The following is a 144,179-nucleotide window of genomic DNA, read 5'->3' on the forward strand; positions in this document are numbered from 1 at the left end:
CAATTTTGCAGTATAAATAAGACCCAAAATTTGGCATATTAACACTACAGAAACAACATAAACACACACAAACACATATGTTTTAAATTTTATCTACCATGAAGAAAGTTGTTTCTTTTGCAATTATTTATATGATAGTTCTATCGATGTTTGTCGTCGACGAGACTGAAGCTAAAAGTTCTATTGGATGTGTATTCATATGCCATTTGAAGTGCCTTTTCAAATTTGGGCACAAGAGAAAGGAATGTATGTTAGATTGCTACGACGAGCGTTGCGTTGCACACATGGAGGGAATGCGGAAAATTTAGCGAAAACAGAAAATAATCGGACTGCAGAAGGGGTTTAGAATTGTTCTTTGGAATATGCACTTTGAAATAAATATATGTACTGAAATCTGAAGCAGACAAGAAAAGATTTTCATAAATCCGACATTTTCCCCCTTTCATGTTTTCTGTTTCAGTAAATTACAAAATCTCAGGACAAAATCCATATGGCTAACTAAACTTAAACAGACATCAGCAATCAGTGTCACCATCGATGTCAATCTCAAGCCAAAATCCTTCTGAATTTCATTCCACAAAAACTTAAGAGGAGGGAGCTATAATGTTACCTGAAATAGCAGCTGTATTGCGCCGAGAAATTTTGAGGGGTGGAATGTATCTTCATCACTTTTCGTGGGCTTCACTTTTTGGAAGTAGATCGACTCTCCTGAATCTGAAATTAAACCTACCACCTGAAGGTAGAGAGGTTGAGTAGAAGAGACATCAGAACTACAAAAACTTTTAAGGCCTGCCCGAGTTAAGTATTGTGGCTAATAAATATATAGCATAGATTTGGGTTGAAGTGTTACCTATGGATCTTCTTGAAAAGAACTTCATTATCTCATCAATTACAATCACCTGTGAAGTTCAATAGAAAATCGAAAAATCACCCACCAGTTGTGCGCAGAGCAGAATTGGGTAGTGAAGAGTTTAAAGCAACGGTGAGGAGAAGTGACTTACAGGGAAAGAGAGATACAAGACAACAGTCCATTCAGCCCAACTCAGTGGTGCCACCTGCATAAAAGAATACACCAGCATGCGATAATGAATTGAGAAGAAAAGAAATATGTTGCAGATTCAAGATGACAGAGAATGTTAACTTACGGAGAAAAGAATAGAAAGCGGTTCCACGTAGAGGATGAGTACATGAAGCAGCATTGTAAGTGCAATTGATCCAAGAAGCCATAAATTACTCCAAGGGGGGATCACTCTAAAGGTCAAATGCAAAAAGATTGTTAATTGTTTGTATAACTCTGTAGCTCCTTGAGACGACAAAGAAAAATATACGAGATGGATAATAGTTTTTACATATGAGTATCATAAAATTCAAGAATGAGTATTACTCATGCATTTTCTAAAATTGTTGTTAGTTCAAACAGGTAAGGGTATGAGTAGAAATGCAATTTGCAAACTTGTATCAATAATAACAGAAATCTAAGATGTTAAAAATGTAAGTGCATGTAAGAGATGCTCGGTAAGAATGTGATAGTGGCAGATGAAGCTCGAACTAAATCTTTGGCAACATAAAAGTGAACTACATAATATTTGCACAATTTCACGCAGGTGACACATAAAAATATGTTACCACTCACATGAGGGATTGATTTTCACTGAGGTTGTTTAACGCATTGAACATCTCAACAACGACTAGGACGGTCATTGAAACTGTCGAAGGATGTCGATCACTGAATACAGTGCAGCTATAATCTGTTGCCCTTGTTGGGCAACTGTCAAAATTCATCTGAAATGTAAAGAGGAATTAGTCTGACAAATGTATTCAAGAAGAATACAAAACCACAATAAACTAGACTTTAAAGCTGTAGCAACCAAACTTATCAATTACAACAATTGGGGTTGGAAACTGAGAGCTCTTATTCTTTCTTTCAGATGTCCGAAAATAAGACCCCTTTTTCTAGACTGGAAATTCATTATCCAAGCTACCATCATTAGAAGTTTGATGCCTACATAGCTAACTTTCAACCATGAATTTCATAAGTTGTCTTTCGGTCATTCATAGCTCAATGCAAATTTGGTATTCCAGATGAATGATTTACATGCTACACTATTTATAAACCTCCAAAAATCCCACATAATCACAAAGTTTAGTCGAGATACACAATTATACTCCTCTAATACTTCATTAGTTTTTCATAACCTCATTCACATTGACCATAGTACAAAGATTTTATTAACCCTGATCCACACTGTTCATTGAAACTTACCAGCTCAGTGTACGGTAATTTAGGTCCATTATCTGAGTAGAGAAACCACCACACAAATCCAGCAATAGTAGCAAGCCCAACATAAACTGCACCACCCAAATCAATGAAATAAGAAATTAAATAATAAAAGAGGAATACACCGTACAAGGGAGAAGAGATATTAGATTTACTAAATAGTATATAATAATAATAACTAAAAATATTAATTGAAGGACATAACTATATTCTCTTTCTTTAAAATTTGAAAATTGAAAGATAGCTGCCAGTCATCTCTTTACTCATGTTTCACCAGTTTCCCAAAGAGCAGAGGTGTAACTTTTACTGCTTATGCTGTTCTTGGCTTATTTTAATAGCAATGTCATGAAGAAGCCAACATATCACAATTTGAACTATTATTGTCACAGAACTTAGAAGGGAAATTTAAAAACTGGAATTCTAGTCAACTAAAAAGTTAGTTATAGTTACTCCATTGTTCTCGAATATAAATTTGAATGGTAAGTTATTAACATGACCAATTCACAACAGATGATAATTGGACGATAGCAACCAAGAAGATAACATGTTCATGGGTACCTCCGATAATTAAATAACGGAAGAACAGCCATCCAGTGACCACAGCTTCATTGACCTGGAATTCAGACAAGTTAAAGAAGGTTAGCAATACCTTATCAATAAAGACAACCTGTCAATTCCCGCATGCATCAATAAAGATTAAGGGAATAAAAATAAATAAATAAACTTAAGAACCATATTTGAAAATGGCTACAGGATAGTGATATATGATGCAAAAAAATTTCAAAAGATTAAGTATAATCTATCCTGATTGGGTCATAAGCTGAAAGTGTGATCCCAAACAATTTCAGGCATTGCTAATTGTAGATATTCTGGCAGTTCATCATAGTTAGAATCATGTTAATTCAATTTTATGGACATGACAAACAACTGGGGTTCCCTTAGCTTCAGACAGAGATTACTGATACAAAACCAAATGAAAGAGGTACAGAAATAATTTTCTTGTCATAACTCAAAAAATACTACAGGTAGTATGCAATAGTAGAAAGATCATGTCCAAGAGACCTTGCGAGGTTTGGCCCTCATAACATCACTGTCTTGTTTATTGAACCCAATCGCGGTTGCTGGCAAGCCATCAGTTACTAAATTCACCCAGAGCAGCTGGACCTGTAATGAATGAAACGTAAATGAAAAGACCATGATGGAACGTTCTTGACTCTTTAGAAGTGATAACATTCAGAATGCATCTGAATTTTGAAGGTAGATTTCATAGATAGTTGAAAACTATAATAAATGTTGTAACCTACAGATCTGAATACAACCACACATGATTCAATAAAAGCAGGAAAACTTCAAAAAGGCTAAAAGATGAACATATTATCAACTTCATAATATGAATTAAATATGCCCATAGAAATTAACTCACAGGCACAAGAGTGTCAGGAATGCCAAGCAAAGCAGCCACGAAAATGCATACTACTTCACCAATATTTGATGAAATCATGTATCTGATGAACTGCTTTGTGTTATTGTAAATAGCCCGCCCCTCTGCGACAGCCTAATCACAAAACAAGACATGATTAACACAGACAAAAAACGAATTATTGGGAATAGAGATTAATCCAATCAAAACAAAATAAATGTGTAAACTTACTGCAACAATTGTGGCAAAGTTGTCATCTGCCAAAACCATATCGGAAGCACTCTGCAATTAAAGATAGAGAAACCAAATCAGAAAATACTTATGCATAAAGATATTTGAAGGTTCATAAACAAAAATGCCAATTTGTGATACAAATATAATAGATTCAAGTTTGAATACAGGATAAAACATTATTTGAACTATTTGGAAGTCAAGCAATAAGATAAGTCACAGTCGAAGTATTCATTTCCACCTATAGACCAACAGAATTTCAGTATGCAATCAAACAACAAAAGTTACAACACAACTGCCCATGTTTACATATCTGAGAAGAGAACAGAGAAACAGAGATCCATGTCTACTTGATAGATAATGATAGATATAAATCACATGCCAGTGGGCACTCCTATGCAAAACTGAAGCTAAATAAATATTTCCAGCAAACAGTTCCTGAGGGGAGCACCTTTGCTACTGCAGTTCCAGATCCCATAGCTATTCCAATATCAGCTTTCTTCAGGGCAGGTGCATCATTAACACCATCTCCAGTCATAGCAACCTTAAAAAAAGAGACCAAGGTTTGTAATTAGAGACAAGTGAGAACATGTCTCAAGCGTGTATTCAGCTCTTTAGGCATGGTGCAGTGCTTCAATTCTGAGGGCCAATGAAGAAAATTACAAAACAAGAGACTAGCAATCATAGACCCATTACTCATGCCCATGTAAACTAATGTTAGTCCAACAACTGGAAGATATGATGCATTTAGTTGGTGCACTGCAGAGACTCTGTAACTTTTAGGCGATATTTTCCTTACAGAAATAATTAATATACTGCCTCGATTTTGCTGCCTATCATGGATAGAAGTTTTTGCCTGTCTAGCAGCTTAACGAAGGTAAAAACAGCCGGAGTAAGTATCATTCTCTTTGATTTTTTCCCCCTTTATTTTACTACGCAAATTTTCAAAATTTCTCAAAAACCATCACATCCAACACCCATTTTTCGTACAGAACATCACATCTAACAATTATTTCACCTCAAACATAAAAACTAAAAACACATAATCTATTAAAAAAAAAATCCCAGAAAACTCCAAGAGTTATTACATTGCATTACAATATCAAGCACAACATAAAGGATCAAAGAGAGGCATTTTGTTGTTTTGCACAAAAAAATCCAAGTCAACGTATCACAAATACAATAATAATAATAGTTAAAATATAATAATTTAAGCACTTTACCACTTCATTTTGATGCTGCAATGCTTCAACAAGCATCCTCTTGTGAGATGGTTCAACCCTAGCAGAGCCACAATTTAAAAAATAATAATAATAAAAATAAAAAATTCTGTGACATGAGAGACAAGACTGAACAGTTGGGGGAAGAAAGAAGGATAATAACATGTGAGCAATACCTGGTGAAGATAGTCATCCGCTGCAGTGCCACTGTCTTCTGCAATGCTGGAAGATTCTCAAACTCAGAAGCAGTATACGAAAGCCCAGAAAAATCATCCGAGAGATCAAAGGCACCAATTCTTTGGCACAATGATTCAGCTGTAGCCTGCAAGTACATAGAAAATTAAGTGGTATTTTCTTCCCAAATAACAGGATGTAAGAGAGACAGAAATAAAACAAATCTACGAATATTGCTTTATTTCACCTTGTTATCTCCAGTGACAACTATTACACGTATTCCAGCCGTCATACAAGAAAGAATAGCATTTCTTACTTCCTCCCTTGGTGGATCAAGCATACCGACCTTTTCATTCATAAAAACAGATACAGGAAAGGAATTATGATGGACTCAATGATGCCCAAACAAGAAAGTGAAAATATAATAATAACAATAACAACAATAATAATAATAATAATGATAAAAATAATAATAATAATAATAATAATAATAATAATAATAAAATGAAATTGTGAATAACATAGAACCACAAGAGAAGGTTAGATATGAAAAAAAATCTGTTTACAGTAAGTCATCCAACCATGACTGAATAATGAAATCAATTATTCAAATATATATTTTAGTTGGTAAAAAGAAAATTGAGATTCCAAAAAAGAAAGCATACCAACCCAATAAATGTAAGGTCTTTCTCATCATCAAAGGACAAAGTTTGTTGATCAGGTGGCATCCTTTTCAATGCTAGAGCCAAGCATCTTAAGGTTTCTTTTCCGGCAAAACTGTCACGGACAAACAGATCATTTCCGTATAAGGCAAAAGGTTGCCAAACAAAAACCAGCAGCTAATGATAAGTTTTAATGTACCCATTTAAAAATAGACATTAGCTCCATGTTTTCTTGGTGAAGGCAATCAAACATATAAGAATAATATCAGTTTCACAAAATTTCGTTGTTGAGTATCTAGATGCCCCTTATTGCAAGGATTTTATTTTGAAAATTTCATACCACTTGAAAACAAAATTTCGCATAATAATAATAATAATAATAATAATAATAATAATAATAATAATAATAAATTGCAGTACTAGTAACAGTGTTTGAACTACCAAAGGTGTAGATAAGGAAAATAAAAATAACTTCCGATAAAAAAAAAAAGGAAAATAAAAATAACCACATCCCCATTATAAAATATGAAATCAGGTTATGTACCAATAAACCTTAAACTTTCAGAATTCTAGCCATGATACCAAACTTGTATATAAACTCAAAAAGGTACAAGAATGTACACAAAAGGGTCTTATTCAAAAGAGACAATCAATGCAGGCTTCATTTAGGTATGTATATAATGGTTTAAACATACGAGTGTTTCTTGTGCAAAGGTTTCTGAAATAGAGTAAGACACATTATATATGTTACGATTAGATGATTTTATAGAAAAAATTGAGGGTATGAATGTACATAAATATGAATGATGATTTGAAACTTAATAAATAATGTTTAGGCTTGAATTTTGTGTAACGTACAAGAGTGGGAAAAATTGAAGATCAATATGATTGGAGTTGTATGTTTGTGTTTCATAGTTCAAAATCCCAAAAAGTAAATTAAAGTGTGGATAAAAATATTTTTAGCATAAACAACAAGAGAAAATTGCAGTAAAATATACCAGACCTTCGGAATTTTGACTCTATCTCAGACCTAATGTCTGCTGTTAACCGAATTGTTGAACCATCATTGTTGCACATGATATTTGAGCATCTAGAAACAATACTCTCTGGAGCACCTTTTGAGAACATGATTTGTGCCTGCTTCCGGCTACAGAGGACACTCATCATTTTTCTATCACGAGAGAATTCCAAAACAGAGACCTACAAGAACAATGTTTTTGAGGGAATGCTAAAAGATATCATATTTACAAAGGATGATAAGGTATATTAGGATATGTTAAAGCCAAACACTGAAATTATTTACTAGAGAATACATGTGCATTATCAATTATCCTGGAGTTAAAGTGAAAAACCAGAAAAAAATGGTCCTTGCCCATTATTAGCACATGAGACGAAAAAAAAAAAAACACTAGCATGTAGCATAAGCAGAAGTAGAAGCAGAAGCAAACCTTTTTGAATTGATTCTCCCAATAATGATTGCAATATGATGCCCGTTCATGTTTGGGTAGCATAGTAAGAGCTGAAGGCATAGAATCAAAACCAGGAAGCCCAATCTGTAGAAAATGATAGAGACAATCAGATTCAGTAATTAAAAATAGAAAAATGAACTTGGTTGTTTGGATGTAGGTTGGATCTCGCACTATTCATCATGTTTTTCCCTCTAAAAAACATCACATCAAAATCTATAATTCATTTAAAATATTAACATCCAAACATCATTTTACATCATCACATCAAACACCCATTTACATGACAACAAATAAACCTATCTAATTCAAAATTTTAGTATTTCCAAACCACTCCCAAACCACATCCAAAACAAAAACCCAGGAATTTGTCAGAATCGGTAAATTAGCCTGTAAACACTAACCAACCTTTTCAGCAAGTACTCGAAGTGCAACTTCAGTTGATTCACCAATCTTTTCATAACTTTTCTTATCTGGGTTGTATTGAAGAACAGATTCATTACACAGTGCAGAGCACATTGCGGTATGTAGAAGACAATGAAGATGGGCCGGAACCTCAAGCTGCATCATGTCCCACACAAATATTAATTCAGGCAAATTAACATCAACATATCATGGCAACATATTTTTTCTGTAATATTAAAAAACACATGTGACAAGTTAATATATTAAAGGTATAGAAAGAAATGGGAAAAAATAAAGAACCCTCACATATAATTATGAAGGTTTAAAGTACAATAATCAGAAGAAAGATGCAAGCATATTTCAAAGACATTTTTCTAATTGGATCAATAACCAAGCTGAAGACTGGGAAGCATCTGGAATCGCATAGATATTAATTCTTAATCTAGGCATATAAGAATTAAACAATTTCCAAGAATGGAATGAAGATACAAATTACAAACTGAGTTAACCATAGGTAATTGATTAGATGGCTAACAAATTATAAGTAGAAGTAAAGAGCCCTGTTCTTTTACATTTCTCGCAATTCCAATAATTTTTTAACCTACATTTCCGAATTGAAATAAATTATTTTCTCAGACAAAATATTAAAAAAAAAATAAGAAAAGAAATTATTTTACCCAAACAACATTACAATTCCCCAAAACACTTTTTCACAATTACCAATAACTAAAAGCAAAAATCCCACAACCATAGGACACTAAAAGAACACAACCAAAGAATGCATTAGAAATATAACTACCTGCATCTCTGTACTGCTGTCAAAGAGGGCACCTTCTGGCGCATATGTTGTGCCGCTTACGCTATAATCAGCTACAACAGGAGAGTCATATGCAGAATGAAGAACTGATACCTGCACAGGAAAAACATACAATTTGTCTAGAGTCAACTTTTCACGTTGTTTCAAAGGGTCACCCATCGACTATGAGAACGCTAAGTGTGAGAACATTAGTTACAAATCTTCTTAGAAAGATTAAAAGTAGGGAATTATCAGTTTATCACTTTGTTGATGATCTTTGTACAGCAATGTAAGAAGAGGAAATGATAGAAAATAAAATAAAAAATATAAAGTAATAAATTGTATTCCACAGAAAATAATTGGAAAAAAAAAGGTGTTGCAAGTATACATATACATTTGCATGCATCAAAGAATTGAAAATAAATCGCACTTAGAAGCCGAAACAAGAAATAAAAACTTCTTATTTGATAAATTGATGCAGAGAAAAGCTAGCTAGTTCAGTGAGCCAGAAAGGATATGGTGTCTAATAATAAATCATCTTAATCCATAAGTGTAATAATTTCAAAAGTTCAAATATTTCTTGCAGAAAAGAAACACAAATATATTATCGAATTGCATATTTCCAATCCTCCCCTTCAGAAACTTAAAAGTGGAATATTGAAAGATTATATAATAAAAAGAGAAAATTTATGGAAGCACCTTTGATACAGACATCATATTGGTAGTCAGTGTACCCGTCTTATCGCTGCAAATTACTGTTGTGCAGCCTAAGGTCTCTACCGATGGCAATGACCTAACTATCGCATTTAAACGAGCCATGCGTTTGGTACCAAGAGCTAAGCACCTGTTAGCATGCATGTATAGGCAAGTATTAAATATGAATGTGGTAAAAAACTCACTGACTCTAACAAAACCCTGTCACTACAATTTTTTTTATGTAGTATCATATCACGAGGACGTTTCATAAGCACTTTTTTAACTTTCAATGAAACATGCTCTGAAAATGCAAAGTAAGTTTAACCCTATTTCAACAATGAACTTAAGATGTGCGCAAGACAAAGACTACATTAACATAGGAAATCTGCTTAGAGGCATATGGAGAACTTATGAAGCATAGATGTCATGAATGCATAAGATGGAATAAGATTTCAATCTTCATGGATGCATTAGCTACAACATTGAATTCTAGAGATAGAAAAGACTTAATTTTGAGAGAATTGTTATAGAACATATGTGCACAATCTGCTTCCCAAGACAAAGGGCATACATAATTTGCCTTTAGGTCAAAACCATATACGAGCAATGCTCTACAATTACACATGTAGAACATCATAACTACAAGAGCAGAGTTAACGACTAACGTTGTAACAACAGCAGGTAGTCCCTCCGGAATGGCTGCAACAGCAAGAGCAACTGCAATCTAAAAATAATAGCATTAATTAGGTTTATCAGACACATATAAGGAGAAAAATGAAAATGCAAAAGTGTTGCATAGTAAAACTATCAACACATAAACTCAGTTGGAGACAAACTGAAAATTTTAATTTCATTAATTATAAAAAAAAAAAAAAAAAAAAAAAAAAACATTAATATATTTCATAGAATTGACTTTGGATATGCCTGATCAAAGCATATAGTATTTCATTAAAAAATTCAATCATTTAACCTCTATAATGAGTACAAGTAATGCTATCTCCACAGTTTGAAGTAGGAATGGACTAATATATGAAGTACCATATGAGACAACTTAAAAACATCTGGTGCAGATTAATGTAAAATTGAGATTCTAGTGGCAAGAATAAGTTATACAAAGTGTGGGGAAAGTTCAGTAACATTAGCTTTAGCAATGTCCCAACCCACCAAAATCTTAAATAGAAGAGATGTGCTACTTTTAAAATTCTGTATACAACATATTCGTGTACCTTGAAGTAATGGATTGCCCCGCGAAGGAAGCCACCGTGGGCGGGATCCCGGAAATGACCAATGTTAACAATCCAAACCAAAACACATATTCCTGCAATAACCTAGAGCAAGTAATCTCAGAAAGAACTAACATGCCTGGCTATGTTAGGAGTACAAAAAATGAAAAATCAGACACATTGAACAAAAATGAAAGAGCTAATTGATGCATTCACCTTAGCCAAGAAGGTACCAAATTCATCTAACTTCTTCTTTAGTGGTGTCACTTCCTGCAAAATATAGTAGCCAAGTGAAGGGAAATGTGTGTTCCATTGCCACTCATAAGGATGTTTACGTTTGCATGCCGCAATATTTAATGCAAATCCAGTAATAAGGAGAAAATAAAGGATATTTTAAGATTTTGGCTACACACTGGCTTCATTTTAATACCAGATATAAGCATATGTCTATATCTACTTTGCAGTAGTTGAGGTTCATTTATTTATTATAGAGATACCCATGTTTTGCAGACCAAATAATCCATACACTATGTTCCACCTTAACAAGAAAACAAGCCTGTAACAAACCAAAACCTACTGAAAGTAACAGGTTCAAAGGTGCATACATCTTCGGTTTGCAGCATGGAGTCGCGTATGCTTCCCATTGCAGTGTTAGAACCAACACCAGTTACAACCGCTCTTGCTCTCCCAGCTACTACAACTGTTCCCTGGAAAATAACGGAAGGCAAGTTTTATATGCCAATTGCTCACCATAATTAGGATGATTTCTTTAGCCAACAATTTTAAACCCTGGCATCTTAGCATGCAAAAGAAGTATTAATGAGCGGGCAATTGATATCATACCAATAGCAGAATTGGTTTCAGACTAGGAAACCAAACAAATCAATTAAAGATCACTGATCTTGTTTAATATTAATAATACTTAAAGAGGATCGGATGCAATCTATTCCCAAGACAAATCACTGCAGAGTAAAATCACAAATTGGTATGTACAAAGAGGTTGAGCAAAAGTGCAAAGTTTTATGCAACTATATCCCACATCACATTAGTAGTAGTACACACGTGGTCTCCTATTTCATAGACAAATCAAAACAATTTGACCAACCTAAACAAAGAATCCATCCATAAGACCAACAAGTAACTAAGTCATGGCAATTGCTTGCAAGCAAGAAATTTAATCTGAACACAGAACTAGCTGTGCCACAACAAATGCACCATTATCCAACAGTAATTGGCAGAACATTCTGTTTTGGGGTTATCAATGGAAAAGCTTTCAAATATTACCGAGAAAAGAATGTTTGTCTTGTCTTGATATACTGCATTAGTCACATTGGTGGCATCCAGTTCCTTTTCCACAGAAGCACTCTCACCTATTATAGTCCAAGAAAAAAGAATTATGCATGCCTTTGTAGCAGCACAAGATACGAGGAATTATAGAAGAACACTATAAACACAACATAGAATAGCATGCAGTGGTAAACGGAAATAAATACATGGAATTGAATATAAATCCAATTTTTGGCTTAAATGCAGTTGAAGTTATGCCATAACCAGTACCTAAGGTCAAAGTTTCACAGATTATACAAGATCATAGGAATTACTATCGATAAGTGAGAAACAGAACTAAATTTCTTGTCACTAACATTACTACATGAGAAGCAGAACTGAATTCGCTAAAAATGCTTGGAAACAAAACAAACAAAATTTGAGCATGCAAGTTCAATACAATGCGATGACCTCACAAAGTTAGTATTAACAATGAAAAGTGGCATGTCTATTGTTGTGTGACATACAAGGCATAGTTGATAATAGCGGATGGCACAGCACATGTAAATATTAAAACAAGCTTAAAAAATAAAAATATTAATATTAAAACTGCACCTTACACCATGCAACATGGAAATGTCATAGGAGCCCCTGGCCATAGCATATATGGCAGAGAGGCTAAGCCATTTGCAACTGGGGAGCGAGGATGAACAAATAGCATACTTGTTACAAAAAGGGTTCACAAATACAAATTTAAAACAGGTACCTAGTACTAAAATAATGCACAGCCAAAGTTCCATCATGTGAGCACACAAAGTTTTTTGAAAAAGAACATGACAATAAATGTAGAACACCTCTAAATATTCAGCACACAGCAGTCTCTAAAGTAGAACATAGATTCAGAGATGCCTATATATCCTAGCAAAGTTAATGCCTTATGTAACTCATTTTCCTAGGAATGTCATTTTAAAGCCCAAATACATCAAGATAAAGTACCTGTAAGAATGGCTTGATCAACCCGCAACTGATCACTCAGCAACTCTATCATTCTCATATCTGCTGGAATCTTGCACCCCACTACAAGACCACAATAAACAAAATTAGATCAGATATGTACAAGGATAATGATGCAGCACCATGGCTTTAGTAGTAATGGAAAGTGATTGAAAACATACCACAAACTTCAACAATATCTCCAGGGACAAGGTCAGTTGCCGGTAAGATTGAGAAACAGCCTGTAGAAAAAAAAAATTATGATGTTGAATATGTTTTGATGTGAAAGATCTTCGAAAGCACCACCAGAAAAAATCAGAGACGTGATTAGTATAAAACATAATAAGCAACAATCAGAATGAGGAGACCAATAAGTATCAGGTTGCTAGAAGTTAAGAGTAGAGAATGATAAAACAAGGAATAATAATGTACTTCCCTAGGTAGGTTACAAATATTCATAAAATGTTTGTATTTTAAGATTGAGCACTACAACAAACAAGATTACACATTAACTGATCAGCGGCAATTCAAATCGCCTGTATCAATATCATGTAACAAATCAAGCTCACAAAAGCATACAGAATGATGATAAGAATTTTAACCATAGAAATTTTATGAAAAAAAAGGAGAATGGAAAATTGGAAATGGTGGCTTAGGAGTTACGAATGCTTGTTTACCATTTCTCAAGACAGTAGCCACTTCAGCTTGATATGCTCGCAGCTCCTGCAAACCAAGAAAACAAAGATAAAAGAAAACTTCAACCAGGGGAAGAAACCATCAAAAAGTGAGAAACAGTTTAATATGTCTGTCAAACGCATGACACGGGTTAGATTGAACTTTATTTTTCTTTGAATAGCGATGGTCATAAATTCAATGTCACTTTCTTTCATAATGCCTGTAAATCTTATTATCAACAACCAACTTTGTACACAGTTCCATGGAAACACAACCTATGTTTGCCTGTTTAGCAAACATAGCAGGACAGAAACTGCATTGAGGCTGTAGTGAATTCTCAAGATTGTGAAACATCTGCGAAGCATCCAGCAACAGCGACTAATGCAATTCTTGTTAGAAACTCAACAAGCACTCTTAACAATATAGTATTATGTAGGACATTTAAGGTAATCATGCATGATATCAAATGTTCCAATTATTTATGAGAAAACTGACCTCAAGGGCCTTTTCAGCATTTGTTTCCGTGATGACTCCAACAGCTGCATTTGCGGCCAATATCATGAGGATGACCTGTATAAATATGCTTATGTAATTGTTTACATCTAGCAAAGATCTATTTTAAACTATATCCCTAGTTAGGTACAAGTTTTACAAATATATGATTTATAATTCCAACAAAACACTCAATTGCAGAACTCAAAACACGTCAAGGAGGTTACTTTTAGCACCATAGGCTTTCTTCATGCATCATCATATGGATGAGTACAGCAATTAAGAAAGTTATCTTACTGAAGGCTCCAAGAAGGCAGATAATCCTGTCTCTCCGTTTGCCAACGCTAAAAAGAAGGACACTACGGCTGCTGCAATCAATATTCTCACAAGTAAATCGTCAAACTGCTTCAGCACCAATTTCCAAAAAGGAGTGCCTGTAAAAAGTAAGAACCAAGATCTGATCACATAGCGCTTCCAACCTCAGAAATAACTTCAACAAACAAAGAGTGTAAGTGATGAAATTGAAATACAAAGAAAAAAGCACCTTCTACATATATAAACATCAGAAATATTTTCTATTCAACAAACAAAGAAGAAAAACTTCAGATAATTCCAAGTAAACCTATATAAAGCCTTGTCAAAAGTATAAAATAGCTTTCCTGATAAAATGTATGTAGCATAATACTAACATATATTATGACATAGATCCAATCAAGCCCAAATGTTTTGGATTTTTAAGGTATGCATCAGTTTTTGGTTTTCGCTCTTTGTTTCCTAAATCTATGCAGCTATAATTTTGCACTTTCTATAATTAAATCTCCTTAGTTTTCCAAAAAAAAAAAAAAAGGATATATGTGAAACATATCTAACAAAATGCGGATGCAGCTAAATAACATGCAGCCATCGATTTTATGTCACCAAGATCTTCTCCCTGAGTACAACATGCTTATTTGTCCCGGTTTGATTTCCTAGTTACCCAATGACAACAAACTAACTACAATTAATGTTACTGCAGTAAACATAGGGGCATAATATTAAGTTTTGAGTTAATAAAGAGCCAGAAATAAAGGAATCTTGTCAAAACTAAGAGTGACCAGACATATAACTACAGAGAGGTAGAGTGAAACTTGTAGCCAACGTACTTTGTTCTTGGGGCAGCACTGCAACCAAGCAAATTACATGCATCAAAAAGATGACAAGGCCACACATTAGTGAGAGTACGATAGATATAGTCTCATAGCATAACCAAAACTGTAAATTTGAAGGAATTAATAAGACAGATATTGCCATACCATTTTTTCCATATAATCTACAATGCTGCACGACCTGAAAATTATCTGGAGTTAGTAACCACATTGATCCGTACCATTGGTTGCACAAGCAGAAACAAGAACTAATTTACCTGGGAATCCGTCAAGCCTTTTGTTGGATCCACGGCAAAGAATTCCAAAACCTGTTCAAATTCACAGAATTTCAAAAGCGTAGAAAACGAAATTGTCAAGATCCATAACAAGTCAGAAAGGAAAATTTCATAAGCACTCAAATCCGCAAAGGAAGTCACACGAATGCCTACACAACAAAACTGAAGCCGAGAACAACTAAGCTCCACTGTATTCTACAACTGCACTGTGCTGATTGATTTCAAAAGAACAAGAAATTGAGAAAAAGAAAAAAAAAGATTATTAATTGGCTTGCTTCACCAAATGTTGAATTTCTTTACCTCACTAACAGATCGAGCGTATGCATCGTCCATTGTTTCCCCGGTGTAGCTCCCAAGTTTCACCAAGAAATAAGAATGCTTTCGGAAATCTTCTTGTATTACAAAATTAAAGTATTAATTGATTCATTCAACTGGGGCAGTGAAACAATAAGATACTGCAAAATCCAAACGTCAAAATGAAGCAATTAATTGGGTGGGATCGAAAGGGGTTTAGGGTTTCGGGCCGTGGGTGCGTTAAAAAAGATTGATTTCACATGGAAATGGAGATGGAAGTGGCGTGGCGTGGAACACTTGTTGGGGGTCTGGTCTCCCTTCGAATTCGATCGCTAGCCTGTTTGGTATCAACTAAATAAAGTGCAGTGTGTTGCGTTAGTCACATCTACGGCAGGATATATGCTGAAACTGATACTTTCTTAATTTAGCAAATATTGTATAAATATATTGTTAATTTCATACTACTTTCTTTCCAACTTAATTTATCCATAATTATAAAAATAATAATAATAATAATAATATTAATTTTTATATCAATGTATTACAAATTAAAAAAAAAAATACAAAAATATATTATGGAATATTTGTACAAAAAATTATATATTAAAAAAGGTAAACATAAATATTACATATTTAAAAACTGTTCAGTTCTATAAAGTATTCTCTATGGTGCAACATTTGCTTTAGGCACTATTTTTTAGGTGGATGGTATTAAGTAAAGGGTTGAAATTAAATATAAATAATTATTTTTTATTTTAAAAATATTGCAACATGTTTGAACCATATCAAAAAGAAAACGGGTTTAAAATAAAGGAAGTATCTTAATAACTATAGATATAGTAGTGCAAAGACTAATTATGTGTTTATTTAGTGAAATAATTTGAAATTATAATTTTATGTAAATATAAATAATTTTGTAGATAATATAAAAATAATAAATATGATATATATAATTTTTTTTAGAAAAATATGCTATTTGTTTTGATAAAAAGAACGTACTGCAAATAGTAATTGTATAAAAAAGTAAGGGCAGAATGATAAATAAATAAATAAAATATATATTTAAAAGTTACAGATAGAGTCTACAGTGACATATAAATTGTGAAGTAAAGGTAAATTGGATCCTTATTATTTTAGTTCCGTAAGTGGAGCCGGTCGCAAACTAATTTTATAAGTGAAAATTTTTTGTTGTTTTAGTCCTCCGGCGCCGGAGAAGCCCGCGTGGCTCGCCGGAAGACATGTGTCTGTTGGGTGTCTCGCCAAGTCAGCGACAGGCGGATATGTGGATTTTATTTTATTATTTTTTTTATTGGACCAAATAAAAAAAATTAAAAAAGACAAATAAAATTTAAATAAATTAAAAATAAATTAAAAAATGAAAAAATAATAATAAAATCCACGTGTCCGCCAAGTGTCACTGACCTGGCGGACACATAGCCTCCGGCGAGCCATACAAGCGTCTTCGACGCCGGAATACTAAAACAGCGAAAAAATTTTACTTATAGGACTAGTTTACGATATGCTCCACGAGACTAAAGTGATAGGGGTCGGTTACGAGACACAGTTTACCCTTTCATTATACATACAATTATTAAAAAGGAAAAATGTTAAAAATGGAAATGTGTAAAATATTTTGACATTTTTGATTTTTTATTTTATATGTAAAGTAATTGTATATATAATATATATTTGTAATTTAGGTAGAAGTTAATTACATTTAAAATTAATAGTATTTTAATATTAATGTATGATTATTACCGACAAAAATAATTAAAAGTTAATTTTAAATTGAAATAAAGATAGTATTATTTTTTTAATCTATTACAATAATCAAAATACTTTTTGAAATGAGACGGGAGAATATTTTCGGTTAAAAAAAAAACAAAGGATTTTCTTTTGTCTATTTCAAATAAATATATTTGGGGTGTGTTTGTTTGAAAGATTTTGGTGAACTTCTACTATTCACAAAATTTTTCCTTCCCCCCTCCCAAAAAAAACATCAAATCAAACATTTATTTTTTATTTTTTATATTATACTAAAAATTAATTTTACATTCAAAACATCACATCAATCCATATTTATATCACATCGTACAACTATTCAAATTCAAATTTTTTACTATTCAAATCTCAATCTAAAATTCAAATCCCCAAACAAACACACCTTAGCTGTGTTTTAATAAAAAAAAAAATATCTTTTATAGATTTTTTTTTAAAAAAAAAACAGTATTATACTAGATATTCTTTAGGGGTAATTATTTAAGATTTTGTAATACGTTACGAAATAGTAATATTTTATGAATAAAATTAATAATATGTGATGATATATTTGTAATTTATGTAAGTAAAAATTATTTTGATTTTAATGTACAAATAAATCCATATATGAATAAAGAACAAAAAAATATCAAAATTATTTTACATTATTTTTCTTAATAAAAAATTTTACACATAATTTTTAATTAAAAATATATAATTAAGCCATTATTTCAAAATTTTAAACCACTCGGTTCACCAAAAAAAAATGTAAATCTTGTCGGTATGCCGATGAAGTGTAGTTCAAACGGTTGACTACTCTTTGGTCAGGTTGTGGTTCAATCCCGTAAAGTGCATAAATGTGTAAGTTTAAAAATAAAATAAAATAAAATAAAATGTTTGATAGTGCATATGTGAACTCGTTATCCCAAACTATTATGTTCGACTAAAAATTTATTCAGGGCGTGTTTGTTTGGAGGATTGGATTAGATTTCCACTATTCATTTTATTTTTTTACCCAAAAACATCAAATCAAACACCTATTTTTTATTTTTTATATTATACTAGAAATTAATTTTACATTCAAAACATCACATCAACGCCTATTTATATCACATTATACAACTATTTAAATTCAAAAATTTTACTATTCAAATCCCAATTCAAAATAGTACACTCCAACTTAAAAAATAGTGATTGTAAATTCTCACGTTATTTGCTAAAAACTTTGTAAAAAATTTGAAATAATAATAATAATATTTTTTCGTCCGGCTGTACGGGTGTGTTTGGTAGATAGAAATGATACCAGATAAATGGAAATTGTCTCATTTCTCTGATTTGTTTGAGTCATATAAATGGAGAGAAATGATGTTGCAGTATATATTTTTAAATTTTTTTTATCTGTTTGGTACTTTAATTTTTATAATTTTTGAAAATTATATTATTTCAATTTTACAAAAAAGCAAATTTAATTTATTGTTATAGTACTTAATTTTTACGATTTTTTAAAAAAATTGTACTAAAATATAATCTTAAAAAAAACATCGTATATACTTTATAATTTTTTTTAGAAAAGAAGTCACCAAAAATATTTTTCATAAATTCTCATTAGTTAAAACTTTTTTTTTTAATATGAGTAATTATTTATTTTTGTTTGATCAATTCATATATCTACAATTTTTTACCTTTCTCAACGGAATTCTCTGTTTTACCAAACAACATAATTAATTGTTATTCTCTACTCAATTTCATTTATCTCCAATTTCATTTTCAATTCTCATTTCTCTGCAATTTTATTCTATGTACCAAACGTCCCCAAGAGTGTTATTTACTTTTTACGTCATTGTATTTAACATTAAAAATCATTATATTTACTTTTTGCACAAATATCATTACAATAGTATTATAAAACACTAATAGATGTATTTATTTTACTTTCTCTTAGTTTGTGTTACGTTTTCATGATAATAATTAATATTCAAATATCAACGTACAAATAATAAATGGTACCCTTAGAGCCAGACGGATATAGTACTATTTATTAATATTATTTTTCTAAAAACATATTTTTCAACAAATACTTATTTCTAGTTATAGGATTTTATGTCATTTTTTTTAACTAAAACTTTCAAAACTCTTATAAAAAAAATTAAAAATTTGGTGTTATTTAAATAAAATATATTAAATAAAAAATATATATTTGATGCAATAAATTTTTGAAAAATTATTATTAATAATACTATAAATTAATTTTACTTTCGTAATATTATATCAACGAGTATATATATTATACCAAATAAATATACGGAAACTTGCGAGGATTACCTTTTTTTATAAGTTGTAACAAAATTTGCGACATAGGAAAAAATAGGTTGGATTTTATGTAAATTGTAAGGGATACTTGCGAAGTAATTTTGTCAATGAATTTTTTAATTTCTACATTTTTGAAGAAATTTGCGAGAGATTTAAAATTCTCAAGAAATTTTAAATTAAAATTCTACTCGAGTCCACTCCTTCCGGGGCAATGGCAATGGCAGCGGCAACAATGTGCACTCTGATAAGTTCCAGATTATATATATATATATGTATAATATAAATATTTGTACGCGATGGCTAAATTCGATTGTTTTTTAAAATTTTTTAATTGCATATATATTAATATATAAATTATTGTTGGAATGACTTGTTATTTTATAAATGTAGAACAAATTTAGGAAATTAACAAATATTGGGGTTATTTTATGCCAAAACCAAAATCTATTCCAGCTGCATAATTTTGCAAGGAATTAAATATTCAATTCATATTTAAATATTAATTGATTTTTTTCCATATTTATTTGAATACAACAAAATTTACCATAGCTGTCGGGTTAAATATTTCAAAATTTGAAAGATTACCTACGAGTTTTTATCATGCACAGAATTGATCATTGATTAGGTGGGTTGGGTGGGTGGGTGGAGTAGGGTGGCCACAGAAGGACCAAATCATTGCAAAATGGCCGTTCCCTCCAATTAATTACAAGTTTTTACAACTGGTGTGGCCTCCACCCCAAATCCAATCCAATCCTCTCCATTCTTCATCTTCTTCTTCCTCCTCCTCTTGCTTCAATTTGAGCACAGCCATGGCGTTTGCAGGGACGACACAGAAATGTATGGCCTGCGAAAAGACCGTTTATTTAGTCGACAAACTGACGGCTGACAACAGGATTTATCACAAAGCTTGCTTCAGATGCCATCACTGCAAGGGTACTCTCAAGGTATTGTTAGTATTCATTCTCTTCTTCACTTGCACTGTGTGTATTTTGGAAGATCTAAAATTAGGGTTTCGAATTTCAAATCGATTCGGGAATTGAATCCTCAATCGGATTGTGCTTTTTCAATTTCGTACTCCAAACGCATCGATCCGATCGTGGTTTAAACAGATCTCTGTGTTATGCAAATCCAGAAAGCAAATTAACAGTTTTATTGTGTGGTATGTGGATTCATTACAGTTGGGGAACTACAACTCTTTCGAAGGAGTGCTGTATTGCAGACCACACTTCGATCAGCTCTTCAAGCGAACAGGAAGCCTCGACAAGAGCTTCGAAGGTAATTAATTGCTAGTTTATCCATGGTAGAGCTTCGAACACAGAGATTTAGTTTTCTTACATGGTTTTGAATTCATGCTTTTGATTTCCGCCATTAAAGGAACTCCTAAGATTGCCAAACCAGAGAAACCTGCCGATTTCGAGGTAATAATTCTGCATCCTCTGCTGATTGCAGTTTGAAGAACTTTACCAATCTTTGAACCTTGTTTTTCATGATCCAGAAGCTGCAGGGAAACAAAGTTTCCGGCATGTTCGCCGGGACGCGAGAGAAATGTCTGGCCTGTAAGAACACGGTCTATCCAACGGAGAAGGTAACAATTAGTACACATTTGATGCAATGGGAAAGAACAATTACGACTTCAAAGTGATCAATGCAAAATTATGAACAGGTTTCGGTGAACGGGACAGCGTACCACAGGAGTTGCTTCAAGTGCAGCCACGGCGGGTGCACGATCAGTCCGTCGAACTACATTGCGCACGAGGGTCGTCTTTATTGCAAGCATCACCACATCCAGCTCATTCGGGAGAAAGGAAACCTTAGCCAGCTCGAGGGCGGCGAAAAAGATGATTCGGTAAGCAATGGCGCGGCGTAATTTGCTTATGCGATTTTAATTTTTCGGGTTTTTCGTTGCTCGGATCTCTGAATTTCTATCTTGTTTGCGGGATCGATGTTATTGAGTTTGTGACATTAATTGTGTGAGCGTGAATATATATATATTCGAATTCGAATCAGATCGATCATACATGCTTTTAGGTTTATTACATCTGTTGTCTATCAAGAGACCTTCGGTCTTTCCGTGTATTCGATTTTCCATTACTTCCCTCGAAGATCTCCCCGATCAGATCTTCGATCTTTTCCGGGGAAGGATATGTCTTTGACCGGGGAAGAATCTGCGAATACGCATCATAAAAGTCCGCATACGCCGGCACGACTAGCTTCACCGTCGCCTCCTTCATCTGCGCCCTCAAATCCGCATCGGAGACAATCTTGTAGATTGTCCGATGTTTCTGACACATATCGTCGAACGCTGTCATAAAAGCTTCGATTTTTCCTCGAACAAGCCCTCCTCTTCCATCTTTCAACATTCTGACGTCCTCGATGTCCAAAAGTCGAACTAAACCACCCCACGCTTGTTTCTGATACAGATACGCTGATTCCTCGGCGGCGTATCTGAATCTGCACAGAAATAATGCATTTCTCTGTCAGCTTAAACTTTTCGACGTTATTTAATTGTTCGAAATCGAAGCTACCTTTTCTTCATGTGCGGCTCTCCCAACAGCTTCCCGAGCTCGGTATTTCTACTCCTCATGTAGATATACCAAAACGTGTTCATCGCGAAGATATGCTGCGCGATTTTATCCTTGTACCGCGATTTCTTCGAGTCGACGTTCCTTTGGATGGCCTCGACAACATTCAAAACTGCATCCCTCAACAGATCTTGCTCGTTTTCGGGGTTCGAAAGGATCCCGGCTTTCCAAAGTTGCTCGGTTTTGAGCACCTGCGCCATCGTCGCACTGTAACCCTCCGTCGTAAGGTTGTTGAGGTAGTTCACGGCGTACCGCACAAGTTTCGGCACTGAGCCGTCTTGCGGCGGCAGGAGGCTGTCCTGAATGTTGCCTTCGATCTGCAGACCAAACTCGAAAAAGACTCGACTTGAGCTATGGATTAGAAGCTTTTCGAGCTCTCGGAACCTCGAGCAGATATCTACCCCGGCGTCGCCGTCGAAGACCTCAGAGAATTCGGGTTTAAGCTTTTCGAGGGAGTCGAACATTTCGAGGAGTTTGAATAACTTCTGGGGCTCCTTGGTGCTACGCGCGACGCCTTCGCCGAATCGGAAAAAGACCGCCATGATCTTGTCGGCAACCTTGACGAAGCACTCCGGCCAGATGGCTCCGGCCATGACGTTTCCGAGGACTTGGCGGCAGAGATCCTTTTCGGAGACGAATACCGTTTTTACGGCGAGTTCGAAGTGGTCGATCCATAGGGCGATCGCCGTTTCCAACGACTCCCAATCCATCTCGTCGATATTTTCCGGCGTGTAGGTTTTGAGATACTCTGGGTTTAGCCGCATGAGCGCTTTGGCTGCCCGTCGATACCGTACCTTCACGAACATGTCGATGCATATGTCGAGACAATCGTTCGCCGTCAGCATGCGGGAAATCTTGCTCAGAACTTCGATCTCCAGCTCGGTGCCGAGCCCAGGTTCGACGACAGCTGTTGGATCATCGTCGACCGGATCGCCGATGTTCCGATGCTTCAACTTCTGCAGCAACTTCTCGTACTCGTCCTGCAAGTTCAGCAGCGCGTCGTCGAGCAACCCCTCGAACTTCATCGAGACAATCTCCGTCTCGCAGACCGCCTTCAGTGTCAACAAAGTCTCGCGCAGCCGACGCGTCTGGTAATGATCCGTCGCCTTCGTCCGGCTCAAGAACTCCACGACTTCTTGCAGCTTCTGGATCGCAGGCTCGCACTCCCGGCCGATCGAAGCGATCGACTCGTTTAACTTGTCGACGCAGTCGATGTACCTACAAAAAAAATGTAAGAAAATATCCGAATTGAGTATCGAAAAAATCGACGATTCGAATCTACTCACTCGACCAGCTTCTCGAGCCTCGCGTACGATCTCTTGTCGGACGGGAGCTTCGACGCGATTCGGAGAAGCTTATGTTGAAGGGATTCGAAGATTTTGAAGGCGGCGAGGAGGGACAAGGCCGGGGCGACGGCGCGGGTGATTCTCGCGTCGAGAGCTTTGTTTGCGATCGAGAGCGACTGCAGCGGCGCGACGCGTTTGGAGGCGAGGTTTAGCGTTTGATGCATAGCCTCGAACTTGTCGTTGATTTTGTTGTAGGATGCATCAATGGCGATGGATTCTTTGATGAGGTTTTTGAGGTTGTGACAAGCTGAATGCAGAGAGACCACATTCGGGACATCGTTTTGGATCGGCTGCGCCATTGTTGGAGGTCTATGTGCAGACGATGTCTGGTTGAGGAAGAAGAGTTAATGATGAGGGTGAGTTGGATTTCGATCAAAACTAAGAATCGACACATGCCAGTCCAAAAATGGATTTTTGAAAAAAACAGATTGGCGTACCGAAACGACAGCCGGCCTTGAACGTGAACGTCTAGGAATGAAAAAAATGTGGGTTTTTTTTTTTTTTTTTTTTAAAATTACTCAATCCATCCAAAGGTCATATTTACATTTACGTTTTTGGCGTATTATATTAATATTAAAAAAATATATATATACAAATATCATTATATTAATATTATAAGATACTAATAGAAATATTTTTGTAATTTTTTTTTAATTTATATTACATTTTGATATAATAATTAATATTCAAATATCATAAACAAAAAGTAAATGAGACCCTTAAAGCCACACGAACTTAGTATATAACACATTTTCGTAAAAATGTACAAAACATCATAGTTGTATTCTTTTGTGGATTTTACTAGCTGTTTTTACTATTTATATATATTTTTTTCCTCCAAAAATATCATATCAAACAATTATTTTTATTTTTCAAAATTATACTACAACTTTATTTTACATTTCAAACATATGTTTATATCACATCAAATAACTATTCAAATTCAACTTTTTACTATTAAAAAATCCAAACTCAAAAACTAAAATCCATGAACACACTCCATACCCCATGTGTTTTATTTATTATGTGAAAGTCTTTGTGTTAATGTAAAATTTGCATGAAATATTTTCTTTCTCCAAAACTGATATTCGATTCTAAATAAACACCTAAATTATGCATTTTCTTTTTTGGTATATTCTACCCTTTTTGGGGTATATTATACGGCCTCAAATATGGAGTAATATTTAGTTTTCAGTTCGAGAAATTTAGGTAAAAAATATTAAGCAAAATGATTTAAAAATTAAATGGTGAGATGAAAATAGAATTGTATATATATATTTTTTTATAGATGTGTGTTTTTTTGGGATGAATTTGAAGAAATTTGATTTAAATTTAATATTAAAATAATAAAATTTGGAGAAATCTAAGAAGAAAAGAAACATTAGAGTCCCTAGAAATTTGTGTGTTTGTTTTGGGGTTTGGATTTTGAGTTGGGATTTGAATAGTAAAAATTTTGAATTTGAATAGTTGTATGATGTGATATAAATAGGGGTTGATGTGATGTTTTGAATGTAAAATTGATTTTTAGTATAATATAAAAAATGAAAAATAGGTGTTTGATTTGATGTTTTTGGGGGAAAAAATGAAATGAATAGTACAAATCCAACAAAATACTTCAAACAAACACACCATAAGTGATATTTCAGATTGATTTAATTTTTTGTTTCATCAATTTATGCGAGGTCGGTTGTTACGGGGCTGAACTTTAATATCATATGCTAACAAATAATATTCAATATTACTATAGACACAATATTAATACAATATATGAACAATTGATTTTAGTATATATATTTTTATTAAACACATATCTTAATTACAACGAAACAATAAAATTTATGGAATTTTAAAATTTGACTTATTGACTTACTATTAAAAAATTTATTAAAAGAGTTTATTTTTTAAAATTTTGTATTTAATATTTCGATATTTAAAAAAAATAAAAATCTAAGTAATATATATTAAAATTTTAGAAAACTTATACAAATAGTTTGGGGGTTTGGGATTTGAGTTAAGATTTGAATAGTAAAAATTTTGAATTTGAATAGTTGTATGATGAGATATAAATAGATGTTAACGTAATGTTTTGAATGTAAAATTTATTTTAAATATAATATAAAAAATAAAAAATAGGTGTTTGATTTGATATTTTGGGAAAAAAAAATTATAATGAATAGTGTATTTAAAATCCAATCCCCAAACAAACACACCTTAATAAATTCCGCAAATATTCGATTCGAAAATAAATTTTAAATTTCAATTTAATTGGGATCGAATATTGCATTTTGGATATTTTCTACAATCTTAATTATATATTTAATTTGCATAGAGATATAGAATTAGGCAGCACTACAATTGAATGGACAAATGAAGCCCAACAAGTGAGCAATTATTTTTTCCTGATTTATTTATTGCTCTTGTGGGCAAAACGGTCCTTTTGCTGTGAGGCGGAGAAAATCATGCCCGAAATCAGTCATTTTTTATTTGAATGATGTGAGGGGATAAAGTGTAGTATAGAGATTAAATATAATTAATTATTTCTTATTTTGGAAATATTGCAGAGTGTTTAGGATATATCAAAAAAGTTGTTACTAAAACAAAAATTGGTAAAAAAACACATTCACTAAAAGAAAAAATCATTTCTGTAACAAAATTTTTTTGTCTCTAAATCTACTTTTTCCGCTACTAATGACATTAGAGACAGAATTAAGAATGAAATTATATTAGCTACGTGAACTTTAGGGACGAAATTCTGTTACAAATATATTATTTTTTTGTATTTGTGTACATTTTTAGTGTAGAAAGCAAAAAGTAACTATTATTATTATTTTTATTAAAATTCATGATCAAATATTTAAGAACATATTTAGCGACGGGGTATTATTTTGACTCACAAAATATCATATTAAAATAATATTTAAATTAAATGTCAAATTAAATACTAAAATCAAATACACCCCTTCTATGTTTGAATATGATGCAAAATTAATACTCATTTTTAAAAAAAAAAAATAAAAAAATCTTGATGATTATAAATAAATAAATAATCTAATAATAATAATAATAATAATAATAATAATAATAATTTGAGAAAAACACCCTCCTACAAAAATGAATTGTATAATTGTAGAGTTTGTTAATATTGATTATTGATTAATTGCTAAATCACCTAACAAATTTTATTGTGTTTGTTATGATACATATATTTATTTATCTATTAAGCTCTATGATTGGATGTTAATTAATTATCATAATTCATGTATTAGTATATTACTTAATTTAATTGATTTAGATACCACCTACCAAATTATTAATCTTACAACTAATTTAGATGCTTTACCAAATATTTTATTTCACTCATTTCATACTATATTCCTAACCATACCTAAGCTCCTCCCCAAGACCTCCTCTATCCATTCCTCCACCACGCCGCCACCGCCGCCCCACATTTCCGACCACCGGAAAACCACGTCCACCACCGCCTCCTCGACATCCAAGAAAACCGCCTTGTCGCCGCAAGCACATTCGAATTTCGATCGCAACGCTCGCTTTGCCCGCTTGCGATCATCGTCGAACCTGTCGAAAAAGATCCGAGTTTCGATGGTTTTAAGGAACGCTAACGGAGAACTATGTTGTCCCGTTACCGTCGGCTCGCACGTCACATCGCTCGATATCGGACTATAGTTTTCGTTGTCGCCTATGTTGTCATCGTCAGCTATTACATTGAGGTCGAGGTCGAGGTCGAGGACGAGGCCGACACTTTTCTCAACCTCGACTTCATCGATTTTTTCGCACCTCCTCGGACACTTCCACGGCCTAATTGCCGCGTCATCTCGATTCATCTTTCTTTTAAGGTTCGGATTTGAATATTTCGATTTATAGACAATGAGTTTCATCGAAATGACAGTCGATACTACATCGTCATCCCCAAACTTATTACACCACGTGTCATAATCGCCGTCGCCGTATATTGTCAATATAAATATAACATGTGTCCACGTACGACGCTTTCCCCCCTCCAAAATATCGGCGAGAAACCTAAAAAACCCAGGATCAGCCGAATCGACATTTTCGACCAACACGATGAGCTTTCCGACGCTCCGCAACGCCATTTCGAGCGCGGCCGAGTTCTCAGCACCGTAAACGGGCAATTATTCTTCGGGTCCAAACAGAATAAAAAATCCGAAGAACCGAATACCGCCTTCGCTATTACGACGGCTAATCTTTGCTTTCCGACAATATCGTTCCCCCGAATTAACATCCACATATCTTGTTGATGATCGTAACCGTCCATCAATGGGGTCGTTATCGACGGTATCGACTCGATTTGCCACGAAATGCTCTCTCTAAGCGTCCCGACAATATCCTCTTCGACTCGGTCGCAATCGCATTCGCGATGTGTTCCGAGGGTCAGCACTGTATCTGCCGCCTTGTATTTATTAGGACAATGTGAGCCGTACGATGAAAAAATATAGCTACGGCTTCGATTTTCTTCATGAAATAATATCTCCTAAATTTAGTTACACATACGTATAAACACGTTAAAGGGTCTACAAATTTAACTTCACTTCATTGGGTTTGTTTGGTTGTGTTTTTTAACTTTATTTGAAATAATGTGTTAGATCTGCCATTTTCTTTTTCAATTAGTATTTGAATGTGATATTTTATACTTTATTATAAAATTAATAGTATATTTTTAATAAAAATTATGTTGATAAATAATATTAATTTGAATTTAAAATAGTAACAAAATAAAACCCATCAATTAAAGGTTCTTTACTTATATTTTGAATTTATTTTTCATATTGTTTAGAAACTAAATTACATATTTTTTATTAAAAATCTTAACTGTCTCACCAGTTAGATCTAAAAAATCTGAGTATTAAAGTGTTTGTGTTTAGTTTTAAGTGTTATATATAAAAATAAATAAAAAAATAATTCAGTAATACTTCCTCCGTCTCTTAACAATCTATCTATTTTTCTATTTTGGTCCGTCCCGTAACAAAGTATTTATTTCTTTTTTTTTTAGTAATTGTATTATCTGCCTAACATTACAAATACCCTTCCAATTTACAATATATTACTTAAATGTCATTACCTTTATGTAATACAATAGTTAATTTAGTCTTTTTATCTTTATTTATACTTTATCATAATATAAAACTAATATTTTTAAAACTTCGTGAGAGAGTTTACTTTTTAATGATAGAAATAATGATATTTAAGTGAGAGAGTTTTAAATAAAATAAATTTTAAATATAAAATATTAAATATGATATATATATTTTTAATGAATATACTTCCTCCGTGCAGTGCAAGGTTGCCGTTTACTTTTTGCATGTAGATTTTTAATATTAGTATTATAATGAGTTGTAGTGAAAAAAAATGAAAATGCGCCTATTAGTATTGTGTAATATAAAAGTAATGACATTTGTGTAATATAGCATAAGTTGGAAGGATATATATTATGTTAGGTAGATAGTACAATTACTAAATTAGGAAATGATAACCTTATTTTGGGACGGACAAAATGAAAAATGACAACCTTTCAATGAGACGGTCGGAGTACTATAATTTACAGTATAATTAATACTATAAAAGTAAATTAAAAAAAATGTAATTACAATATATTTTTAGACACGATTAGCGTTATGCTTGAGAAATAAATTTAAGTTAACACAATTTATAACTTCAGGAATGTATATTGGTGCCCAATATTTAAGAAAATGACAATTATAATGACGTTAATTATATTTAAATAAAGAGAAATATTTTCATTACTTTTTATTAAAGGATATAAAAAATAATTATTTCGCTAAAGTAAATATAATTATATATACTTCAAATCAGAAGTTTGAATTTTATATATAAAATATTGATTATTTACTATTAAATTTCTAATTAGTGAAAATTATGACATGTGCTCTCTTAATTTTGTGTTACATTTGTAAATATTAATATAAATACTATATAAAAAATAGTATATTTGTAATCGAAATTTCGTCTCTAAAATTCACATAGCTAACGCAACCAATCTTTAATAGTCACTAATATCATTGCTAACAAAAAAAAATAGATTTAATGGCGAAAAATTTGTTTTCTTAAAATGAAATGATGTACGCACAACCGGTTCATGCGAACGATACCTTTAGGATTTTTCATCAGATGGGTGTTGTGTATAGCTGTCAGCCTAATTCTTATATTATTATTTATATATAAATCATAATTATTTATATGCTTATAATATAATACTCTCCATTTTATATTTATGTAAATTAAAAAATATTTATAATATTAAATAATTATTAAAAAACAAAAATAGATAAATTGTTACCAAATCAAATCACTCCAACAATCCAATTCACGCGCCGCCGTCACCCACCTTGCCCTCCGCCGTCTTTCTTCTTCCTTTTTCTTTCTTTCTTCCTTACTTTCTCCCCCTCTTCTCTTTTTTCTTTCCTTTTCTTCTAAGTTGCGCCGCCGCCGCCGCCCGCTGGAGTATCCGGTGCGGCTTTTTTTAATTTCCCTCTCTTTCTTCATTTCCCTCTGATTGTGCTTCCGTTTACTAGGAAATCGAGTATGTTTTAACATTTTCCTCATCTATTTTTTCATTTTTTTTGCTTCTCCTACCGGTGGTCTCCGGTCGCCGGCGCTTCCGTTTCAGACCTCTTTGCCCAAGTTTTTCCAGTAGCTAGGGTGCACAGAAAATCGCACAAACAAACAAACAAACATGGCCAAGTTTATTCTCTAACACCAGTTTTGCTTGTAGGTTTTGTAAGTCGTTAGTCGAAAATTTTGAGATATACAGGATCGTGCGTTTCCTTATATTCCACTTCCACAAGGATATACAGCGGTCCGATTTTGAGATCACTGCGCAAGCGAATCAACAGAAGAGCTAGATTGGCAGCAAAACCTGTTCTAGACAAAACAGTTTTCCAAAAATGTGTATCTCAGCTGCTGCCTAGGTTCACCCCGGAGGATCTCCACAATGTGATAATCGAACAGGACGATCCATTGGTGTGCTTCAATTGGGCGTCTCAGCAGCACAGATTCAGGCACACCGTGTTCACCTATCACGTCACGATCCAAAAGCTCGGTGCGGCCAAAATGTACAAGGAAATGGACGATATCGTCAATCAGGTTCTAGCTATCCCTAACCTGGGCTCTGAGCCTCTTTTCAATACCATGATATATTACTTCATTGAGGATAGGAAGCTTGTTAGGGCTGTGAATATATACAAGCATATGCGTGCTTCCCGGAATTTAGATTGCCGGCCGTCGATTCGTACCTATAACATATTGTTTGCAGCATTTCTGAGCCGCAGGACGAACAACTATATTAACCGAATGTATATTGAGACAATAAGGTGCCTGTTCAAGCAAATGGTTGATGATGGAGTCGAGCCCGATATTTTTTGTTTGAGTGCTATGATAAAAGGGTATGTGATGTCACTTCGTATGAACGATGTCCTTAGAATTTTTCATCAGATGGAATTGTAAATAGCTGAATAGTCACTTAAGAAAGCAAACTATCTCATCGTTTGCGTTCATTAAATTTTTGTTGTTAGAGCAAGGAGTGCTTAGAGAAAGTTGCGGAAACCATCAAATTTCTATCGGCACGCGGAGACTCTTACATCCTATTACTCACAGGTGGGATTCGTAGTCATCACTTCAATTGTGCTTTACTCTTGTTTCTACATATCGACATTGGATTATACCTTCCTTGAATATGCGGCCTCTTTTTGTGTTTCTTCAAACCATTTTCTTCATTACTTTGTTGTTCCTCGTACACATAAGATTAGACTTTGCGACATAGATGAACTTAAACTAGATTGACGATAGTTTATATCCTATAAAGTGGCATTTTCAACAGGCATGAAATCAATTATTGTTCTTCTATGCTCCAAGTTTAGATAAGGGGTTTTCAGGTATTAGAAGGGAAATAATGGAGCTTAGCCCTCAGTTTTCAATTAATCTAAATTCATCCGATTCTAATTCCATGGATGTGGAAGACTCTATACTCTGTTATGATCACAAGGGATACAATAGTAGCTGTGAGCTCTTGAAATCACGCCCTCAGTCAGTGTAAATCACAAGGATTTTTGGAATACCTTAAGTTCTACTATTGTGACTGCCATGAGAGTGGATGGACTTTTTTGGTATTTGGTGTCTGGCTTGCTGCATTGTTCTATCTATTAGGCAATACGGCAGGCAGCCGATTATTTCTGTATTTCTTTGGAGAAGCTTTCCAGTCTGTTGAAGCTCTCTCCCTCCAACTGTTGCTGGAGTCACTCTGCTTGGTGCTTCTGATGTATTTGCTAGTTTTGCGGCTTTTGTAGGGACTGGAGCCGGGGAGGTTGGGCTCAACAGTGTGCTCGGAGGAGCAGTCTTTGTTACTTGCATCGTTGTTGGGGCTGTTTCACTTTGTGTTGCGCAACAGGACGTCCAGATTGATAACAAGTGTTTTGTAAGGGATATTTTGTTTTTCATCTTTACACTTACGGCCCTTTCATTAATCTTGTTTGTTGGTAAAGTGACTGTGTGGGCTGCTATTGCTTTTGTATCGATTTATGTAGTATATGCCTTTGTCGTTGCTGCTAATGAACTGTTGAGGACCCATACCCAAAGGCTGAAATTGGATGCGTTTACTCCATTGCTTCCAGTTGTAGGAAGTCTGTTTTCCATGGGAAATCAAGAGGATGAGTCCATGTTTAGCTCATTGCTTGAGGTTGAAACCGAGAGTAATGCGCAGTCACATGCTTCGTTGCTGCAGTGGATGTGCGCTACTAATGTGGCAATATGACGGAGACAAGAATCTGTGGAGATGGAATGAGGAAGATACGGAAGCACATCGGCCATTGTTTTCATTTTTGAAGCTATGTTCTCTAATGCACTTGCCATTAACAGTTCCAAGGCGACTCACTGTTCCTGGTCTAAGGTATATGCTGTTGGCTGTGCCTTATGTGCACCAATTCTTCTTGCATTTCTATGGAAAACAATCTTGACAATGGACATCTTGAGCAAGATTGTTTTATTTCAATTTTTGCTCCCAAAGATTTCAAATACGTTTCTAAATATGATGTTGAATTGGCAACATTTGTGTGAGTGAAATTGGATTCATATTCTTGGAGTAATCGTGACTGATTCAATAGAACTTTGAATTTGTGTTTTTGCTTGAATTTGAGTTGCATAGATCTTTCATCTTTAGGGGATTGACTATTCACACATACGAGGAAACAAGAAGCTTTGTAGGCAATGTGATTATTTCCGGTCTTAATTTTGAGGAAAAGATTGATTGCAATTGCCAATTGGTGAGACCAAGATTTTATGGCTTGCTATATTTTATTATCCTTCTGCAGAGAATATTTCGCTTAATTTTAATTACAGTATATATGTATAAGTTTTGATGGATTTATGTTAGATATTTGATGCACCATAATATGTGTTCATGGTCTGTAATTATAGAAACATACATTTGTGGTATGTTATTCTGCGAGGATTGATCATAAATAACTATTTTTTTTTACTCTAATCACGCAGGTGTGGATACATCACGGCTAAGGATTTTCTTGAATTAGTTGAGGAACATATCCTAAAGGGTGAAATCGTTGAGAAGCTTTGGAGGTTTAGCAATTCTCTCTGAATATATATGTTCTCTTCTCCTCCCCTTCTTATCTTACAAATTATATGCATTATTAATTAAATCAGGGGCCAAATGGGTACTACTATTGGCAAATCAAGTGTGGCCTTATTTGATAGCCACAACCCACCAAGTGGACTTGATACAGTTAAAGTTAAATAAAAAAAAGATGCCACCTGGATTGTGGTTATTATATTGAGCATCACTTCAGCTGCTACTATTGCTTATGGCATCTACCGAAGAAGAAGGTGAAGTTTCCTTAATCTCTTTGCCATGCTTACAATTTATAATAAAGAAAGAGCTATAGTAGTACTACTAATAGTTCAAGTGAGTAGTCATGAGTCTTAACTGTTGGTGAAGTTGGTTAATTTCCGTTACTCTTCAAATGTTTGCTGTTGTTTAGCCTCTTGACGTTGATAATGCAGATGCATGCATAAGAAGGATAATATGATATGTTTGTTAGGGAACTTCTAGAAATATCGTTTCATGCCACTTTGTTTGTTATTTTCATGCAAAGACCAATGTTTTAGTGGTTTATTTCAAACGGCCTATTTATGATGAAAGTTATACTTGATGTTTGAATTCATGAAAACATATATTTTGAAACATTAGTCCGCTGGTAGTGAACTTTTGAAGAAACACATATTGCATACCTATTATGAAAGTAGTATATAGGGATTTGTGAATAATGTGTTGCTCTGTAAAATATTGTTTAAATTATGTACGAAGGAAGTGAAATTCTATGTTCTCTAAGTGCCAATTGATTTAAGCTATTATTCACAATCAGGTGTTGCAATTTTAATATTTCAACTTGCTTTGTTAAGTTTCGTCGAAAGGTTTGTTTAAAATTTATTTTATTCTTCGTGGTTCTTTTATTTAGAGATTACTGCCATATACCTAACAATGTGGAATTTTAATTAAATTTACGAAATTTCTGCATGATAGATATTGTTTTGTAAATTTGTTAGACCAATTCATGGTTAATTATCACTAATATATGTCCAGAGATCTTTTTTGATTTAGAATGGAATAAGGTTGATTTTAGACTTGCCCATTCGGTTTCGAACCTTCGGTTTGCCGATTTTTGAACCGACGGTTACGGTTCAAATCGAAATCCGGCACAAACCGAACCGAAATCGTCATCCCACGGTTCGGTTTCGGTTTGTGAATTTTCCAAATCGTAACGGTTTGAACCCGCGGTTTATATTATTTTTTTTTAAAAAAATCTCTCACCACTCACAGGGAGGCTAGGCAAAGAAGAAGAAAAAAAAGAGGAAAGAGGGAGGAGGGAACAGGAAGACCGAAAAGAAAAGAAAAGGAAAACCTGTTGGCGCGGCTGCCGTCTGCTGTCGATGATGATATAGTATGTGTAAATGTATTATTGATTAGGAATTTAGGGTAAATTGTGTATATTAATAATAATGATATTATAATTATGATTAATTTTTTATATATATATTATTAAACTTTTCTAAATATAAAAATAATATTAATCTTAATAAATATCAATAGTTATTAATAATATTAAAAAAATAATACTATTATATATATTTAAATTTTGTAATTTTTTATCATATCAATATTTTTACATTTATTTTTATGTTCTTTTTTTATTTAAAATTTAATTTAATTATTTACTATATTTATTATTTTAATTATTTTTATAATGTAATAATTTAATTATTTATTTATATATATGATTTTTACATAATAAATAAATAATAAATATATCTGAATAAAATTGATATCAAACTTAATAAATTTTAAATTAAATTCAAATTTAGAAAAATAGAAAATAAAAAAGGAAAATATTAAAAATGAATATATATAAACCGGCGGTTCGAACTGTAATCGACGGTTTTTAAATTGAAACCGGCGGTTTATAAATCGTAATCGAAACCGTCAAACCGTAACCAAAACCGTTATTTGGAAGGTTCGGTTTCGATTTGATATTTTGACAAACCGTAACTGGCGGTTTGAACCGTTTTGGCGAGTTTAGTTGATTTCTCTTCCACTTCAACCCCTCGTATAAATGATATGATCTCATGACATTCATTACAGTTACTAACTACTGAATCATGTTTGTTTAATCTTGTATGGGTGCAGATACCGATAGAAAATTTGAAGTCCGAAGTACATCATATGCCATCAATTCTATTTTATTCCTTTTATGGATGTAATTGTAAGTATTTTAACTTTTTTTTTTGTGAAATTTTTATTTTCTACCCCCATTTGAGATATATAATATAAGATTATGTTCCTAAGCAAGAAAGTAGATTGAATGAAGTTTATATAATAATGAGATTCTTAAAACTTTAGTGGATTAAGCTATTGCAATGTGCTAATATGGTGTCTATCGTATTCTAATCATTCACCATTTGCAACTTGGAAATCTACATGTAGGCATCAAATATGCTTCGGTTTTGTAATTTCCATCATGTTAAATGAAGAAGATAGCATTTATTTTCGATTGATAAATTTATGTTTTACTAGGTGCACTACATTTTTATAAAGTTGAAATATATAGTTAATTGCATCAAAGGTCGATTCTTTCACTTCATGTGGTGTAATTTTTTCAAATTTCTGCACCTTAAAATGTCAATTTATCATGCCACGGTTTTTGCTTGATCCTATATATCCATTAGTTTATAGAAAGTTAGAAACATAGTCAAGTTATTGTGCATAGTTTAGTAAGAAATTGTAAAATAACTATAATTATGTGTGCAAATTAGTCAAGGATGAAATTTCGTGATTGATGTCATGAGTAATTTACTTATAGAATTATTTATTGAATTTTCTTGTAAGGAATTGCTTACGAGTTATTACTAACAGAATACTCACGTGTGTCCTAGTTTGAGTACTATTAAATAGTGAATTTGTTGAGTGTTTACGTAGAATGAATGAAAAATTTATAAAGGACACACATATCTTATGTATAAGGTAATACCTATCTTAATTTGTATATGTTATTATAATAATTATTATATACAGTTGAGCCCATATTTACAGAGCGGTTGACAGTTTTTGATCATTGATTTGAACATAAAAGCCACAAGAACAGTTGCCATTTGTACTACAAGTAGCAACATTCTAGTTGAATATGAGCACTACCTATATAGGCTTGCAATATAATTACAATTTTAAAATTCCAGTATTCATGTGTATGTATATGTGTGAATATTAATTTGTTGTCCACTAATTGTTGAACATATTTTCGTAAGGCAGAGGGGTCAAATTTTATTTATAACGATCAAAATAGTTGTAATGTTGTGCTTAATAATTTTCTAACGGGCATTTGTTTCTTTCCCATGAATTATGCTATGTTGGCACATTAAAGATGATATGAATAGATTGTTTGTGAGTTGGTATTAAATAGTCTTAGTTTAAAGAATTTGATAAACTGTATTTTGTAATAATAATGCTTTGGAAATTTCATAATAACAGTTATATAAAAGACCAGTGTAATCATGATTTTTATTTTTTTACTTAATCTCTTACTTCCAGTAGGTATATGTGGAAGCATTGGGAAATGGCTTCTCTAGTGCAGCACCATTGCAATTCGATACAAATGGATTGTTGGAAAAGACTTCAACATATCAACGGATATAAAGGAAAAGGCTTCAGCATATCGGTGGATTCAAATTTTAAGGTATGTTGCTTCCATAATTTGAGAAAGTTGACATCATATTTAGTAAAAAAAGTGTGGCAATTTCAGGCTGATATTACTCATTCCGACACGCAAAAAATCAGTGCATTTTTTGCTAGGGAAAGAGTAATATTTTTTTGGTTTCTCTCGGGTTGTTTTAAAATTCAAGCCCGAAAGGACCGGCCTGATTTTGGATTGGGCTTGAAAACCCAAAACAAGGCATGGCCCGGTTTCAAATTATACCGGGCCAGGCCAGCCCACATTTTAATATTAAGTTTTAATTAAGTTTTGTATTTTTTTTATTAGAAAATAAGTTATATTAGTCTAAATTGATATAATTAGGAAAAAAATATGTTATTTGATAATTAAAAATTTTTAAAAAAATTAATGCATGCAAGTCCCGGGACGTAAATATGATTCTATTACTATATGCAAGATGCTATAATAAATGCAAAACATAAATGTAAAAGAAAAAGAACGAAATACTCCCTATTATGTATTCGGTCGTCCGATCACCCGGCCACTCCGTCTCGTATGCATCTAAAAAGATTTAAAATAAATATTAGTATATATATGCATAGGAAACAATAAAATAATATTAAAATCACTTACCTTGGATTTGAAATCGAGATCGAAGAATCTTTCCGCTTCCTCGAATCTCCCCATAAGCTTTACCTACAAACTAAAAACACTAAAAAAATAAGTTAGTATAAAATATAGAAACAAAATTAATGCATGCATGTCCCGGGACTTAAAAATAAATTAAATGCATAAATGTAAAAAGAAGGGGACGAATTACTCCCTATGATGTATTCGGTCGTCCAATCATCCGGCCACTCCCTCTCGTATGTATCTAAAAAGATTTAAAATAGATATTAGTATATATATGCATAGGAAACAACAAAATAATATTAAAATCACTTACCTTGGATTTGAAATCGAGATCGAACGATCTTGGCGCTTCCTCGAATCTCCCCATAAGCTTTACCTACAAACTAAAAACACTAAAAAAATAAGTTAGTATAAAATATAGAAACAAAATTAATGCATGCATGTCCCGGGACTTAAAAATAAATCTATTTTTATATGCATAATGGTAAAATAAATTAAATGCATAAATGTAAAAATAAGGGGACGAATTACTCCCTATGATGTATTCGGTCATCCGATCATCCGGCCACTCCCTCTCGTATGCATCTAAAAAGATTTAAAATAGATATTAGTATATATTCATAGGAAACAACATAATAATATTAAAATCACTTACCTTGGATTTGAAATCGAGATTGAAAGATCTTTCCGCTTTCTCGAATCTCCCCATAAGCTTTACCTACAAACTAAAAACACTAAAAAAAAGTTAGTATAAAATATAGAAACAAAATTAAAGCATGCCTGTCCCGTGACTTAAAAATAAATTAAATGCATAAATGTAAAAAGAAGGGGACAAATTACTCCCTATGATGTATTCGGTCGTCCGATCATCCAGCCACTCTCTCTCGTATACATCTAAAAGGATTTAAAATAGATATTAGTATATATATGCATAGGAAACAACAAAATAATATAAAAATCACTTACCTTGGATTTGAAATCGAAATCGAAAGATCTTTGCGCTTTCTCTAATCTCCCCATAAGCTTTACCTACAAACTAAGAACACTAAAAAAATAAGTTAGTATAAAATATAGAAACAAAATTAATGCATGCATGTCCCGGGACTTAAAAATAAATCTATTTCTATATGCATAATGCTAAAATAAATTAAATGCATAAATGTAAAAAGAAGGGGACGAATTACTCCCTATGGTGTATTCGGTCGTCCGATCATCCGGCTAGTCCCTCTCGTATGCATCTAAAAAGATTTAAAATAGATATTAGTATATATATATGCATAGGAAACAAAAAAATAATATTAAAATCATTTACCTTGGATTTGAAATCGAGATCGAAGTTTCCTTGCGCTTCCTTGAATCTCCGCATAAGCTTTACCTACAAACTAAAAACACTAAAAAAATAAGTTAGTATAAAATAAAGAAACAAAATTAATGCATGCATGTCCCGGGACTTAAAAATACATCTATTTCTATATGCATAATGGTAAAATAAATTAAATGCATAAATGTAAAACGAAGGGGACGAATTACTCCCTATGATGTATTCGGTCATCCGATCATCCGGCCACTCCCTCTCGTATGCATCTAAAAAGATTTAAAATAGATATTAGTATATATATGCATAGGAAACAATAAAATAATATTAAAATCACTTACCTTGGATTTGAAATCAAGATCGAAGGATCTTTGTGCTTCCTCTAATCTCCCCATAAGCTTTACCTACAAACTAAGAACACTAAAAGAATAAGTTAGTAAAAAATATAAAAACAAAATTAATGCATGCATGTCCCAGGACTTATAAATAAATCTATTTCTATATGCATAATGCTAAAATAAATTAAATGCATAAATGTAAAAAGAAGGGGACGAATTACTCCCTATGATGTATTCGGTCGTCCGATCATCAGGCCACTCCCTCCCGTATGCATCTAAAAAGATTTAAAAAGATATTAGTATATATATACATAAGAAACAACAAAATTACATTAAAATCACATACCTTGATTTGAAATCGAGATCGAAAGATCTTTGCGCTTCCTCTAATCTCCCCACAAGCTTTACCTACAAACTAAAAACACTAAAAAAAATAAGTTAGTATAAAATATAGAAAAAAAATTAATGCATGCATGTCCCGGGACTTAAAAAAAAATCTATTTCTATATGCATAATGCAAAAATAAATTAAATGCATAAATGTAAAAAGAAGGGGACGAATAACTCCCTATGATGTATCCGGTCGTCCGATCATCCGGCCACTCCCTCTCGTATCCATCTAAAAATATTTAAAATAGATATTAGTATATATATGTATAGGAAACCATAAAATAATATTAAAATCACTTACCTTGGATTTGAAATCGAGATCGAATGATCTTTGCGGATCCCTCGTCTCCAGATAAGCTTTTCCTACAAATTAAAAACACTTAAAAATAAGTTAGTATAAAATATAGAAACAAAATTAATGCATGCATGTCCCGGGACTGACGTTAAAATAAATCTATTTCTATATGCATAAATGTAAGTGGAAAGGGACGAATTACTCCCTACGGTCGTCCGATCATTCGGCCACTCCCTCGTCTCCACATAAGCTTTACCTACAAATTAAAAACCCTTAAAAATAGTTAGTAATAAAATATAGAAATAAAATTAATACATGCATGTCCCGGAGGACGTAACAATAAATCTATTTCTATATGCATAATGCTAAATTAATGCATAAATGTAAGAAAAGGGACGAATACTCTCTACGGTCGTCCGATCATCCGGCCACTCCCTCGTCTCACTAAGCTTTACCTACAAATTAAAAACACTTAAAAAAGTTAGTATAAAATAGAAACAAAATTAATGCATGCATGTCCCGGGACTGACGTAAAAAAATCTATTTCTATATGCATAATGCTAAAATAAATTAAATGCATAAATGTAAAAAGAAGGGGACGAATAACTCCCTATGATGTATCCGGTCGTCCGATCATCCGGCCACTCCCTCTCGTATGCATCTAAAAATATTTAAAATAGATATTAGTATATATATGTATAGGAAACCAAAAATAATATTAAAATCACTTACCTTGGATTTGAAATGAAATCGAATGATCTTTGCGGATCCCCTCGTCTCCCGATAAGCTTTTCCTACAAATTAAAAACACTTAAAAATAAGTTAGTATAAAATATAGAAACAAAATTAATGCATGCATGTCCCGGGACTGACGTAAAAATAAATCTATTTCTATATGCATAATGCTAAATTAAATTAAATGCATAAATGTAAGAGGAAAGGGACGAAATACTCCCTATGATGTATCCGGTCGTCCGATCATCCAGCCACTCCCTCTCGTATGCATCTAAAATTTAAAATAATATTAGTATATATATGTATAGGAAACCATAAATAATATTAAAATCACTTACCTTGGATTTGAAATTGAAATCGAATGATCTTGCGGATCCCTCGTCTCCCATAAGCTTTTCCTACAAATTAAAAACACTTAAAAATAAGTTAGTATAAAATATAGAAACAAAATTAATGTATGCATGTCCGGGACTGACGTAAAAATAAATCTATTTCTATATGCATAATGCTAATTAAATTAAATGCATAAATGTAAGAGGAAAGGGAAAATACTCCCTATGATGTATCCGGTCGTCCGATCATCCAGCCACTCCTCTCGTATGCATCTAAAAATTATTAAAATAAAATAGATATTAGTATATATATGTATAGGAAACCATAAAATAATATTAAAATCACTTACCTTGGATTTGAAATTGAAATCGAATGATCTTTGCGGATCCCCTCGTCTCCGATAAGCTTTTCCTACAAATTAAAAACACTTAAAAATAAGTTAGTATAAATATAGAAACAAAATAATGTATGCATGTCCCGGGACTGACGTAAAAATAAATCTATTTCTACATGCATAATGCTAAATTAAATTAAATGCATAAATGTAAAAAGAAAGGGACGAATAACTCCCTATGATGTATCCGGTCGTCCGATCATCCAGCACACTCCTCTCGTATGCATCTAAAAATATTTAAAATAGATATTAGTATTAATGTATAGGAAACCATAAAATAATATTAAAATCACTTACCATGGATTTGAAATCGAAATCGAATGATCTTGCGGATCCCCTCGTCTCCCGATAAGCTTTTCCTACAAATTAAAAACACTTAAAAATAAGTTAGTATAAAATATAGAAACAAAAATTATGCATGTCCCGGACTGACGTAAAAATAAATCTATTTCTACATGCATAATGCTAAATTAAATTAAATGCATAAATGTAAAAAGAAAGGGACGAAATACTCTCTACGGTCGTCCGATCATCCGGCCACTCCCTCGTCTCCACATAAGCTTTACCTACAAATTAAAAATACTTAAAAATAAGTTAGTATGAAATATAGAAACAAAATTAATGCATGCATGTCCCGGGACTGACGTAAAAATAAATCTATTCCTATATGCATAATGCTAAATTAAATTAAATGCATAAATGTAAAAGAAAGGGACGAAATACTCCTACGGTCGTCCGATCATCCGGCCACTCCCTCGTCTCCACATAAGCTTTACCTACAAATTAAAAACACTTAAAAATAAGTTAGTATAAAATATAGAAACAAAATTAATGCATGCATGTCCCGGGACTGACGTAAAATAAATCTATTTCTATATGCATAATGCTAAAATAAATTAAATGCATAAATAAAAAGAAGGGACGAATAACTCCCTATGATGTATCCGGTCGTCCGATCATCCAGCCACTCCTCTCGTATGCATCTAAAATATTTAAAATAGATATTAGTATATATTGTATAGGAAACCATAAAATAATATTAAAATCACTTACCTTGGATTTGAAATCGAAATGGATGATCTTTGCGGATCCCCTCGTCTCCCGATAAGCTTTTCCTACAAATTAAAAACACTTAAAAATAAGTTAGTATAAAATATAGAACAAAATTAATGCATGCATGTCCCGGGACTGACGTAAAAATAAATCTATTCCTATATGCATAATGCTAAATTAAATTAAATGCATAAATGTAAAAGAAAGGGACGAAATACTCCCTACGGTCGTCCGATCATCCGGCCACTCCCTCGTCTCCACATAAGCTTTACCTACAAATTAAAAACACTTAAAAATAAGTTAGTATAAAATATAGAAACAAAATTAATGCATGCATGTCCCGGGACTGACGTAAAAGTAAATCTATTTCTATATGCATAATGCTAAATTAATTAAATGCATAAATGTAAAAGAAAGGGACGAAATACTCTCTACGGTCGTCCGATCATCCGGCCACTCCCTCGTCTCCACATAAGCTTTACCTACAATTAAAAACACTTAAAAATAAGTTAGTATAAAATATAGAAACAAAATTAATGCATGCATGTCCCGGGACGGACGTAAAAGTAAATCTATTTCTATATGCATAATGCTAAATTAAATTAAATGCATAAATGTAAAAAAAAGGGACGAAATACTCTCTACGGTCGTCCGATCATCCGGCCACTCCCTCGTCTCCACATAAGCTTTACCTACAAATTAAAAACACTTAAAAATAAGTTAGTATAAAATATAGAAACAAAATTAATGCATGCATGTCCCGGGACTGACGTAAAAATAAATCTATTTCTATATGCATAATGCTAAAATAAATTAAATGCATAAATGTAAAAAGAAGGGGACGAAAAACTCCCTATGATGTATCCGGTCGTCCGATCATCCAGCCACTCCCCTCGTATGCATCTAAAATATTAAAATAGATATTAGTATATATATGTATAGGAAACCATAAAATAATATTAAATCACTTACCTTGGATTTGAAATTGAAATCGAATGATCTTTGCGGATCCCCTCGTCTCTCCGATAAGCTTTTCCTACAAATTAAAAACACTTAAAATAAGTTAGTATAAAATATAGAAACAAAATTAATGTATGCATGTCCCGGGACTGACGTAAAATAAATCTATTTCTACATGCATAATGCTAAATTAAATTAAATGCATAAATGTAAAAAGAAAGGGACGAAATACTCTCTACGGTCGTCCGATCATCCGGCCACTCCCCGTCTCCACATAAGCTTTACCTACAAATTAAAAACACTTAAAAATAAGTTAGTATAAAATATAGAAACAAAATTAATGCATGCATGTCCCGGGACGGACGTAAAAGTAAATCTATTTCTATATGCATAATGCTAAATTAAATTAAATGCATAAATGTAAAAAGAAAGGGACGAAATACTCCCTACGGTCGTCCGATCATCCGGCCACTCCCTCGTCTCCACATAAGCTTTACCTACAAATTAAAAACACTTAAAAATAAGTTAGTATAAAATATAAAACAAAATTAATGCATGCATGTCCCGGGACAGACGTAAAAGTAAATCTATTTCTATATGCATAATGCTAAATTAAATTAAATGCATAAATGTAAAAGGAAAGGGACGAATTACTCCCTACGGTCGTCCGATCATCCGGCCACTCCCTCTCGTCTCCACAAGCTTTACCTACAAATTAAAAACACTTAAAAATAAGTTAGTATAAAATATAGAAACAAAATTAATGCATGCATGTCCGGGACGGACGTAAAATAAATCTATTCCTATATGCATAATGTTAAATTAAATTAAATGCATAAATGTAAAAAGAAAGGGACGAAATACTCCCTACGGTCGTCCGATCATCCGGCCACTCCCTCGTCTCCACATAAGCTTTACCTACAAATTAAAAAACTTAAAAATAAGTTAGTATAAATATAGAAACAAAATTAATGCATGCATGTCCCGGGACGGACGTAAAAGTAAATCTATTTCTATATGCATAATTCTAAATTAAATTAAATGCATAAATGTAAAATGAAAGGGACGAATTACTCCCTACGGTCGTCCGATCATCCGGCCACTCCTCTCGTATGCATCTATAAAGATTTAAAATAGATATTAGTATATATGTATAGGAAACAACAATAATATTAAAAATCACTTACCTTGTATTTGAAATCGAGATCGACGGATCTTTTCGCTTCCTCAAATCTCCCGATAAGCTTTACCTACAAAATAAAAACACTAAAAAAATGTGTTAGTATAAAATTTAGAAACAAAGTTAATGTATGCAAGTCCCGGACGTAAAAATAATTCTAACTCTATATGCAATATGATAACATCAATGCAATGCATAAATGTTAAAGAAAAATGAAGAACTACTCCCTATTATGTATGGTCGGTAGTCCGATCATGCGGCCGCTCCCTCCCGAATTAGAATCTCTAGTCGAGGAGGAAATGCCATCGCCATCGCCTTGGGTGCTGCTGTCCGTTAGGATCTTCCCACCATTTTTATTGACGTTTTCAGCAGCTTCTTGGACAGTCTCTTCTTTGGGAAGACATGTACATATGGGGGTAGAAGGGTCTCTTGTGTCTCCTACAAAATAAGCACACAACATCATCGATCCAGAATAACTAACAATCACATGCTTAAGTGAAGAGTCAAATCCAAAAGCATTCATTATTAGGTACATCATAACCAAGAAAAGTTCTAAGATTGAATTCTAAAATTTTCCAAGAAAAGTGCCAAAGTTCCAAGATTGGATTCCAAAATTTTCCAAGAAAAGTTCCAAGATTGGATTCTAAAATTTTCCAAGAAAAGTGCCAAAGTTCCCAAGATTGGATTCTAAAATTTTCCAAGAAAAGTTCCATTTGATTCTAAAATTTCCAAGAAAAGTTTCAAGATTGAAAAAGCACTTAAATAAAGCAACAATTAATTTGTATTTTACCGATGAATATAGCAGCAAAAAAGGCTCTAAACCCTTGTAAATATTGAAGACTTCACCAAAATTACATTACCACTAGAGCAGTACTTACTTGTCGACAAGTGTCAGCTGGATCCCCGAAATTCTGCAGAACCCTCTTCACAAAAACCTTCGGAATTCCACCTGCCCCTGCCCTTGCTTTGCTGCTATTGCATCGATCGATCGATCGAGATCGAAGCACTGCACTTGACCTCTCCCTTAAATGGAGCGCCCTCCTAAGCACTGCACTTGACCTCTTCCTAAATGGATCGCCCTCCCTCGTGTAAGCACACCTCTTCCTAATTCCTAATTCCTAATTCCTAATTTCCTGTCACAAAACCAAGAACCCCCCTGCCCCTGCCCTGCCCTGCTCGTACCCCCCCATTGCATTTGTATTGCACCCCAAAACTTATAATAATGTATACAAAATAAAAATCAAGAATATTTATAATGTATGTTTTAACGGCTACTTACCTAAAATAAACCACTTACCATATATAATTTATATTTTAATATTATGTGTATATTAAAATTAAAATCAAATTCAAATTCAAAATCATTATACTTAACGGCTACTTACCTAATATAACACTTACCATATATAATTTTATATTTTAATATTATGTGTATATTAAATTAAAATCAAATTCAAATTCAAAATCATTATACTTAACGGCTACTTACCTAATATAAAACACTTACCATATATAATATTACATTTAATATTATGTGTATATTAAAATTAAAATCAAATCAAATTCAAATTCAAAACATTGTACTTAACGGCTACTTACCTAATATAAAAAGTTAACATATATAATTTCACATTTTAATATTATGTGTATATTAAAATTAAAATAATTTTTTTTAATATTATGTGTATATTAAAATTAAAATCAAAATTATTATGCTTAACGGCTACTTACCTAATAAAAAGTTACCATATATTTTCACATTTTAATATTATGTATATATTAAAATTAAAATAATTTCTTTTTTTTTTAAATATTATGTGTATATTAAATTAAAATCAAAATCAAAATCATTATGCTTAACGGCTACTTACCTAATTTAAAACATTACCATATATAATACCCTCCTCCTATCTAATCTAATAAAAATTAAAATAATTTCTTTTTTTTAATATATAATGTATATATATTTTTATATTTAAATTATATTTTATTGCTTCTATAAAAATATAATATTTTATTTGAATATACTGCTGAAATTACATATATTATTTATAAATCATTAATTTTATTATATTACTAATGATATTTTAAATAGATTAATAATTTAAAATTTATTTTTCTGGTGTATTAATTTTTGTATTTTAAGTTTAAAGTAGTGTAAAAAAAAAATACCCCCTCCGTCCCAACTAATCTGTCCATTTTAGCTTAGGCACGAAGTTTTAGTTATGATATAATTAGTAAGTAATTAAGAAATAATTAGTAAAAATAATTATTGTCGCTACCGATTTCTTCGACCATTGTCGAGGGAATGAAGTGCGCATCGGCGATGAGTTCCTAGCTGAATCAGCTAAATTTATTACTAATATCAAAAAAAAAAATAAAAAATTTATCACTAATATCAAAAGAAAAAATTTAAAAATACTTTTACAAAAACGTCATATTGCAAACAAAGTGAAAAAGATTTAAAATAGATATTAGTATTTATATATGTATAGGAAACCATAAACTAATATAAAATCACTTACTTTGGATTGTAAATCGAGATCGAATGATCTTTGCGGATCCCCTCGTCTCCACATAAGCTTTACCTACAAATTAAAAACACTTAAAATAAGTTAGTATAAAATATAGAAACAAAATTAATGCATGCATGTCCCGGGCTTAAAAATAAATCTATTTCTATATGCATAATGGTAAAATAAATTAATGCATAAATGTAAAAAGAAGGGGACGAATTACTCCCTATGATGTATTCGGTCGTCCGATCATCCGGCCACTCCCTCTCGTATGCATCTAAAAAGATTTAAAACACAAATTAGTATATATATGTATAGGAAACCATAAACTAATATTAAAATCACTTACCTTGGATTTGAAATCGAGATCGAAGATCTTTGCGCTTCTCTAATCTCCCCATAATTTTTACCTACAAACTAAAAACACTAAGAAAATAAGTTAGTATAAAATAAAGAAACAAAATTAGTGCATGCATGTCCCGGGACTTAAAAATAAATCTATTTCTATATGCATAATGCTAAAATAAATTAAATGCATAAATGTAAAAAGAAGGGGACGAATTACTCCCTATGATGTATTCGGTCGTCCGATCATCTCCACTCCCTCTCGTATGTATCTAAAAAGATTTAAAATAGATATTAGTATATATATGCATAGGAAACAACAAAATAATATTAAAATCACTACTTGGATTTGAAATCGAGATCGAAGGATCTTTGCGCTTCCTCGAATCTCCCTAAGCTTTACCTACAAACTAAAAACACTAAAAAAATAAGTTAGTATAAAATAAAGAAACAAAATTAGTGCATGCATGTCCCGGGACTTAAAATAAATCTATTTCTATATGCAAAATGCTAAAATAAATTAAATGCATAAATGTAAAAAGAAGGGGACGAATTACTCCCTATGGTGTATTCGGTCGTCCGATCATCCGGCCACTCTCTCTCGCATGCATCTAAAATATTTAAAATGGATATTAGTATATATATGCATAGGAAACAACAAATAATATTAAAATCACTTACCTTGGATTTGAAATCGAGATCGAAGGATATTTGCGCTTCCTCTAATCTTCCCATAAGCTTTACCTACAAACTAAGAACACTAAAAAATAAGTTAGTATAAAATATAAAAACAAAATTAATGCATGCATGTCCCGGGACTTAAAAATAAATCTATTCCTATATGCATAATGCTAAAATAAATTAAATGCATAAATGTAAAAAGAAAGGGACGAATTACTCCCTACGGTCGTCCGATCATCCGGCCACTCCCTCGTATCCACATAAGCTTTACCTACAAATTAAAAACACTTAAAAATAAGTTAGTATAAAATATAAAAACAAAATTAATGCATGCATGTCCCGGGACAGACGTAAAAGTAAATCTATTTCTATATGCATAATGCTAAATTAAATTAAATGCATAAATGTAAAAGGAAAGGGACGAATTACTCCCTACGGTCGTCCGATCATCCGGCCACTCCCTCGTCTCCACATAAGCTTTACCTACAAATTTAAAACACTTAAAAATAAGTTAGTATAAAATATAGAAACAAAATTAATGCATGCATGTCCCGGGACGGACGTAAAAATAAATCTATTCCTATATGCATAATGTTAAATTAAATTAAATGCATAAATGTAAAAAGAAAGGGACGAAATACTCCCTACGGTCGTCCGATCATCCGGCCACTCCCTCGTCTCCACATAAGCTTTACCTACAAATTAAAAACACTTAAAAATAAGTTAGTATAAAATATAGAAACAAAATTAATGCATGCATGTCCCGGGACGGACGTAAAAGTAAATCTATTTCTATATGCATAATTCTAAATTAAATTAAATGCATAAATGTAAAATGAAAGGGACGAATTACTCCCTACGGTCGTCCGATCATCCAGCCACTCCTCTCGTATGCATCTATAAAGATTTAAAATAGATATTAGTATATATGTATAGGAAACAACAAAATAATATTAAAATCACTTACCTTGTATTTGAAATCGAGATCGACGGATCTTTTCGCTTCCTCAAATCTCCCGATAAGCTTTACCTACAAAATAAAAAACACTAAAAAAATGTGTTAGTATAAAATTTAGAAACAAAGTTAATGTATGCAAGTCCCGGGACGTAAAAATAATTCTAACTCTATATGCAATATGATAACATCAATGCAATGCATAAATGTTAAAGAAAAATGAAGAACTACTCCCTATTATGTATGGTCGGTAGTCCGATCATGCGGCCGCTCCCTCCCGAATTAGAATCTCTAGTCGAGGAGGAAATGCCATCGCCATCGCCTTGGGTGCTGCTGTCCGTTAGGATCTTCCCACCATTTTTATTGACGTGTTTCAGCAGCTTCTTGGACAGTCTCTTCTTTGGGAAGACATGTACATATGGGGGTAGAAGGGTCTCTTGTGTCTCCTACAAAATAAGCACACAACATCATCGATCCAGAATAACTAACAAATCACATGCTTAAGTGAAGAGTCAAATCCAAAAGCATTCATTATTAGGTACATCATAACCAAGAAAAGTTCTAAGATTGAATTCTAAAATTTTCCAAGAAAAGTGCCAAAGTTCCAAGATTGGATTCCAAAATTTTCCAAGAAAAGTTCCAAGATTGGATTCTAAAATTTTCCAAGAAAAGTGCCAAAGTTCCCAAGATTGGATTCTAAAATTTTCCAAGAAAAGTTCCATTGGATTCTAAAATTTCCAAGAAAAGTTTCAAGATTGAAAAAGCACTTAAAATAAAGCAACAATTAATTTGTATTTTACCGATGAATATAGCAGCAAAAAAGGCTCTAAACCCTTGTAAATATTGAAGACTTCACCAAAATTACATTACCACTAGAGCAGTACTTACTTGTCGACAAGTGTCAGCTGGATCCCCGAAATTCTGCAGAACCCTCTTCACAAAACCTTCGGAATTCCACCTGCCCCTGCCCTTGCTTTGCTGCTATTGCATCGATCGATCGATCGAGATCGAAGCACTGCACTTGACCTCTCCCTTAAATGGATCGCCCTCCTAAGCACTGCACTTGACCTCTTCCTTAAATGGATCGCCCTCCCTCGTGTAAGCACACCTCTTCCTAATTCCTAATTCCTAATTCCTAATTTCCTGTCACAAAACCAAGAACCCCCCTGCCCCTGCCCTGCCCTGCTCGTACCCCCCCATTGCATTTGTATTGCACCCCCAAAAACTTATAATAATGTATACAAAATAAAAATCAAGAATATTTATAATGTATGTTTTAACGGCTACTTACCTAAAATAAACCACTTACCATATATAATTTTATATTTTAATATTATGTGTATATTAAAATTAAAATCAAATTCAAATTCAAAATCATTATACTTAACGGCTACTTACCTAATATAAAACACTTACCATATATAATTTTATATTTTAATATTATGTGTATATTAAAATTAAAATCAAATTCAAATTCAAAATCATTATACTTAACGGCTACTTACCTAATATAAAACACTTACCATATATAATATTACATTTTAATATTATGTGTATATTAAAATTAAAATCAAATTCAAATTCAAATTCAAAATCATTGTACTTAACGGCTACTTACCTAATATAAAAAGTTAACATATATAATTTCACATTTTAATATTATGTGTATATTAAAATTAAAGTAATTTTTTTTAATATTATGTGTATATTAAAATTAAAATCAAAATTATTATGCTTAACGGCTACTTACCTAATATAAAAAGTTACCATATATAATTTCACATTTTAATATTATGTATATATTAAAATTAAAATAATTTCTTTTTTTTTAAATATTATGTGTATATTAAATTAAAATCAAAATCAAAATCATTATGCTTAACGGCTACTTACCTAATTTAAAACATTACCATATATAATACCCTCCTCCTATCTAATCTAATAAAAATTAAAATAATTTCTTTTTTTTAATATTATATGTATATATATTTTTATATTTAAATTATATTTTATTGCTTCTATAAAAATATAATATTTTATTTGAATATACTGCTGAAATTACATATATTTATTTATAATCATTAATTTTATTATATTACTAATGATATTTTAAATAGATTAATAATTTAAAATTTATTTTTCTGGTGTATTAATTTTGTATTTTAAGTTTAAAGTAGTGTAAAAAAAAATACCCCCTCCGTCCCAACTAATCTGTCCATTTTAGCTTAGGCACGAAGTTTTAGTTATGATATAATTAGTAAGTAATTAAGAAATATATTAGTAAAAATAATTATTGTCGCTACCGATTTCTTCGACCATTGTCGAGGGAATGAAGTGCGCATCGGCGATGAGTTCCTAGCTGAAATCAGCTAAATTTTATTACTAATATCAAAAAAAAAAATAAAAATTTATCACTAATATCAAAAGAAAAAATTTAAAAATACTTTTACAAAAACGTCATATTGCAAACAAAGTGAAAAAGATTTAAAATAGATATTAGTATTTATATATGTATAGGAAAGCATAAACTAATATTAAAATCACTTACTTTGGATTGTAAATCGAGATCGAATGATCTTTGCGGATCCCCTCGTCTCCACATAAGCTTTACCTACAAATTAAAAACACTTAAAAATAAGTTAGTATAAAATATAGAAACAAAATTAATGCATGCATGTCCCGGGGCTTAAAAATAAATCTATTTCTATATGCATAATGGTAAAATAAATTAAATGCATAAATGTAAAAAGAAGGGGACGAATTACTCCCTATGATGTATTCGGTCGTCCGATCATCCGGCCACTCCCTCTCGTATGCATCTAAAAAGATTTAAAACACAAATTAGTATATATATGTATAGGAAACCATAAACTAATATTAAAATCACTTACCTTGGATTTGAAATCGAGATCGAAGGATCTTTGCGCTTCCTCTAATCTCCCCATAATTTTTACCTACAAACTAAAAACACTAAGAAAATAAGTTAGTATAAAATAAAGAAACAAAATTAGTGCATGCATGTCCCGGGACTTAAAAATAAATCTATTTCTATATGCATAATGCTAAAATAAATTAAATGCATAAATGTAAAAAGAAGGGGACGAATTACTCCCTATGATGTATTCGGTCGTCCGATCATCCGGCCACTCCCTCTCGTATGTATCTAAAAAGATTTAAAATAGATATTAGTATATATATGCATAGGAAACAACAAAATAATATTAAAATCACTAACTTGGATTTGAAATCGAGATCGAAGGATCTTTGCGCTTCCTCGAATCTCCCCATAAGCTTTACCTACAAACTAAAAACACTAAAAAAATAAGTTAGTATAAAATAAAGAAACGAAATTAGTGCATGCATGTCCCGGGACTTAAAAATAAATCTATTTCTATATGCAAAATGCTAAAATAAATTAAATGCATAAATGTAAAAAGAAGGGGACGAATTACTCCCTATGGTGTATTCGGTCGTCCGATCATCCGGCCACTCTCTCTCGCATGCATCTAAAAATATTTAAAATGGATATTAGTATATATATGCATAGGAAACAACAAAATAATATTAAAATCACTTACCTTGGATTTGAAATCGAGATCGAAGGATATTTGCGCTTCCTCTAATCTTCCCATAAGCTTTACCTACAAACTAAGAACACTAAAAAAATAAGTTAGTATAAAATATAAAAACAAAATTAATGCATGCATGTCCCGGGACTTAAAAATAAATCTATTCCTATATGCATAATGCTAAAATAAATTAAATGCATAAATGTAAAAAGAAAGGGACGAATTACTCCCTATGATGTATTCGGTCATCCGATCATCCGGCCACTCCCTCCCGTATGCATCTAAAAAGATTTAAAATAGATATTAGTATATATATACATAAGAAACAACAAAATTACATTAAAATCACTTACCTTGGATTTGAAATCGAGATCGAAAGATCTTTGCGCTTCCTCTAATCTCCCCACAAGCTTTACCTACAAACTAAAAACACTAAAAAAAATAAGTTAGTATAAAATATAGAAACAAAATTAATGCATGCATGTCCCGGGACTTAAAAATAAATCTATTTCTATATGCATAATGCTAAAATAAATTAAATGCATAAATGTAAAAAGAAGGGGACGAATAACTCCCTATGATGTATCCGGTCGTCCGGTCATCCGGCCACTCCCTCTCGTATGCATCTAAAAATATTTAAAATAGATATTAGTATATATATGTATAGGAAACCATAAAATAATATTAAAATCACTTACCTTGGATTTGAAATCGAGATCGAATGATCTTTGCGGATCCCCTCGTCTCCAGATAAGCTTTTCCTACAAATTAAAAACACTTAAAAATAAGTTAGTATAAAATATAGAAACAAAATTAATGCATGCATGTCCCGGGACTAACGTAAAAATAAATCTATTTCTGTATGCATAATGCTAAATTAAATTAAATGCATAAATGTAAAAAGAAAGGGACGAAATACTCTCTACGGTCGTCCGATCATCCGGCCACTCCCTCGTCTCCACATAAGCTTTACCTACAAATTAAAAACACTTAAAAATAAGTTAGTATAAAATATAGAAACAAAATTAATGCATGCATGTCCCGGGACTGACGTAAAAATAAATCTATTTCTATATGCATAATGCTAAAATAAATTAAATACATAAATGTAAAAAGAAGGTGACGAATAACTCCCTATGATGTATCCGGTCGTCCGATCATCCAGCCACTCCCTCTCGTATGCATCTAAAAATATTTAAAATAGATATTAGTATATATATGTATAGGAAACCATAAAATAATATTAAAATCACTTACCTTGGATTTGAAATCGAAATGGAATGATCTTTGCGGATCCCCTCGTCTCCCGATAAGCTTTTCCTACAAATTAAAAACACTTAAAAATAAGTTAGTATAAAATATAGAAACAAAATTAATGTATGCATGTCCCGGGACTGACGTAAAAATAAATCTATTTCTATATGCATAATGCTAAATTAAATTAAATGCATAAATGTAAAAAGAAAGGGACGAAATACTCTCTACGGTCGTCCGATCATCCGGCCACTCCCTCGTCTCCACATAAGCTTTACCTACAAATTAAAAACACTTAAAAATAAGTTAGTATAAAATATAGAAACAAAATTAATGCATGCATGTCCCGGGACTGACGTAAAAATAAATCTATTCCTATATGCATAATGCAAAATTAAATTAAATGCATAAATGTAAAAAGAAAGGGACGAAATACTCCCTACGGTCGTCCGATCATCCGGCCACTCCCTCGTCTCCACATAAGCTTTACCTACAAATTAAAAACACTTAAAAATAAGTTAGTATAAAATATAGAAACAAAATTAATGCATGCATGTCCCGGGACTGACGTAAAAATAAATCTATTTCTATATGCATAATGCTAAATTAAATTAAATGCATAAATGTAAAAAGAAAGGGACGAAATACTCTCTACGGTCGTCCGATCATCCGGCCACTCCCTCGTCTTCACATAAGCTTTACCTACAAATTAAAAACACTTAAAAATAAGTTAGTATAAAATATAGAAACAAAATTAATGCATGCATGTCCCGGGACGGACGTAAAAGTAAATCTATTTCTATATGCATAATGCTAAATTAAATTAAATGCATAAATGTAAAAAGAAAGGGACGAAATACTCTCTACGGTCGTCCGATCATCCGGCCACTCCCTCGTCTCCACATAAGCTTTACCTACAAATTAAAAACACTTAAAAATAAGTTAGTATAAAATATAGAAACAAAATTAATGCATGCATGTCCCGGGACTGACGTAAAAATAAATCTATTTCTATATGCATAATGCTAAAATAAATTAAATGCATAAATGTAAAAAGAAGGGGACGAATAACTCCCTATAATGTATCCGGTCGTCCGATCATCCAGCCACTCCCTCTCGTATGCATCTAAAAATATTTAAAATAGATATTAGTATATATATGTATAGGAAACCATAAAATAATATTAAAATCACTTACCTTGGATTTGAAATCGAAATCGAATGATCTTTGCGGATCCCCTCGTCTCCCGATAAGCTTTTCCTACAAATTAAAAACACTTAAAAATAAGTTAGTATAAAATATAGAAACAAAATTAATGTATGCATGTCCCGGGACTGACGTAAAAATAAATCTATTTCTACATGCATAATGCTAAATTAAATTAAATGCATAAATGTAAAAAGAAAGGGACGAAATACTCTCTACGGTCGTCCGATCATCCGGCCACTCCCTCGTCTCCACATAAGCTTTACCTACAAATTAAAAACACTTAAAAATAAGTTAGTATAAAATATAGAAACAAAATTAATGCATGCATGTCCCGGGACTGACGGAAAAATAAATCTATTCCTATATGCATAATGCTAAATTAAATTAAATGCATAAATGTAAAAAGAAAGGGACGAAATACTCCCTACGGTCGTCCGATCATCCGGCCACTCCCTCGTCTCCACATAAGCTTTACCTACAAATTAAAAACACTTAAAAATAAGTTAGTATAAAATATAGAAACAAAATTAATGCATGCATGTCCCGGGACTGACGTAAAAATAAATCTATTTCCATATGCATAATGCTAAAATAAATTAAATGCATAAATGTAAAAAGAAGGGGACGAATAACTCCCTATGATGTATCCGGTCGTCCGATCATCCAGCCACTCCCTCTCGTATGCATCTAAAAATATTTAAAATAGATATTAGTATATATATGTATAGGAAACCATAAAATAATATTAAAATCACTTACCTTGGATTTTAAATCGAAATGGAATGATCTTTGCGGATCCCCTCGTCTCCCGATAAGCTTTTCCTACAAATTAAAAACACTTAAAAATAAGTTAGTATAAAATATAGAAACAAAATTAATGCATGCATGTCCCGGGACTGACGTAAAAATAAATCTATTCCTATATGCATAATGCTAAATTAAATTAAATGCATAAATGTAAAAAGAAAGGGACGAAATACTCCCTACGGTCGTCCGATCATCCGGTCACTCCCTCGTCTCCACATAAGCTTTACCTACAAATTAAAAACACTTAAAAATAAGTTAGTATAAAATATAGAAACAAAATTAATGCATGCATGTCCCGGGACTGACGTAAAAATAAATCTATTTCTATATGCATAATGCTAAATTAAATTAAATGCATAAATGTAAAAAGAAAGGGACGAAATACTCTCTACGGTCATCCGATCATCCGGCCACTCCCTCGTCTCCACATAAGCTTTACCTACAAATTAAAAACACTTAAAAATAAGTTAGTATAAAATATAGAAACAAAATTAATGCATGCATGTCCCGGGACGGACGTAAAAGTAAATCTATTTCTATATGCATAATGCTAAATTAAATTAAATGCATAAATGTAAAAAGAAAGGGACGAAATACTCTCTACGGTCGTCCGATCATCCGGCCACTCCCTCGTCTCCACATAAGCTTTACCTACAAATTAAAAACACTTAAAAATAAGTTAGTATAAAATATAGAAACTAAATTAATGCATGCATGTCCCGGGACTGACGTAAAAATAAATCTATTTCTATATACATAATGCTAAATTAAATTAAATGCATAAATGTAAAAAGAAAGGGACGAAATACTCTCTACGGTCATCCGATCATCCGGCCACTCCCTCGTCTCCACATAAGCTTTACCTACAAATTAAAAACACTTAAAAATAAGTTAGTATAAATATAGAAACAAAATTAATGCATGCATGTCCCGGGACGGACGTAAAAGTAAATCTATTTCTATATGCATAATGCTAAATTAAATTAAATGCATAAATGTAAAAAGAAAGGGACGAAATACTCTCTACGGTCGTCCGATCATCCGGCCACTCCCTCGTCTCCACATAAGCTTTACCTACAAATTAAAAACACTTAAAAATAAGTTAGTATAAAATATAGAAACAAAATTAATGCATGCATGTCCCGGGACTGACGTAAAAATAAATCTATTTCTATATGCATAATGCTAAAATAAATTAAATGCATAAATGTAAAAAGAAGGGGACGAATAACTCCCTATGATGTATCCGGTCGTCCGATCATCCAGCCACTCCCTCTCGTATGCATCTAAAAATATTTAAAATAGATATTAGTATATATATGTATAGGAAACCAAAAAATAATATTAAAATCACTTACCTTGGATTTGAAATCGAAATCGAATGATCTTTGCGGATCCCCTCGTCTCCCGATAAGCTTTTCCTACAAATTAAAAACACTTAAAAATAAGTTAGTATAAAATATAGAAACAAAATTAATGCATGCATGTCCCGGGACTGACGTAAAAATAAATCTATTTCTATATGCATAATGCTAAATTAAATTAAATGCATAAATGTAAAAAGAAAGGGACGAAATACTCCCTACGGTCGTCCGATCATCCGGCCACTCCCTCGTCTCCACATAAGCTTTACCTACAAATTAAAAACACTTAAAAATAAGTTAGTATAAAATATAGAAACAAAATTAATGCATGCATGTCCCGGGACTGACGTAAAAATAAATCTATTCTATATGCATAATGCTAAATTAAATTAAATGCATAAATGTAAAAAGAAAGGGACGAAATACTCTCTACGGTCGTCCGATCATCCGGCCACTCCCTCGTCTCCACATAAGCTTTACCTACAAATTAAAAACACTTAAAAATAAGTTAGTATAAAATATAGAAACAAAATTAATGCATGCATGTCCCGGGACGGACGTAAAAGTAAATCTATTTCTATATGCATAATGCTAAATTAAATTAAATGCATAAATGTAAAAAGAAAGGGACGAAATACTCTCTACGGTCGTCCGATCATCCGGCCACTCCCTCGTCTCCACATAAGCTTTACCTACAAATTAAAAACACTTAAAAATAAGTTAGTATAAAATATAGAAACTAAATTAATGCATGCATGTCCCGGGACTGACGTAAAAATAAATCTATTTCTATATACATAATGCTAAATTAAATTAAATGCATAAATGTAAAAAGAAAGGGACGAATACTCTCTACGGTCATCCGATCATCCGGCCACTCCCTCGTCTCCACATAAGCTTTACCTACAAATTAAAAACACTTAAAAATAAGTTAGTATAAAATATAGAAACAAAATTAATGCATGCATGTCCCGGGACGGACGTAAAAGTAAATCTATTTCTATATGCATAATGCTAAATTAAATTAAATGCATAAATGTAAAAAGAAAGGGACGAAATACTCTCTACGGTCGTCCGATCATCCGGCCACTCCCTCGTCTCCACATAAGCTTTACCTACAAATTAAAAACACTTAAAAATAAGTTAGTATAAAATATAGAAACAAAATTAATGCATGCATGTCCCGGGACTGACGTAAAAATAAATCTATTTCTATATGCATAATGCTAAAATAAATTAAATGCATAAATGTAAAAAGAAGGGGACGAATAACTCCCTATGATGTATCCGGTCGTCCGATCATCCAGCCACTCCCTCTCGTATGCATCTAAAAATATTTAAAATAGATATTAGTATATATATGTATAGGAAACCAAAAAATAATATTAAAATCACTTACCTTGGATTTGAAATTGAAATCGAATGATCTTTGCGGATCCCCTCGTCTCCCGATAAGCTTTTCCTACAAATTAAAAACACTTAAAAATAAGTTAGTATAAAATATAGAAACAAAATTAATGTATGCATGTCCCGGGACTGACGTAAAAATAAATCTATTTCTACATGCATAATGCTAAATTAAATTAAATGCATAAATGTAAAAAGAAAGGGACGAAATACTCTCTACGGTCGTCCGATCATCCGGCCACTCCCTCGTCTCCACATAAGCTTTACCTACAAATTAAAAACACTTAAAAATAAGTTAGTATAAAATATAGAAACAAAATTAATGCATGCATGTCCCGGGACTGACGTAAAAATAAATCTATTCCTATATGCATAATGCTAAATTAAATTAAATGCATAAATGTAAAAGGAAAGGGACGAATTACTCCCTACGGTCGTCCGATCATCCGGCCACTCCCTCGTCTCCACATAAGCTTTACCTACAAATTAAAAACACTTAAAAATAAGTTAGTATAAAATATAGAAACAAAATTAATGCATGCATGTCCCGGGACGGACGTAAAAATAAATCTATTCCTATATGCATAATGTTAAATTAAATTAAATGCATAAATGTAAAAAGAAAGGGACGAAATACTCCCTACGGTCGTCCGATCATCCGGCCACTCCCTCGTCTCCACATAAGCTTTACCTACAAATTAAAAACACTTAAAAATAAGTTAGTATAAAATATAGAAACAAAATTAATGCATGCATGTCCCGGGACGGACGTAAAAGTAAATCTATTTCTATATGCATAATTCTAAATTAAATTAAATGCATAAATGTAAAATGAAAGGGACGAATTACTCCCTACGGTCGTCCGATCATCCGGCCACTCCTCTCGTATGCATCTATAAAGATTTAAAATAGATATTAGTATATATGTATCGGAAACAACAAAATAATATTAAAATCACTTACCTTGTATTTGAAATCGAGATCGACGGATCTTTTTGCTTCCTCAAATCTCCCGATAAGCTTTACCTACAAAATAAAAAACACTAAAAAAATGTGTTAGAATAAAATTTAGAAACAAAGTTAATGTATGCAAGTCCCGGGACGTAAAAATAATTCTAACTCTATATGCAATATGATAACATCAATGCAATGCATAAATGTTAAAGAAAAATGAAGAACTACTCCCTATTATGTATGGTCGGTAGTCCGATCATGCGGCCGCTCCCTCCCGAATTAGAATCTCTAGTCGAGGAGGAAATGCCATCGCCATCGCCTTGGGTGCTGCTGTCCGTTAGGATCTTCCCACCATTTTTATTGACGTGTTTCAGCAGCTTCTTGGACAGTCTCTTCTTTGGGAAGACATGTACATATGGGGGTAGAAGGGTCTCTTGTGTCTCCTACAAAATAAGCACACAACATCATCGATCCAGAATAACTAACAAATCACATGCTTAAGTGAAGAGTCAAATCCAAAAGCATTCATTATTAGGTACATCATAACCAAGAAAAGTTCTAAGATTGAATTCTAAAATTTTCCAAGAAAAGTGCCAAAGTTCCAAGATTGGATTCCAAAATTTTCCAAGAAAAGTTCCAAGATTGGATTCTAAAATTTTCCAAGAAAAGTGCCAAAGTTCCCAAGATTGGATTCTAAAATTTTCCAAGAAAAGTTCCATTGGATTCTAAAATTTCCAAGAAAAGTTTCAAAATTGAAAAAGCACTTAAAATAAAGCAACAATTAATTTGTATTTTACCGATGAATATAGCAGCAAAAAAGGCTCTAAACCCTTGTAAATATTGAAGACTTCACCAAAATTACATTACCACTAGAGCAGTACTTACTTGTCGACAAGTGTCAGCTGGATCCCCGAAATTCTGCAGAACCCTCTTCACAAAACCTTCGGAATTCCACCTGCCCCTGCCCTTGCTTTGCTGCTATTGCATCGATCGATCGATCGAGATCGAAGCACTGCACTTGACCTCTCCCTTAAATGGATCGCCCTCCTAAGCACTGCACTTGACCTCTTCCTTAAATGGATCGCCCTCCCTCGTGTAAGCACACCTCTTCCTAATTCCTAATTCCTAATTCCTAATTTCCTGTCACAAAACCAAGAACCCCCCTGCCCCTGCCCTGCCCTGCTCGTACCCCCCCATTGCATTTGTATTGCACCCCCAAAAACTTATAATAATGTATACAAAATAAAAATCAAGAATATTTATAATGTATGTTTTAACGGCTACTTACCTAAAATAAACCACTTACCATATATAATTTTATATTTTAATATTATGTGTATATTAAAATTAAAATCAAATTCAAATTCAAAATCATTATACTTAACGGCTACTTACCTAATATAAAACACTTACCATATATAATTTTATATTTTAATATTATGTGTATATTAAAATTAAAATCAAATTCAAATTCAAAATCATTATACTTAACGGCTACTTACCTAATATAAAACACTTACCATATATAATATTACATTTTAATATTATGTGTATATTAAAATTAAAATCAAATTCAAATTCAAATTCAAAATCATTGTACTTAACGGCTACTTACCTAATATAAAAAGTTAACATATATAATTTCACATTTTAATATTATGTGTATATTAAAATTAAAATAATTTTTTTTAATATTATGTGTATATTAAAATTAAAATCAAAATTATTATGCTTAACGGCTACTTACCTAATATAAAAAGTTACCATATATAATTTCACATTTTAATATTATGTATATATTAAAATTAAAATAATTTCTTTTTTTTTAAATATTATGTGTATATTAAATTAAAATCAAAATCAAAATCATTATGCTTAACGGCTACTTACCTAATTTAAAACATTACCATATATAATACCCTCCTCCTATCTAATCTAATAAAAATTAAAATAATTTCTTTTTTTTAATATTATATGTATATTATTTTTATATTTAAATTATATTTTATTGCTTCTATAAAAATATAATATTTTATTTGAATATACTGCTGAAATTACATATATTTATTTATAATCATTAATTTTATTATATTACTAATGATATTTTAAATAGATTAATAATTTAAAATTTATTTTTCTGGTGTATTAATTTTGTATTTTAAGTTTAAAGTAGTGTAAAAAAAAATACCCCCTCCGTCCCAACTAATCTGTCCATTTTAGCTTAGGCACGAAGTTTTAGTTATGATATAATTAGTAAGTAATTAAGAAATATATTAGTAAAAATAATTATTGTCGCTACCGATTTCTTCGACCATTGTCGAGGGAATGAAGTGCGCATCGGCGATGAGTTCCTAGCTGAAATCAGCTAAATTTTATTACTAATATCAAAAAAAAAATAAAAATTTATCACTAATATCAAAAGAAAAAATTTAAAAATACTTTTACAAAAACGTCATATTGCAAACAAAGTGAAAAAGATTTAAAATAGATATTAGTATTTATATATGTATAGGAAACCATAAACTAATATTAAAATCACTTACCTTGGATTTGAAATCGAGATCGAATGATCTTTGCGGATCCCCTCGTCTCCACATAAGCTTTACCTACAAATTAAAAACACTTAAAAATAAGTTAGTATAAAATATAGAAACAAAATTAATGCATGCATGTCCCGGGACTTAAAAATAAATCTATTTCTATATGCATAATGGTAAAATAAATTAAATGCATAAATGTAAAAAGAAGGGGACGAATTACTCCCTATGATGTATTCGGTCGTCCGATCATCCGGCCACTCCCTCTCGTATGCATCTAAAAAGATTTAAAACACAAATTAGTATATATATGTATAGGAAACCATAAACTAATATTAAAATCACTTACCTTGGATTTGAAATCGAGATCGAAGGATCTTTGCGCTTCCTCTAATCTCCCCATAATTTTTACCTACAAACTAAAAACACTAAGAAAATAAGTTAGTATAAAATAAAGAAACAAAATTAGTGCATGCATGTCCCGGGACTTAAAAATAAATCTATTTCTATATGCATAATGCTAAAATAAATTAAATGCATAAATGTAAAAAGAAGGGGACGAATTACTCCCTATGATGTATTCGGTCGTCCGATCATCCGGCCACTCCCTCTCGTATGTATCTAAAAAGATTTAAAATAGATATTAGTATATATATGCATAGGAAACAACAAAATAATATTAAAATCACTTACTTGGATTTGAAATCGAGATCGAAGGATCTTTGCGCTTCCTCGAATCTCCCCATAAGCTTTACCTACAAACTAAAAACACTAAAAAAATAAGTTAGTATAAAATAAAGAAACGAAATTAGTGCATGCATGTCCCGGGACTTAAAAATAAATCTATTTCTATATGCATAATGCTAAAATAAATTAAATGCATAAATGTAAAAAGAAGGGGACGAATTACTCCCTATGGTGTATTCGGTCGTCCGATCATCCGGCCACTCCCTCTCGCATGCATCTAAAAATATTTAAAATGGATATTAGTATATATATGCATAGGAAACAACAAAATAATATTAAAATCACTTACCTTGGATTTGAAATCGAGATCGAAGGATATTTGCGCTTCCTCTAATCTTCCCATAAGCTTTACCTACAAACTAAGAACACTAAAAAAATAAGTTAGTATAAAATATAGAAACAAAATTAATGCATGCATGTCCCGGGACTTAAAAATAAATCTATTCCTATATGCATAATGCTAAAATAAATTAAATGCATAAATGTAAAAAGAAGGGGACGAATTACTCCCTATGATGTATTCGGTCATCCGATCATCCGGCCACTCCCTCCCGTATGCATCTAAAAAGATTTAAAATAGATATTAGTATATATATACATAAGACAACAAAAATTACATTAAAATCACTTACCTTGGATTTGAAATCGAGATCGAAAGATCTTTGCGCTTCCTCTAATCTCCCCACAAGCTTTACCTACAAACTAAAAACACTAAAAAAAATAAGTTAGTATAAAATATAGAAATAAAATTAATGCATGCATGTCCCGGGACTTAAAAATAAATCTATTTCTATATGCATAATGCTAAAATAAATTAAATGCATAAATGTAAAAAGAAGGGGACGAATAACTCCCTATGATGTATCCGGTCGTCCGGTCATCCGGCCACTCCCTCTCGTATGCATCTAAAAATATTTAAAATAGATATTAGTATATATATGTATAGGAAACCATAAAATAATATTAAAATCACTTACCTTGGATTTGAAATCGAGATCGAATGATCTTTGCGGATCCCCTCGTCTCCAGATAAGCTTTTCCTACAAATTAAAAACACTTAAAAATAAGTTAGTATAAAATATAGAAACAAAATTAATGCATGCATGTCCCGGGACTGACGTAAAAATAAATCTATTTCTATATGGATAATGCTAAATTAAATTAAATGCATAAATGTAAAAAGAAAGGGACGAAATACTCTCTACGGTCGTCCGATCATCCGGCCACTCCCTCGTCTCCACATAAGCTTTACCTACAAATTAAAAACACTTAAAAATAAGTTAGTATAAAATATAGAAACAAAATTAATGCATGCATGTCCCGGGACTGACGTAAAAATAAATCTATTTCTATATGCATAATGCTAAAATAAATTAAATGCATAAATGTAAAAAGAAGGGGACGAATAACTCCCTATGATGTATCCGGTCGTCCGATCATCCAGCCACTCCCTCTCGTATGCATCTAAAAATATTTAAAATAGATATTAGTATATATATGTATAGGAAACCATAAAATAATATTAAAATCACTTACCTTGGATTTGAAATCGAAATCGAATGATCTTTGCGGATCCCCTCGTCTCCCGATAAGCTTTTCCTACAAATTAAAAACACTTAAAAATAAGTTAGTATAAAATATAGAAACAAAATTAATGTATGCATGTCCCGGGACTGACGTAAAAATAAATCTATTTCTATATGCATAATGCTAAATTAATTAAATGCATAAATGTAAAAAGAAAGGGACGAAATACTCTCTACGGTCGTCCGATCATCCGGCCACTCCCTCGTCTCCACATAAGCTTTACCTACAAATTAAAAACACTTAAAAATAAGTTAGTATAAAATATAGAAACAAAATTAATGCATGCATGTCCCGGGACTGACGTAAAAATAAATCTATTCCTATATGCATAATGCTAAATTAAATTAAATGCATAAATGTAAAAAGAAAGGGACGAAATACTCTCTACGGTCGTCCGATCATCCGGCCACTCCCTCGTCTCCACATAAGCTTTACCTACAAATTAAAAACACTTAAAAATAAGTTAGTATAAAATATAGAAACAAAATTAATGCATGCATGTCCCGGGACGGACGTAAAAGTAAATCTATTTCTATATGCATAATTTAAATTAAATTAAATGCATAAATGTAAAAAGAAAGGGACGAAATACTCTCTACGGTCGTCCGATCATCCGGCCACTCCCTCGTCTCCACATAAGCTTTACCTACAAATTAAAAACACTTAAAAATAAGTTAGTATAAAATATAGAAACAAAATTAATGCATGCATGTCCCGGGACTGACGTAAAAATAAATCTATTTCTATATGCATAATGCTAAAATAAATTAAATGCATAAATGTAAAAAGAAGGGGACGAATAACTCCCTATGATGTATCCGGTCGTCCGATCATCCAGCCACTCCCTCTCGTATGCATCTAAAAATATTTAAAATAGATATTAGTATATATATGTATAGGAAACCAAAAAATAATATTAAAATCACTTACCTTGGATTTGAAATTGAAATCGAATGATCTTTGCGGATCCCCTCGTCTCCCGATAAGCTTTCCTACAAATTAAAAACACTTAAAAATAAGTTAGTATAAAATATAGAAACAAAATTAATGTATGCATGTCCCGGGACTGACGTAAAAATAAATCTATTTCTACATGCATAATGCTAAATTAAATTAAATGCATAAATGTAAAAAGAAAGGGACAAAATACTCTCTACGGTCGTCCGATCATCCGGCCACTCCCTCGTCTCCACATAAGCTTTACCTACAAATTAAAAACACTTAAAAATAAGTTAGTATAAAATATAGAAACAAAATTAATGCATGCATGTCCCGGGACTGACGTAAAAATAAATCTATTCCTATATGCATAATGCTAAATTAAATTAAATGCATAAATGTAAAAAGAAAGGGACGAAATACTCCCTACGGTCGTCCGATCATCCGGCCACTCCCTCGTCTCCACATAAGCTTTACCTACAAATTAAAAACACTTAAAAATAAGTTAGTATAAAATATAGAAACAAAATTAATGCATGCATGTCCCGGGACTGACGTAAAAATAAATCTATTTCTATATGCATAATGCTAAATTAAATTAAATGCATAAATGTAAAAAGAAAGGGACGAAATACTCTCTACGGTCGTCCGATCATCCGGCCACTCCCTCGTCTCCACATAAGCTTTACCTACAAATTAAAAACACTTAAAAATAAGTTAGTATAAAATATAGAAACAAAATTAATGCATGCATGTCCCGGGACGGACGTAAAAGTAAATCTATTTCTATATGCATAATGCTAAATTAAATTAAATGCATAAATGTAAAAGGAAAGGGACGAATTACTCCCTACGGTCGTCCGATCATCCGGCCACTCCCTCGTCTCCACATAAGCTTTACCTACAAATTAAAAACACTTAAAAATAAGTTAGTATAAAATATAAAAACAAAATTAATGCATGCATGTCCCGGGACAGACGTAAAAGTAAATCTATTTCTATATGCATAATGCTAAATTAAATTAAATGCATAAATGTAAAAGGAAAGGGACGAATTACTCCCTACGGTCGTCCGATCATCCGGCCACTCCCTCGTCTCCACATAAGCTTTACCTACAAATTTAAAACACTTAAAAATAAGTTAGTATAAAATATAGAAACAAAATTAATGCATGCATGTCCCGGGACGGACGTAAAAATAAATCTATTCCTATATGCATAATGTTAAATTAAATTAAATGCATAAATGTAAAAAGAAAGGGACGAAATACTCCCTACGGTCGTCCGATCATCCGGCCACTCCCTCGTCTCCACATAAGCTTTACCTACAAATTAAAAACACTTAAAAATAAGTTAGTATAAAATATAGAAACAAAATTAATGCATGCATGTCCCGGGACGGACGTAAAAGTAAATCTATTTCTATATGCATAATTCTAAATTAAATTAAATGCATAAATGTAAAATGAAAGGGACGAATTACTCCCTACGGTCGTCCGATCATCCGGCCACTCCTCTCGTATGCATCTATAAAGATTTAAAATAGATATTAGTATATATGTATAGGAAACAACAAAATAATATTAAAATCACTTACCTTGTATTTGAAATCGAGATCGACGGATCTTTTCGCTTCCTCAAATCTCCCGATAAGCTTTACCTACAAAATAAAAAACACTAAAAAAATGTGTTAGTATAAAATTTAGAAACAAAGTTAATGTATGCAAGTCCCGGGACGTAAAAATAATTCTAACTCTATATGCAATATGATAACATCAATGCAATGCATAAATGTTAAAGAAAAATGAAGAACTACTCCCTATTATGTATGGTCGGTAGTCCGATCATGCGGCCGCTCCCTCCCGAATTAGAATCTCTAGTCGAGGAGGAAATGCCATCGCCATCGCCTTGGGTGCTGCTGTCCGTTAGGATCTTCCCACCATTTTTATTGACGTGTTTCAGCAGCTTCTTGGACAGTCTCTTCTTTGGGAAGACATGTACATATGGGGGTAGAAGGGTCTCTTGTGTCTCCTACAAAATAAGCACACAACATCATCGATCCAGAATAACTAACAAATCACATGCTTAAGTGAAGAGTCAAATCCAAAAGCATTCATTATTAGGTACATCATAACCAAGAAAAGTTCTAAGATTGAATTCTAAAATTTTCCAAGAAAAGTGCCAAAGTTCCAAGATTGGATTCCAAAATTTTCCAAGAAAAGTTCCAAGATTGGATTCTAAAATTTTCCAAGAAAAGTGCCAAAGTTCCCAAGATTGGATTCTAAAATTTTCCAAGAAAAGTTCCATTGGATTCTAAAATTTCCAAGAAAAGTTTCAAGATTGAAAAAGCACTTAAAATAAAGCAACAATTAATTTGTATTTTACCGATGAATATAGCAGCAAAAAAGGCTCTAAACCCTTGTAAATATTGAAGACTTCACCAAAATTACATTACCACTAGAGCAGTACTTACTTGTCGACAAGTGTCAGCTGGATCCCCGAAATTCTGCAGAACCCTCTTCACAAAACCTTCGGAATTCCACCTGCCCCTGCCCTTGCTTTGCTGCTATTGCATCGATCGATCGATCGAGATCGAAGCACTGCACTTGACCTCTCCCTTAAATGGATCGCCCTCCTAAGCACTGCACTTGACCTCTTCCTTAAATGGATCGCCCTCCCTCGTGTAAGCACACCTCTTCCTAATTCCTAATTCCTAATTCCTAATTCCTAATTTCCTGTCACAAAACCAAGAACCCCCCTGCCCCTGCCCTGCCCTGCTCGTACCCCCCATTGCATTTGTATTGCACCCCCAAAAACTTATAATAATGTATACAAAATAAAAATCAAGAATATTTATAATGTATGTTTTAACGGCTACTTACCTAAAATAAACCACTTACCATATATAATTTTATATTTTAATATTATGTGTATATTAAAATTAAAATCAAATTCAAATTCAAAATCATTATACTTAACGGCTACTTACCTAATATAAAACACTTACCATATATAATTTTATATTTTAATATTATGTGTATATTAAAATTAAAATCAAATTCAAATTCAAAATCATTATACTTAACGGCTACTTACCTAATATAAAACACTTACCATATATAATATTACATTTTAATATTATGTGTATATTAAAATTAAAATCAAATTCAAATTCAAATTCAAAATCATTGTACTTAACGGCTACTTACCTAATATAAAAAGTTAACATATATAATTTCACATTTTAATATTATGTGTATATTAAAATTAAAATAATTTTTTTTAATATTATGTGTATATTAAAATTAAAATCAAAATTATTATGCTTAACGGCTACTTACCTAATATAAAAAGTTACCATATATAATTTCACATTTTAATATTATGTATATATTAAAATTAAAATAATTTCTTTTTTTTTAAATATTATGTGTATATTAAATTAAAATCAAAATCAAAATCATTATGCTTAACGGCTACTTACCTAATTTAAAACATTACCATATATAATACCCTCCTCCTATCTAATCTAATAAAAATTAAAATAATTTCTTTTTTTTAATATTATATGTATATTATTTTTATATTTAAATTATATTTTATTGCTTCTATAAAAATATAATATTTTATTTGAATATACTGCTGAAATTACATATATTTATTTATAATCATTAATTTTATTATATTACTAATGATATTTTAAATAGATTAATAATTTAAAATTTATTTTTCTGGTGTATTAATTTTGTATTTTAAGTTTAAAGTAGTGTAAAAAAAAATACCCCCTCCGTCCCAACTAATCTGTCCATTTTAGCTTAGGCACGAAGTTTTAGTTATGATATAATTAGTAAGTAATTAAGAAATATATTAGTAAAAATAATTATTGTCGCTACCGATTTCTTCGACCATTGTCGAGGGAATGAAGTGCGCATCGGCGATGAGTTCCTAGCTGAAATCAGCTAAATTTTATTACTAATATCAAAAAAAAAATAAAAATTTATCACTAATATCAAAAGAAAAAATTTAAAAATACTTTTACAAAAACGTCATATTGCAAACAAAGTGAAAAAGATTTAAAATAGATATTAGTATTTATATATGTATAGGAAACCATAAACTAATATTAAAATCACTTACCTTGGATTTGAAATCGAGATCGAATGATCTTTGCGGATCCCCTCGTCTCCACATAAGCTTTACCTACAAATTAAAAACACTTAAAAATAAGTTAGTATAAAATATAGAAACAAAATTAATGCATGCATGTCCCGGGACTTAAAAATAAATCTATTTCTATATGCATAATGGTAAAATAAATTAAATGCATAAATGTAAAAAGAAGGGGACGAATTACTCCCTATGATGTATTCGGTCGTCCGATCATCCGGCCACTCCCTCTCGTATGCATCTAAAAAGATTTAAAACACAAATTAGTATATATATGTATAGGAAACCATAAACTAATATTAAAATCACTTACCTTGGATTTGAAATCGAGATCGAAGGATCTTTGCGCTTCCTCTAATCTCCCCATAATTTTTACCTACAAACTAAAAACACTAAGAAAATAAGTTAGTATAAAATAAAGAAAAAAATTAGTGCATGCATGTCCCGGGACTTAAAAATAAATCTATTTCTATATGCATAATGCTAAAATAAATTAAATGCATAAATGTAAAAAGAAGGGGACGAATTACTCCCTATGATGTATTCGGTCGTCCGATCATCCGGCCACTCCCTCTCGTATGTATCTAAAAAGATTTAAAATAGATATTAGTATATATATGCATAGGAAACAACAAAATAATATTAAAATCACTTACTTGGATTTGAAATCGAGATCGAAGGATCTTTGCGCTTCCTCGAATCTCCCCATAAACTTTACCTACAAACTAAAAACACTAAAAAAATAAGTTAGTATAAAATAAAGAAACGAAATTAGTGCATGCATGTCCCGGGACTTAAAAATAAATCTATTTCTATATGCATAATGCTAAAATAAATTAAATGCATAAATGTAAAAAGAAGGGGACGAATTACTCCCTATGGTGTATTCGGTCGTCCGATCATCCGGCCACTCCCTCTCGCATGCATCTAAAAATATTTAAAATGGATATTAGTATATATATGCATAGGAAACAACAAAATAATATTAAAATCACTTACCTTGGATTTGAAATCGAGATCGAAGGATATTTGCGCTTCCTCTAATCTTCCCATAAGCTTTACCTACAAACTAAGAACACTAAAAAAATAAGTTAGTATAAAATATAGAAACAAAATTAATGCATGCATGTCCCGGGACTTAAAAATAAATCTATTCCTATATGCATAATGCTAAAATAAATTAAATGCATAAATGTAAAAAGAAGGGGACGAATTACTCCCTATGATGTATTCGGTCATCCGATCATCCGGCCACTCCCTCCCGTATGCATCTAAAAAGATTTAAAATAGATATTAGTATATATATACATAAGAAACAACAAAATTACATTAATATCACTTACCTTGGATTTGAAATCGAGATCGAAAGATCTTTGCGCTTCCTCTAATCTCCCCACAAGCTTTACCTACAAACTAAAAACACTAAAAAAAATAAGTTAGTATAAAATATAGAAATAAAATTAATGCATGCATGTCCCGGGACTTAAAAATAAATCTATTTCTATATGCATAATGCTAAAATAAATTAAATGCATAAATGTAAAAAGAAGGGGACGAATAACTCCCTATGATGTATCCGGTCGTCCGGTCATCCGGCCACTCCCTCTCGTATGCATCTAAAAATATTTAAAATAGATATTAGTATATATATGTATAGGAAACCATAAAATAATATTAAAATCACTTACCTTGGATTTGAAATCGAGATCGAATGATCTTTGCGGATCCCCTCGTCTCCAGATAAGCTTTTCCTACAAATTAAAAACACTTAAAAATAAGTTAGTATAAAATATAGAAACAAAATTAATGCATGCATGTCCCGGGACTGACGTAAAAATAAATCTATTTCTATATGCATAATGCTAAATTAAATTAAATGCATAAATGTAAAAAGAAAGGGACGAAATACTCCCTACGGTCGTCCGATCATCCGGCCACTCCCTCGTCTCCACATAAGCTTTACCTACAAATTAAAAACACTTAAAAATAAGTTAGTATAAAATATAGAAACAAAATTAATGCATGCATGTCCCGGGACTGACGTAAAAATAAATCTATTTCTATATGCATAATGCTAAATTAAATTAAATGCATAAATGTAAAAAGAAAGGGACGAAATACTCTCTACGGTCGTCCGATCATCCGGCCACTCCCTCGTCTCCACATAAGCTTTACCTACAAATTAAAAACACTTAAAAATAAGTTAGTATAAAATATAGAAACAAAATTAATGCATGCATGTCCCGGGACGGACGTAAAAGTAAATCTATTTCTATATGCATAATGCTAAATTAATTAAATGCATAAATGTAACAAGAAAGGGACGAAATACTCTCTACGGTCGTCCGATCATCCGGCCACTCCCTCGTCTCCACATAAGCTTTACCTACAAATTAAAAACACTTAAAAATAAGTTAGTATAAAATATAGAAACAAAATTAATGCATGCATGTCCCGGGACTGACGTAAAAATAAATCTATTTCTATATGCATAATGCTAAAATAAATTAAATGCATAAATGTAAAAAGAAGGGGACGAATAACTCCCTATGATGTATCCGGTCGTCCGATCATCCAGCCACTCCCTCTCGTATGCATCTAAAAATATTTAAAATAGATATTAGTATATATATGTATAGGAAACCATAAAATAATATTAAAATCACTTACCTTGGATTTGAAATTGAAATCGAATGATCTTTGCGGATCCCCTCGTCTCCCGATAAGCTTTTCTTACAAATTAAAAACACTTAAAAATAAGTTAGTATAAAATATAGAAACAAAATTAATGTATGCATGTCCCGGGACTGACGTAAAAATAAATCTATTTCTACATGCATAATGCTGAATTAAATTAAATGCATAAATGTAAAAAGAGGGACGAAATACTCTCTACGGTCGTCCGATCATCCGGCCACTCCCTCGTCTCCACATAAGCTTTACCTACAAATTAAAAACACTTAAAAATAAGTTAGTATAAAATATAGAAACAAAATTAATGCATGCATGTCCCGGGACTGACGTAAAAATAAATCTATTTCTATATGCATAATGCTAAATTAAATTAAATGCATAAATGTAAAAGGAAAGGGACGAATTACTCCCTACGGTCGTCCGATCATCCGGCCACTCCCTCGTCTCCACATAAGCTTTACCTACAAATTAAAAACACTTAAAAATAAGTTAGTATAAAATATAGAAACAAAATTAATGCATGCATGTCCCGGGACGGACGTAAAAATAAATCTATTCCTATATGCATAATGCTAAATTAAATTAAATGCATAAATGTAAAAAGAAAGGGACGAAATACTCCCTACGGTCGTCCGATCATCCGGCCACTCCCTCGTCTCCACATAAGCTTTACCTACAAATTAAAAACACTTAAAAATAAGTTAGTATAAAATATAGAAACAAAATTAATGCATGCATGTCCCGGGACGGACGTAAAAGTAAATCTATTTCTATATGCATAATGCTAAATTAAATTAAATGCATAAATGTAAAAGGAAAGGGACGAATTACTCCCTACGGTCGTCCGATCATCCGGCCACTCCCTCGTCTCCACATAAGCTTTACCTACAAATTAAAAACACTTAAAAATAAGTTAGTATAAAATATAGAAACAAAATTAATGCATGCATGTCCCGGGACGGACGTAAAAATAAATCTATTCCTATATGCATAATGTTAAATTAAATTAAATGCATAAATGTAAAAAGAAAGGGACGAAATACTCCCTACGGTCGTCCGATCATCCGGCCACTCCCTCGTCTCCACATAAGCTTTACCTACAAATTAAAAACACTTAAAAATAAGTTAGTATAAAATATAGAAACAAAATTAATGCATGCATGTCCCGGGACGGACGTAAAAGTAAATCTATTTCTATATGCATAATTCTAAATTAAATTAAATGCATAAATGTAAAATGAAAGGGACGAATTACTCCCTACGGTCGTCCGATCATCCGGCCACTCCTCTCGTATGCATCTATAAAGATTTAAAATAGATATTAGTATATATGTATAGGAAACAACAAAATAATATTAAAATCACTTACCTTGTATTTGAAATCGAGATCGACGGATCTTTTCGCTTCCTCAAATCTCCCGATAAGCTTTACCTACAAAATAAAAAACACTAAAAAAATGTGTTAGTATAAAATTTAGAAACAAAGTTAATGTATGCAAGTCCCGGGACGTAAAAATAATTCTAACTCTATATGCAATATGATAACATCAATGCAATGCATAAATGTTAAAGAAAAATGAAGAACTACTCCCTATTATGTATGGTCGGTAGTCCGATCATGCGGCCGCTCCCTCCCGAATTAGAATCTCTAGTCGAGGAGGAAATGCCATCGCCATCGCCTTGGGTGCTGCTGTCCGTTAGGATCTTCCCACCATTTTTATTGACGTGTTTCAGCAGCTTCTTGGACAGTCTCTTCTTTGGGAAGACATGTACATATGGGGGTAGAAGGGTCTCTTGTGTCTCCTACAAAATAAGCACACAACATCATCGATCCAGAATAACTAACAAATCACATGCTTAAGTGAAGAGTCAAATCCAAAAGCATTCATTATTAGGTACATCATAACCAAGAAAAGTTCTAAGATTGAATTCTAAAATTTTCCAAGAAAAGTGCCAAAGTTCCAAGATTGGATTCCAAAATTTTCCAAGAAAAGTTCCAAGATTGGATTCTAAAATTTTCCAAGAAAAGTGCCAAAGTTCCCAAGATTGGATTCTAAAATTTTCCAAGAAAAGTTCCAAGATTGGATTCTAAAATTTTCCAAGAAAAGTTTCAAGATTGAAAAAGCACTTAAAATAAAGCAACAATTAATTTGTATTTTACCGATGAATATAGCAGCAAAAAAGGCTCTAAACCCTTGTAAATATTGAAGACTTCACCAAAATTACATTACCACTAGAGCAGTACTTACTTGTCGACAAGTGTCAGCTGGATCCCCGAAATTCTGCAGAACCCTCTTCACAAAACCTTCGGAATTCCACCTGCCCCTGCCCTTGCTTTGCTGCTATTGCATCGATCGATCGATCGAGATCGAAGCACTGCACTTGACCTCTCCCTTAAATGGAGCGCCCTCCTAAGCACTGCACTTGACCTCTTCCTTAAATGGATCGCCCTCCCTCGTGTAAGCACACCTCTTCCTAATTCCTAATTCCTAATTCCTAATTTCCTGTCACAAAACCAAGAACCCCCCTGCCCCTGCCCTGCCCTGCTCGTACCCCCCCATTGCATTTGTATTGCACCCCCAAAAACTTATAATAATGTATACAAAATAAAAATCAAGAATATTTATAATGTATGTTTTAACGGCTACTTACCTAAAATAAACCACTTACCATATATAATTTTATATTTTAATATTATGTGTATATTAAAATTAAAATCAAATTCAAATTCAAAATCATTATACTTAACGGCTACTTACCTAATATAAAACACTTACCATATATAATTTTATATTTTAATATTATGTGTATATTAAAATTAAAATCAAATTCAAATTCAAAATCATTATACTTAACGGCTACTTACCTAATATAAAACACTTACCATATATAATATTACATTTTAATATTATGTGTATATTAAAATTAAAATCAAATTCAAATTCAAATTCAAAACCATTGTACTTAACGGCTACTTACCTAATATAAAAAGTTAACATATATAATTTCACATTTTAATATTATGTGTATATTAAAATTAAAATAATTTTTTTTAATATTATGTGTATATTAAAATTAAAATCAAAATTATTATGCTTAACGGCTACTTACCTAATATAAAAAGTTACCATATATAATTTCACATTTTAATATTATGTATATATTAAAATTAAAATAATTTCTTTTTTTTTAAATATTATGTGTATATTAAATTAAAATCAAAATCAAAATCATTATGCTTAACGGCTACTTACCTAATTTAAAACATTACCATATATAATACCCTCCTCCTATCTAATCTAATAAAAATTAAAATAATTTCTTTTTTTTAATATTATATGTATATATATTTTATATTTAAATTATATTTTATTGCTTCTATAAAAATATAATATTTTATTTGAATATACTGCTGAAATTACATATATTTATTTATAATCATTAATTTTATTATATTACTAATGATATTTTAAATAGATTAATAATTTAAAATTTATTTTTCTGGTGTATTAATTTTGTATTTTAAGTTTAAAGTAGTGTAAAAAAAAATACCCGCTCCGTCCCAACTAATCTGTCCATTTTAGCTTAGGCACGAAGTTTTAGTTATGATATAATTAGTAAGTAATTAAGAAATATATTAGTAAAAATAATTATTGTCGCTACCGATTTCTTCGACCATTGTCGAGGGAATGAAGTGCGCATCGGCGATGAGTTCCTAGCTGAAATCAGCTAAATTTTATTACTAAAATCAAAAAAAAAAAAAAAAATTTATCACTAATATCAAAAGAAAAAATTTAAAAATACTTTTACAAAAACGTCATATTGCAAACAAAGTGAAAAAGATTTAAAATAGATATTAGTATTTATATATGTATAGGAAACCATAAACTAATATTAAAATCACTTACCTTGGATTTGAAATCGAGATCGAATGATCTTTGCGGATCCCCTCGTCTCCACATAAGCTTTACCTACAAATTAAAAACACTTAAAAATAAGTTAGTATAAAATATAGAAACAAAATTAATGCATGCATGTCCCGGGACTTAAAAATAAATCTATTTCTATATGCATAATGGTAAAATAAATTAAATGCATAAATGTAAAAAGAAGGGGACGAATAACTCCCTATGATGTATCCGGTCGTCCGATCATCCGGCCACTCCCTCTCGTATGCATCTAAAAATATTTAAAATAGATATTAGTATATATATGTATAGGAAACCATAAAATAATATTAAAATCACTTACCTTGGATTTGAAATCGAGATCGAATGATCTTTGCGGATCCCCTCGTCTCCAGATAAGCTTTTCCTACAAATTAAAAACACTTAAAAATAAGTTAGTATAAAATATAGAAACAAAATTAATGCATGCATGTCCCGGGACGGACGTAAAAGTAAATCTATTTCTATATGCATAATGCTAAATTAAATTAAATGCATAAATGTAAAAAGAAAGGGACGAAATACTCTCTACGGTCGTCCGATCATCCGGCCACTCCCTCGTCTCCACATAAGCTTTACCTACAAATTAAAAACACTTAAAAATAAGTTAGTATAAAATATAGAAACAAAATTAATGCATGCATGTCCCGGGACTGACGTAAAAATAAATCTATTTCTATATGCATAATGCTAAAATAAATTAAATGCATAAATGTAAAAAGAAGGGGACGAATAACTCCATATGATGTATCCGGTCGTCCGATCATCCAGCCACTCCCTCTCGTATGCATCTAAAAATATTTAAAATAGATATTAGAATATATATGTATAGGAAACCATAAAATAATATTAAAATCACTTACCTTGGATTTGAAATCGAAATCGAATGATCTTTGCGGATCCCCTCGTCTCCCGATAAGCTTTTCCTACAAATTAAAAACACTTAAAAATAAGTTAGTATAAAATATAGAAACAAAATTAATGTATGCATGTCCCGGGACTGACGTAAAAATAAATCTATTTCTATATGCATAATGCTAAATTAAATTAAATGCATAAATGTAAAAAGAAAGGGACGAAATACTCTCTACGGTCGTCCGATCATCCGGCCACTCCCTCGTCTCCACATAAGCTTTACCTACAAATTAAAAACACTTAAAAATAAGTTAGTATAAAATATAGAAACAAAATTAATGCATGCATGTCCGGGACTGACGTAAAAATAAATCTATTCCTATATGCATAATGCTAAATTAAATTAAATGCATAAATGTAAAAAGAAAGGGACGAAATACTCCCTACGGTCGTCCGATCATCCGGCCACTCCCTCGTCTCCACATAAGCTTTACCTACAAATTAAAAACACTTAAAAATAAGTTAGTATAAAATATAGAAACAAAATTAATGCATGCATGTCCCGGGACTGACGTAAAAATAAATCTATTTCTATATGCATAATGCTAAATTAAATTAAATGCATAAATGTAAAAAGAAAGGGACGAAATACTCTCTACGGTCGTCCGATCATCCGGCCACTCCCTCGTCTCCACATAAGCTTTACCTACAAATTAAAAACACTTAAAAATAAGTTAGTATAAAATATAGAAACAAAATTAATGCATGCATGTCCCGGGACGGACGTAAAAGTAAATCTATTTCTATATGCATAATGCTAAATTAAATTAAATGCATAAATGTAAAAGGAAAGGGACGAAATACTCTCTACGGTCGTCCGATCATCCGGCCACTCCCTCGTCTCCACATAAGCTTTACCTACAAATTAAAAACACTTAAAAATAAGTTAGTATAAAATATAGAAACAAAATTAATGCATGCATGTCCCGGGACTGACGTAAAAATAAATCTATTTCTATATGCATAATGCTAAAATAAATTAAATGCATAAATGTAAAAAGAAGGGGACGAATAACTCCCTATGATGTATCCGGTCGTCCGATCATCCAGCCACTCCCTCTCGTATGCATCTAAAAATATTTAAAATAGATATTAGTATATATATGTATAGGAAACCATAAAATAATATTAAAATCACTTACCTTGGATTTGAAATTGAAATCGAATGATCTTTGCGGATCCCCTCGTCTCCCGATAAGCTTTTCCTACAAATTAAAAACACTTAAAAATAAGTTAGTATAAAATATAGAAACAAAATTAATGTATGCATGTCCCGGGACTGACGTAAAAATAAATCTATTTCTACATGCATAATGCTAAATTAAATTAAATGCATAAATGTAAAAAGAAAGGGACGAAATACTCTCTACGGTCGTCCGATCATCCGGCCACTCCCTCGTCTCCACATAAGCTTTACCTACAAATTAAAAACACTTAAAAATAAGTTAGTATAAAATATAGAAACAAAATTAATGCATGCATGTCCCGGGACTGACGTAAAAATAAATCTATTTCTATATGCATAATGCTAAAATAAATTAAATGCATAAATGTAAAAAGAAGGGGACGAATAACTCCCTATGATGTATCCGGTCGTCCGATCATCCAGCCACTCCCTCTCGTATGCTTCTAAAAATATTTAAAATAGATATTAGTATATATATGTATAGGAAACCATAAAATAATATTAAAATCACTTACCTTGGATTTGAAATTGAAATCGAATGATCTTTGCGGATCCCCTCGTCTCCCGATAAGCTTTTCCTACAAATTAAAAACACTTAAAAATAAGTTAGTATAAAATATAGAAACAAAATTAATGTATGCATGTCCCGGGACTGACGTAAAAATAAATCTATTTCTACATGCATAATGCTAAATTAAATTAAATGCATAAATGTAAAAAGAAAGGGACGAAATACTCTCTACGGTCGTCCGATCATCCGGCCACTCCCTCGTCTCCACATAAGCTTTACCTACAAATTAAAAACACTTAAAAATAAGTTAGTATAAAATATAGAAACAAAATTAATGCATGCATGTCCCGGGACGGACGTAAAAGTAAATCTATTTCTATATGCATAATGCTAAATTAAATTAAATGCATAAATGTAAAAGGAAAGGGACGAATTACTCCCTACGGTCGTCCGATCATCCGGCCACTCCCTCGTCTCCACATAAGCTTTACCTACAAATTAAAAACACTTAAAAATAAGTTAGTATAAAATATAAAAACAAAATTAATGCATGCATGTCCCGGGACAGACGTAAAAGTAAATCTATTTCTATATGCATAATGCTAAATTAAATTAAATGCATAAATGTAAAAGGAAAGGGACGAATTACTCCCTACGGTCGTCCGATCATCCGGCCACTCCCTCGTCTCCACATAAGCTTTACCTACAAATTAAAACACTTAAAAATAAGTTAGTATAAAATATAGAAACAAAATTAATGCATGCATGTCCCGGGACGGACGTAAAAATAAATCTATTCCTATATGCATAATGTTAAATTAAATTAAATGCATAAATGTAAAAAGAAAGGGACGAAATACTCCCTACGGTCGTCCGATCATCCGGCCACTCCCTCGTCTCCACATAAGCTTTACCTACAAATTAAAAACACTTAAAAATAAGTTAGTATAAAATATAGAAACAAAATTAATGCATGCATGTCCCGGGACGGACGTAAAAGTAAATCTATTTCTATATGCATAATTCTAAATTAAATTAAATGCATAAATGTAAAATGAAAGGGACGAATTACTCCCTACGGTCGTCCGATCATCCGGCCACTCCTCTCGTATGCATCTATAAAGATTTAAAATAGATATTAGTATATATGTATCGGAAACAACAAAATAATATTAAAATCACTTACCTTGTATTTGAAATCGAGATCGACGGATCTTTTTGCTTCCTCAAATCTCCCGATAAGCTTTACCTACAAAATAAAAAACACTAAAAAAATGTGTTAGAATAAAATTTAGAAACAAAGTTAATGTATGCAAGTCCCGGGACGTAAAAATAATTCTAACTCTATATGCAATATGATAACATCAATGCAATGCATAAATGTTAAAGAAAAATGAAGAACTACTCCCTATTATGTATGGTCGGTAGTCCGATCATGCGGCCGCTCCCTCCCGAATTAGAATCTCTAGTCGAGGAGGAAATGCCATCGCCATCGCCTTGGGTGCTGCTGTCCGTTAGGATCTTCCCACCATTTTTATTGACGTGTTTCAGCAGCTTCTTGGACAGTCTCTTCTTTGGGAAGACATGTACATATGGGGGTAGAAGGGTCTCTTGTGTCTCCTACAAAATAAGCACACAACATCATCGATCCAGAATAACTAACAAATCACATGCTTAAGTGAAGAGTCAAATCCAAAAGCATTCATTATTAGGTACATCATAACCAAGAAAAGTTCTAAGATTGAATTCTAAAATTTTCCAAGAAAAGTGCCAAAGTTCCAAGATTGGATTCCAAAATTTTCCAAGAAAAGTTCCAAGATTGGATTCTAAAATTTTCCAAGAAAAGTGCCAAAGTTCCCAAGATTGGATTCTAAAATTTTCCAAGAAAAGTTCCATTGGATTCTAAAATTTCCAAGAAAAGTTTCAAAATTGAAAAAGCACTTAAAATAAAGCAACAATTAATTTGTATTTTACCGATGAATATAGCAGCAAAAAAGGCTCTAAACCCTTGTAAATATTGAAGACTTCACCAAAATTACATTACCACTAGAGCAGTACTTACTTGTCGACAAGTGTCAGCTGGATCCCCGAAATTCTGCAGAACCCTCTTCACAAAACCTTCGGAATTCCACCTGCCCCTGCCCTTGCTTTGCTGCTATTGCATCGATCGATCGATCGAGATCGAAGCACTGCACTTGACCTCTCCCTTAAATGGATCGCCCTCCTAAGCACTGCACTTGACCTCTTCCTTAAATGGATCGCCCTCCCTCGTGTAAGCACACCTCTTCCTAATTCCTAATTCCTAATTCCTAATTTCCTGTCACAAAACCAAGAACCCCCCTGCCCCTGCCCTGCCCTGCTCGTACCCCCCCATTGCATTTGTATTGCACCCCCAAAAACTTATAATAATGTATACAAAATAAAAATCAAGAATATTTATAATGTATGTTTTAACGGCTACTTACCTAAAATAAACCACTTACCATATATAATTTTATATTTTAATATTATGTGTATATTAAAATTAAAATCAAATTCAAATTCAAAATCATTATACTTAACGGCTACTTACCTAATATAAAACACTTACCATATATAATTTTATATTTTAATATTATGTGTATATTAAAATTAAAATCAAATTCAAATTCAAAATCATTATACTTAACGGCTACTTACCTAATATAAAACACTTACCATATATAATATTACATTTTAATATTATGTGTATATTAAAATTAAAATCAAATTCAAATTCAAATTCAAAATCATTGTACTTAACGGCTACTTACCTAATATAAAAAGTTAACATATATAATTTCACATTTTAATATTATGTGTATATTAAAATTAAAATAATTTTTTTTAATATTATGTGTATATTAAAATTAAAATCAAAATTATTATGCTTAACGGCTACTTACCTAATATAAAAAGTTACCATATATAATTTCACATTTTAATATTATGTATATATTAAAATTAAAATAATTTCTTTTTTTTTAAATATTATGTGTATATTAAATTAAAATCAAAATCAAAATCATTATGCTTAACGGCTACTTACCTAATTTAAAACATTACCATATATAATACCCTCCTCCTATCTAATCTAATAAAAATTAAAATAATTTCTTTTTTTTAATATTATATGTATATTATTTTAATATTTAAATTATATTTTATTGCTTCTATAAAAATATAATATTTTATTTGAATATACTGCTGAAATTACATATATTTATTTATAATCATTAATTTTATTATATTACTAATGATATTTTAAATAGATTAATAATTTAAAATTTATTTTTCTGGTGTATTAATTTTGTATTTTAAGTTTAAAGTAGTGTAAAAAAAAATACCCCCTCCGTCCCAACTAATCTGTCCATTTTAGCTTAGGCACGAAGTTTTAGTTATGATATAATTAGTAAGTAATTAAGAAATATATTAGTAAAAATAATTATTGTCGCTACCGATTTCTTCGACCATTGTCGAGGGAATGAAGTGCGCATCGGCGATGAGTTCCTAGCTGAAATCAGCTAAATTTTATTACTAATATCAAAAAAAAAAAAAAATTTATCACTAATATCAAAAGAAAAAATTTAAAAATACTTTTACAAAAACGTCATATTGCAAACAAAGTGAAAAAGATTTAAAATAGATATTAGTATTTATATATGTATAGGAAACCATAAACTAATATTAAAATCACTTACCTTGGATTTGAAATCGAGATCGAAAGATCTTTGCGCTTCCTCTAATCTCCCCACAAGCTTTACCTACAAACTAAAAACACTAAAAAAATAAGTTAGTATAAAATATAGAAATAAAATTAATGCATGCATGTCCCGGGACTTAAAAATAAATCTATTTCTATATGCATAATGCTAAAATAAATTAAATGCATAAATGTAAAAAGAAGGGGACGAATAACTCCCTATGATGTATCCGGTCGTCCGATCATCCGGCCACTCCCTCTCGTATGCATCTAAAAATATTTAAAATAGATATTAGTATATATATGTATAGGAAACCATAAAATAATATTAAAATCACTTACCTTGGATTTGAAATCGAGATCGAATGATCTTTGCGGATCCCCACGTCTCCAGATAAGCTTTTCCTACAAATTAAAAACACTTAAAAATAAGTTAGTATAAAATATAGAAACAAAATTAATGCATGCATGTCCCGGGACTGACGTAAAAATAAATCTATTTCTATATGCATAATGCTAAATTAAATTAAATGCATAAATGTAAAAAGAAAGGGACGAAATACTCTCTACGGTCGTCCGATCATCCGGCCACTCCCTCGTCTCCACATAAGCTTTACCTACAAATTAAAAACACTTAAAAATAAGTTAGTATAAAATATAGAAACAAAATTAATGCATGCATGTCCCGGGACTGACGTAAAAATAAATCTATTTCTATATGCATAATGCTAAAATAAATTAAATGCATAAATGTAAAAAGAAGGGGACGAATAACTCCCTATGATGTATCCGGTCGTCCGATCATCCAGCCACTCCCTCTCGTATGCATCTAAAAATATTTAAAATAGATATTAGTATATATATGTATAGGAAACCATAAAATAATATTAAAATCACTTACCTTGGATTTGAAATCGAAATCGAATGATCTTTGCGGATCCCCTCGTCTCCCGATAAGCTTTTCCTACAAATTAAAAACACTTAAAAATAAGTTAGTATAAAATATAGAAACAAAATTAATGTATGCATGTCCCGGGACTGACGTAAAAATAAATCTATTTCTATATGCATAATGCTAAATTAAATTAAATGCATAAATGTAAAAAGAAAGGGACGAAATACTCTCTACGGTCGTCCGATCATCCGGCCACTCCCTCGTCTCCACATAAGCTTTACCTACAAATTAAAAACACTTAAAAATAAGTTAGTATAAAATATAGAAACAAAATTAATGCATGCATGTCCCGGGACTGACGTAAAAATAAATCTATTCCTATATGCATAATGCTAAATTAAATTAAATGCATAAATGTAAAAAGAAAGGGACGAATTACTCCCTACGGTCGTCCGATCATCCGGCCACTCCCTCGTCTCCACATAAGCTTTACCTACAAATTAAAAACACTTAAAAATAAGTTAGTATAAAATATAGAAACAAAATTAATGCATGCATGTCCCGGGACTGACGTAAAAATAAATCTATTTCTATATGCATAATGCTAAATTAAATTAAATGCATAAATGTAAAAAGAAAGGGACGAAATACTCTCTACGGTCGTCCGATCATCCGGCCACTCCCTCGTCTCCACATAAGCTTTACCTACAAATTAAAAACACTTAAAAATAAGTTAGTATAAAATATAGAAACAAAATTAATGCATGCATGTCCCGGGACGGACGTAAAAGTAAATCTATTTCTATATGCATAATGCTAAATTAAATTAAATGCATAAATGTAAAAAGAAAGGGACGAAATACTCTCTACGGTCGTCCGATCATCCGGCCACTCCCTCGTCTCCACATAAGCTTTACCTACAAATTAAAAACACTTAAAAATAAGTTAGTATAAAATATAGAAACAAAATTAATGCATGCATGTCCCGGGACTGACGTAAAAATAAATCTATTTCTATATGCATAATGCTAAAATAAATTAAATGCATAAATGTAAAAAGAAGGGGACGAATAACTCCCTATGATGTATCCGGTCGTCCGATCATCCAGCCACTCCCTCTCGTATGCATCTAAAAATATTTAAAATAGATATTAGTATATATATGTATAGGAAACCAAAAAATAATATTAAAATCACTTACCTTGGATTTGAAATTGAAATCGAATGATCTTTGCGGATCCCCTCGTCTCCCGATAAGCTTTTCCTACAAATTAAAAACACTTAAAAATAAGTTAGTATAAAATATAGAAACAAAATTAATGTATGCATGTCCCGGGACTGACGTAAAAATAAATCTATTTCTACATGCATAATGCTAAATTAAATTAAATGCATAAATGTAAAAAGAAAGGGACGAAATACTCTCTACGGTCGTCCGATCATCCGGCCACTCCCTCGTCTCCACATAAGCTTTACCTACAAATTAAAAACACTTAAAAATAAGTTAGTATAAAATATAGAAACAAAATTAATGCATGCATGTCCCGGGACTGACGTAAAAATAAATCTATTTCTATATGCATAATGCTAAATTAAATTAAATGCATAAATGTAAAAAGAAAGGGACGAAATACTCCCTACGGTCGTCCGATCATCCGGCCACTCCCTCGTCTCCACATAAGCTTTACCTACAAATTAAAAACACTTAAAAATAAGTTAGTATAAAATATAGAAACAAAATTAATGCATGCATGTCCCGGGACTGACGTAAAAATAAATCTATTTCTATATGCATAATGCTAAATTAAATTAAATGCATAAATGTAAAAAGAAAGGGACGAAATACTCTCTACGGTCGTCCGATCATCCGGCCACTCCCTCGTCTCCACATAAGCTTTACCTACAAATTAAAAACACTTAAAAATAAGTTAGTATAAAATATAGAAACAAAATTAATGCATGCATGTCCCGGGACGGACGTAAAAATAAATCTATTTCTATATGCATAATGCTAAATTAAATTAAATGCATAAATGTAAAAGGAAAGGGACGAATTACTCCCTACGGTCGTCCGATCATCCGGCCACTCCCTCGTCTCCACATAAGCTTTACCTACAAATTAAAAACACTTAAAAATAAGTTAGTATAAAATATAAAAACAAAATTAATGCATGCATGTCCCGGGACAGACGTAAAAGTAAATCTATTTCTATATGCATAATGCTAAATTAAATTAAATGCATAAATGTAAAAGGAAAGGGACGAATTACTCCCTACGGTCGTCCGATCATCCGGCCACTCCCTCGTCTCCACATAAGCTTTACCTACAAATTAAAAACACTTAAAAATAAGTTAGTATAAAATATAGAAACAAAATTAATGCATGCATGTCCCGGGACGGACGTAAAAATAAATCTATTCCTATATGCATAATGTTAAATTAAATTAAATGCATAAATGTAAAAAGAAAGGGACGAAATACTCCCTACGGTCGTCCGATCATCCGGCCACTCCCTCGTCTCCACATAAGCTTTACCTACAAATTAAAAACACTTAAAAATAAGTTAGTATAAAATATAGAAACAAAATTAATGCATGCATGTCCCGGGACGGACGTAAAAGTAAATCTATTTCTATATGCATAATTCTAAATTAAATTAAATGCATAAATGTAAAATGAAGGGACGAATTACTCCCTACGGTCGTCCGATCATCCGGCCACTCCTCTCGTATGCATCTATAAAGATTTAAAATAGATATTAGTATATATGTATAGGAAACAACAAAATAATATTAAAATCACTTACCTTGTATTTGAAATCGAGATCGACGGATCTTTTCGCTTCCTCAAATCTCCCGATAAGCTTTACCTACAAAATAAAAAACACTAAAAAAATGTGTTAGTATAAAATTTAGAAACAAAGTTAATGTATGCAAGTCCCGGGACGTAAAAATAATTCTAACTCTATATGCAATATGATAACATCAATGCAATGCATAAATGTTAAAGAAAAATGAAGAACTACTCCCTATTATGTATGGTCGGTAGTCCGATCATGCGGCCGCTCCCTCCCGAATTAGAATCTCTAGTCGAGGAGGAAATGCCATCGCCATCGCCTTGGGTGCTGCTGTCCGTTAGGATCTTCCCACCATTTTTATTGACGTGTTTCAGCAGCTTCTTGGACAGTCTCTTCTTTGGGAAGACATGTACATATGGGGGTAGAAGGGTCTCTTGTGTCTCCTACAAAATAAGCACACAACATCATCGATCCAGAATAACTAACAAATCACATGCTTAAGTGAAGAGTCAAATCCAAAAGCATTCATTATTAGGTACATCATAACCAAGAAAAGTTCTAAGATTGAATTCTAAAATTTTCCAAGAAAAGTGCCAAAGTTCCAAGATTGGATTCCAAAATTTTCCAAGAAAAGTTCCAAGATTGGATTCTAAAATTTTCCAAGAAAAGTGCCAAAGTTCCCAAGATTGGATTCTAAAATTTTCCAAGAAAAGTTCCAAGATTGGATTCTAAAATTTTCCAAGAAAAGTTTCAAGATTGAAAAAGCACTTAAAATAAAGCAACAATTAATTTGTATTTTACCGATGAATATAGCAGCAAAAAAGGCTCTAAACCCTTGTAAATATTGAAGACTTCACCAAAATTACATTACCACTAGAGCAGTACTTACTTGTCGACAAGTGTCAGCTGGATCCCCGAAATTCTGCAGAACCCTCTTCACAAAACCTTCGGAATTCCACCTGCCCCTGCCCTTGCTTTGCTGCTATTGCATCGATCGATCGATCGAGATCGAAGCACTGCACTTGACCTCTCCCTTAAATGGAGCGCCCTCCTAAGCACTGCACTTGACCTCTTCCTTAAATGGATCGCCCTCCCTCGTGTAAGCACACCTCTTCCTAATTCCTAATTCCTAATTCCTAATTTCCTGTCACAAAACCAAGAACCCCCCTGCCCCTGCCCTGCCCTGCTCGTACCCCCCCATTGCATTTGTATTGCACCCCCAAAAACTTATAATAATGTATACAAAATAAAAATCAAGAATATTTATAATGTATGTTTTAACGGCTACTTACCTAAAATAAACCACTTACCATATATAATTTTATATTTTAATATTATGTGTATATTAAAATTAAAATCAAATTCAAATTCAAAATCATTATACTTAACGGCTACTTACCTAATATAAAACACTTACCGTATATAATTTTATATTTTAATATTATGTGTATATTAAAATTAAAATCAAATTCAAATTCAAAATCATTATACTTAACGGCTACTTACCTAATATAAAACACTTACCATATATAATATTACATTTTAATATTATGTGTATATTAAAATTAAAATCAAATTCAAATTCAAATTCAAAACCATTGTACTTAACGGCTACTTACCTAATATAAAAAGTTAACATATATAATTTCACATTTTAATATTATGTGTATATTAAAATTAAAATAATTTTTTTTAATATTATGTGTATATTAAAATTAAAATCAAAATTATTATGCTTAACGGCTACTTACCTAATATAAAAAGTTACCATATATAATTTCACATTTTAATATTATGTATATATTAAAATTATAATAATTTCTTTTTTTTAAATATTATGTGTATATTAAATTAAAATTAAAATCAAAATCATTATGCTTAACGGCTACTTACTTAATTTAAAACATTACCATATATAATACCCTCCTCCTATCTAATCTAATAAAAATTAAAATAATTTCTTTTTTTAATATTATATGTATATATATTTTTATATTTAAATTATATTTTATTGCTTCTATAAAAATATAATATTTTATTTGAATATACTGCTGAAATTACATATATTTATTTATAATCATTAATTTTATTATATTACTAATGATATTTTAAATAGATTAATAATTTAAAATTTATTTTTCTGGTGTATTAATTTTGTATTTTAAGTTTAAAGTAGTGTAAAAAAAAAATACCCCCTCCGTCCCAACTAATCTGTCCATTTTAGCTTAGGCACGAAGTTTTAGTTATGATATAATTAGTAAGTAATTAAGAAATATATTAGTAAAAATAATTATTGTCGCTACCGATTTCTCCGACCATTGTCGAGGGAATGAAGTGCGCATCGGCGATGAGTTCCTAGCTGGAATCAGCTAAATTTTATTACTAATATCAAAAAAAAAAAAAATTATCACTAATATCAAAAGAAAAAATTTTAAAGTACTTTTACAAAAACGTCATATTGCAAACAAAGTGAAAAAGATTCTAATATGAAACAATCGAAACTCTAACAAATATAAAAAAATAATAATAACTAATAAATAAATAGACTCATGTGTACTAAAAAAACATTCTTAGTTTTTTTTTTCTTTTTTAATCATTTTTATTAGTTTATTACAAATGTTTGTATTATCGGTTGCTGGCACCAAGAATTTTATTCAGAGAGAGAGAAAAAAATATCTATGAAGTTTTTAAAAGTTTAAAATAACTAAAATAAATATAAAATATAATAAAATAATTTTTTTATTTGTTATAATAACATAAAATAAAAAAATATATGTGACAAATAAACACTAACTTAATTATCAGAAAAATTTTGGAATAAAATTTGGTAGGTTTTTGATACGTAACAAGTGATTAAGTACGTCTTTCATTAATGCAATTATTAAAATGGTTATTCTATAAAGCCCGTATACTATTTCGTAAATTAAAATTAATTATTAATATTAAGGGTGTGTTTATTTGTGAGATTTATTTTAGTTTTCGATTCTTAAAATGTTTTACTAAAACAAAAAAGTATTAAATCAAATATATATACTTTCATTTATTATATTATAATAAAATTTAATTTTATATTCAAAATATTATTTCAATATATATATTTACATCAAATCAAATAGTTATTTTTATTCAAAATTTGAAATTTAGTTTGATTTGCTCTGCTATTGGTAGTAGTATTAATTGTAGTAGCCTTTGAATACTAAGCTATATGTTAACATTTATTGAATTTTTGGTAAATATTTACGTCAAATCAAATAATTATTCTAATTATTTTTTTTTATCTAATCGCATAATTTACAATCAATATAATAATATTTTTTAAAAAAAATAAAACAATTCAATAAATAAAACATTAAATTTATATCAAATAATAAAAATATTTCAACTTTTATTTCAATATTTCATCAAATAAAAATAGTTAAAATAACATTTTATTACATATATTATATTAACTAATCACACTACTTAACTATATAAACTATTTTTTCTTAAACTCCGCGCCAAAGAGAAACGCGACTAATTTCGCAGGACGGAGGGAGTATAAAAATAAAAATTAATTAAAAATTAGAATAAGTATCTTTGTTGTAGGTATAAAATAAAATAGAATGTCATCAACGTTGATGTGGTAAAGGGAGAAAGTGAGGCGGATGGTGAAAAAAAAAATATTTTAAGAATAGAACACAAAACACACCCTCGAACAAAAATACAAAAAAAAAAAAAAAAAAAAAAAAAACACAAAACACAAAACACAAAACAAACATACCCTGAGTATTATAAAAAGTTTTATTAAAAATTGATAAATATGATAAAATAAATAAGTAAAAATAGCGAAAAATTAATTAATATTTATTAAAATATGAATAATAAAATTTTAAATAAATAAAACTATTTATTTTTATCCGTCTCATTCTTTTTCGTCCGACCTGCGTAATAATTGTCCTTTTTCGCCCGACTTCCTCTTTCGACCGACCGCCGTATCAGCTGTCATTCTTCGCCCGACTTCCTCTTTCGACCGACCTCCGTACCAGCCGTCCTCCGTCCGACCTCATTTGGTCCGACCGCGGGCCAACCGACCACTGACCATCCGACCGGCCCAACCGACCACTGACCAACCGACCGGCTCTGTTTGTCTTGTCTCCTTAGATGGACAACTGGTTCAACAGACTATTCTCTTGACAGACCTCCGCGTTTGCCGATACTTCTTCTTTGCCCGACCTTAGCACATCCGATCTCCGTGCCCGACCTTGTCCTGTCCGACCTCCGTATCGGCCGATCATCCGTTTTTAAGATCCTGCTACCATTATTATTATTATTATTATTATTATTATTATTATTTGTACGTAACAATTATATTAGTATTACAAGACACTAATTGAAGTATATTTGCAATTTTTTCTTAATTTATACTATATTTTTATATAATATTTAATATTCAAATATTAACACGTAAAAAATAAATGAGGCTCCGGATGAAAATAGTATTTATTTTTGTTTGAATTTTTAATTTTATTTTACAAAAATACTAACATATGTATACAATATAAATAATTAAATTGAGTGTGGTATAGGTATCGGTATCGGTATTGGTAGCCTATGGGGACAAAAATCTGAAGCACATGGGGTGGGGTGGGGTGGGGTGGAACAGCACACGTGTGGCACTTGACTAAACATCATCTTCAAACCAAAGTTAAAATCATTATTTTTATTTTATTTTATTTCTCAATTTCCAATAAAATAACAAGATTGTACAAACCTTAATTAACCACTAATTATGAACATAAAAATAAATTTAATACTATTTCCAGCAAAATAACAAGAATTATACAAACCTTAAGTCACCACTAATTATTAACATAAAATAAATTTAATAATTCTACAGACAAACAGAAACAAACATAAATACACCCAATTATTATTATTATTATTATTCACAATTAAATTTTGTATTTAATATTTCTGATATTTTTAAAAAATAAAAATCGAAGTAATATATATTAAAATCTTAAAAAACTTATACAAATAGTTTGGGGGTTTGCATTTTGAGTTGAGATTTGAATAGTAAAAATTTTGAACTTGAATAGTTGTATGATGAGATATAAATAGGTGTTGACGTGGTGTTTTGAATATAAAATTGATTTTTAAGTATAATATAAAAAATAAAAAATAGATGTTTGATTTGATTTTTTGGGGGGAAAAAAATAGAATGAATAGTGTATTTAAAATTCAATCCCCAAACAAACACACCTTAATAAATTCGGCAAATATTCAATTCGAAAATAAATTTTTAATTTCAATTTAATTGGGATCGAATATTGCATTTTGGATATTTTCAACAATCTTAATTATATATTTAAATTGCATAGAGATATAGAATTATGCAGCACTACAATTGAATGGACAAATGAAGCCCAACAAGTGAGCAATTATTTTTTCCTGATTTATTTTATGCTCTTGTGGGCAAAACGGTCCTTTTGCTGTGAGGTGGAGAAAATCATGCCCGAAATCAGCCCTTTTTTATTTGGATGATGTGAGGGGATAAAGTGTAGTATAGAGATTAAATATAATTAATTATTTCCTATTTTAGAAATATTGCAGAGTGTTTAGGATATATCAAAAAAGAAATGTTGCAGGGTGCTTGAGACGGATGGAGTATAAATCTTTGCAAATCCTTCGAACAAACACACCCAATATTTTGAAATATTTTGAACTTTTATAATTGACTATTGAAAATTATAAAAAAATTATAAATTTTTTTATTTTTATTAATTTTAAATATTTTGTAAATAAATGAATGTTATGAAATCACAATCAAACGTATGCATTAATAGTTTAATGGCTTTGAACTTTATGGCTTTTGAAGGTTTTGGTTAACCATAGAGAATTATTCACCGGCCAGTTTGGGCCCTTTGCCATATAAATAAATATATAAGGATATTTAAGTGAGAGTGTTTTAAATAAAATAAATTTTAAATATAAAATATTAAATATGATATATTTTTTTTTAAAGAATATACTCCCTCCGTCCTAGTGCAAGATTGTCGTTTACTTTTTGCATGTAGATTTTTAAATATTAATATTATAATGAGTTGGAGTGAAAAAAATGAAAATGCGCCTATTCGTATTGTGTAATATAAAAGTAATGACATAAATTTATGTTCACTTTCCTTTTAAAGTTGTTACTTAAAAAAAAATTGGTAAAAAAACACATTCACTAAAAGAAAAAATCATTTCTATAATAATTTTTTTTTGTCTCTGAATCTACTTTTTCCGCTACTAATGACATTAGAGACAGAATTAAGAATGAAATTATGTTAGCTATGTGAACTTTAGGGACGGAATTCTGTTACAAATATATTATTTTTTTGTATTTGTGTACATTTTTAGTGTAGAAAGCAAAAAGTAACCATTATTATTATTTTTATTAAAATTCATGATCAAATATTTAAGAACATATTTAGCGACGGGGTATTATTTTGACTCACAAAATATCATATTAAAATAATATTTAAATTAAATGTCAAATTAAATACTAAAATCAAATACACCCCTTCTATGTTTGAATATGATGCAAAATTAATACTCATTTTTAAAAAAAAAAATTAAAAAAATCTTGATGATTATAAATAAATAAATAATCTAATAATAATAATAATAATAATAATAATAATAATAAATAATTTGAGAAAAACACCCTCCTACAAAAATGAATTGTATAATTGTAGAGTTTGTTAATATTGATTATTGATTAATTGCTAAATCACCTAACAAATTTTATTGTGTTTGTTATGATACATATATTTATTTATCTATTAAGCTCTATGATTGGATGTTAATTAATTATCATAATTCATGTATTAGTATATTACTTAATTTAATTGATTTAGATACCACCTACCAAATTATTAATCTTACAACTAATTTAGATGCTTTACCAAATATTTTATTTCACTCATTTCATACTATATTCCTAACCATACCTAAGCTCCTCCCCAAGACCTCCTCTATCCATTCCTCCACCACGCCGCCACCGCCGCCCCACATTTCCGACCACCGGAAAACCACGTCCACCACCGCCTCCTCGACATCCAAGAAAACCGCCTTGTCGCCGCAAGCACATTCGAATTTCGATCGCAACGCTCGCTTTGCCCGCTTGCGATCATCGTCGAACCTGTCGAAAAAGATCCGAGTTTCGATGGTTTTAAGGAACGCTAACGGAGAACTATGTTGTCCCGTTACCGTCGGCTCGCACGTCACATCGCTCGATATCGGACTATAGTTTTCGTTGTCGCCTATGTTGTCAACGTCAGCTATTACATTGAGGTCGAGGTCGAGGTCGAGGACGAGGCCGACACTTTTCTCAACCTCGACTTCATCGATTTTTTCGCACCTCCTCGGACACTTCCACGGCCTAATTGCCGCGTCATCTCGATTCATCTTTCTTTTAAGGTTCGGATTTGAATATTTCGATTTATAGACAATGAGTTTCATCGAAATGACAGTCGATACTACATCGTCATCCCCAAACTTATTACACCACGTGTCATAATCGCCGTCGCCGTATATTGTCAATATAAATATAACACGTGTCCACGTACGACGCTTTCGCCCCTCCAAAATATCGGCGAGAAACCTAAAAAACCCGGGATCAGCCGAATCGACATTTTCGACCAACACGATGAGCTTTCCGACGCTCCGCAACGCCATTTCGAGCGCGGCCGAGTTCTCAGACACCGTAAACGGGCAATTATTCTTCGGGTCCAAACAGAATAAAAAATCCGAAGAACCGAATACCGCCTTCGCTATTACGACGGCTAATCTTTGCTTTCCGACAATATCGTTCCCCCGAATTAACATCCACGTATCTTGTTGATGATCGTAACCGTCCATCAATGGGGTCGCTATCGACGGTATCGACTCGATTTGCCACGAAATGCTCTCTCTAAGCGTCCCGACAATATCCTCTTCGACTCGGTCGCAATCGCATTTGCGATGTGTTCCGAGGGTCAACACTGTATCTGCCGCCTTGTATTTATTAGGACAATGTGAGACGTACGATGAAGAAATGTAGCGACGGCTTCGATTTTCTTCATGAAGTAATATCTCCTGAATTGTATAAACATATTAAAGGGTCTACAAATTTAACTTCAATTCATTGGGTTTGTTTGGTTGTGTTTTTTAACTTTATTTGAAATAATGTGTTAGATCTGCCATTTTCTTTTTTCAGTTAGTATTTTGATGTGATATTTTATACTTTATTAAAAAATTAATAGTATATTTTTAATAAAAATTATGTTGATAAATAATATTGATTTGAATTCAAAATAGTAACAAAATAAAACCCATCAATTAAAGGTTCTTTACTTATATTTTGAATTTATTTTTCATATTGTTTAGAAACTAAATTACATATTTTTTAATAAAAATCTTAACTGTCTCACCAGTTAGATCTAAAAAATCTGAGTATTAAAGTGTTTGTGTTTAGTTTTAAGTGTTATATATAAAAATAAATAAAAAAATAATTCAGTAATACTTCCTCCGTCTCTTAACAATCTATCTATTTTTCTATTTTGTCCGTCCCGTAACAAAGTATTTATTTCTTTTTTTTTAGTAATTGTATTATCTGCCTAACATTACAAATACCCTTCCAATTTACAATATATTACACAAATGTCATTACCTTTATGTAATACAATAGTTAATTTAGTCTTTTTATCTTTATTTCTACTTTATCCTAATATAAAACTAATATTTTTAAAACTTTGTGCAAAAAGCAAATGGATATATAGATATGAGACGGAGGGAGTACAATAAATGAAATGTTTAGTTCTTTTAATTGAATTATTGATTTTATTTTTTTAATAATGTATAATTGTTGTATGTACATATATTAAAATTTGTTAGATTTTTTCACTAATACTACTTAAGAATTATGACTAAACTTGTTCTATTGGTGAACTGAGATATGTAATTTAATTAAGAGTATGTTTGTTTTGTCAAATAGTTTAAAATAATATTATAATTTTTTATTTTAGATAGAAAATTCTGTAAATAATATAAAATAATAATTATTTAATATTATTTTGTTTTAAGAAAAAAGAATAAATCCTAAATATTTTATACCCAAAATATATACCTTGTTGAAAATGGACGTGCTAGAATAGTTGGGGCAACATGGGAGTAGGCCACTTTCGTCTTCTTCCTTGGGAATAATTACTAAACCTTTAGGTTTTAAGATACTGCACAACATTCAGAATTATAAAATTAAGATTTAATATATATTTTTTTATTTGAATTTGAATTTAAATAATATTTTATAAAAATAAATAATATATTTTATTAAAATCATGCAAACGAATATTAAATATAGTAAGTTGAAATACAAACCAAACAAATCCATGAATCGCAAGAAAGATATGTAAGATTTATTTAAAGGAATAATTCTATTTTAAATGAATAATTATAGTAATCATCTGATTTCAAATTATTATTATTATTATTGTTGTTGTTATTATTATTATTATTATTATTATTATTATTATTTAATTTTGATATTATAATTAATAATATAAAGTGTTGATATATATATACACACACGTGTGTTTATATCATAATTTTTTTGGTCTGAGTACCAAACTATTACGCGTTTGTTTGAGTTTTTATTATAATTTTTTTTAGGTATGAATAGTAATTTGAATTTTATATTTAGTGTATGTAAATAATAGTACTCCATCCGTCCCAAAACTATAGTCTTAATTAGGTTGGACACGAGATTTAAAGAATATTAATACTATATTGATAGTTAGTAAAAAATATAGATAAAAGACTTTTTTGGCCCTGCGAATGTATTAGTGTAAAAATCAGTGACAAATGTATAATAAAAATGAAAAAGTATAGATAATTTTATGGTGATATGGTTATTTATGAAAATAAGAGTATTGTTTTGGGACGGACAAAAATGGTAAACAAGACTATTGTATTGAGACGGAGGGAGTATAATTTATAAAAAGTTATAAAAAATAGTAAAGTAAAGAATTTGAAATCAAGTAAACGGTGCTTATATGTCATAATATTAAATGCTTTCTATATTAAAATTACGTTAAGAAATATGTTTTGAAAAATATTTTGGAGTTTTAAGTTGATTAGGAAATATGAAAATAAAAAAAAAAAAGAAAATAGAATAAAAAAAATGTTTGATATAATATAAATAGGTAATGAATATGATATTTTAAATAAAAAATTGGCATTTGATAAGTATTTTTGAAAAGAAATGCTAGACCAATGTTTATTTGCAGGTTTGATTTTTTTGTTTGAATTTTTTTAATAATTAAAATTTAAATTTGAATAATCATTTGATATGATATAAGTTGATATTGTCATACTAATGTGATTTTTAAATACTCCCTCCGTCCCACATAATTTGTCCTTATTTTCTATTTTCGTTCGTCCCACATAATTTGTCCCTATTTTCTACTTTTGCCACGGGTTTTTAGGTGAGTACTATTAAGTATGATAATTTAGAAATTATGTTATGTGATGGAGAGAGAAATATATATTTTATTTTATTTTTATTTGGATGATGTGAGGGGATAAAGTGTAGTGTAGATATTAAGTATAATTAATTATTTCCTATTTTGGAAATATTCCAGAGTGTTTGAGATATATCAAAAAAGAAATGTTTGAGGGAGTATAAATCTTTGCAAATCATTCGAACAAGCACACTCAGTATTTTGAAATATTTTGAACTTTTATAATTGACTATTGAAAATAATTTTTTTATTTTTATTCATTTTAAAAATTTTGTAAATAAATCAATGTTACGAAACCACAATCAAACGTATCCATTAATAGTTTAATGGCTTTGAACTTTATGGGCTTTTGAAGGCTATGGTTAACAATAGAGAATTATTCACAATTTGGGTGCTTTGCCATATAAATAAATATATAATGATATTTAAGTGAGAGTGTTTTAAATAAAATAAATTTTAAATATAAAATATTAAATATGATATATATATTTTTAATGAATATACTTCCTCCGTCCAGTGCAAGGTTGCCGTTTACTTTTTGCATGTAGATTTTTAAATATTAGTATTATAATGAGTTGTAGTGAAAAAAAAATGAAAATGCGCCTATTAGTATTGTGTAATATAAAAGTAATGACATTTGTGTAATATAGCATAAGTTGGAAGGATATATATTATGTTAGGTAGATAGTACAATTACTAAATTAGGAAATGATAACCTTATTTTGGGACGGACAAAATGAAAAATGACAACCTTTCAATGAGACGGTCGGAGTACTATAATTTACAGTATAATTAATACTATAAAAGTAAATTAAAAAAAATGTAATTACAATATATTTTTAGACACGATTAGCGTTATGCTTGAGAAATAAATTTAAGTTAACACAATTTATAACTTCAGGAATGTATATTGATGCCCAATATTTAAGAAAATGACAATTATAATGACGTTAATTATATTTAAATAAAGAGAAATATTTTCATTACTTTTTATTAAAGGATATAAAAAATAATTATTTCGCTAAAGTATATATACTTCAAATCAGAAGCTTGAATTTTATATATAAAATATTAATTATTTACTATTAAATTTCTAATTAGTGAAAATTATGGCATGTGCTCTTAATTTTGTGTTACATTTGTAAATATTAATATAAATACTATATAAAAAATAGCATATTTGTAATCGAAATTTCGTCTCTAAAATTCACATAGCTAACGCAACCAATCTTTAATAGTCACTAATATCATTGCTAACAAAAAAAAAAAAAAAGATTTAATGGCGAAAAATTTATTTTCTTAAAATGAAATGATGTACGCACAACCGGTTCATACGAACGATACCCTTAGGATTTTTCATCAGATGGGTGTTGTGTATAGCTGGCAGCCTAATTCTTATATTATTATTTATATATAAATCATAATTATTTATATGCTTATAATATAATACTCTCCATTTTATATTTATGTAAATTAAAAAATATTTATAATATTAAATAATTATTAAAAAACAAAAATAGATAAATTGTTACCAAATCAAATCACTCCAACAATCCAATTCACGCGCCGCCGTCACCCACCTTGCCCTCCGCCGTCTTTCTTCTTCCTTTTTCTTTCTTTCTTCCTTACTTTCTCCCCCTCTTCTCTTTTTTCTTTCCTTTTCTTCTAAGTTGCGCCGCCGCCGCCGCCCGCTGGAGTATCCGGTGCGGCTTTTTTTAATTTCCCTCTCTTTCTTCATTTCCCTCTGATTGTGCTTCCGTTTACTAGGAAATCGAGTATGTTTTAACATTTTCCTCATCTATTTTTTCATTTTCTTTGCTTCTCCTACCGGTGGTCTCCGGTCGCCGGCGCTTCCGTTTCAGACCTCTTTGCCCAAGTTTTTCCGGTAGCTAGGGTGCACAGAAAATCGCACCAACAAACAAACATGGCCAAGTTTATTCTCTAACACCAGTTTTGCTTGTAGGTTTTGTAAGTCGTTAGTCGAAAATTTTGGGTCAAATACAGTTCGTGAAAGCTCACATTCGAAGTTCCACCATGTTCGCTCAAGTCAGGTATCGGTTGCAACAGAGTAAGAACCAATTTTCAATTTCTTCGATTACTTTCACATTCCCCTTTCAATTACATCTCCAAATCGCTCAATTTCATCTCCTACCTGCATTTCCCCAGCAATTCTCCGTTCGCGCATCGTTGAAAACCCTGGAACTCCGATCTCCAGTACAGGATCGTGCGTTTCCTTATATTCCACTTCCACAAGGATATACAGCGGTCCGATTTCGAGATCACTGCGCAAGCGAATCAACAGAAGAGCTAGATTGGCAGCAAAACCTGTTCTAGACAAAACAGTTTTCCAAAAATGTGTATCTCAGCTGCTGCCTAGGTTCACCCCGGAGGATCTCCACAATGTGATAATCGAACAGGACGATCCATTGGTGTGCTTCAATTGGGCGTCTCAGCAGCACAGATTCAGGCACACCGTGTTCACCTATCACGTCACGATCCAAAAGCTCGGTGCGGCCAAAATGTACAAGGAAATGGACGATATCGTCAATCAGGTTCTAGCTATCCCTAACCTGGGCTCTGAGCCTCTTTTCAATACCATGATATATTACTTCATTGAGGATAGGAAGCTTGTTAGGGCTGTGAATATATACAAGCATATGCGTGCTTCCCGGAATTTAGATTGCCGGCCGTCGATTCGTACCTATAACATATTGTTTGCAGCATTTCTGAGCCGCAGGACGAACAACTATATTAACCGAATGTATATTGAGACAATAAGGTGCCTGTTCAAGCAAATGGTTGATGATGGAGTCGAGCCCGATATTTTTTGTTTGAGTGCTATGATAAAAGGGTATGTGATGTCACTTCGTATGAACGATGTCCTTAGAATTTTTCATCAGATGGAATTGTAAATAGCTGAATAGTCACTTAAGAAAGCAAACTATCTCATCGTTTGCGTTCATTAAATTTTTGTTGTTAGAGCAAGGAGTGCTTAGAGAAAGTTGCGGAAACCATCAAATTTCTATCGGCACGCGGAGACTCTTACATCCTATTACTCACAGGTGGGATTCGTAGTCATCACTTCAATTGTGCTTTACTCTTGTTTCTACATATCGACATTGGATTATACCTTCCTTGAATATGCGGCCTCTTTTTGTGTTTCTTCAAACCATTTTCTTCATTACTTTGTTGTTCCTCGTACACATAAGATTAGACTTTGCGACATAGATGAACTTAAACTAGATTGACGATAGTTTATATCCTATAAAGTGGCATTTTCAACAGGCATGAAATCAATTATTGTTCTTCTATGCTCCAAGTTTAGATAAGGGGTTTTCAGGTATTAGAAGGGAAATAATGGAGCTTAGCCCTCAGTTTTCAATTAATCTAAATTCATCCGATTCTAATTCCATGGATGTGGAAGACTCTATACTTTGTTATGATCACAAGGGATACAATAGTAGCTGTGAGCTCTTGAAATCACGCCCTCAGTCAGTGTAAATCACAAGGATTTTTGGAATACCTTAAGTTCTACTATTGTGACTGCCATGAGAGTGGATGGACTTTTTTGGTATTTGGTGTCTGGCTTGCTGCATTGTTCTATCTATTAGGCAATACGGCAGGCAGCCGATTATTTCTGTATTTCTTTGGAGAAGCTTTCCAGTCTGTTGAAGCTCTCTCCCTCCAACTGTTGCTGGAGTCACTCTGCTTGGTGCTCCTGATGTATTTGCTAGTTTTGCGGCTTTTGTAGGGACTGGAGCCGGGGAGGTTGGGCTCAACAGTGTGCTCGGAGGAGCAGTCTTTGTTACTTGCATCGTTGTTGGGGCTGTTTCACTTTGTGTTGCGCAACAGGACGTCCAGATTGATAACAAGTGTTTTGTAAGGGATATTTTGTTTTTCATCTTTACACTTACGGCCCTTTCATTAATCTTGTTTGTTGGTAAAGTGACTGTGTGGGCTGCTATTGCTTTTGTATCGATTTATGTAGTATATGCCTTTGTCGTTGCTGCTAATGAACTGTTGAGGACCCATACCCAAAGGCTGAAATTGGATGCGTTTACTCCATTGCTTCCAGTTGTAGGAAGTCTGTTTTCCATGGGAAATCAAGAGGATGAGTCCATGTTTAGCTCATTGCTTGAGGTTGAAACCGAGAGTAATGCGCAGTCACATGCTTCGTTGCTGCAGTGGATGTGCGCTACTAATGTGGCAATATGACGGAGACAAGAATCTGTGGAGATGGAATGAGGAAGATACGGAAGCACATCGGCCATTGTTTTCATTTTTGAAGCTATGTTCTCTAATGCACTTGCCATTAACAGTTCCAAGGCGACTCACTGTTCCTGGTCTAAGGTATATGCTGTTGGCTGTGCCTTATGTGCACCAATTCTTCTTGCATTTCTATGGAAAACAATCTTGACAATGGACATCTTGAGCAAGATTGTTTTATTTCAATTTTTGCTCCCAAAGATTTCAAATACGTTTCTAAATATGATGTTGAATTGGCAACATTTGTGTGAGTGAAATTGGATTCATATTCTTGGAGTAATCGTGACTGATTCAATAGAACTTTGAATTTGTGTTTTTGCTTGAATTTGAGTTGCATAGATCTTTCATCTTTAGGGGATTGACTATTCACACATACGAGGAAACAAGAAGCTTTGTAGGCAATGTGATTATTTCCGGTCTTAATTTTGAGGAAAAGATTGATTGCAATTGCCAATTGGTGAGACCAAGATTTTATGGCTTGCTATATTTTATTATCCTTCTGCAGAGAATATTTCGCTTAATTTTAATTACAGTATATATGTATAAGTTTTGATGGATTTATGTTAGATATTTGATGCACCATAATATGTGTTCATGGTCTGTAATTATAGAAACATACATTTGTGGTATGTTATTCTGCGAGGATTGATCATAAATAACTATTTTTTTTTACTCTAATCACGCAGGTGTGGATACATCACGGCTAAGGATGTTCTTGAATTAGTTGAGGAACATATCCTAAAGGGTGAAATCGTTGAGAAGCTTTGGAGGTTTAGCAATTCTCTCTGAATATATATGTTCTCTTCTCCTCCCCTTCTTATCTTACAAATTATATGCATTATTAATTAAATCAGGGGCCAAATGGGTACTACTATTGGCAAATCAAGTGTGGCCTTATTTGATAGCCACAACCCACCAAGTGGACTTGATACAGTTAAAGTTAAATAAAAAAAAGATGCCACCTGGATTGTGGTTATTATATTGAGCATCACTTCAGCTGCTACTATTGCTTATGGCATCTACCGAAGAAGAAGGTGAAGTTTCCTTAATCTCTTTGCCATGCTTACAATTTATAATAAAGAAAGAGCTATAGTAGTACTACTAATAGTTCAAGTGAGTAGTCATGAGTCTTAACTGTTGGTGAAGTTGGTTAATTTCCGTTACTCTTCAAATGTTTGCTGTTGTTTAGCCTCTTGACGTTGATAATGCAGATGCATGCATAAGAAGGATAATATGATATGTTTGTTAGGGAACTTCTAGAAATATCGTTTCATGCCACTTTGTTTGTTATTTTCATGCAAAGACCAATGTTTTAGTGGTTTATTTCAAACGGCCTATTTATGATGAAAGTTATACTTGATGTTTGAATTCATGAAAACATATATTTTGAAACATTAGTCCGCTGGTAGTGAACTTTTTAAGAAACACATATTGCATACCTATTATGAAAGTAGTATATAGGGATTTGTGAATAATGTGTTGCTCTGTAAAATATTGTTTAAATTATGTACGAAGGAAGTGAAATTCTATGTTCTCTAAGTGCCAATTGATTTAAGCTATTATTCACAATCAGGTGTTGCAATTTTAATATTTCAACTTGCTTTGTTAAGTTTCGTCGAAAGGTTTGTTTAAAATTTATTTTATTCTTCGTGGTTCTTTTATTTAGAGATTACTGCCATATACCTAACAATGTGGAATTTTAATTAAATTTACGAAATTTCTGCATGATAGATATTGTTTTGTAAATTTGTTAGACCAATTCATGGTTAATTATCACTAATATATGTCCAGAGATCTTTTTTGATTTAGAATGGAATAAGGTTGATTTTAGACTTGCCCATTCGGTTTCGAACCTTCGGTTTGCCGATTTTTGAACCGACGGTTACGGTTCAAATCGAAATCCGGCACAAACCGAACCGAAATTGTCATCCCACGGTTCGGTTTCGGTTTGTGAATTTTCCAAATCGTAACGGTTTGAACCCGCGGTTTATATTATTTTTTTTTAAAAAAATCTCTCACCACTCACAGGGAGGCTAGGCAAAGAAGAAGAAAAAAAAGAGGAAAGAGGGAGGAGGGAACAGGAAGACCGAAAAGAAAAGAAAAGGAAAACCTGTTGGCGCGGCTGCCGTCTGCTGTCGATGATGATATAGTATGTGTAAATGTATTATTGATTAGGAATTTAGGGTAAATTGTGTATATTAATAATAATGATATTATAATTATGATTAATTTTTATATATATATATTATTAAACTTTTCTAAATATAAAAATAATATTAATCTTAATAAATATCAATAGTTATTAATAATATTAAAAAAATAATACTATTATATATATTTAAGTTTTGTAATTTTTTATCATATCAATATTTTTACATTTATTTTTATGTTCTTTTTTTATTTAAAATTTTATTTATTATTTACTATATTTAATTATTTTTATATTTTTATAATGTAATAATTTAATTATTTATTTATATATATGATTTTTACATAATAAATAAATAATAAATATATCTGAATAAAATTGATATCAAACTTAATAAATTTTAAATTAAATTCAAATTTAGAAAAATAGAAAATAAAAAAGGAAAATATTAAAAATGAATATATATAAACCGGCGGTTCAAACTGTAATCGACGGTTTTTAAATTGAAACCGGCGGTTTATAAATCGTAATCGAAACCGTCAAACCGTAACCAAAACCGTTATTTGGAAGGTTCGGTTTCGATTTGATATTTTGACAAACCGTAACTGGCGGTTTGAACCGTTTTGGCGAGTTTAGTTGATTTCTCTTCCACTTCAACCCCTCGTATAAATGATATGATCTCATGACATTCATTACAGTTACTAACTACTGAATCATGTTTGTTTAATCTTGTATGGGTGCAGATACCGATAGAAAATTTGAAGTCAGAAGTACATCATATGCCATCAATTCTATTTTATTCCTTTTATGGATGTAATTGTAAGTATTTTAACTTTTTTTTTTGTGAAATTTTTATTTTCTACCCCCATTTGAGATATATAATATAAGATTATGTTCCTAAGCAAGAAAGTAGATTGAATGAAGTTTATATAATAATGAGATTCTTAAAACTTTAGTGGATTAAGCTATTGCAATGTGCTAATATGGTGTCTATCGTATTCTAATCATTCACCATTTGCAACTTGGAAATCTACATGTAGGCATCAAATATGCTTCGGTTTTGTAATTTCCATCATGTTAAATGAAGAAGATAGCATTTATTTTCGATTGATAAATTTATGTTTTACTAGGTGCACTACATTTTTATAAAGTTGAAATATATAGTTAATTGCATCAAAGGTCGATTCTTTCACTTCATGTGGTGTAATTTTTTCAAATTTCTGCACCTTAAAATGTCAATTTATCATGCCACGGTTTTTGCTTGATCCTATATATCCATTAGTTTATAGAAAGTTAGAAACATAGTCAAGTTATTGTGCATAGTTTAGTAAGAAATTGTAAAATAACTATAATTATGTGTGCAAATTAGTCAAGGATGAAATTTCGTGATTGATGTCATGAGTAATTTACTTATAGAATTATTTATTGAATTTTCTTGTAAGGAATTGCTTACGAGTTATTACTAACAGAATACTCACGTGTGTCCTAGTTTGAGTACTATTAAATAGTGAATTTGTTGAGTGTTTACGTAGAATGAATGAAAAATTTATAAAGGACACACATATCTTATGTATAAGGTAATACCTATCTTAATTTGTATATGTTATTATAATAATTATTATATACAGTTGAGCCCATATTTACAGAGCGGTTGACAGTTTTTGATCATTGATTTGAACATAAAAGCCACAAGAACAGTTGCCATTTGTACTACAAGTAGCAACATTCTAGTTGAATATGAGCACTACCTATATAGGCTTGCAATATAATTACAATTTTAAAATTCCAGTATTCATGTGTATGTATATGTGTGAATATTAATTTGTTGTCCACTAATTGTTGAACATATTTTCGTAAGGCAGAGGGGTCAAATTTTATTTATAACGATCAAAATAGTTGTAATGTTGTGCTTAATAATTTTCTAACGGGCATTTGTTTCTTTCCCATGAATTATGCTATGTTGGCACATTAAAGATGATATGAATAGATTGTTTGTGAGTTGGTATTAAATAGTCTTAGTTTAAAGAATTTGATAAACTGTATTTTGTAATAATAATGCTTTGGAAATTTCATAATAACAGTTATATAAAAGACCAGTGTAATCATGATTTTTATTTTTTTACTTAATCTCTTACTTCCAGTAGGTATATGTGGAAGCATTGGGAAATGGCTTCTCTAGTGCAGCACCATTGCAATTCGATACAAATGGATTGTTGGAAAAGACTTCAACATATCAACGGATATAAAGGAAAAGGCTTCAGCATATCGGTGGATTCAAATTTTAAGGTATGTTGCTTCCATAATTTGAGAAAGTTGACATCATATTTAGTAAAAAAAGTGTGGCAATTTCAGGCTGATATTACTCATTCCGACACGCAAAAAATCAGTGCATTTTTTGCTAGGGAAAGAGTAATATTTTTTTGGTTTCTCTCGGGTTGTTTTAAAATTCAAGCCCGAAAGGACCGGCCTGATTTTGGATTGGGCTTGAAAACCCAAAACAAGGCATGGCCCGGTTTCAAATTATACCGGGCCAGGCCAGCCCACATTTTAAATATTAAGTTTTAATTAAGTTTTGTATTTTTTTTATTAGAAAATAAGTTATATTAGTCTAAATTGATATAATTAGGAAAAAAATATGTTATTTGATAATTAAAAATTTTTAAAAAAATTAATGCATGCAAGTCCCGGGACGTAAATATGATTCTATTACTATATGCAAGATGCTATAATAAATGCAAAACATAAATGTAAAAGAAAAAGAACGAAATACTCCATATTATGTATTCGGTCGTCCGATCATCCGGCCACTCCGTCTCGTATGCATCTAAAAAGATTTAAAATAAATATTAGTATATATATGCATAGGAAACAATAAAATAATATTAAAATCACTTACCTTGGATTTGAAATCGAGATCGAAGAATCTTTCCGCTTCCTCGAATCTCCCCATAAGCTTTACCTACAAACTAAAAACACTAAAAAAATAAGTTAGTATAAAATATAGAAACAAAATTAATGCATGCATGTCCCGGGACTTAAAAATAAATTAAATGCATAAATGTAAAAAGAAGGGGACGAATTACTCCCTATGATGTATTCGGTCGTCCGATCATCCGGCCACTCCCTCTCGTATGTATCTAAAAAGATTTAAAATAGATATTAGTATATATATGCATAGGAAACAACAAAATAATATTAAAATCACTTACCTTGGATTTGAAATCGAGATCGAACGATCTTGGCGCTTCCTCGAATCTCCCCATAAGCTTTACCTACAAACTAAAAACACTAAAAAAATAAGTTAGTATAAAATATAGAAACAAAATTAATGCATGCATGTCCCGGGACTTAAAAATAAATCTATTTTTATATGCATAATGGTAAAATAAATTAAATGCATAAATGTAAAAATAAGGGGACGAATTACTCCCTATGATGTATTCGGTCATCCGATCATCCGGCCACTCCCTCTCGTATGCATCTAAAAAGATTTAAAATAGATATTAGTATATATTCATAGGAAACAACATAATAATATTAAAATCACTTACCTTGGATTTGAAATCGAGATTGAAAGATCTTTCCGCTTTCTCGAATCTCCCCATAAGCTTTACCTACAAACTAAAAACACTAAAAAAAAGTTAGTATAAAATATAGAAACAAAATTAAATCATGCCTGTCCCGTGACTTAAAAATAAATTAAATGCATAAATGTAAAAAGAAGGGGACAAATTACTCCCTATGATGTATTCGGTCGTCCGATCATCCAGCCACTCTCTCTCGTATACATCTAAAAGGATTTAAAATAGATATTAGTATATATATGCATAGGAAACAACAAAATAATATAAAAATCACTTACCTTGGATTTGAAATCGAAATCGAAAGATCTTTGCGCTTTCTCTAATCTCCCCATAAGCTTTACCTACAAACTAAGAACACTAAAAAAATAAGTTAGTATAAAATATAGAAACAAAATTAATGCATGCATGTCCCGGGACTTAAAAATAAATCTATTTCTATATGCATAATGCTAAAATAAATTAAATGCATAAATGTAAAAAGAAGGGGACGAATTACTCCCTATGGTGTATTCGGTCGTCCGATCATCCGGCTAGTCCCTCTCGTATGCATCTAAAAAGATTTAAAATAGATATTAGTATATATATATGCATAGGAAACAAAAAAATAATATTAAAATCATTTACCTTGGATTTGAAATCGAGATCGAAGTTTCCTTGCGCTTCCTTGAATCTCCGCATAAGCTTTACCTACAAACTAAAAACACTAAAAAAATAAGTTAGTATAAAATAAAGAAACAAAATTAATGCATGCATGTCCCGGGACTTAAAAATACATCTATTTCTATATGCATAATGGTAAAATAAATTAAATGCATAAATGTAAAACGAAGGGGACGAATTACTCCCTATGATGTATTCGGTCATCCGATCATCCGGCCACTCCCTCTCGTATGCATCTAAAAAGATTTAAAATAGATATTAGTATATATATGCATAGGAAACAATAAAATAATATTAAAATCACTTACCTTGGATTTGAAATCAAGATCGAAGGATCTTTGTGCTTCCTCTAATCTCCCCATAAGCTTTACCTACAAACTAAGAACACTAAAAGAATAAGTTAGTAAAAAATATAAAAACAAAATTAATGCATGCATGTCCCGGGACTTAAAAATAAATCTATTTCTAGATGCATAATGCTAAAATAAATTAAATGCATAAATATAAAAAGAAGGGGACAAATTACTCCCTATGATGTATTCGGTCCGTCCGATCATCAGGCCACTCCCTCTCGTATGCATCTAAAAAGATTTAAAAATAATATTAGTATATATATGTTTAGGAAACCATAAACTAATATTAAAATCACTTACCTTAGATTTCAAATCGAGATCGAAGGATCTTTGCGCTTCCTCTAATCTCCCCATAAGCTTTACCTACAAACTAAAAACACTAAAAAAAATAAGTTAGTATAAAATATAGAAACAAAATTAATGCATGCATGTCCCGGGACTTAAAAATAAATCTATTTCTATATGCATAATGCTAAAATAAATTAAATGCATAAATGTAAAAAGAAGGGGACGAATTACTCCCTATGGTGTATTCGGTCGTCCTATCGTCCGGCCACTTCTTCTCGTATGCATCTAAAAAGATTTAAAATGGATATTAGTATATATATGCATAGGAAACAACAAAATAATATTAAAATCACTTACCTTGGATTTGAAATCGAGATCGAAGGATATTTGCGCTTCCTCTAATCTTCCCATAAGCTTTACCTACAAACTAAGAACACTAAAAAAATAAGTTAGTATAAAATATAAAAACAAAATTAATGCATGCATGTCCCAGGACTTATAAATAAATCTATTTCTATATGTATAATGCTAAAATAAATTAAATGCATAAATGTAAAAAGAAGGGGACGAATTACTCCCTATGATGTATTCGGTCGTCCGATCATCCGGCCACTCCCTCCCGTATGCATCTAAAAAGATTTAAAATAGATATTAGTTTATATATACATAAGAAACAACAAAATTACATTAAAATCACTTACCTTGGTTTTGAAATCGAGATCGAAAGATCTTTGCGCTTCCTCTAATCTCCCCACAAGCTTTACCTACAAACTAAAAACACTAAAAAAAATAAGTTAGTATAAAATATAGAAAAAAAATTAATGCATGCATGTCCCGGGACTTAAAAAAAAATCTATTTCTATATGCATAATGCTAAAATAAATTAAATGCATAAATGTAAAAAGAAGGGGACGAATAACTCCCTATGATGTATCCGGTCGTCCGATCATCCGGCCACTCCCTCTCGTATGCATCTAAAAATATTTAAAATAGATATTAGTATATATATGTATAGGAAACCATAAAATAATATTAAAATCACTTACCTTGGATTTGAAATCGAGATCGAATGATCTTTGCGGATCCCCTCGTCTCCAGATAAGCTTTTCCTACAAATTAAAAACACTTAAAAATAAGTTAGTATAAAATATAGAAACAAAATTAATGCATGCATGTCCCGGGACGGACGTAAAAGTAAATCTATTTCTATATGCATAATGCTAAATTAAATTAAATGCATAAATGTAAAAAGAAAGGGACGAAATACTCTCTACGGTCGTCCGATCATCCGGCCACTCCCTCGTCTCCACATAAGCTTTACCTACAAATTTAAAACACTTAAAAATAAGTTAGTATAAAATATAGAAACAAAATTAATGCATGCATGTCCCGGGACTGACGTAAAAATAAATCTATTTCTATATGCATAATGCTAAAATAAATTAAATGCATAAATGTAAAAAGAAGGGGACGAATAACTCCATATGATGTATCCGGTCGTCCGATCAACCAGCCACTCCCTCTCGTATGCATCTAAAAATATTTAAAATAGATATTAGTATATATATGTATAGGAAACCATAAAATAATATTAAAATCACTTACCTTGGATTTGAAATCGAAATCGAATGATCTTTGCGGATCCCCTCGTCTCCCGATAAGCTTTTCCTACAAATTAAAAACACTTAAAAATAAGTTAGTATAAAATATAGAAACAAAATTAATGTATGCATGTCCCGGGACTGACGTAAAAATAAATCTATTTCTATATGCATAATGCTAAATTAAATTAAATGCATAAATGTAAAAAGAAAGGGACGAAATACTCTCTACGGTCGTCCGATCATCCGGCCACTCCCTCGTCTCCACATAAGCTTTACCTACAAATTAAAAACACTTAAAAATAAGTTAGTATAAAATATAGAAACAAAATTAATGCATGCATGTCCCGGGACTGACGTAAAAATAAATCTATTCCTATATGCATAATGCTAAATTAAATTAAATGCATAAATGTAAAAAGAAAGGGACGAAATACTCCCTACGGTCGTCCGATCATCCGGCCACTCCCTCGTCTCCACATAAGCTTTACCTACAAATTAAAAACACTTAAAAATAAGTTAGTATAAAATATAGAAACAAAATTAATGCATGCATGTCCCGGGACTGACGTAAAAATAAATCTATTTCTATATGCATAATGCTAAATTAAATTAAATGCATAAATGTAAAAAGAAAGGGACGAAATACTCTCTACGGTCGTCCGATCATCCGGCCACTCCCTCGTCTCCACATAAGCTTTACCTACAAATTAAAAACACTTAAAAATAAGTTAGTATAAAATATAGAAACAAAATTAATGCATGCATGTCCCGGGACGGACGTAAAAGTAAATCTATTTCTATATGCATAATGCTAAATTAAATTAAATGCATAAATGTAAAAGGAAAGGGACGAAATACTCTCTACGGTCGTCCGATCATCCGGCCACTCCCTCGTCTCCACATAAGCTTTACCTACAAATTAAAAACACTTAAAAATAAGTTAGTATAAAATATAGAAACAAAATTAATGCATGCATGTCCCGGGACTGACGTAAAAATAAATCTATTTCTATATGCATAATGCTAAAATAAATTAAATGCATAAATGTAAAAAGAAGGGGACGAATAACTCCCTATGATGTATCCGGTCGTCCGATCATCCGGCCTCTCCCTCTCGTATGCATCTAAAAATATTTAAAATAGATATTAGTATATATATGTATAGGAAACCATAAAATAATATTAAAATCACTTACCTTGGATTTGAAATCGAGATCGAATGATCTTTGCGGATCCCCTCGTCTCCAGATAAGCTTTTCCTACAAATTAAAAACACTTAAAAATAAGTTAGTATAAAATATAGAAACAAAATTAATGCATGCATGTCCCGGGACGGACGTAAAAGTAAATCTATTTCTATATGCATAATGCTAAATTAAATTAAATGCATAAATGTAAAAAGAAAGGGACGAAATACTCTCTACGGTCGTCCGATCATTCGGCCACTCCCTCGTCTCCACATAAGCTTTACCTACAAATTAAAAACACTTAAAAATAAGTTAGTATAAAATATAGAAACAAAATTAATGCATGCATGTCCCGGGACTGACGTAAAAATAAATCTATTTTTATATGCATAATGCTAAAATAAATTAAATGCATAAATGTAAAAAGAAGGGGACGAATAACTCCCTATGATGTATCCGGTCGTCCGATCATCCGGCCACTCCCTCTCGTATGCATCTAAAAATATTTAAAATAGATATTAGTATATATATGTATAGGAAACCATAAAATAATATTAAAATCACTTACCTTGGATTTGAAATCGAGATCGAATGATCTTTGCGGATCCCCTCGTCTCCAGATAAGCTTTTCCTACAAATTAAAAACACTTAAAAATAAGTTAGTATAAAATATAGAAACAAAATTAATGCATGCATGTCCCGGGACGGACGTAAAAGTAAATCTATTTCTATATGCATAATGCTAAATTAAATTAAATGCATAAATGTAAAAAGAAAGGGACGAAATACTCTCTACGGTCGTCCGATCATCCGGCCACTCCCTCGTCTCCACATAAGCTTTACCTACAAATTAAAAACACTTAAAAATAAGTTAGTATAAAATATAGAAACAAAATTAATGCATGCATGTCCCGGGACTGACGTAAAAATAAATCTATTTCTATATGCATAATGCTAAAATAAATTAAATGCATAAATGTAAAAAGAAGGGGACGAATAACTCCATATGATGTATCCGGTCGTCCGATCAACCAGCCACTCCCTCTCGTATGCATCTAAAAATATTTAAAATAGATATTAGTATATATATGTATAGGAAACCATAAAATAATATTAAAATCACTTACCTTGGATTTGAAATCGAAATCGAATGATCTTTGCGGATCCCCTCGTCTCCCGATAAGCTTTTCCTACAAATTAAAAACACTTAAAAATAAGTTAGTATAAAATATAGAAACAAAATTAATGTATGCATGTCCCGGGACTGACGTAAAAATAAATCTATTTCTATATGCATAATGCTAAATTAAATTAAATGCATAAATGTAAAAAGAAAGGGACGAAATACTCTCTACGGTCGTCCGATCATCCGGCCACTCCCTCGTCTCCACATAAGCTTTACCTACAAATTAAAAACACTTAAAAATAAGTTAGTATAAAATATAGAAACAAAATTAATGCATGCATGTCCCGGGACTGACGTAAAAATAAATCTATTCCTATATGCATAATGCTAAATTAAATTAAATGCATAAATGTAAAAAGAAAGGGACGAAATACTCCCTACGGTCGTCCGATCATCCGGCCACTCCCTCGTCTCCACATAAGCTTTACCTACAAATTAAAAACACTTAAAAATAAGTTAGTATAAAATATAGAAACAAAATTAATGCATGCATGTCCCGGGACTGACGTAAAAATAAATCTATTTCTATATGCATAATGCTAAATTAAATTAAATGCATAAATGTAAAAAGAAAGGGACGAAATACTCTCTACGGTCGTCCGATCATCCGGCCACTCCCTCGTCTCCACATAAGCTTTACCTACAAATTAAAAACACTTAAAAATAAGTTAGTATAAAATATAGAAACAAAATTAATGCATGCATGTCCCGGGACGGACGTAAAAGTAAATCTATTTCTATATGCATAATGCTAAATTAAATTAAATGCATAAATGTAAAAGGAAAGGGACGAAATACTCTCTACGGTCGTCCGATCATCCGGCCACTCCCTCGTCTCCACATAAGCTTTACCTACAAATTAAAAACACTTAAAAATAAGTTAGTATAAAATATAGAAACAAAATTAATGCATGCATGTCCCGGGACTGACGTAAAAATAAATCTATTTCTATATGCATAATGCTAAAATAAATTAAATGCATAAATGTAAAAAGAAGGGGACGAATAACTCCCTATGATGTATCCGGTCGTCCGATCATCCGGCCTCTCCCTCTCGTATGCATCTAAAAATATTTAAAATAGATATTAGTATATATATGTATAGGAAACCATAAAATAATATTAAAATCACTTACCTTGGATTTGAAATCGAGATCGAATGATCTTTGCGGATCCCCTCGTCTCCAGATAAGCTTTTCCTACAAATTAAAAACACTTAAAAATAAGTTAGTATAAAATATAGAAACAAAATTAATGCATGCATGTCCCGGGACGGACGTAAAAGTAAATCTATTTCTATATGCATAATGCTAAATTAAATTAAATGCATAAATGTAAAAAGAAAGGGACGAAATACTCTCTACGGTCGTCCGATCATTCGGCCACTCCCTCGTCTCCACATAAGCTTTACCTACAAATTAAAAACACTTAAAAATAAGTTAGTATAAAATATAGAAACAAAATTAATGCATGCATGTCCCGGGACTGACGTAAAAATAAATCTATTTTTATATGCATAATGCTAAAATAAATTAAATGCATAAATGTAAAAAGAAGGGGACGAATAACTCCATATGATGTATCCGGTCGTCCGATCATCCAGCCACTCCCTCTCGTATGCATCTAAAAATATTTAAAATAGATATTAGTATATATATGTATAGGAAACCATAAAATAATATTAAAATCACTTACCTTGGATTTGAAATCGAAATCGAATGATCTTTGCGGATCCCCTCGTCTCCCGATAAGCTTTTCCTACAAATTAAAAACACTTAAAAATAAGTTAGTATAAAATATAGAAACAAAATTAATGTATGCATGTCCCGGGACTGACGTAAAACTAAATCTATTTCTATATGCATAATGCTAAATTAAATTAAATGCATAAATGTAAAAAGAAAGGGACGAAATACTCTCTACGGTCGTCCGATCATCCGGCCACTCCCTCGTCTCCACATAAGCTTTACCTACAAATTAAAAACACTTAAAAATAAGTTAGTATAAAATATAGAAACAAAATTAATGCATGCATGTCCCGGGACTGACGTAAAAATAAATCTATTCCTATATGCATAATGCTAAATTAAATTAAATGCATAAATGTAAAAAGAAAGGGACGAAATACTCCCTACGGTCGTCCGATCATCCGGCCACTCCCTCGTCTCCACATAAGCTTTACCTACAAATTAAAAACACTTAAAAATAAGTTAGTATAAAATATAGAAACAAAATTAATGCATGCATGTCCCGGGACGGACGTAAAAATAAATCTATTTCTATATGCATAATGCTAAATTAAATTAAATGCATAAATGTAAAAAGAAAGGGACGAAATACTCTCTACGGTCGTCCGATCATCCGGCCACTCCCTCGTCTCCACATAAGCTTTACCTACAAATTAAAAACACTTAAAAATAAGTTAGTATAAAATATAGAAACAAAATTAATGCATGCATGTCCCGGGACGGACGTAAAAGTAAATCTATTTCTATATGCATAATGCTAAATTAAATTAAATGCATAAATGTAAAAGGAAAGGGACGAAATACTCTCTACGGTCGTCCGATCATCCGGCCACTCCCTCGTCTCCACATAAGCTTTACCTACAAATTAAAAACACTTAAAAATAAGTTAGTATAAAATATAGAAACAAAATTAATGCATGCATGTCCCGGGACTGACGTAAAAATAAATCTATTTCTATATGCATAATGCTAAAATAAATTAAATGCATAAATGTAAAAAGAAGGGGACGAATAACTCCCTATGATGTATCCGGTCGTCCGATCATCCAGCCACTCCCTCTCGTATGCATCTAAAAATATTTAAAATAGATATTAGTATATATATGTATAGGAAACCATAAAATAATATTAAAATCACTTACCTTGGATTTGAAATCGAAATCGAATGATCTTTGCGGATCCCCTCGTCTCCCGATAAGCTTTTCCTACAAATTAAAAACACTTAAAAATAAGTTAGTATAAAATATAGAAACAAAATTAATGTATGCATGTCCCGGGACTGACGTAAAAATAAATCTATTTCTATATGCATAATGCTAAATTAAATTAAATGCATAAATGTAAAAAGAAAGGGACGAAATACTCTCTACGGTCGTCCGATCATCCGGCCACTCCCTCGTCTCCACATAAGCTTTACCTACAAATTAAAAACACTTAAAAATAAGTTAGTATAAAATATAGAAACAAAATTAATGCATGCATGTCCCGGGACGGACGTAAAAATAAATCTATTTCTATATGCATAATGCTAAAATAAATTAAATGCATAAATGTAAAAAGAAGGGGACGAATAACTCCATATGATGTATCCGGTCGTCCGATCAACCAGCCACTCCCTCTCGTATGCATCTAAAAATATTTAAAATAGATATTAGTATATATATGTATAGGAAACCATAAAATAATATTAAAATCACTTACCTTGGATTTGAAATCGAAATCGAATGATCTTTGCGGATCCCCTCGTCTCCCGATAAGCTTTTCCTACAAATTAAAAACACTTAAAAATAAGTTAGTATAAAATATAGAAACAAAATTAATGTATGCATGTCCCGGGACTGACGTAAAAATAAATCTATTTCTATATGCATAATGCTAAATTAAATTAAATGCATAAATGTAAAAAGAAAGGGACGAAATACTCTCTACGGTCGTCCGATCATCCGGCCACTCCCTCGTCTCCACATAAGCTTTACCTACAAATTAAAAACACTTAAAAATAAGTTAGTATAAAATATAGAAACAAAATTAATGCATGCATGTCCCGGGACTGACGTAAAAATAAATCTATTCCTATATGCATAATGCTAAATTAAATTAAATGCATAAATGTAAAAAGAAAGGGACGAAATACTCCCTACGGTCGTCCGATCATCCGGCCACTCCCTCGTCTCCACATAAGCTTTACCTACAAATTAAAAACACTTAAAAATAAGTTAGTATAAAATATAGAAACAAAATTAATGCATGCATGTCCCGGGACTGACGTAAAAATAAATCTATTTCTATATGCATAATGCTAAATTAAATTAAATGCATAAATGTAAAAAGAAAGGGACGAAATACTCTCTACGGTCGTCCGATCATCCGGCCACTCCCTCGTCTCCACATAAGCTTTACCTACAAATTAAAAACACTTAAAAATAAGTTAGTATAAAATATAGAAACAAAATTAATGCATGCATGTCCCGGGACGGACGTAAAAGTAAATCTATTTCTATATGCATAATGCTAAATTAAATTAAATGCATAAATGTAAAAGGAAAGGGACGAAATACTCTCTACGGTCGTCCGATCATCCGGCCACTCCCTCGTCTCCACATAAGCTTTACCTACAAATTAAAAACACTTAAAAATAAGTTAGTATAAAATATAGAAACAAAATTAATGCATGCATGTCCCGGGACTGACGTAAAAATAAATCTATTTCTATATGCATAATGCTAAAATAAATTAAATGCATAAATGTAAAAAGAAGGGGACGAATAACTCCCTATGATGTATCCGGTCGTCCGATCATCCGGCCTCTCCCTCTCGTATGCATCTAAAAATATTTAAAATAGATATTAGTATATATATGTATAGGAAACCATAAAATAATATTAAAATCACTTACCTTGGATTTGAAATCGAGATCGAATGATCTTTGCGGATCCCCTCGTCTCCAGATAAGCTTTTCCTACAAATTAAAAACACTTAAAAATAAGTTAGTATAAAATATAGAAACAAAATTAATGCATGCATGTCCCGGGACGGACGTAAAAGTAAATCTATTTCTATATGCATAATGCTAAATTAAATTAAATGCATAAATGTAAAAAGAAAGGGACGAAATACTCTCTACGGTCGTCCGATCATTCGGCCACTCCCTCGTCTCCACATAAGCTTTACCTACAAATTAAAAACACTTAAAAATAAGTTAGTATAAAATATAGAAACAAAATTAATGCATGCATGTCCCGGGACTGACGTAAAAATAAATCTATTTTTATATGCATAATGCTAAAATAAATTAAATGCATAAATGTAAAAAGAAGGGGACGAATAACTCCATATGATGTATCCGGTCGTCCGATCATCCAGCCACTCCCTCTCGTATGCATCTAAAAATATTTAAAATAGATATTAGTATATATATGTATAGGAAACCATAAAATAATATTAAAATCACTTACCTTGGATTTGAAATCGAAATCGAATGATCTTTGCGGATCCCCTCGTCTCCCGATAAGCTTTTCCTACAAATTAAAAACACTTAAAAATAAGTTAGTATAAAATATAGAAACAAAATTAATGTATGCATGTCCCGGGACTGACGTAAAACTAAATCTATTTCTATATGCATAATGCTAAATTAAATTAAATGCATAAATGTAAAAAGAAAGGGACGAAATACTCTCTACGGTCGTCCGATCATCCGGCCACTCCCTCGTCTCCACATAAGCTTTACCTACAAATTAAAAACACTTAAAAATAAGTTAGTATAAAATATAGAAACAAAATTAATGCATGCATGTCCCGGGACTGACGTAAAAATAAATCTATTCCTATATGCATAATGCTAAATTAAATTAAATGCATAAATGTAAAAAGAAAGGGACGAAATACTCCCTACGGTCGTCCGATCATCCGGCCACTCCCTCGTCTCCACATAAGCTTTACCTACAAATTAAAAACACTTAAAAATAAGTTAGTATAAAATATAGAAACAAAATTAATGCATGCATGTCCCGGGACGGACGTAAAAATAAATCTATTTCTATATGCATAATGCTAAATTAAATTAAATGCATAAATGTAAAAAGAAAGGGACGAAATACTCTCTACGGTCGTCCGATCATCCGGCCACTCCCTCGTCTCCACATAAGCTTTACCTACAAATTAAAAACACTTAAAAATAAGTTAGTATAAAATATAGAAACAAAATTAATGCATGCATGTCCCGGGACGGACGTAAAAGTAAATCTATTTCTATATGCATAATGCTAAATTAAATTAAATGCATAAATGTAAAAGGAAAGGGACGAAATACTCTCTACGGTCGTCCGATCATCCGGCCACTCCCTCGTCTCCACATAAGCTTTACCTACAAATTAAAAACACTTAAAAATAAGTTAGTATAAAATATAGAAACAAAATTAATGCATGCATGTCCCGGGACTGACGTAAAAATAAATCTATTTCTATATGCATAATGCTAAAATAAATTAAATGCATAAATGTAAAAAGAAGGGGACGAATAACTCCCTATGATGTATCCGGTCGTCCGATCATCCAGCCACTCCCTCTCGTATGCATCTAAAAATATTTAAAATAGATATTAGTATATATATGTATAGGAAACCATAAAATAATATTAAAATCACTTACCTTGGATTTGAAATTGAAATCGAATGATCTTTGCGGATCCCCTCGTCTCCCGATAAGCTTTTCCTACAAATTAAAAACACTTAAAAATAAGTTAGTATAAAATATAGAAACAAAATTAATGTATGCATGTCCCGGGACTGACGTAAAAATAAATCTATTTCTACATGCATAATGCTAAATTAAATTAAATGCATAAATGTAAAAAGAAAGGGACGAAATACTCTCTACGGTCGTCCGATCATCCGGCCACTCCCTCGTCTCCACATAAGCTTTACCTACAAATTAAAAACACTTAAAAATAAGTTAGTATAAAATATAGAAACAAAATTAATGCATGCATGTCCCGGGACGGACGTAAAAATAAATCTATTCCTATATGCATAATGTTAAATTAAATTAAATGCATAAATGTAAAAAGAAAGGGACGAAATACTCTCTACGGTCGTCCGATCATCCGGCCACTCCCTCGTCTCCACATAAGCTTTACCTACAAATTAAAAACACTTAAAAATAAGTTAGTATAAAATATAGAAACAAAATTAATGCATGCATGTCCCGGGACGGACGTAAAAGTAAATCTATTTCTATATGCATAATTCTAAATTAAATTAAATGCATAAATGTAAAATTGAAGGGACGAATTACTCCCTACGGTCGTCCGATCATCCGGCCACTCCTCTCGTATGCATCTATAAAGATTTAAAATAGATATTAGTATATATGTATAGGAAACAACAAAATAATATTAAAATCACTTACCTTGTATTTGAAATCGAGATCGACGGATCTTTTCGCTTCCTCAAATCTCCCGATAAGCTTTACCTACAAAATAAAAAACACTAAAAAAATGTGTTAGTATAAAATTTAGAAACAAAGTTAATGTATGCAAGTCCCGGGACGTAAAAATAATTCTAACTCTATATGCAATATGATAACATCAATGCAATGCATAAATGTTAAAGAAAAATGAAGAACTACTCCCTATTATGTATGGTCGGTAGTCCGATCATGCGGCCGCTCCCTCCCGAATTAGAATCTCTAGTCGAGGAGGAAATGCCATCGCCATCGCCTTGGGTGCTGCTGTCCGTTAGGATCTTCCCACCATTTTTATTGACGTGTTTCAGCAGCTTCTTGGACAGTCTCTTCTTTGGGAAGACATGTACATATGGGGGTAGAAGGGTCTCTTGTGTCTCCTACAAAATAAGCACACAACATCATCGATCCAGAATAACTAACAAATCACATGCTTAAGTGAAGAGTCAAATCCAAAAGCATTCATTATTAGGTACATCATAACCAAGAAAAGTTCTAAGATTGAATTCTAAAATTTTCCAAGAAAAGTGCCAAAGTTCCAAGATTGGATTCCAAAATTTTCCAAGAAAAGTTCCAAGATTGGATTCTAAAATTTTCCAAGAAAAGTGCCAAAGTTCCCAAGATTGGATTCTAAAATTTTCCAAGAAAAGTTCCAAGATTGGATTCTAAAATTTTCCAAGAAAAGTTTCAAGATTGAAAAAGCACTTAAAATAAAGCAACAATTAATTTGTATTTTACCGATGAATATAGCAGCAAAAAAGGCTCTAAACCCTTGTAAATATTGAAGACTTCACCAAAATTACATTACCACTAGAGCAGTACTTACTTGTCGACAAGTGTCAGCTGGATCCCCGAAATTCTGCAGAACCCTCTTCACAAAACCTTCGGAATTCCACCTGCCCCTGCCCTTGCTTTGCTGCTATTGCATCGATCGATCGATCGAGATCGAAGCACTGCACTTGACCTCTCCCTTAAATGGAGCGCCCTCCTAAGCACTGCACTTGACCTCTTCCTTAAATGGATCGCCCTCCCTCGTGTAAGCACACCTCTTCCTAATTCCTAGTTCCTAATTCCTAATTTCCTGTCACAAAACCAAGAACCCCCCTGCCCCTGCCCTGCCCTGCTCGTACCCCCCCATTGCATTTGTATTGCACCCCCAAAAACTTATAATAATGTATACAAAATAAAAATCAAGAATATTTATAATGTATGTTTTAACGGCTACTTACCTAAAATAAACCACTTACCATATATAATTTTATATTTTAATATTATGTGTATATTAAAATTAAAATCAAATTCAAATTCAAAATCATTATACTTAACGGCTACTTACCTAATATAAAACACTTACCGTATATAATTTTATATTTTAATATTATGTGTATATTAAAATTAAAATCAAATTCAAATTCAAAATCATTATACTTAACGGCTACTTACCTAATATAAAACACTTACCATATATAATATTACATTTTAATATTATGTGTATATTAAAATTAAAATCAAATTCAAATTCAAATTCAAAACCATTGTACTTAACGGCTACTTACCTAATATAAAAAGTTAACATATATAATTTCACATTTTAATATTATGTGTATATTAAAATTAAAATAATTTTTTTTAATATTATGTGTATATTAAAATTAAAATCAAAATTATTATGCTTAACGGCTACTTACCTAATATAAAAAGTTACCATATATAATTTCACATTTTAATATTATGTATATATTAAAATTATAATAATTTCTTTTTTTTAAATATTATGTGTATATTAAATTAAAATTAAAATCAAAATCATTATGCTTAACGGCTACTTACTTAATTTAAAACATTACCATATATAATACCCTCCTCCTATCTAATCTAATAAAAATTAAAATAATTTCTTTTTTTAATATTATATGTATATATATTTTTATATTTAAATTATATTTTATTGCTTCTATAAAAATATAATATTTTATTTGAATATACTGCTGAAATTACATATATTTATTTATAATCATTAATTTTATTATATTACTAATGATATTTTAAATAGATTAATAATTTAAAATTTATTTTTCTGGTGTATTAATTTTGTATTTTAAGTTTAAAGTAGTGTAAAAAAAAAATACCCCCTCCGTCCCAACTAATCTGTCCATTTTAGCTTAGGCACGAAGTTTTAGTTATGATATAATTAGTAAGTAATTAAGAAATATATTAGTAAAAATAATTATTGTCGCTACCGATTTCTCCGACCATTGTCGAGGGAATGAAGTGCGCATCGGCGATGAGTTCCTAGCTGGAATCAGCTAAATTTTATTACTAATATCAAAAAAAAAAAAATTATCACTAATATCAAAAGAAAAAATTTTAAAGTACTTTTACAAAAACGTCATATTGCAAACAAAGTGAAAAAGATTCTAATATGAAACAATCGAAACTCTAACAAATATAAAAAAATAATAATAACTAATAAATAAATAGACTCATGTGTACTAAAAAAACATTCTTAGTTTTTTTTTTTCTTTTTTAATCATTTTTATTAGTTTATTACAAATGTTTGTATTATCGGTTGCTGGCACCAAGAATTTTATTCAGAGAGAGAGAAAAAAATATCTATGAAGTTTTTAAAAGTTTAAAATAACTAAAATAAATATAAAATATAATAAAATAATTTTTTTATTTGTTATAATAACATAAAATAAAAAAATATATGTGACAAATAAACACTAACTTAATTATCAGAAAAATTTTGGAATAAAATTTGGTAGGTTTTTGATACGTAACAAGTGATTAAGTACGTCTTTCATTAATGCAATTATTAAAATGGTTATTCTATAAAGCCCGTATACTATTTCGTAAATTAAAATTAATTATTAATATTAAGGGTGTGTTTATTTGTGAGATTTATTTTAGTTTTCGATTCTTAAAATGTTTTACTAAAACAAAAAAGTATTAAATCAAATATATATACTTTCATTTATTATATTATAATAAAATTTAATTTTATATTCAAAATATTATTTCAATATATATATTTACATCAAATCAAATAGTTATTTTTATTCAAAATTTGAAATTTAGTTTGATTTGCTCTGCTATTGGTAGTAGTATTAATTGTAGTAGCCTTTGAATACTAAGCTATATGTTAACATTTATTGAATTTTTGGTAAATATTTACGTCAAATCAAATAATTATTCTAATTATTTTTTTTTATCTAATCGCATAATTTACAATCAATATAATAATATTTTTTAAAAAAAATAAAACAATTCAATAAATAAAACATTAAATTTATATCAAATAATAAAAATATTTCAACTTTTATTTCAATATTTCATCAAATAAAAATAGTTAAAATAACATTTTATTACATATATTATATTAACTAATCACACTACTTAACTATATAAACTATTTTTTCTTAAACTCCGCGCCAAAGAGAAACGCGACTAATTTCGCAGGACGGAGGGAGTATAAAAATAAAAATTAATTAAAAATTAGAATAAGTATCTTTGTTGTAGGTATAAAATAAAATAGAATGTCATCAACGTTGATGTGGTAAAGGGAGAAAGTGAGGCGGATGGTGAAAAAAAAAATATTTTAAGAATAGAACACAAAACACACCCTCGAACAAAAATACAAAAAAAAAAAAAAAAAACACAAAACACAAAACACAAAACAAACATACCCTGAGTATTATAAAAAGTTTTATTAAAAATTGATAAATATGATAAAATAAATAAGTAAAAATAGCGAAAAATTAATTAATATTTATTAAAATATGAATAATAAAATTTTAAATAAATAAAACTATTTATTTTTATCCGTCTCATTCTTTTTCGTCCGACCTGCGTAATAATTGTCCTTTTTCGCCCGACTTCCTCTTTCGACCGACCGCCGTATCAGCTGTCATTCTTCGCCCGACTTCCTCTTTCGACCGACCTCCGTACCAGCCGTCCTCCGTCCGACCTCATTTGGTCCGACCGCGGGCCAACCGACCACTGACCATCCGACCGGCCCAACCGACCACTGACCAACCGACCGGCTCTGTTTGTCTTGTCTCCTTAGATGGACAACTGGTTCAACAGACTATTCTCTTGACAGACCTCCGCGTTTGCCGATACTTCTTCTTTGCCCGACCTTAGCACATCCGATCTCCGTGCCCGACCTTGTCCTGTCCGACCTCCGTATCGGCCGATCATCCGTTTTTAAGATCCTGCTACCATTATTATTATTATTATTATTATTATTATTATTTGTACGTAACAATTATATTAGTATTACAAGACACTAATTGAAGTATATTTGCAATTTTTTCTTAATTTATACTATATTTTTATATAATATTTAATATTCAAATATTAACACGTAAAAAATAAATGAGGCTCCGGATGAAAATAGTATTTATTTTTGTTTGAATTTTTAATTTTATTTTACAAAAATACTAACATATGTATACAATATAAATAATTAAATTGAGTGTGGTATAGGTATCGGTATCGGTATTGGTAGCCTATGGGGACAAAAATCTGAAGCACATGGGGTGGGGTGGGGTGGGGTGGAACAGCACACGTGTGGCACTTGACTAAACATCATCTTCAAACCAAAGTTAAAATCATTATTTTTATTTTATTTTATTTCTCAATTTCCAATAAAATAACAAGATTGTACAAACCTTAATTAACCACTAATTATGAACATAAAAATAAATTTAATACTATTTCCAGCAAAATAACAAGAATTATACAAACCTTAAGTCACCACTAATTATTAACATAAAATAAATTTAATAATTCTACAGACAAACAGAAACAAACATAAATACACCCAATTATTATTATTATTATTATTCACAATTAAATTTTGTATTTAATATTTCTGATATTTTTAAAAAATAAAAATCGAAGTAATATATATTAAAATCTTAAAAAACTTATACAAATAGTTTGGGGGTTTGCATTTTGAGTTGAGATTTGAATAGTAAAAATTTTGAACTTGAATAGTTGTATGATGAGATATAAATAGGTGTTGACGTGGTGTTTTGAATATAAAATTGATTTTTAAGTATAATATAAAAAATAAAAAATAGATGTTTGATTTGATTTTTTGGGGGGAAAAAAATAGAATGAATAGTGTATTTAAAATTCAATCCCCAAACAAACACACCTTAATAAATTCGGCAAATATTCAATTCGAAAATAAATTTTTAATTTCAATTTAATTGGGATCGAATATTGCATTTTGGATATTTTCAACAATCTTAATTATATATTTAAATTGCATAGAGATATAGAATTATGCAGCACTACAATTGAATGGACAAATGAAGCCCAACAAGTGAGCAATTATTTTTTCCTGATTTATTTTATGCTCTTGTGGGCAAAACGGTCCTTTTGCTGTGAGGTGGAGAAAATCATGCCCGAAATCAGCCCTTTTTTATTTGGATGATGTGAGGGGATAAAGTGTAGTATAGAGATTAAATATAATTAATTATTTCCTATTTTAGAAATATTGCAGAGTGTTTAGGATATATCAAAAAAGAAATGTTGCAGGGTGCTTGAGACGGATGGAGTATAAATCTTTGCAAATCCTTCGAACAAACACACCCAATATTTTGAAATATTTTGAACTTTTATAATTGACTATTGAAAATTATAAAAAAATTATAAATTTTTTTATTTTTATTAATTTTAAATATTTTGTAAATAAATGAATGTTATGAAATCACAATCAAACGTATGCATTAATAGTTTAATGGCTTTGAACTTTATGGCTTTTGAAGGTTTTGGTTAACCATAGAGAATTATTCACCGGCCAGTTTGGGCCCTTTGCCATATAAATAAATATATAAGGATATTTAAGTGAGAGTGTTTTAAATAAAATAAATTTTAAATATAAAATATTAAATATGATATATTTTTTTTTAAAGAATATACTCCCTCCGTCCTAGTGCAAGATTGTCGTTTACTTTTTGCATGTAGATTTTTAAATATTAATATTATAATGAGTTGGAGTGAAAAAAATGAAAATGCGCCTATTCGTATTGTGTAATATAAAAGTAATGACATAAATTTATGTTCACTTTCCTTTTAAAGTTGTTACTTAAAAAAAAATTGGTAAAAAAACACATTCACTAAAAGAAAAAATCATTTCTATAATAATTTTTTTTTGTCTCTGAATCTACTTTTTCCGCTACTAATGACATTAGAGACAGAATTAAGAATGAAATTATGTTAGCTATGTGAACTTTAGGGACGGAATTCTGTTACAAATATATTATTTTTTTGTATTTGTGTACATTTTTAGTGTAGAAAGCAAAAAGTAACCATTATTATTATTTTTATTAAAATTCATGATCAAATATTTAAGAACATATTTAGCGACGGGGTATTATTTTGACTCACAAAATATCATATTAAAATAATATTTAAATTAAATGTCAAATTAAATACTAAAATCAAATACACCCCTTCTATGTTTGAATATGATGCAAAATTAATACTCATTTTTAAAAAAAAAAATTAAAAAAATCTTGATGATTATAAATAAATAAATAATCTAATAATAATAATAATAATAAATAATAATAATAATAATTTGAGAAAAACACCCTCCTACAAAAATGAATTGTATAATTGTAGAGTTTGTTAATATTGATTATTGATTAATTGCTAAATCACCTAACAAATTTTATTGTGTTTGTTATGATACATATATTTATTTATCTATTAAGCTCTATGATTGGATGTTAATTAATTATCATAATTCATGTATTAGTATATTACTTAATTTAATTGATTTAGATACCACCTACCAAATTATTAATCTTACAACTAATTTAGATGCTTTACCAAATATTTTATTTCACTCATTTCATACTATATTCCTAACCATACCTAAGCTCCTCCCCAAGACCTCCTCTATCCATTCCTCCACCACGCCGCCACCGCCGCCCCACATTTCCGACCACCGGAAAACCACGTCCACCACCGCCTCCTCGACATCCAAGAAAACCGCCTTGTCGCCGCAAGCACATTCGAATTTCGATCGCAACGCTCGCTTTGCCCGCTTGCGATCATCGTCGAACCTGTCGAAAAAGATCCGAGTTTCGATGGTTTTAAGGAACGCTAACGGAGAACTATGTTGTCCCGTTACCGTCGGCTCGCACGTCACATCGCTCGATATCGGACTATAGTTTTCGTTGTCGCCTATGTTGTCAACGTCAGCTATTACATTGAGGTCGAGGTCGAGGTCGAGGACGAGGCCGACACTTTTCTCAACCTCGACTTCATCGATTTTTTCGCACCTCCTCGGACACTTCCACGGCCTAATTGCCGCGTCATCTCGATTCATCTTTCTTTTAAGGTTCGGATTTGAATATTTCGATTTATAGACAATGAGTTTCATCGAAATGACAGTCGATACTACATCGTCATCCCCAAACTTATTACACCACGTGTCATAATCGCCGTCGCCGTATATTGTCAATATAAATATAACACGTGTCCACGTACGACGCTTTCGCCCCTCCAAAATATCGGCGAGAAACCTAAAAAACCCGGGATCAGCCGAATCGACATTTTCGACCAACACGATGAGCTTTCCGACGCTCCGCAACGCCATTTCGAGCGCGGCCGAGTTCTCAGACACCGTAAACGGGCAATTATTCTTCGGGTCCAAACAGAATAAAAAATCCGAAGAACCGAATACCGCCTTCGCTATTACGACGGCTAATCTTTGCTTTCCGACAATATCGTTCCCCCGAATTAACATCCACGTATCTTGTTGATGATCGTAACCGTCCATCAATGGGGTCGCTATCGACGGTATCGACTCGATTTGCCACGAAATGCTCTCTCTAAGCGTCCCGACAATATCCTCTTCGACTCGGTCGCAATCGCATTTGCGATGTGTTCCGAGGGTCAACACTGTATCTGCCGCCTTGTATTTATTAGGACAATGTGAGACGTACGATGAAGAAATGTAGCGACGGCTTCGATTTTCTTCATGAAGTAATATCTCCTGAATTGTATAAACATATTAAAGGGTCTACAAATTTAACTTCAATTCATTGGGTTTGTTTGGTTGTGTTTTTTAACTTTATTTGAAATAATGTGTTAGATCTGCCATTTTCTTTTTTCAGTTAGTATTTTGATGTGATATTTTATACTTTATTAAAAAATTAATAGTATATTTTTAATAAAAATTATGTTGATAAATAATATTGATTTGAATTCAAAATAGTAACAAAATAAAACCCATCAATTAAAGGTTCTTTACTTATATTTTGAATTTATTTTTCATATTGTTTAGAAACTAAATTACATATTTTTTAATAAAAATCTTAACTGTCTCACCAGTTAGATCTAAAAAATCTGAGTATTAAAGTGTTTGTGTTTAGTTTTAAGTGTTATATATAAAAATAAATAAAAAAATAATTCAGTAATACTTCCTCCGTCTCTTAACAATCTATCTATTTTTCTATTTTGTCCGTCCCGTAACAAAGTATTTATTTCTTTTTTTTTAGTAATTGTATTATCTGCCTAACATTACAAATACCCTTCCAATTTACAATATATTACACAAATGTCATTACCTTTATGTAATACAATAGTTAATTTAGTCTTTTTATCTTTATTTCTACTTTATCCTAATATAAAACTAATATTTTTAAAACTTTGTGCAAAAAGCAAATGGATATATAGATATGAGACGGAGGGAGTACAATAAATGAAATGTTTAGTTCTTTTAATTGAATTATTGATTTTATTTTTTTAATAATGTATAATTGTTGTATGTACATATATTAAAATTTGTTAGATTTTTTCACTAATACTACTTAAGAATTATGACTAAACTTGTTCTATTGGTGAACTGAGATATGTAATTTAATTAAGAGTATGTTTGTTTTGTCAAATAGTTTAAAATAATATTATAATTTTTTATTTTAGATAGAAAATTCTGTAAATAATATAAAATAATAATTATTTAATATTATTTTGTTTTAAGAAAAAAGAATAAATCCTAAATATTTTATACCCAAAATATATACCTTGTTGAAAATGGACGTGCTAGAATAGTTGGGGCAACATGGGAGTAGGCCACTTTCGTCTTCTTCCTTGGGAATAATTACTAAACCTTTAGGTTTTAAGATACTGCACAACATTCAGAATTATAAAATTAAGATTTAATATATATTTTTTTATTTGAATTTGAATTTAAATAATATTTTATAAAAATAAATAATATATTTTATTAAAATCATGCAAACGAATATTAAATATAGTAAGTTGAAATACAAACCAAACAAATCCATGAATCGCAAGAAAGATATGTAAGATTTATTTAAAGGAATAATTCTATTTTAAATGAATAATTATAGTAATCATCTGATTTCAAATTATTATTATTATTATTATTGTTGTTGTTATTATTATTATTATTATTATTATTATTATTATTATTTAATTTTGATATTATAATTAATAATATAAAGTGTTGATATATATATACACACACGTGTGTTTATATCATAATTTTTTTGGTCTGAGTACCAAACTATTACGCGTTTGTTTGAGTTTTTATTATAATTTTTTTTAGGTATGAATAGTAATTTGAATTTTATATTTAGTGTATGTAAATAATAGTACTCCATCCGTCCCAAAACTATAGTCTTAATTAGGTTGGACACGAGATTTAAAGAATATTAATACTATATTGATAGTTAGTAAAAAATATAGATAAAAGACTTTTTTGGCCCTGCGAATGTATTAGTGTAAAAATCAGTGACAAATGTATAATAAAAATGAAAAAGTATAGATAATTTTATGGTGATATGGTTATTTATGAAAATAAGAGTATTGTTTTGGGACGGACAAAAATGGTAAACAAGACTATTGTATTGAGACGGAGGGAGTATAATTTATAAAAAGTTATAAAAAATAGTAAAGTAAAGAATTTGAAATCAAGTAAACGGTGCTTATATGTCATAATATTAAATGCTTTCTATATTAAAATTACGTTAAGAAATATGTTTTGAAAAATATTTTGGAGTTTTAAGTTGATTAGGAAATATGAAAATAAAAAAAAAAAAGAAAATAGAATAAAAAAAATGTTTGATATAATATAAATAGGTAATGAATATGATATTTTAAATAAAAAATTGGCATTTGATAAGTATTTTTGAAAAGAAATGCTAGACCAATGTTTATTTGCAGGTTTGATTTTTTTGTTTGAATTTTTTTAATAATTAAAATTTAAATTTGAATAATCATTTGATATGATATAAGTTGATATTGTCATACTAATGTGATTTTTAAATACTCCCTCCGTCCCACATAATTTGTCCTTATTTTCTATTTTCGTTCGTCCCACATAATTTGTCCCTATTTTCTACTTTTGCCACGGGTTTTTAGGTGAGTACTATTAAGTATGATAATTTAGAAATTATGTTATGTGATGGAGAGAGAAATATATATTTTATTTTATTTTTATTTGGATGATGTGAGGGGATAAAGTGTAGTGTAGATATTAAGTATAATTAATTATTTCCTATTTTGGAAATATTCCAGAGTGTTTGAGATATATCAAAAAAGAAATGTTTGAGGGAGTATAAATCTTTGCAAATCATTCGAACAAGCACACTCAGTATTTTGAAATATTTTGAACTTTTATAATTGACTATTGAAAATAATTTTTTTATTTTTATTCATTTTAAAAATTTTGTAAATAAATCAATGTTACGAAACCACAATCAAACGTATCCATTAATAGTTTAATGGCTTTGAACTTTATGGGCTTTTGAAGGCTATGGTTAACAATAGAGAATTATTCACAATTTGGGTGCTTTGCCATATAAATAAATATATAATGATATTTAAGTGAGAGTGTTTTAAATAAAATAAATTTTAAATATAAAATATTAAATATGATATATATATTTTTAATGAATATACTTCCTCCGTCCAGTGCAAGGTTGCCGTTTACTTTTTGCATGTAGATTTTTAAATATTAGTATTATAATGAGTTGTAGTGAAAAAAAAATGAAAATGCGCCTATTAGTATTGTGTAATATAAAAGTAATGACATTTGTGTAATATAGCATAAGTTGGAAGGATATATATTATGTTAGGTAGATAGTACAATTACTAAATTAGGAAATGATAACCTTATTTTGGGACGGACAAAATGAAAAATGACAACCTTTCAATGAGACGGTCGGAGTACTATAATTTACAGTATAATTAATACTATAAAAGTAAATTAAAAAAAATGTAATTACAATATATTTTTAGACACGATTAGCGTTATGCTTGAGAAATAAATTTAAGTTAACACAATTTATAACTTCAGGAATGTATATTGATGCCCAATATTTAAGAAAATGACAATTATAATGACGTTAATTATATTTAAATAAAGAGAAATATTTTCATTACTTTTTATTAAAGGATATAAAAAATAATTATTTCGCTAAAGTATATATACTTCAAATCAGAAGCTTGAATTTTATATATAAAATATTAATTATTTACTATTAAATTTCTAATTAGTGAAAATTATGGCATGTGCTCTTAATTTTGTGTTACATTTGTAAATATTAATATAAATACTATATAAAAAATAGCATATTTGTAATCGAAATTTCGTCTCTAAAATTCACATAGCTAACGCAACCAATCTTTAATAGTCACTAATATCATTGCTAACAAAAAAAAAAAAAAAAGATTTAATGGCGAAAAATTTATTTTCTTAAAATGAAATGATGTACGCACAACCGGTTCATACGAACGATACCCTTAGGATTTTTCATCAGATGGGTGTTGTGTATAGCTGGCAGCCTAATTCTTATATTATTATTTATATATAAATCATAATTATTTATATGCTTATAATATAATACTCTCCATTTTATATTTATGTAAATTAAAAAATATTTATAATATTAAATAATTATTAAAAAACAAAAATAGATAAATTGTTACCAAATCAAATCACTCCAACAATCCAATTCACGCGCCGCCGTCACCCACCTTGCCCTCCGCCGTCTTTCTTCTTCGTTTTTCTTTCTTTCTTCCTTACTTTCTCCCCCTCTTCTCTTTTTTCTTTCCTTTTCTTCTAAGTTGCGCCGCCGCCGCCGCCCGCTGGAGTATCCGGTGCGGCTTTTTTTAATTTCCCTCTCTTTCTTCATTTCCCTCTGATTGTGCTTCCGTTTACTAGGAAATCGAGTATGTTTTAACATTTTCCTCATCTATTTTTTCATTTTCTTTGCTTCTCCTACCGGTGGTCTCCGGTCGCCGGCGCTTCCGTTTCAGACCTCTTTGCCCAAGTTTTTCCGGTAGCTAGGGTGCACAGAAAATCGCACCAACAAACAAACATGGCCAAGTTTATTCTCTAACACCAGTTTTGCTTGTAGGTTTTGTAAGTCGTTAGTCGAAAATTTTGGGTCAAATACAGTTCGTGAAAGCTCACATTCGAAGTTCCACCATGTTCGCTCAAGTCAGGTATCGGTTGCAACAGAGTAAGAACCAATTTTCAATTTCTTCGATTACTTTCACATTCCCCTTTCAATTACATCTCCAAATCGCTCAATTTCATCTCCTACCTGCATTTCCCCAGCAATTCTCCGTTCGCGCATCGTTGAAAACCCTGGAACTCCGATCTCCAGTACAGGATCGTGCGTTTCCTTATATTCCACTTCCACAAGGATATACAGCGGTCCGATTTCGAGATCACTGCGCAAGCGAATCAACAGAAGAGCTAGATTGGCAGCAAAACCTGTTCTAGACAAAACAGTTTTCCAAAAATGTGTATCTCAGCTGCTGCCTAGGTTCACCCCGGAGGATCTCCACAATGTGATAATCGAACAGGACGATCCATTGGTGTGCTTCAATTGGGCGTCTCAGCAGCACAGATTCAGGCACACCGTGTTCACCTATCACGTCACGATCCAAAAGCTCGGTGCGGCCAAAATGTACAAGGAAATGGACGATATCGTCAATCAGGTTCTAGCTATCCCTAACCTGGGCTCTGAGCCTCTTTTCAATACCATGATATATTACTTCATTGAGGATAGGAAGCTTGTTAGGGCTGTGAATATATACAAGCATATGCGTGCTTCCCGGAATTTAGATTGCCGGCCGTCGATTCGTACCTATAACATATTGTTTGCAGCATTTCTGAGCCGCAGGACGAACAACTATATTAACCGAATGTATATTGAGACAATAAGGTGCCTGTTCAAGCAAATGGTTGATGATGGAGTCGAGCCCGATATTTTTTGTTTGAGTGCTATGATAAAAGGGTATGTGATGTCACTTCGTATGAACGATGTCCTTAGAATTTTTCATCAGATGGAATTGTAAATAGCTGAATAGTCACTTAAGAAAGCAAACTATCTCATCGTTTGCGTTCATTAAATTTTTGTTGTTAGAGCAAGGAGTGCTTAGAGAAAGTTGCGGAAACCATCAAATTTCTATCGGCACGCGGAGACTCTTACATCCTATTACTCACAGGTGGGATTCGTAGTCATCACTTCAATTGTGCTTTACTCTTGTTTCTACATATCGACATTGGATTATACCTTCCTTGAATATGCGGCCTCTTTTTGTGTTTCTTCAAACCATTTTCTTCATTACTTTGTTGTTCCTCGTACACATAAGATTAGACTTTGCGACATAGATGAACTTAAACTAGATTGACGATAGTTTATATCCTATAAAGTGGCATTTTCAACAGGCATGAAATCAATTATTGTTCTTCTATGCTCCAAGTTTAGATAAGGGGTTTTCAGGTATTAGAAGGGAAATAATGGAGCTTAGCCCTCAGTTTTCAATTAATCTAAATTCATCCGATTCTAATTCCATGGATGTGGAAGACTCTATACTTTGTTATGATCACAAGGGATACAATAGTAGCTGTGAGCTCTTGAAATCACGCCCTCAGTCAGTGTAAATCACAAGGATTTTTGGAATACCTTAAGTTCTACTATTGTGACTGCCATGAGAGTGGATGGACTTTTTTGGTATTTGGTGTCTGGCTTGCTGCATTGTTCTATCTATTAGGCAATACGGCAGGCAGCCGATTATTTCTGTATTTCTTTGGAGAAGCTTTCCAGTCTGTTGAAGCTCTCTCCCTCCAACTGTTGCTGGAGTCACTCTGCTTGGTGCTCCTGATGTATTTGCTAGTTTTGCGGCTTTTGTAGGGACTGGAGCCGGGGAGGTTGGGCTCAACAGTGTGCTCGGAGGAGCAGTCTTTGTTACTTGCATCGTTGTTGGGGCTGTTTCACTTTGTGTTGCGCAACAGGACGTCCAGATTGATAACAAGTGTTTTGTAAGGGATATTTTGTTTTTCATCTTTACACTTACGGCCCTTTCATTAATCTTGTTTGTTGGTAAAGTGACTGTGTGGGCTGCTATTGCTTTTGTATCGATTTATGTAGTATATGCCTTTGTCGTTGCTGCTAATGAACTGTTGAGGACCCATACCCAAAGGCTGAAATTGGATGCGTTTACTCCATTGCTTCCAGTTGTAGGAAGTCTGTTTTCCATGGGAAATCAAGAGGATGAGTCCATGTTTAGCTCATTGCTTGAGGTTGAAACCGAGAGTAATGCGCAGTCACATGCTTCGTTGCTGCAGTGGATGTGCGCTACTAATGTGGCAATATGACGGAGACAAGAATCTGTGGAGATGGAATGAGGAAGATACGGAAGCACATCGGCCATTGTTTTCATTTTTGAAGCTATGTTCTCTAATGCACTTGCCATTAACAGTTCCAAGGCGACTCACTGTTCCTGGTCTAAGGTATATGCTGTTGGCTGTGCCTTATGTGCACCAATTCTTCTTGCATTTCTATGGAAAACAATCTTGACAATGGACATCTTGAGCAAGATTGTTTTATTTCAATTTTTGCTCCCAAAGATTTCAAATACGTTTCTAAATATGATGTTGAATTGGCAACATTTGTGTGAGTGAAATTGGATTCATATTCTTGGAGTAATCGTGACTGATTCAATAGAACTTTGAATTTGTGTTTTTGCTTGAATTTGAGTTGCATAGATCTTTCATCTTTAGGGGATTGACTATTCACACATACGAGGAAACAAGAAGCTTTGTAGGCAATGTGATTATTTCCGGTCTTAATTTTGAGGAAAAGATTGATTGCAATTGCCAATTGGTGAGACCAAGATTTTATGGCTTGCTATATTTTATTATCCTTCTGCAGAGAATATTTCGCTTAATTTTAATTACAGTATATATGTATAAGTTTTGATGGATTTATGTTAGATATTTGATGCACCATAATATGTGTTCATGGTCTGTAATTATAGAAACATACATTTGTGGTATGTTATTCTGCGAGGATTGATCATAAATAACTATTTTTTTTTACTCTAATCACGCAGGTGTGGATACATCACGGCTAAGGATGTTCTTGAATTAGTTGAGGAACATATCCTAAAGGGTGAAATCGTTGAGAAGCTTTGGAGGTTTAGCAATTCTCTCTGAATATATATGTTCTCTTCTCCTCCCCTTCTTATCTTACAAATTATATGCATTATTAATTAAATCAGGGGCCAAATGGGTACTACTATTGGCAAATCAAGTGTGGCCTTATTTGATAGCCACAACCCACCAAGTGGACTTGATACAGTTAAAGTTAAATAAAAAAAAGATGCCACCTGGATTGTGGTTATTATATTGAGCATCACTTCAGCTGCTACTATTGCTTATGGCATCTACCGAAGAAGAAGGTGAAGTTTCCTTAATCTCTTTGCCATGCTTACAATTTATAATAAAGAAAGAGCTATAGTAGTACTACTAATAGTTCAAGTGAGTAGTCATGAGTCTTAACTGTTGGTGAAGTTGGTTAATTTCCGTTACTCTTCAAATGTTTGCTGTTGTTTAGCCTCTTGACGTTGATAATGCAGATGCATGCATAAGAAGGATAATATGATATGTTTGTTAGGGAACTTCTAGAAATATCGTTTCATGCCACTTTGTTTGTTATTTTCATGCAAAGACCAATGTTTTAGTGGTTTATTTCAAACGGCCTATTTATGATGAAAGTTATACTTGATGTTTGAATTCATGAAAACATATATTTTGAAACATTAGTCCGCTGGTAGTGAACTTTTTAAGAAACACATATTGCATACCTATTATGAAAGTAGTATATAGGGATTTGTGAATAATGTGTTGCTCTGTAAAATATTGTTTAAATTATGTACGAAGGAAGTGAAATTCTATGTTCTCTAAGTGCCAATTGATTTAAGCTATTATTCACAATCAGGTGTTGCAATTTTAATATTTCAACTTGCTTTGTTAAGTTTCGTCGAAAGGTTTGTTTAAAATTTATTTTATTCTTCGTGGTTCTTTTATTTAGAGATTACTGCCATATACCTAACAATGTGGAATTTTAATTAAATTTACGAAATTTCTGCATGATAGATATTGTTTTGTAAATTTGTTAGACCAATTCATGGTTAATTATCACTAATATATGTCCAGAGATCTTTTTTGATTTAGAATGGAATAAGGTTGATTTTAGACTTGCCCATTCGGTTTCGAACCTTCGGTTTGCCGATTTTTGAACCGACGGTTACGGTTCAAATCGAAATCCGGCACAAACCGAACCGAAATTGTCATCCCACGGTTCGGTTTCGGTTTGTGAATTTTCCAAATCGTAACGGTTTGAACCCGCGGTTTATATTATTTTTTTTAAAAAAATCTCTCACCACTCACAGGGAGGCTAGGCAAAGAAGAAGAAAAAAAAGAGGAAAGAGGGAGGAGGGAACAGGAAGACCGAAAAGAAAAGAAAAGGAAAACCTGTTGGCGCGGCTGCCGTCTGCTGTCGATGATGATATAGTATGTGTAAATGTATTATTGATTAGGAATTTAGGGTAAATTGTGTATATTAATAATAATGATATTATAATTATGATTAATTTTTTATATATATATATTATTAAACTTTTCTAAATATAAAAATAATATTAATCTTAATAAATATCAATAGTTATTAATAATATTAAAAAAATAATACTATTATATATATTTAAGTTTTGTAATTTTTTATCATATCAATATTTTTACATTTATTTTTATGTTCTTTTTTTATTTAAAATTTAATTTAATTATTTACTATATTTATTATTTTAATTATTTTTATAATGTAATAATTTAATTATTTATTTATATATATGATTTTTACATAATAAATAAATAATAAATATATCTGAATAAAATTGATATCAAACTTAATAAATTTTAAATTAAATTCAAATTTAGAAAAATAGAAAATAAAAAAGGAAAATATTAAAAATGAATATATATAAACCGGCGGTTCAAACTGTAATCGACGGTTTTTAAATTGAAACCGGCGGTTTATAAATCGTAATCGAAACCGTCAAACCGTAACCAAAACCGTTATTTGGAAGGTTCGGTTTCGATTTGATATTTTGACAAACCGTAACTGGCGGTTTGAACCGTTTTGGCGAGTTTAGTTGATTTCTCTTCCACTTCAACCCCTCGTATAAATGATATGATCTCATGACATTCATTACAGTTACTAACTACTGAATCATGTTTGTTTAATCTTGTATGGGTGCAGATACCGATAGAAAATTTGAAGTCAGAAGTACATCATATGCCATCAATTCTATTTTATTCCTTTTATGGATGTAATTGTAAGTATTTTAACTTTTTTTTTTGTGAAATTTTTATTTTCTACCCCCATTTGAGATATATAATATAAGATTATGTTCCTAAGCAAGAAAGTAGATTGAATGAAGTTTATATAATAATGAGATTCTTAAAACTTTAGTGGATTAAGCTATTGCAATGTGCTAATATGGTGTCTATCGTATTCTAATCATTCACCATTTGCAACTTGGAAATCTACATGTAGGCATCAAATATGCTTCGGTTTTGTAATTTCCATCATGTTAAATGAAGAAGATAGCATTTATTTTCGATTGATAAATTTATGTTTTACTAGGTGCACTACATTTTTATAAAGTTGAAATATATAGTTAATTGCATCAAAGGTCGATTCTTTCACTTCATGTGGTGTAATTTTTTCAAATTTCTGCACCTTAAAATGTCAATTTATCATGCCACGGTTTTTGCTTGATCCTATATATCCATTAGTTTATAGAAAGTTAGAAACATAGTCAAGTTATTGTGCATAGTTTAGTAAGAAATTGTAAAATAACTATAATTATGTGTGCAAATTAGTCAAGGATGAAATTTCGTGATTGATGTCATGAGTAATTTACTTATAGAATTATTTATTGAATTTTCTTGTAAGGAATTGCTTACGAGTTATTACTAACAGAATACTCACGTGTGTCCTAGTTTGAGTACTATTAAATAGTGAATTTGTTGAGTGTTTACGTAGAATGAATGAAAAATTTATAAAGGACACACATATCTTATGTATAAGGTAATACCTATCTTAATTTGTATATGTTATTATAATAATTATTATATACAGTTGAGCCCATATTTACAGAGCGGTTGACAGTTTTTGATCATTGATTTGAACATAAAAGCCACAAGAACAGTTGCCATTTGTACTACAAGTAGCAACATTCTAGTTGAATATGAGCACTACCTATATAGGCTTGCAATATAATTACAATTTTAAAATTCCAGTATTCATGTGTATGTATATGTGTGAATATTAATTTGTTGTCCACTAATTGTTGAACATATTTTCGTAAGGCAGAGGGGTCAAATTTTATTTATAACGATCAAAATAGTTGTAATGTTGTGCTTAATAATTTTCTAACGGGCATTTGTTTCTTTCCCATGAATTATGCTATGTTGGCACATTAAAGATGATATGAATAGATTGTTTGTGAGTTGGTATTAAATAGTCTTAGTTTAAAGAATTTGATAAACTGTATTTTGTAATAATAATGCTTTGGAAATTTCATAATAACAGTTATATAAAAGACCAGTGTAATCATGATTTTTATTTTTTTACTTAATCTCTTACTTCCAGTAGGTATATGTGGAAGCATTGGGAAATGGCTTCTCTAGTGCAGCACCATTGCAATTCGATACAAATGGATTGTTGGAAAAGACTTCAACATATCAACGGATATAAAGGAAAAGGCTTCAGCATATCGGTGGATTCAAATTTTAAGGTATGTTGCTTCCATAATTTGAGAAAGTTGACATCATATTTAGTAAAAAAAGTGTGGCAATTTCAGGCTGATATTACTCATTCCGACACGCAAAAAATCAGTGCATTTTTTGCTAGGGAAAGAGTAATATTTTTTTGGTTTCTCTCGGGTTGTTTTAAAATTCAAGCCCGAAAGGACCGGCCTGATTTTGGATTGGGCTTGAAAACCCAAAACAAGGCATGGCCCGGTTTCAAATTATACCGGGCCAGGCCAGCCCACATTTTAAATATTAAGTTTTAATTAAGTTTTGTATTTTTTTTATTAGAAAATAAGTTATATTAGTCTAAATTGATATAATTAGGAAAAAAATATGTTATTTGATAATTAAAAATTTTAAAAAAATTAATGCATGCAAGTCCCGGGACGTAAATATGATTCTATTACTATATGCAAGATGCTATAATAAATGCAAAACATAAATGTAAAAGAAAAAGAACGAAATACTCCATATTATGTATTCGGTCGTCCGATCATCCGGCCACTCCGTCTCGTATGCATCTAAAAAGATTTAAAATAAATATTAGTATATATATGCATAGGAAACAATAAAATAATATTAAAATCACTTACCTTGGATTTGAAATCGAGATCGAAGAATCTTTCCGCTTCCTCGAATCTCCCCATAAGCTTTACCTACAAACTAAAAACACTAAAAAAATAAGTTAGTATAAAATATAGAAACAAAATTAATGCATGCATGTCCCGGGACTTAAAAATAAATTAAATGCATAAATGTAAAAAGAAGGGGACGAATTACTCCCTATGATGTATTCGGTCGTCCGATCATCCGGCCACTCCCTCTCGTATGTATCTAAAAAGATTTAAAATAGATATTAGTATATATATGCATAGGAAACAACAAAATAATATTAAAATCACTTACCTTGGATTTGAAATCGAGATCGAACGATCTTGGCGCTTCCTCGAATCTCCCCATAAGCTTTACCTACAAACTAAAAACACTAAAAAAATAAGTTAGTATAAAATATAGAAACAAAATTAATGCATGCATGTCCCGGGACTTAAAAATAAATCTATTTTTATATGCATAATGGTAAAATAAATTAAATGCATAAATGTAAAAATAAGGGGACGAATTACTCCCTATGATGTATTCGGTCATCCGATCATCCGGCCACTCCCTCTCGTATGCATCTAAAAAGATTTAAAATAGATATTAGTATATATTCATAGGAAACAACATAATAATATTAAAATCACTTACCTTGGATTTGAAATCGAGATTGAAAGATCTTTCCGCTTTCTCGAATCTCCCCATAAGCTTTACCTACAAACTAAAAACACTAAAAAAAAGTTAGTATAAAATATAGAAACAAAATTAAATCATGCCTGTCCCGTGACTTAAAAATAAATTAAATGCATAAATGTAAAAAGAAGGGGACAAATTACTCCCTATGATGTATTCGGTCGTCCGATCATCCAGCCACTCTCTCTCGTATACATCTAAAAGGATTTAAAATAGATATTAGTATATATATGCATAGGAAACAACAAAATAATATAAAAATCACTTACCTTGGATTTGAAATCGAAATCGAAAGATCTTTGCGCTTTCTCTAATCTCCCCATAAGCTTTACCTACAAACTAAGAACACTAAAAAAATAAGTTAGTATAAAATATAGAAACAAAATTAATGCATGCATGTCCCGGGACTTAAAAATAAATCTATTTCTATATGCATAATGCTAAAATAAATTAAATGCATAAATGTAAAAAGAAGGGGACGAATTACTCCCTATGGTGTATTCGGTCGTCCGATCATCCGGCTAGTCCCTCTCGTATGCATCTAAAAAGATTTAAAATAGATATTAGTATATATATATGCATAGGAAACAAAAAAATAATATTAAAATCATTTACCTTGGATTTGAAATCGAGATCGAAGTTTCCTTGCGCTTCCTTGAATCTCCGCATAAGCTTTACCTACAAACTAAAAACACTAAAAAAATAAGTTAGTATAAAATAAAGAAACAAAATTAATGCATGCATGTCCCGGGACTTAAAAATACATCTATTTCTATATGCATAATGGTAAAATAAATTAAATGCATAAATGTAAAACGAAGGGGACGAATTACTCCCTATGATGTATTCGGTCATCCGATCATCCGGCCACTCCCTCTCGTATGCATCTAAAAAGATTTAAAATAGATATTAGTATATATATGCATAGGAAACAATAAAATAATATTAAAATCACTTACCTTGGATTTGAAATCAAGATCGAAGGATCTTTGTGCTTCCTCTAATCTCCCCATAAGCTTTACCTACAAACTAAGAACACTAAAAGAATAAGTTAGTAAAAAATATAAAAACAAAATTAATGCATGCATGTCCCGGGACTTAAAAATAAATCTATTTCTAGATGCATAATGCTAAAATAAATTAAATGCATAAATATAAAAAGAAGGGGACAAATTACTCCCTATGATGTATTCGGTCCGTCCGATCATCAGGCCACTCCCTCTCGTATGCATCTAAAAAGATTTAAAAATAATATTAGTATATATATGTTTAGGAAACCATAAACTAATATTAAAATCACTTACCTTAGATTTCAAATCGAGATCGAAGGATCTTTGCGCTTCCTCTAATCTCCCCATAAGCTTTACCTACAAACTAAAAACACTAAAAAAAATAAGTTAGTATAAAATATAGAAACAAAATTAATGCATGCATGTCCCGGGACTTAAAAATAAATCTATTTCTATATGCATAATGCTAAAATAAATTAAATGCATAAATGTAAAAAGAAGGGGACGAATTACTCCCTATGGTGTATTCGGTCGTCCTATCGTCCGGCCACTTCTTCTCGTATGCATCTAAAAAGATTTAAAATGGATATTAGTATATATATGCATAGGAAACAACAAAATAATATTAAAATCACTTACCTTGGATTTGAAATCGAGATCGAAGGATATTTGCGCTTCCTCTAATCTTCCCATAAGCTTTACCTACAAACTAAGAACACTAAAAAAATAAGTTAGTATAAAATATAAAAACAAAATTAATGCATGCATGTCCCAGGACTTATAAATAAATCTATTTCTATATGTATAATGCTAAAATAAATTAAATGCATAAATGTAAAAAGAAGGGGACGAATTACTCCCTATGATGTATTCGGTCGTCCGATCATCCGGCCACTCCCTCCCGTATGCATCTAAAAAGATTTAAAATAGATATTAGTTTATATATACATAAGAAACAACAAAATTACATTAAAATCACTTACCTTGGTTTTGAAATCGAGATCGAAAGATCTTTGCGCTTCCTCTAATCTCCCCACAAGCTTTACCTACAAACTAAAAACACTAAAAAAAATAAGTTAGTATAAAATATAGAAAAAAAATTAATGCATGCATGTCCCGGGACTTAAAAAAAAATCTATTTCTATATGCATAATGCTAAAATAAATTAAATGCATAAATGTAAAAAGAAGGGGACGAATAACTCCCTATGATGTATCCGGTCGTCCGATCATCCGGCCACTCCCTCTCGTATGCATCTAAAAATATTTAAAATAGATATTAGTATATATATGTATAGGAAACCATAAAATAATATTAAAATCACTTACCTTGGATTTGAAATCGAGATCGAATGATCTTTGCGGATCCCCTCGTCTCCAGATAAGCTTTTCCTACAAATTAAAAACACTTAAAAATAAGTTAGTATAAAATATAGAAACAAAATTAATGCATGCATGTCCCGGGACGGACGTAAAAGTAAATCTATTTCTATATGCATAATGCTAAATTAAATTAAATGCATAAATGTAAAAAGAAAGGGACGAAATACTCTCTACGGTCGTCCGATCATCCGGCCACTCCCTCGTCTCCACATAAGCTTTACCTACAAATTTAAAACACTTAAAAATAAGTTAGTATAAAATATAGAAACAAAATTAATGCATGCATGTCCCGGGACTGACGTAAAAATAAATCTATTTCTATATGCATAATGCTAAAATAAATTAAATGCATAAATGTAAAAAGAAGGGGACGAATAACTCCATATGATGTATCCGGTCGTCCGATCAACCAGCCACTCCCTCTCGTATGCATCTAAAAATATTTAAAATAGATATTAGTATATATATGTATAGGAAACCATAAAATAATATTAAAATCACTTACCTTGGATTTGAAATCGAAATCGAATGATCTTTGCGGATCCCCTCGTCTCCCGATAAGCTTTTCCTACAAATTAAAAACACTTAAAAATAAGTTAGTATAAAATATAGAAACAAAATTAATGTATGCATGTCCCGGGACTGACGTAAAAATAAATCTATTTCTATATGCATAATGCTAAATTAAATTAAATGCATAAATGTAAAAAGAAAGGGACGAAATACTCTCTACGGTCGTCCGATCATCCGGCCACTCCCTCGTCTCCACATAAGCTTTACCTACAAATTAAAAACACTTAAAAATAAGTTAGTATAAAATATAGAAACAAAATTAATGCATGCATGTCCCGGGACTGACGTAAAAATAAATCTATTCCTATATGCATAATGCTAAATTAAATTAAATGCATAAATGTAAAAAGAAAGGGACGAAATACTCCCTACGGTCGTCCGATCATCCGGCCACTCCCTCGTCTCCACATAAGCTTTACCTACAAATTAAAAACACTTAAAAATAAGTTAGTATAAAATATAGAAACAAAATTAATGCATGCATGTCCCGGGACTGACGTAAAAATAAATCTATTTCTATATGCATAATGCTAAATTAAATTAAATGCATAAATGTAAAAAGAAAGGGACGAAATACTCTCTACGGTCGTCCGATCATCCGGCCACTCCCTCGTCTCCACATAAGCTTTACCTACAAATTAAAAACACTTAAAAATAAGTTAGTATAAAATATAGAAACAAAATTAATGCATGCATGTCCCGGGACGGACGTAAAAGTAAATCTATTTCTATATGCATAATGCTAAATTAAATTAAATGCATAAATGTAAAAGGAAAGGGACGAAATACTCTCTACGGTCGTCCGATCATCCGGCCACTCCCTCGTCTCCACATAAGCTTTACCTACAAATTAAAAACACTTAAAAATAAGTTAGTATAAAATATAGAAACAAAATTAATGCATGCATGTCCCGGGACTGACGTAAAAATAAATCTATTTCTATATGCATAATGCTAAAATAAATTAAATGCATAAATGTAAAAAGAAGGGGACGAATAACTCCCTATGATGTATCCGGTCGTCCGATCATCCGGCCTCTCCCTCTCGTATGCATCTAAAAATATTTAAAATAGATATTAGTATATATATGTATAGGAAACCATAAAATAATATTAAAATCACTTACCTTGGATTTGAAATCGAGATCGAATGATCTTTGCGGATCCCCTCGTCTCCAGATAAGCTTTTCCTACAAATTAAAAACACTTAAAAATAAGTTAGTATAAAATATAGAAACAAAATTAATGCATGCATGTCCCGGGACGGACGTAAAAGTAAATCTATTTCTATATGCATAATGCTAAATTAAATTAAATGCATAAATGTAAAAAGAAAGGGACGAAATACTCTCTACGGTCGTCCGATCATTCGGCCACTCCCTCGTCTCCACATAAGCTTTACCTACAAATTAAAAACACTTAAAAATAAGTTAGTATAA

At 31.3% G+C, this 144,179-nt stretch overlaps 6 protein-coding genes across 10 annotated transcripts; 4 read left to right on the forward strand and 2 right to left on the reverse strand.

Moving 5' to 3' along the window:
• Positions 1-395: 395 nt before the first annotated feature.
• LOC127264875 (calcium-transporting ATPase 3, endoplasmic reticulum-type) lies at positions 396-16,075 on the reverse strand. The gene is made up of 34 exons (XM_051294436.1): positions 15,718-16,075; positions 15,400-15,450; positions 15,290-15,323; positions 15,140-15,157; positions 14,295-14,431; positions 14,001-14,075; positions 13,508-13,553; positions 13,013-13,072; positions 12,834-12,914; positions 11,856-11,941; positions 11,177-11,278; positions 10,788-10,841; positions 10,575-10,676; positions 10,014-10,072; positions 9,352-9,496; positions 8,656-8,766; positions 7,860-8,012; positions 7,434-7,538; positions 6,989-7,185; positions 5,989-6,100; positions 5,571-5,669; positions 5,326-5,471; positions 5,153-5,210; positions 4,381-4,473; positions 3,930-3,980; positions 3,702-3,833; positions 3,341-3,442; positions 2,837-2,891; positions 2,264-2,349; positions 1,634-1,782; positions 1,146-1,251; positions 1,002-1,055; positions 851-899; positions 396-733 (listed from the first exon to the last, which is right to left on the reverse strand). The coding sequence occupies exons 1-34, from the start codon at positions 15,748-15,750 to the stop codon at positions 666-668; spliced, it is 3,009 nt and encodes a 1,002-aa protein (XP_051150393.1). The 5' UTR covers positions 15,751-16,075; the 3' UTR covers positions 396-665.
• Positions 16,076-20,444: 4,369 nt separating this feature from the next.
• Positions 20,445-21,785, forward strand: LOC127265070 (LIM domain-containing protein WLIM1). Its single transcript, XM_051294741.1, has 5 exons — positions 20,445-20,723; positions 20,958-21,054; positions 21,154-21,197; positions 21,275-21,364; positions 21,443-21,785. Exons 1-5 carry the CDS (start codon positions 20,589-20,591, stop codon positions 21,644-21,646), a joined length of 570 nt encoding a protein of 189 aa, XP_051150698.1. The 5' UTR covers positions 20,445-20,588; the 3' UTR covers positions 21,647-21,785.
• Positions 21,786-21,812: 27 nt separating this feature from the next.
• Positions 21,813-24,095, reverse strand: LOC127265069 (exocyst complex component EXO70I-like). Its single transcript, XM_051294740.1, has 3 exons — positions 23,648-24,095; positions 22,305-23,579; positions 21,813-22,230 (listed from the first exon to the last, which is right to left on the reverse strand). Exons 1-3 carry the CDS (start codon positions 24,004-24,006, stop codon positions 21,813-21,815), a joined length of 2,052 nt encoding a protein of 683 aa, XP_051150697.1. The 5' UTR covers positions 24,007-24,095.
• A 7,247-nt stretch (positions 24,096-31,342) lies between these two features.
• Positions 31,343-103,152, forward strand: LOC127264765 (uncharacterized). Its single transcript, XM_051294279.1, has 6 exons — positions 31,343-31,357; positions 32,047-32,174; positions 101,012-101,176; positions 101,779-101,862; positions 101,947-102,126; positions 103,121-103,152. Exons 3-5 carry the CDS (start codon positions 101,028-101,030, stop codon positions 102,038-102,040), a joined length of 327 nt encoding a protein of 108 aa, XP_051150236.1. The 5' UTR covers positions 31,343-31,357; positions 32,047-32,174; positions 101,012-101,027; the 3' UTR covers positions 102,041-102,126; positions 103,121-103,152.
• Positions 36,852-99,677, forward strand: LOC127264764 (pentatricopeptide repeat-containing protein At2g27800, mitochondrial-like). 2 transcript variants are annotated; one of them, XM_051294278.1, is made up of 4 exons: positions 36,852-36,996; positions 98,790-98,894; positions 98,993-99,378; positions 99,548-99,677. In XM_051294278.1, the coding sequence occupies exons 2-4, from the start codon at positions 98,861-98,863 to the stop codon at positions 99,554-99,556; spliced, it is 429 nt and encodes a 142-aa protein (XP_051150235.1). In that variant the 5' UTR covers positions 36,852-36,996; positions 98,790-98,860; the 3' UTR covers positions 99,557-99,677. The 2 variants fall into 2 exon arrangements, 1 of the variants encoding a protein (XP_051150235.1); XR_007841844.1 differs by lacking the exons at positions 36,852-36,996; positions 99,548-99,677 and having other exon boundaries at positions 98,213-98,877; positions 98,993-99,141.
• Positions 103,153-131,317: 28,165 nt separating the features above from the next.
• LOC127264763 (pentatricopeptide repeat-containing protein At2g27800, mitochondrial-like) lies at positions 131,318-136,268 on the forward strand. 4 transcript variants are annotated; one of them, XM_051294276.1, is made up of 9 exons: positions 131,318-131,470; positions 131,630-131,835; positions 131,934-132,618; positions 132,748-132,829; positions 133,519-133,646; positions 133,843-134,117; positions 134,720-134,803; positions 134,888-135,067; positions 136,061-136,268. In XM_051294276.1, the coding sequence occupies exons 2-4, from the start codon at positions 131,802-131,804 to the stop codon at positions 132,761-132,763; spliced, it is 735 nt and encodes a 244-aa protein (XP_051150233.1). In that variant the 5' UTR covers positions 131,318-131,470; positions 131,630-131,801; the 3' UTR covers positions 132,764-132,829; positions 133,519-133,646; positions 133,843-134,117; positions 134,720-134,803; positions 134,888-135,067; positions 136,061-136,268. The 4 variants fall into 4 exon arrangements, with proteins under 4 accessions (XP_051150233.1, XP_051150232.1, XP_051150231.1 ...); XM_051294275.1 differs by having other exon boundaries at positions 131,320-131,542; positions 131,731-131,835; XM_051294277.1 differs by having other exon boundaries at positions 131,321-131,470; positions 131,731-131,835.
• Positions 136,269-144,179: the final 7,911 nt, after the last annotated feature.

Source organism: Andrographis paniculata, unplaced genomic scaffold, assembly GCF_009805555.1.
Source record: "Andrographis paniculata isolate CXL003 unplaced genomic scaffold, ASM980555v1 Contig71END, whole genome shotgun sequence".
Taxonomy (NCBI): domain Eukaryota; kingdom Viridiplantae; phylum Streptophyta; class Magnoliopsida; order Lamiales; family Acanthaceae; genus Andrographis; species Andrographis paniculata.

Bases quoted from the DNA above. Each gene is read 5' to 3' on its own strand.
- LOC127264764 (XM_051294278.1), top strand. From the start codon at position 98,861: ATGTTCGCTCAAGTCAGGTATCGGTTGCAACAGA. The intron at 98,895-98,992 runs GTAAGAACCAAT...GCATTTCCCCAG, and splicing joins CAGGTATCGGTTGCAACAGA to CAATTCTCCGTTCGCGCATC.
- LOC127265069 (XM_051294740.1), bottom strand. From the start codon at position 24,006: ATGGCGCAGCCGATCCAAAACGATGTCCCGAATGTGGTCTCTCTGCAT. The intron at 23,580-23,647 runs GTGAGTAGATTC...TTTTTTTTGTAG, and splicing joins AGGCTCGAGAAGCTGGTCGA to GTACATCGACTGCGTCGACA. The intron at 22,231-22,304 runs GTAGCTTCGATT...ATTTCTGTGCAG, and splicing joins GAGCCGCACATGAAGAAAAG to ATTCAGATACGCCGCCGAGG.
- LOC127264765 (XM_051294279.1), top strand. From the start codon at position 101,028: ATGTGGCAATATGACGGAGACAAGAATCTGTGGAGATGGAATGAGGAA. The intron at 101,177-101,778 runs GTATATGCTGTT...CTAATCACGCAG, and splicing joins CTCACTGTTCCTGGTCTAAG to GTGTGGATACATCACGGCTA. The intron at 101,863-101,946 runs GTTTAGCAATTC...TAATTAAATCAG, and splicing joins ATCGTTGAGAAGCTTTGGAG to GGGCCAAATGGGTACTACTA.
- LOC127264875 (XM_051294436.1), bottom strand. From the start codon at position 15,750: ATGGACGATGCATACGCTCGATCTGTTAGTGAG. The intron at 10,677-10,787 runs GTGAATGCATCA...TACTTGCTCTAG, and splicing joins TTGGTACCTTCTTGGCTAAG to GTTATTGCAGGAATATGTGT. The intron at 2,892-3,340 runs GTCTCTTGGACA...TCTGAATTCCAG, and splicing joins TGAGGGCCAAACCTCGCAAG to GTCAATGAAGCTGTGGTCAC.
- LOC127264763 (XM_051294276.1), top strand. From the start codon at position 131,802: ATGTTCGCTCAAGTCAGGTATCGGTTGCAACAGA. The intron at 131,836-131,933 runs GTAAGAACCAAT...GCATTTCCCCAG, and splicing joins CAGGTATCGGTTGCAACAGA to CAATTCTCCGTTCGCGCATC.
- LOC127265070 (XM_051294741.1), top strand. From the start codon at position 20,589: ATGGCGTTTGCAGGGACGACACAGAAATGTATGGCCTGCGAAAAGACC. The intron at 20,724-20,957 runs GTATTGTTAGTA...GATTCATTACAG, and splicing joins ACTGCAAGGGTACTCTCAAG to TTGGGGAACTACAACTCTTT. The intron at 21,198-21,274 runs GTAATAATTCTG...TTCATGATCCAG, and splicing joins AGAAACCTGCCGATTTCGAG to AAGCTGCAGGGAAACAAAGT.